Source organism: Rhinoraja longicauda, chromosome 4 (assembly GCF_053455715.1).
Source record: "Rhinoraja longicauda isolate Sanriku21f chromosome 4, sRhiLon1.1, whole genome shotgun sequence".
NCBI lineage: Eukaryota > Metazoa > Chordata > Chondrichthyes > Rajiformes > Arhynchobatidae > Rhinoraja > Rhinoraja longicauda.
In genome coordinates, this window is record NC_135956.1 from 75,804,255 (window position 1) to 75,948,433 (window position 144,179).

Consider the following 144,179-nt stretch of genomic DNA (forward strand, 5'->3'; position numbering starts at 1 on the left):
AGTATTCTCCATAATCATCTTTGTGTCCGAATTTTGAACCAAGTCCAAAAAACGAAATGCGATTATCATTCAGAAACAACGGAAGAATGTTTTAAAATATGTTTCTACATCAGGTTGTAAATAATAGGTAGACACCATTACATACATGAATATTTAAGCGACCTGACAAAAAACCCCACCTTTAAATCATAATTCAAGTTGTAATCAACAGATTGGAAAAAAAACACTTAATGATGTTATACCATAACAATCAAGAGCCAGGAATGCTTGTATTAGCTGCCTTCTGTAAGATTTAAAGTTATATTTTCGGTGCCACCACAAAAGTCTGGGTATTTCTTGATTAAACACGGGGGATTTGAGGCAACTAAATTTAAACAGGCTACAAAAAGGGCTCGTTACAAATAATTTTGACCATATTCTTTGATATGGTGAAAGCTTGAATATTTATTAAAATGAAGGGGGATTTGAATTACACACAGCAGCAAAAGCGAAGACACAAACACGCAACAAATTTAATTTGTAATCGGACATTATACGGAAAGAAAGTGCTATATTATTGACAAGCGTTTATGTTTAGCTAATGGAATACCCGTTCCACAACTAAATATCATAGTTGATCTGCTGCACCATCAGATACATGTAGATAAAGAACACCTGCAACATGTTATATTGCCAATGCACATAAATGACCTACCTATTAAGCATATCAGAAATATTGTGATTTAAAAAAATCATTCATAGTTACCATTCTGATGAAAGATTAGCTATTTCCCATTCTTTTGGGCTGCCTGACTTGTGAGTTGTGTTTAGCAGCAATTTCAATTTTCTTATCAGTTATTGTTCATGGTCTTCTAATTCTAAAATATTCCTTCAAATATTTCTGCTATAATTTAATCAAATGTTCAATTGAAAACCTTTTTTTGTATTCGATGTATCAGCAAGAATGTAGGGTTACTTAAAAAAAAAAAAAGTTTATATTTATTAACTGATTGTTCCATATACAACTATTGATTTTCTCGATTATTTTATTGTTTCGACGCATAGAAGATGTTTAATGTATATAGAAAACAATATTTTTGCCTCACAAACTCAGTTCCGGATTTAAACTGTTCTCTGAATTATCTGGATGCAACTTTACTCCCCATACACAGGTTTTTATTAGTCTCTTTATCAGTCTGAAGAAGGGTCTCGACCCGAAACGTCCCCCATTCCTTCTCTCCAGAGACGCTGCCTGTCCCACTGAGTTACTCCAGCATTTTGTGTTGGAGTGACTCATTTAAACCAGCATCTGCAGTTCCTTCCTACACAGGTTTTTATTGTTATCTGCTGTTAAAGTGTAAAAATATTACTCAGTATTTCTTTGAGAGTTCGAACAGAAGTGGGATACATAGCTCTGAGAAATTCTACTGTCTCCCAATGAAATTGTAGCAGATCTGTGACCTGACTCCGTATTCCCGCTATTGCCGTCCTCCCGAAATGCTTTTCATTAGGAAAACACGATGGATCCAGTAAAAAGGAATAGAACTTTTGGCATAATATTAAAGAATCTTAAAGCCAAAACATCAATTTGTAGCATAATATATATTTTAAATGTTTCATTGATATATAGAATAAATGTTTTTCGAAGACAATCGCTTCAGTCACGGTGTCAGTTAGGATAATCAAGACCGGATTTTTAAACTTTTCAATAGAAATGGAAACTGATTCAATGTTTAAATAGAATGGTCAGCTTTTGAAAAACATCACATGGGTAATTTGGTGTGTTAATATGTGCTTGTCGACATATTTCAAGGAAATACAATCTTCGCAATTCATTCCAATTGGAATAACGTTTACCTGTAATATTTCTTTTCTAAAACGAACTAGATTTTCGCCGGTTCCGAATCAGAAAAAATCTAAATTATCTTGTGTTCTGAACGCATCCGTGTCCACCCCATAAAATTTGGTTATTTCAAAAGTCTGTAAACAATATAAACCCCACATGTTCGATGACAACATTTGGACATCAATTACTTACATTGAAATAATATTTATTTGGGTAAAAATTATTCAGATCAATTAAAAAAACAGCTGATTTTTAAACCAGCATCTGCAGTTCCTTATATCGATAATTACTTAGGCACTGGCACTTCTTTGAGGTAAAAATGTACTCTGTTTCTGTATAAATTTACCAACGAAGATGAGGGGCACAGATAAGGTTTGCTATATTTTATATCGCTTACTATTATGTTTCATATTTAGGTTATTATTGTCACGTGCATCGAGGAACAGTGAACAGCTTTGTTTTGCATATTATCCAAACAGATCACACATACCATGCATAGCGACAATCAGATCAAACTCAAGTACAATAGAGCAAAAGGGAAGCTACAACGTGTAGAATGTGCCTGAAATATTAAACGACTCTGCGTCAGCGTAAATAATTCGAATCCTGTTTAATGTTAGTAGTTTCAGCAGTTAATATTGACTATCTGTAGAAGCAGAAATGTTTAGACTGTATGTCATAAATCGATATGTTACTAAAGATGCCCGGTATAATTTTATAAAGATGCCCAGCAACAATTTTTGTTCGTGAATTATCAGAATATTCCACATGTTTATATTTTGTGTAGTTTTTAGAATCACGAAAGATTATTACGTTTATAAAAATCAAGAATAAGATCGTTTTACTTTAAAGTATTAAATGTCAAAATATTGCCTTTTACTTTTTGCGTTAACAAAAAGGAAACGTGATAAATATTTTCCGTTGAGTACATCATTTGTGGATTGAAATGTATGATTTCTCCAATAACATTAACTTCTAAAATGTTCTGTGGTCTCATTTGGTAAGTGCAATTCTGCATCTCTTGGCAATGCTACGCAAAGTAACTCGGCTTCTTTGACAGTTCGGACAACTTAACCAGACACCAAAAGTGCAGGTATGTCTACTTTTAACTTTTAATTTGGTACTATGGAGGCGAAATACTGGAGTTAATAATGAAACGCGTGTAATTTAATAATGACACATTTAAAGAATCGAAAATGGAATAGACAGACCGTTAGTTAGTCGCTGAAAGAGAAGGGACGGACGATACTCTACTGTAAGTTTCTGTGCTAGTTATTCATTTATTGAGTTCTGAAGCTTCAATATTTTTGACACTGAAACAATCAGTTTTCGAAATACAACACAAATAATACAAGTAACAGCAGCAATGATGGGAATCTGAAATTAGTATGGGGGAAAACTGCAAACGCAGGAAATCTTAAGTTTGACACTAATACTGTTGGAACTTTGCCTTTCGCCAAATCGGCATGTTCAATGAACAAGATTCGTCATTTTCTGCGTCAACATATTATAATCAATTGTTTAAACACAGGCCAATGAATTCGACCAAACTCATAACCAAAGTTATGCTGGGGCAATGACAATCATTTTAATACAACCGCACGCAGGAATCTGAACCAGAACCCTTCTACAACATTTTAATCACAAAGATAAAATACATACACGCAGCTGTTTGCAAACGCATTAAATAGACACTGTGTTAATTCGTTTGGAATTGCCATTTAATGTGTAAAAACAAAACAATGACCGGACCATAACATCTTGAAATTGAAATTTAAAAAAGTAAATAAAACCTGACATTCAATTGATCTTGAAGTTAAACCAACTAAATTACTTCCAAGATCTGTGAGCAGTGATGCTGTTGATTGGATCAGTTTGCAACATCAGTAATACTGCGACCAGTTTCAGCAATATTCTCAACTGAGTGAGAGGTGGCGGCTTTTCTTAAATCTCGTTTCTGTGGTAAAAGAAAGATACATTTACAATCCAATTTTTCATTAATAAAAAATCTTTAAAATACAAAAATCATTTCTATCCCCATGTTTTCTTGACTCCATTGAGGAAAGTCTACTCCTATTAGTATCTTCAAATTCATAAATTTCACAGACTTTTGGTGAAATAATACCTGTAGTTTTCTGTGCAGACCTATTTGTATTGGGTCAGCTGTCTGATAACAACGGAAAATAAGCTGCTCCTGAATCTGGCGGTACATGCTTTCAAGCTTTTATATCTTGGACACAACACGGGAAGGGAGAATGTGGATACAATGAACTGCAGATGCTGGTTTACAAAAAAAAATACAAAGTGCTGGAGTAACAGTGAGTCATACAGCATCTCTGGAGACCATGGATAGGTAATGTTTCCCTTAGGGATTCTACTTCAGCATGATTATGGGGGGGGAGCTGAAAGAGAGGAGGGGCAGGACAAAGCCTGGAGTTAATAGGCTGATATAGGAGAGGGGTTGATAGGCAGATCGTGGACAGGGATGAAAACACAGAAGGTGTGACACCAAAGGATTGAAGAGATGAAAATTGTGAAGCTATAGGAACAAATGCAGGCGAAAGGGGAGGTGAAGGGAGAAATGGGTGGGAGTCCTGGTGGGGCACAGGGATGGGGAGGGGGTGTTTAGGGGGAAGAAAGGAGAGGGGAGTGTTTTCTAGTTACCTAAAACTAAAGAACTCAATGTTCATACCATTGGGTTACAAGCTACAAGGGAATGACCGGGGATTTGATTATGTTAGCTGCTTTCCCAAAGCAGCCTCAAGTGTATGGAGTTGATTGAGTGGGGAGGAGGGCGGCGTGGGGCGGGGGGAGATGCTGGGGAGGTTGGATTGCCAGACTGGGCTGCATCCACATCTCTCCAATTTCTTGTGGTATTGGGCAGAGCAGTTGCCAAACAAAGTTGTTATGTATCTTGATAAGATGTTTTCTACTGTGCATCTGTGGAAATTAGTAAGAATCATTGGAGACATGCTGAATTGCCTTATTCTTCTGAGGTGTTGATGTGCTTTCGTAGCCTTAGTGTCAATGTGATTGGACGTCAAAAGGTTGTAATATTTATACCTAGGAACCTGAAGCTGACAACCACCTCCACTTAATCCCACTGATGCAGACTGGATGCTTCACTCCACTTCCTAAAGATGATAACCAACTCCTTCATTTTGATACATTGAGGTTGTTGTCTTGACGCCATATTCCTCAGGTCTCTCATTTTCATATACTCCATCTCGTTATTATTTGAGATTTAGCCCACTATGGTAGTGTCTTCTGCTAACTTGCAAATGGAGTTAAAGCACAATTGGGGGCCCCACCACTGGCCATATCTTCCCATCCCCTCCCCTGTCTGCGTTCCGCAGAGTCCGTTCCCTCCGTAACTCCCTGGTCCCTTCCTACCCAAACCACCCCATCCCCGGGCACTTTCCCCTGCAACCGCAGGAGATGCGACACCTGTCCCTTTACCTCCCCCCTCAACTTCATCCAAGGACCCAAACAGTCTTTCCAGGTGAGACAGAGGTTCACCTGCACCTCCACCAACCTCATCTATTGCATCCGCTGCTCCAGATGTCAAATTATTTACATCGGCGAAACCAAACGCAGGCTCGGCGATCGCTTTGCTCAACACCTGCGCTCAGTCCGCATTAACCAATCTGATCTCCTGGTGGCTGAGTACTTCAACTCCCCCTCCCATTCCCAGTCTGACCTTTCTGTCATGGGCCTCCTCCAGTGCCATAGTGAGTCCCCCCGGAAATTGGAGGAACAGCACCTCATATTTCGCCCTGGCAGCTTGCAGCCCAGTGGTATGAACATTGACTTCTCCAACTTTAGATAGTTCCTCTGTCCCTCTCTTCCCCTCCCCCTTCCTAGATCTCCCACTGTCTTCCTGTCTCCACCTATATCCTTCCTTTGTCCCACCCCCCTGACATCAGTCTGAAGAAGGGTCTCGACCCGAAACGTCACCCATTCCTTCTCTCCTGAGATGCTGCCTGACCTGCTGAGTTACTCCAGCATTTTGTAAATAAATGCCTTCGATTTGTACCAGCATCTGCAGTTATTTACTTACACTGAGTGTAAAGGGAGTACAGTTAGGGGCTTATAACGCAGCCTTGGAGTCACCAGTGTTGAGCATTATCGTGGGGGATGTTATGTCACCTATCCTTACTGATTGCAGTCTTTAAGAGGAACTTAATACCTCTGGCATTCCTTGGTGGTCTTTGGAGTGATGTAGAAGGCCGAAGTCCGAGAGGTCAACTCAGAATCAAAGTAAGAGGCAACTGGTAGCACAGAATCACTCGTATACTGAATGGAGTTGTACTGCAAATTTGATTCAATTCATTCAATCTGTGTTGGATTACATTGGTGTAGAGAAAATCACATTGCAATGCCTCTCCTGCAGTTGCAGTGGAAAGTGCCATGAGAAGTGGATAGGAGATGAAAGACTAAATCAAGTAGTCAGGGATGGAACTATCCCTTCAGAAAGCAGAAGGAAAGGAAAGGGGAAAAGTGCATCATGTGGTAGAATCTTGTTGCAGGTGGCAGAAGTCACACAGGTTGATCTGTTGAACATAGAAGCCGATGGATGTGAAGGCGAGGAAAACGATTCTGTCTGGATGGAGGGGAGCTGAGAATGGAAGTGTGGGAAAGAGACAAGAAATGTTTGAGAGCTCTTTCAACTGTGGGGAAGGAAAACCATGGCAAGGGTTATTTTAGTATATCTTAAAGCACCATTATAGAATACCTCATCAGAGCAGAGCAAGGCATCACCAGCATTTTTACCTCTTCCTTTTCCGTGAAAGAGGAACCTAAAAAGTCCGAGTAAGTCAGCAATTCACTTCTTTAAATTGAGTTTGCCACATTTAGTGCTCTTGGTGTGGTATCCTCTCCAAGGGTGAAATTAAATGCAGGTTGGGTGAATGCTTTGCAGAACAACTTCATTCAGTCTACAAGGATGACCCTAACCTTTCAGTCATCTGTCACTTTAATTCTCCACCCAAAGTCTTTGGGCATAATTGAATCAACATAGGAAGCCAATGTAAATTTGAGGTATAGCACTGCATCATCTGCAAGGTATGTTGAAGTGTTCTGAACTTGACGTTGAATTTTTTTCCTCATGCTCTATGGCTGTTTTAATATGTTCTTTTTCCTTCTACATTTTCAGATGCTGTTTTTTAAATTGTTACTTTCACAACTTTGATGTGCATTCTCTTCAGATGTTCCTTCTGCTCTGCCCCCCACTCCCTCTCTGCTGCTTCTCTGCAACTTAAAGTGTGCTTGTTTTCTTACTTTTCCAGTTTTGATGATGGGTCTTTGACCCAAAATGTCAACACTATTTCTGCCCCCACTTGACCTGTTGTTTTTCAAGCATTTTCTGCTTTTGTACACAAAGATGAGGTTAAATGTCAGTAGAGTTTAGGCAGAAATACTACATAGAAAGTGTAGTATCAAGGTGATTTGATGTGAGGAGTGATGTGTTGGAATTGGTTTAAGAGGACAAAGTGAGGAGTCAGGGGTATGAGACACTACAGGATTTAGATAAATTGCCACAATATTGTCCCTTAACTGTTTAGTCATTATATGGGGCTCACGTTGTCGACCTCCCCATGGTGAGCCCTGTCAACTGACCTCAGTCAGGCGAACGACAACAAACAGAGACAGCAGAAGCAGAAGCAGCTTCATAACTTCTGCTGCCTCAAATGCAAGAAGAAAAAGAAGTCATTATATCAGTTTTGTCAGTGAATCCTACTCTTGGTGCCAGCTTAATGCATGACTAAATCAAGGGGCTGGGTATGGGTATTTGCACTCCATCATTTGGTTCTTTGTTTCCTCCTTACAACTCCAGGATCCATCAATTGTCTTGTTTTTCATGTCACTTTAAAATATGGAATTGAAATGAGCTCTTGCATATCATCATTTCACCCTAACTGATCACTAAACCATGAAATAATGTACTAACATGGTAACTAGGTTAAAAAGCCACTGACAGAGCAATACTCTCACTTCTGGGTTTCCCCACACATGAATGAATTTTCTGCTCCAGCACATGGGGAAAATTCAATCAAATATTGTAAATGAGTAAATATTGTAAATGTAAACCATGAACTAGGGATCCTCCTTAACTTACACCTGGTTGTTATTAGCCCTGTCAAGATCCATAGCACATTTATCTATATAACATGGGTCAATTCACCCATTCATGTTATGTTTGCAGCAAATAAGTTATTTATTATTTGTTTGCAAACTACTTCATGGCTTTAAATGATGATTAATATGAAGAAATAGTTTTTCATCCCAAGATAAACAAACAAATCAGTAATGTGAATAGACAGGAAAGAAAGCCTATAAATAATCTGTCTGCAACAGGCAATTTACAATAATTATTCAGTGTGCCTCCAGTTATAAATGTCTTAACAATTAACCAACCAAATGCTGTTTTTTACCCAATGGAAATGCAGAGGTCCATTATTAATAACGTGACATCCAGCAGGATTTGTTTGAATATTAGTGTGTGCATAAAGTTAAAATGTTTCCAACATATCACATATAGTATTGCCAGAGTATTAAATGAAGATAAAGATAAACTCTAAAATTGAAACTTAATACCAAAATAAGGTTTGGTAAGTTTAATCTTGTAAAAGAAAAACAAATTGAAACAAGAGAAATGTGTGGAATTTGTGCGTTCTCCCAGTGAGAATCAGAGGGCATGAGTGTATGCATGGAATGAACTACCAGTGAAGATGGTAGAAGTGAAGACAGCATTTAAAAAACATTTAGACAGGTACATGTATAGGAAAGATTTGGTGGGGTACGGGGCAGGCGCAGGAAAGTGGATCCAGTTCAGTTATGCAACTTAATTGGATGAAAGATTTGGGCCGAAGAACCTGTGGTAAAGCTCTATGATACTTATGACGTTAACATAAATGTTCCACAATAAAGACTGCGGGAATGATCACAGATAATCTATGCCAGTGAGGTTCCTGAATGACAAGAAGCAAAAATGAAATTTTTAGAGGATATTATAGTTTAGCAAATTCTGTATAGAAATTTCCTAAATAAATAATGTAAATTATTGCATAAATGTAAAGCAATATTAAAGTGCACCAGACACACAGGAACATTTCATTGAGTTAGACAACAATACATCTTGTAATCCTTGGTGTGATCAAAGGTCTTTTGTGCTAAGTCTATTCACTATAGCAAAGTTATGGAATATATAGTCATTATGGTTTAGATTTAAAATATTTTAACAGTATCAACAGTTGATCATAATCTTTCCTGACGGTGGTTTGGATTTTGCACTCACATATGTAGAGGACATTATTAGCTTAATTTAGCTATCATGAACATTTCATGTATTAAATTGTTTCTTTCAAAAAGTAAAAACAATATTATCTTATCATGGTTGTGTACTGTACCTTGGACATGATGTTAGGCGAAGGCAGCAACAAAAATTCCAGTGGGTCTGATCTATAAGGAATGAAAATACAAAAGGGCTTTCTTAGAATGACGGTATTGAGTAAAGATGATAATGGTGTCGCAGGATGATATCTGTGATACATCTCTGATGTACTAGATTTATCAGCCACACCTGAACAATACTATGGTGAAGAACTCGCTGTTTAAATGCTGACATTGATGTCAGAGGAAAACTGTATTGACACTGGTAAATTAGAATGTAAATTGATAAGTGGGGAGGAGTATATTTTGGAATCAAGTGAATGATTGAATAAGGGTTGCTGGAGCTATGCCACAGCAGCACTATTTGCCGTGCTACTGTGATTGTAGAGAGAGAAAATGATGAGATTTTTGGAGAGAAGATAAATTAGCATTTTAAATCTTACATGGTGCTATGTAAATGGCATTATAATTATTTTATTTATATATCATTACAATTGTTTTTATCAGTAAAATGTGAAATAATTGAAGTGTGTAGGAAGGAACTGCAGATGCTGGTTTACATTGAAGATAGACACAAAATGCTGGAGTAACTCAGCAGGACAGGCAGCATATCTAGATGGAAGGAATGGGTGACATTTCGGGTGGAGACCCTTCAGACTTGAAGCACTGGCATGCATTGTGGTTTGGAAGCAAGTTCCAAGTGCTAATTATGAGGCTATCGTAGCCCAGGAAACCTACAATAGCTTTCTCAAATGTCCTATAGCTTTGGAGAAGGTATTGGCCTGGGATAGAAGAAGACAGTTTGAAGACAGTCTTCTGGGGTAGCTCAGTGGATCAGGCAGCATCTCTTGAGATCATGGATAGGTGACATTTTGGGTCAGGAACCTTCATCAGGCTGATGGTGGGGTGGGGGGGGGGGGGGGTAGAAAGCTGGAATGGAGGAGGGGAAGGATCTCTTCCAGCTTTCTTCTACTCCCCCATCCCCCCTTACTATCAGTCTGATGAAGGGTTACCTCTTCTTAAAGCTAATACCCTTTAATCCAGGCAGCAATCTGGTGAATCTGCACTCCCTCCAAAGGTTCCACATTCTTCCTGTAATGGGGCGATCTAAACTGCACACAATGCCGCAAATGCGTTCTAACCAAAGTCCTATAAAACTGCAACATGACTGCCTGACTCTTATACTCAATGTCCACATAGATGAAGTATTAATTGTGTCACATTGGTCATTAGTACATTTTAAACAGATTCAAGTACAAGTGGCACAAAAAGCTGGAGTAACTCAGCGGGACAGGCAGCATCTCTGGAGAGAAGGAATGGGTGACGTTTCAGGTCGAGACCCTTCATCAGACTGGTTATGGATAAGGAAAACGAGAGATATAGACGGTGATATGGAGAGATAAAGAACAATGAATGCAAAAAAATTGGCACATAATCCTCTGAAATTTTGCCTGTCCCGCTGAGTTACTCCAGCGTTTTGTGTGTATCTTCGGTTAAAATCAGTATCTGCAGTTCCTTCTAACACATTTCGTCAAGTATTATAAGTGAGCTGAGCAGATTGTTTAATGCTCATTATCACAGCTTCGGATGCATAGCTGCTTGAATCCGAAAGAGTATTTTATATTAGAATAGTCAGTGAAAAGATCAGGCTATAAGTAGACTTATGCTGCAACTTCAATGGAATTGTGAACAATTTGGAAATTATTGATGGGAATTCTCATTTTGCCTCAATCTGCTTCTGATAAATCCAGTGATTGAAAGGATGGGCCAAAGGTAACTCCTGTCTTATTTCTGATCACAAATAGACCTGGCAAAATTACAGCATTAATTGATGCATATCAACTATTTGAAAGATAGGAGTGTTTTTCACCTGCAAAAGAAAGCGTGCATTTATTCAGCACTTTACCTGATTGAAAGAATCCAAACTTATTAAAAGCAATTGATTACTTTCTGACACGTAGGGAATGCTGAAGGAATGAGTTTGGATTATGGAAGTAGCAAGGATTATTAAATGAATTCAGGTAGAAAATAACATTATTATTTATCAGTTACCTGTCAAAGGTGGCCTAAGTGACCAGAAAGTCATTTTTCTTTTCTCCTGACATCAGTCTGAAGAAAGGTCTCAACCCGAAACGTCACCCATTCCTTCTCTCCAGAGATGCTGCTTGAGTTATTCCAGCATTTTGTGTCTACCTTTGATTTAAACCAGCATCTGCAGTTTTCTTTCCTACTTTTCTTTGAAAGACTAGTAACATTTGCTGGACATTCCAAATGGTGCCACCTAGTTGTGACCATGGATTCCCAACACCAGCCTATCATTTTGTGTTAGGGTCCATAATTGGGGAATTGTTATTCATTTATCACTAATAAAATATATTTATAAATACCCTAAAAGACCACTATATCCAGGAATAATTTTTGAATGAACAATAACATTTCAGTTATAACCTTAATAAAACAGGGAAATTTCATTTCATTTCCCCCCTTAGGACACATGAACAGAATTAATCAAGGAAGGAAAACCTTTTATGAAATGTCACAAAACAAGACTATTTCACAAAAATCTTGGTCTGAACCTGAAAGCCTAATTTTCTTATTTAATGATACAACCTTCAGGTCATTAACAGAAAAGAAAATGTTGTTTATTTACTAGGGGAAAAAAATTGAGTTTGGATTTGAAGCTGCAAAACAGTAGGCTATTCATCAATCTTTTGATGGGGGAGGGGACCAAAAGGAAGGAAATAAGTATTTAAGTGAAACCTGTTTTTAACTACTATTATTCATACAATTATTTAATTGTGCTCTCAATTTTCCAAACTTCATTGGATACATATTAATCTTTTCCATTTCACCTTCACCCAACAAAACATTTTTGAATGTAAGGAACAAACTAATGTTTACATTTTCTTACTGAACCATCTAAAGTGACTAGCTGTCAAAAGGTCAAAGACATACATCAATGTAATGTTGATTAAAACAGGAGTAATGTCAGAAATTCTGCATTCCGCACCCGATATGTAATCAAGACAGTTAAAATAAAATATCAAGCAAAATATGTTACCTATACACTAATAAATATTTCATAACATAATATTGATATCATCATTATTATGTTCTAATATTCTATTAACAAAAAATAGATTTTGAAATAAATTATCAAGTTGACTCAAAATTCGTAATGAATCTTTAACATCAAAGCTTGTTTAATTTTCAGAATCGGCTACTTTCACAGATTATGTTATTTCTATAATTAACAGACGGTATAATATGAAGATTACGTATATCGAAGAAAAAATGTTCAATAATATTCAACTCACATTTGCTATTGTTTCTCTTTAGAGACATTATAAATAGTTTGAGTTTGAACATTTAAGTCAACAGAGTACTTTCTAATGTTTAAGAATAGTCAAAAACTGCATCATTCAGATTTAAACTAGTTATTTTGATTGAAATATTTAAATTTATGTAGACCCCGAACGGTGCTATTTTAAATGAATTAGATTCCTTGAAAATCTGACCTATTGTAAATTTAGTCATAGAAAACATAGAAAATAGGTGCAGGAGGAGGCCATTCGGCCCTTCGAGCCAGTACCGCTATTCATTGTGATCATGGCTGATCGTCTCCAATCAATAACCCGTGCCTGCCTTCTCCCCATATCCCTTGATTCCACTAGCCCCTAGAGCTCTATCTAACTCCCTCTTAAATCCATCCAGTGATTTGGCCTCCACCGCCCTCTGTGGCAGAGAATTCCACAAAGTCAGAATGAAATTACAAGTTAAGAACACCTGTGAAATTTCAGGGTCATCATATTTGTATGATGATATTTAAACCAAAAGATCAAAGCAAAATGTGGCATTAGGTCCTCTATTTATTGAAAATTAAAATCAAACCAATAACAAAAACTGCTTCAGTTCAGTATAATAATTTGAATTTCTTTTTCAAATGTTGTTGTTTTTGCTAGAACTCAAAATTAAAATTAAAGAACATTAGAATAAAAAAAAGGTCTTATTTCTATATCACATGGACGTACTCAGAAGGAAATAATTGTAGTGTCAGATGCAGGCTTTATAATTTACTGAAACCATATATTACAGAGGAGCTTCGCATTTTATAAGATGTTGGCAACTTACCCGATTTGTTCCATACTATCACCCATACACCCAAACTCGAGTCCCAGTGGTAAAACACTTTTTCCATCACCACCAGAGTTTGCAAGGATAGTAGTTTTTGTAAGAAGAACATCAACAGGTTTCCTGAATTTACGAATCCCCGGGGAGGTTCTGGGGGCATGGTGCCGAATTTTTTGTGAATGATCTTGTTAACAAAGGACAAACAAATACATTTGTTTTTGATCAACAGAAAAATATGTAGAAAGGGAGGACTATTTTTACAATGTATGAATTTGAAGAAACCAACAATGCCTATTTATTACAATTCATAACATCAATTGTATCAATATATGTGCTGCTTATCAAGATAGAAGCATTAGGGTACATAAAGTCTCATTCTTCAACAAAACTTTTATTATTCACATGAACTCTTCCTTTCCCGAGGATATATCAGCTACACGGGGAAAGCAAACAAACCACCAAAGCATTTGACTGCTTATATTTTTTTTAATACATTCTAATTTTGTGCTTTCCTCAATCTAACATATCCATGACTTCACTGACTCTGCAGTTGTTATATTCCAATTCGTACTCAACTACCTTTACCTGTTGTCTTTATACTTTATAATCTGTACCGAATCAGGCACTTTTAGGATAGTTTTAAAAGTGTCAGTGCATTCTGCGCTAAGTACAAAACAATATTTTTTTGAAAACAATAAGGTCCTACTATTTTAAATCTTGCTTGAAGATCGTTCATTTTATCCTCAGTTCCTATAATCTGCACTCAGTGTAAGTTGAATAAACTGCTTTGATATATACGGTTGTCCTTTGAATATATTTCTTCTCTTTTCCAATAGAAACAAGTAGATTTCTTTTCAATCCTTTCATAACTTAAAATTTCCTATATTTAATGCACCACATTACTTGATTTAGGATTTTTGAAATAATGATCCAAGATGTTATTTTCTACTTGCAGTGAATAATTGACATGTTTTTTCCCCTCTCCTCTTGCGATCAAAATAGGAAATGAATAAGGACAGAGGAGAAAATAAAGAAACTGAGGAGACAGATACAGAATGCCAAGGTGCTAGAAACATGAAATAAAAGAGAATGCACCGTTAACACTGTTTTCCTCTCTCCAGAGATTGTGCGTGACTGACTGGGTCTTTTCAGCACTCCATGCAAGATAGAAATAAGGAAGAACATAGAAACAAGGAACTGCAGATGCTGGTTTATGAAAAAAAGACACAGAGTGATGGAGTATCTCAGCGGGTCATGCAGCATCTCTGGAGAACATGCATAGGTGGCATTTTGGGTCGAGACCCTTCTTCAGACTGATTTGTAGTTTAAGGACAGTAAAGCTAGAAAAGAGGAGGGGCAGGACAAAGCCTGACAAGTCATAGGTTTGTACAGGTGAGGAGTTTTTGATAGGAAGATGGATGGACGAGACACAAGGGGCGAGACACAAGGATTGAAGAGTTGCAAATTGTGAAGCTAGAGGAAGGAATGCAGATGGTAGGGGAGCAGGAATCAAGAAATAAGTGCGAGTCCATATTGGGCAGGGGGAGAGAGGAGGGGAAGGGAGAAAGGTCGTGGGGAGGAGGGTGGGTTGGTGAGGGTGTGGGGAATGAAGGGGGGGGGGCTGTAGTTAATTCAAATTGGAGAATTCAATGTTCATACTGTTGGGTTATAAGCTACCCAAGCGGAATATGAGGTACTGTTCCTCCAGTGGCCTCACTCTTGCAATGGAGGAGGCGCAGGACAGAAAGTTCAGTATGGGAATGGAAAGAGGAGTTTTTGTTTCTGTTTTCTGCTGCACAACTGCCAACAGCTGTGCTATCTCATGCAGGTTAAAATGGTTAGCAATTGGGAGATCCAGTAGGCTTTGGAGGATCGAGTGCATGTGTTTGATGCATCAATACTTGGTCTTGCCAATGTACAGGAGGCCAAATCAGGAACACTAGATGTAGTAGATGAGGTTGGATGAGGTGCACGTGAACCTCTGTCTCATCTGGAAGAACTGCAGGGGGTCGCTGAATGTGAGGCACTCTTCCAGCAGCTGTACAGTTTCAGCTTTACAATTTTCACTGGTCACTCAATTGGCTTACCTGTTCCCTACCTGGTTTCAACCAAGTAGAGTGCTCATCCATGAATAAATTAATAAATGCTTTAAACTATCACAAGTAGGAAAGGTGGAGCTTGTTTATGTTTAAATAGGCAGAGTGAAGACCTAATGAATTGCAACAATGGACTCCAGCATAGGTGCCTGTTATGTGCAGAACAGAGACCGAAAGTAATATTTTCAGAATGGATGGGTTTCTGTTTGGGGAACAGAAACAACCAAAAAGGATGTGAAGATAAAGTTGGTGAGGTTATGGAGCAGAAAAGAGAGAAACATTGAAATTCCAAGGAAAAGCTGGGGACTGGATCACAGATATAATATCCTCAGGCAAATATTTAGCAGCATTAGGTGATGTGTCAAGAGCCAAGAGGGAGTCAAGAGAGTTTTATAATATACTATATGCCCCAGATAGAATAATGAAATTCTTATGTATAGCAGCACAACAGCTTTTGGTGCTGGATTGGGTGGAGTCTAGTCAATTGCAGAGGAAACTGATCGCCCAAGAAAGAAGGACGAAGAGAACAAAAGAACAAGAATATAGATATCTATGGATGAGGCTCATAAGATATTCCATAATATTGAAGTAAATTGTTGGTGAATATACTTTGCATCTAGAGTCAGGATCAAATGATGGTGAAACAGACCAAAAGTTTACGGAGTAAGTCTGGACTTTACAATTAATTCAGCCCCAAGTATTGTAATAGTTTTAAATTGTGCAGCTACATCAATGGATTCCCAACTTGATATAAATGTGTTTTTACAATTCAATTTCTATTGTGGTGACATTAACAATACAAAGTGATACATCTTGGGAGGAGGAACAAGAGGAGGCAACATATTACAAGGGCTACTTTTCTAAAGTGGGTGCAGGAACATGTAGACCTGAAGTTAAAATGGTCACAGATCTTTGAAGGTAGTTTAAAAAGCAAATGGTATTCTGGACTTTTTAGGGAAAGGCAGAGCACAAAAGCAAGGATATTTTAAATTGCTTGTTCAATTTGCAAGAGGTTTATTGTCTCCAATTCTGGTCATTGGACTTTAGGAAAATATGATGGCTTTCAAAAGTGTACAGAAGAGATTAATAACCAAGTTGGTCTCATGGATGGGAAACCTGGATAGGCAAAATGGAGAATTGGGAGCTGTTGGAGCAAATGAGATTGAAAGATAATTTGATAAAAGAGGGTAAAATCACAAAGAGACTGGACAAAGTGAATAAAGCAATATATTTTCTTTTGGCAGATCTGTAAAGCACCAAAGGGAATTGATTGAAGGTGATTAGGTAAAAAATAAAAATTGACATGAGGATTAACATTTTCCACATTTAGAATTCAATGCCTGACTAGGTTTTGGAAGAAAGATTAGGTGAGTGCTTGAAGAAAAATAAAATTCCACAAATCCTTTTCTCCCCATTGAAATCCGTTTTATAAATGGAAGTGCGTTCCCATAGGAAGTGTTTTTCTCAGTAGTAATGTCCTTGCGGTTGAGGGGTTTATCGGCAAAGGAATTCTGATTATATTATAGGCAGCAGAGAAAGGGTTGTTGTTTTAACTATGTTACATTGATCCTATATCAAGGGTTGATAAAGTATCATTTAATTAGTATCAATGGTAGAGATTGCCTTGTATAGGAAGGAACTGCAGATGCTGGTTTACACCAAAGACAGGTACAAAATGCTGGAGTAACTCAGCGGGACAGGCAACATTTCTGGATAAAAGGAATGGGTGGCGTTTTGGGTCGAGACCCTTTTCCAGACTGGATTGCCATGTCAGTATCCAAATTAAACCCCATAATAAATCTGCCGCTATGAACCTGAGATCATTGCAGAGGCTGTAACAGCCAGGAAATTCAACTAATAGCATTGCTAGACTGAATGGTCATTTGTGATGTGACATTTCAATGTTTCACTGATGGAACTAAATTGCTATCAGTTGAGGTTTTCGCAATATGTGCAATCAGAATACTTTCATGTTAATAAATTGATTTACCTCTGTCCATATTATGCAGCGAGACTGTCCTTTACACATATTTATTTCAATTTTATTTGTACTTAGCTTTCAATTTAATTATTTAAAATGAATGCATTAAAAAGATGAAATTGTGTCTTTGGGGACATCTTATCTAACTCACTAGACTATATAAACGAAATCATCAAAATCCTGCTTTATATCAAGATGAAATTAGTGATCAATAGGAATTAAGAAAGTGTCTGGAATTAGTATGCATTTAAGAAATTGCAGAAAAAACCCCTCACATTTTTAAATAAATGTACAACAGGACTTGTTCAAAACAGCAGTCTAAGATGAAAATAAATTGTTATTTTAAGATTTCACAAATATTTTCTCTTGAACAATTTTCTTCATGATACAACTTATCAGTATGACATATATATTTAATAGAATAAAAAAATGTCCAATTGACAAAAAGGCATATTAAAATATATATATTTCAATGTAGTTTACCTATGTTCCATTGCACGCCCTGGTCATCTATCTTATCTTTGACATTGGTTTTTTTGGCTTCTCGGAAAGCTTTCCAGTTTAATAAAAATTGTCTGGCTGTATTATTTACTTCTTTTCCATCAAGGACCTCTACAAATGGAAATAATAATTTTAAAGAATAAGGTTGGCTGGAACCAGGCTACAATCAAAATCAATTAATCTTTTTAATTAGTTCACTTTCGTAGACACTGTGAAATCTAACCGATTTATAAATGACAAGATAAACTTGATTTGCTATATGCCGTGAACTGTTAACAAATCTGTACAGCAAACAAATTTAATTATAAAGAAAAGTGCCTGAAAACTATGAAATGCCAACATTTGCAAATGACCCAAAAGGAAGTGAATTATTTAATCCTCTGCAGTGTAATTGTAGTAAATAAAATTAAACACAAGGCATGGCACATATGGGTTAGCAGATAGATAAATTCTTGAAAAAGTAGCTTAACTATTTTTGGGTGTATGTGTGTGCAAATGCTTATTAGTTTATTGGACATTCCTGTGATTCTAACAAAACAAGGGATGAGATTCCTGTCAACATAAGTAGAGAAACTTCTTATGAACATTTAACTAATAATAAATTCAGTTTATTATTTTCTACACTACAGCTATGTAGCAATCAATATATACAGTCCCCTCCATAATGTTTGGGAGAAAGACCCATCATTTATTTATTTGCCTCTGTACTCCACAATCTGAGATTTGTAATAGAAAAAAATCACATGTGGTTAAAGTGCACGTTGTCAGATTTTAATAAAGGCCATTTTTATACATTTTGGTTTCACCATGTAGAAATTACAGCAGTGTTTATACATAGTCCCTCCATTTCAGGGCACTAAAATGTTTGGGACACAGCAATGTCATGTAAATGAAAGTTGTCATGTTTAGTATTTTGTTGCATATCCTTTGCACGCAATGACTGCTTGAAGTCTGCGATTCATGGACATCACCAGTTGTTGGGTATCTTCTCTGGTGATGCTCTGCCAGGCCTGTATTGCAGCCATCTTGTTTTGTGGGCTAGTCGCCTTCGGTTTTCTCTTCAGTATATAAAAGGCATGCTCAATTCGGTTCAGATCGGGTGATTGACTTGGCCACGCAAGAATTGACCATTTTTTAGCTTTGAAAAACTCCTTTGTTGCTTTAGCAGTATGTTTGGGATCATTATCTTGCTGTCCAATGAACTGCTGGCCAATGGGTTTTGAGGCATTTGTTTGAACTTGAGCAGATAGGATGTGTCTCTACCATCATTATGCTACTACCATCAGCAGTTGTACCATCAATGAAGGTAAGTGAGCCAGTACCTTCAGCAACCATAACACCCCCACCACCGTGTTTTACAGATGAGGTGGTATGCTTTGGATCTTGGGCAGTTCCTTCTCTCCTCCATACTTTGCTCTTGCCATCACTCTGATGTAAGTTAATCTTTGTCTCATCTGTTCACAAGACCTTTTTCCAAAACTGTGGTTACTCGTTTAAGTACTTCTTGGCAAACTGTAACCCGGCCATCCTATTTTTGCAGCTAACCATGGTTTGCATCTTGCAGTGTAGCCTCTGTATTTCTGTTCATTAAGTCTTCGGCGGGCAATGGTCATTGACAAATCCACACCTGAAGAGTGTTTCTGATCTGTTGGACAGGTGACAGGTGTTTGGTGATTTTTCTTTATTATAGAGAGAATTCTTCTGTCATCAGCTGTGGAGGTCTTCCTTGCCTGCCAGTCCCTTTGCGATTAGTAAGCTCACCAGTGTTCTCTTTATTCTTAATGATGTTCCAAACAGTTGATTTTAGTAAACCTAAGGTTTGGCTGATGTCTCTAACAGTTTTATTCTTGTTTCTCAGTCTCATCATGGCTTCTTTGACTTTCATTGGCATAACGTTGGTCCACATGTTGATAAACAGCAATAAAAGTTTCCAAATGTGATGGAAAGACTGGAGGAAAGACTGGGTGAGAGCTCCTGGGGTACTGACCTGCATTAAGGAGACAATTAAACACACCTGAGCAATTACAAACGCCTGTGCAGCCATGTGTCCCAAACAATATGGTGCCCTGAAATGGGGGGATTATGTATAAACACAGCTGTAGTTTCTACATGGTGAAACCAAAATGTATAAAAATGGCATTTAATAAAATCTGACAATGTGCACTTTAACCACATGTGATTTTTTCTATTACAAATCTCAAATTGAGGAGTACAGAGGCATATAAAATAAATGATGGTTCTTTGTCCCAAACATTATGGAGGACACTGTATTCTGCACATTTTATATACAATATTGCCCTGAAATTGGTTGTTTTGATAATCTGTTATGATGATCAGTTCATTATTTCGGTACATTTACCAGGACACTAAACAAATTGAGTTATCTGGAGTCTTTGTGGTCAATTGTAGGAAAACTTTAACCAAAATTCATTTCTACAATAATAAATCTGAAAAGCATTCCCTTAACAATTCAAATCTATTCCAACCTAGAATTTTATTAAAATGTATACATTGTGGCTCATCGAAAAAGCTCGAAATAAAGGCGAGGAGCCGGGTATTTCGGGAGCGATGTGTTTATTACGTTCTCTAGACCAGTCGAGTCTGCCAGAGAGCGATCGCGCCTAAAACCCCGTCCTTTATACCCGTAGCTAAGGGCCGCCCCCCTGGACCGGTCCATTCCCGTGCCGAGGGGTCGGTAGTGGTATGGCCCGACCCTTGGGAGCCGCCACAGGACCCCCCCCCCCCCCCACAGAACCGGAGGCACGAAACGCACTGGAGGTCGCACAACCCGACCGGACCGCGTACGAAAATCGGCGGACAGAGGCACAGTTGGAGGGACAGGTGGAAGGACAGGTGGTGGGACAGGTGGAGGGACCTGCAAAGGTGGGCAAACTCGCGGCCGAGGCTGGTCGATGTCCAAATGCGCCGGCTTTAAGCGGTCAATTGACACGGCCTCCGCTGGCCCTCCATGTCCAAGACAAAGGTTGTCTGCCCGTGCTCTAGCACCCGGTACGGGCCCTCATATGGCCGCTGGAGCGGCGTCCAGTGGGCGCCATGGCGCAGAACACATAGGCGCAGTCCCGGAGGGCGGATGGCACGTGTGGGCGGAATATCCCATGGTGGGATGTCAGCACGGGTGCGAGATTGCCAACTCGCTCGCGAAGGCGCTGTAGGGCGGATGAGGGCGGTTTCCATTTTGAGTCCATTATGTCAGCAATGGACTGTCAGGGGTCACCAATTGTGGTGCGTCGAAAAAGCTCGAAATAAAGTCGAGGAGCCGGGTATTTCGGGAGTGATGTGTTTATTACGTTCTCTAGACCAGTCGAGTCTGCCAGAGAGCGATTGCGCCTAAAACCCCATCCTTTATACCCGTAGCTAAGGGCCGCCCCCCTGGACCGAGGGGTCGGTAGTGGTATGGCCCGACCCTTGGGAGCCGCCACACCATTTTAAATATTTTTATGTTGCTGGATGTCTCAAATTACCTTATAACCAATTGTTTCATTTATAACCAATTGTTTCATTTGAAGTGCATCGCGCATCAGCTACAACCAATTTAAACATCGCTTGATCCCTCAAATAACATAATAATTTCCATAAAATTGGTATAACACATATAAAAGTTTTACTGCACTCAAAATGGATGAAAAAGTCTTAACTTTTTCTTATTGGTGGAACACTAGTTTCCCTTCAGCAACTTTTTTGACAACCAAACTTACACCAAGATATCAATGTGTGAGAAATTATAAACACAGTTTTATATCCTGCAAATCTGCGGCAACATTGCATTTAGGCTGTTTGTAGTCAATAAATATATTCAATGCTTTTCTTAAAATATAAATTGTTTGTTGGATTGTTAGAAATTTGATGTTTTACTCAGTACTTGGGAACTAAAAGCATATAAACAAAGTTGAGATGCTGGCAATATAATTTTCTAATCCATGGAATAAATAAACCATTAACCCGAAATAATCATATTTTATCTGTATATATTATGATTTACACATTATAATTAAACTAAACTACATCTATCTTCACAGAATTCCTGATGTAAGCATAAATGTTCCCCAAATACTAACTTGGGCTCTCACCAGAGTGTACAAAGTATGCAATTCTAGTACATCAATCATCTTTCACACATTAATTAAGTATAGGAAAAGGTCAGACAAAAGTAAGCATATTCCATTTGATGGCTATAATGAGTGATTAAGCAAAGTGGTTCAAATATATTTTGTTATGTATCCTGACCCACGAGGGGGATTTCTTGCAGTAAGCCCATTACAAGTCTAATTCATTTAAGTTTTTGCTTAAGGAATGCCTTCCTTGAACATATTTAACATAATGCAGAGCCTTAATTTCTTTGAAAAATAGTGACTCATTAAGAGGTTCAGATGTTATAAAATCAAAACAGTGAAACTTAATCAATTAATACATGGACCATTAAACGTTGTCACCATCACACCCTTCCTCCCCACCCCATCCTTTATGGAAACACTTCCCCAAGAAATCATAGAACAGCACAACACAGGAATGGGCCCTTCGGCCCACAATGTTTGTGCCGAACATGATGGCAACTGATCTCATCTGCCTGTACATGATCCATATCCCTCTATTTCTTGCTCTTCCACGTGCCTATCAAAAGCTTCCTAAACAGCACTATCGTATTTGTGTCTACCACCCTGACAGTATGATCCAGGCCCCCACTATTCTCTGTGTAAAAAACTTTGCCTAGCACATCTCCATTAATCTTGTGCTAGTCAGATGAGATGCAGAATGAAGTGTTACAGCTGCAGTGAAAATACAAATAAAAAACTGCAATAGCCGAAATTAAGTAGATTGGAAAATTGAGAATTCATCCTTAACATACAAGAGGTCCGTTTGAGTCTGTTAACAGCAGGGAAGAAGTTGTTTGTGAATCAGGTGGAACATGCTTTCAAACCTTTGTATCTTCTGCTGAACGGGAGAGGGAAGAGAGAATGACTTGGGTGTGAGTGGTCCTTGATTATATTGGCTGCTTTCCTGAAGCAGCATGATTTAGAAGGAGTCGATGGGGGAAGAGACTGATTTCCATGGACTGGACTGTGCTCACAACTGTCTGCAAATTCTTGCTGTCTTGATCAGTGCGGTTGCTGTGAAAGGCTGTAATGCATCCTGATAGAAAACTTTCTATGGTGTATCTGTAGAAACTAGTAAGAGTCATTTGACATATGTCAAAATTTCTTTGTCTTCTGAGGAAGTAGAGACAATTGGTGTTTTCATGGTCGTAACGTTAACGTGGTTGGACCAGGCAAATTGTTGGTTATATTTCTGCCTTGGAACTCAAAGTTTTCGACCTTCTCTATTTCATCACCATTGATGTAAACTGGGGAGTGTACTCCACGCTTTTTTTCTGAGGTTGGTGCCCAATTCCTTCATTTTTTAAATTTTGATGGTTCCAGTGTTGATATCATACTGATCTGCTGAGTATTTCCAAAATTTTCCATTTGTAATTTTAAGCAACTTTAATTTCCCTTTGTGTAGGAAGGAACTGCAAAATGCTGGAGTAACTCAGCAAGACATGCAGCATCTCTGGAAAGGGAATAGATGACGTTTCAGGTCGAGGCCCTTCTTCAGACTAAGGGTCTCAAACGAAACGTCATCCAATTCATCTCTCCACCGTGGGGCGGCACGGTGGCACAGCGGTAGAGTTGCTGCCTTACAGTACTTTCAGTGCCAGAGAACCGGGTTCGATCCCGATTACAGGTGCTGTCTGTAAGAAGCTTGTATGTTCTTCCCGTGACCGTGTAGGTTTTCTCTGAGATCTTTGGTTTCCTCCCACACTCCAAAGACGTACGTTTGTAGGTTAATTGACTTGGTGTAAATGTAAATTGTCCCGACTGTTTGTAGATAGTGTTAATGTGCAGGGATTGCTGGTCGGCGCGGACTCGGTGGACCTGTTTCCGCCCTGAATCTCTAAACTAAACTAAGATGCTACCTGTCCCACTGAGTTATTCTGGCATTTTGTGTTTAATTTCCCTTTCTTTGATGTAGGACTTTGGACTACATACAATAAAATTTCGGTCTAATCATTGCCTTTTGCAAATGTTCCATAATGATTTTTGTTCTTGTGTCTAATTTCCTTGCTATTACTATTTACTGGCATTTTCAAGGAGTTGGCTGCGCCTAACGGCTGCGGCTCTCTGGCAGTCTGTTGTCTTTTTTTCTTTTTTTTTGTTTGTGTCGGTGTTGGGATGGTTTTTGTTTCTGTTTTTGGCTGTGTATGTGTGGTGGGGGTGTGGGGTGGGGTGTGGGGTGGGGTGTGGTGGAGGGAAACCTTTGTTTTATTAGGTCTCTTCCCCGGGGTGCAGCTCGCGGCGGGGCCTTCCATCGCCCGGCGCGGCTCGGCTGCGGGCCTTAACATCGCCGGCGCAGCTCGGCCGCGGGACGTTTCAGTGCCTGGTGCGGCTCGGCCGCTGGACTTAACATCGCCCGGTGCGGCCGCGGGACGTTTCAGTGCCCGGTGTGGCTTGGCCGCGGGACGTTTCAGTGCCTGGTGCGGCTCGGCCGCGGGACGTTTCAGTGCCCGGTGCGGCTTGGCCGCTGGACTTAACATCGCCCGGTGTGGCCACGGGACGTTTCAGTGCCCGGTGCGGCTCGGCCGCGGGACGTTTCAGTGCCCGGTGCGGCTTGGCCGCTGGACTTAACATCGCCCGGTGTGGCCGCGGGACGTTTCAGTGCCCGGTGCGGCTTGGCCGCTGGACTTAACATCGTCAGCGCTGTTCGGCCGCGGGACGTTTCAGTGCCCGGTGCGGCTCGGCCGCTGGACTTAACATCGCCCGGTGTGGCCGCAGGACGTTTCGGTGCCCGGGGCGGCTCGGCCGGGGGGCCTTCCATCCCCTTGCGGGGGCTGTGCGTGTCGTTTGCCTCGGTAGGGGTCGAGCTGCCTGTCCGTGGGTGCGGGGGGAAGAGAGGGGAAGTTTTGTTGCCTCCATCACAGTGAGGGGGTGTTTGGAGTCACTGTGATGGATGTTTGTGTTGGGGTCGGGTGTCCTGTGTTCTTTTCTTTTTTGCTGTGTTTTGTGTGACTGCTGAAATTTCGCTCGGTGTTGTGCCGAGTGACAATAAAGTGTTGTTATGTTATGTTATGTTATTTGCACTTCGGGACATTCATTTCTCCGAAAACCAAACTCCCAAAATTCATTATCTCAGCTTCTAGTAGAAGGATAGTCTTTGAATATTTTTGGACAAAGAGAGTTCCAAAGACTCAAATGACTGTTAGACAAAAGCCTAATCTCTGTTTTATATAGGTAATTCCCTATTTTTAAACAGTGATTCGTCCTTCCATATTCTTCTTCAAGAGAGATCATCCTCTCCACATCCAATAGATCAAGATCCTTCAGTTTCCTATCTGTTAACAAATTTCCAATTAATTTAAATGCACTTTTATTGAAGCAAAATATAAGTTCTATCTGACCATTTACTACATTTATTTGATTCTACAATAAATTATGTTCATAAGTCATAGAAGCAGAATTAGGCATTAAAAAAGTACATTTGTCCACATAATTTATCTGCTTGGTGGTGCTGATCATCCAAACGGTAAACCATAGCGCCACAATTTTTTGTGCCACCTTAATCACCACTCTCCTGGCCACTGTTTAAAACATGCTTTATTTAAATTGGTCATATATTTTTTAAGTTAGAAAGATTTCAAAGTTTAAAAATTTCATTTCTAAACACATTTTTGAGATTTGGCTGTGGACATGTGGACCTACAGCCAAAACAGTTAACCATAGAGCCACAATTTTAGCACCACCTTAATCACCACTGTCCTGTGTTTAAAACAAGTTTATTTAAATTGGTCTTATATTTTTTAAGTTAGAGATATTTTTAAGTTTCCAAATTTCATTTCTAATTTCATTTCAAACCAAATTTTTCAAAGTGCTCTGCGTATGACGTCATTATGGGGCACGCACGACCTCTCTCCTCACTCGCCTGAACAAGATGGACGCTGTTAGCGAGGCTGCCACCCGCCTCTCTCCTCTCTCCCCACTCCTCTATCCCCACTCTCCCACACCCGGGGGACACTCTGAGCTGGAGGGAGATGGTCGGACAGATGGTCCACTGATCCTTCCCTTCCGTCCCTTCAACCCACGGTGTCCTCGAGTCCCCGCTCCTGCCCGGGCCCAGCGCCCCACCCATTACCGCCACACAAGCCGCAGCGGGCAGGTTCTTCTCCTCCTCCTTCAGGGGCTGCTGCCACCGACGGCCCCGTCGCGACTTCAGAAAGATGGCAGCCGCTCTCCTCCAACTCCTCCTCCTCATGCTCCGCCATCTTGTCCGCGCCTTCCGGAAGGGGGACAGTGGGGGTAAGTGGCGGGGGAGGGGGGTGGGGTGGGGGAGAGTGAGAGTGGGGGTGGGGGAGGAGAGAGTGGGGGGGTGGGGGAGGTGTGAGTGGGGGTGGGGGTGGGGGGGAGAGTAGGGCTGGGGAGGAGGGCAGGGTGAGGTGGTGAGGAGGCAAGAATGGGGGTGGGGAAGAGTGGGGGTGGGGAGCAGGGAAGATTGGGGTGGGAGGAGAGTGGGGTGCGGGCAGGGAGAGTGGGTGGGGGGAGGGGAGGGAGGTGGGGGTGAGGGGAGGGGGATGGAGGCAGGGCTGGGTGATGTGGAGGCAGGGGAGGGGCAAGTGGTGGGGGCAGGGGAGGTGCAAGTGGGGGTGGGGTAGGGGGGATGGAGTGGGTCAGTGGGGGGAGGAGGGGGGGGGGATAAGGGGAGTGGAGTGGGGGGTTGAGGGTGATGCATCAATACTTTAGAGGCTTTGTTTCCAGGGCTCTCTCACTGACACCCTCTCCCCTTGCCTCTTCCCCCTCTACGAGGAATGGGCCCAACGGGTCCACTTGGTCTAGTTACATATAAGTCCAACAATTCCTGATGGGGACATTTTAATATAGCAAAGTTTAAATATAGAATAATCTAATTTATCTTTATTTTGCTTTGTATTCATATGGTATTTATATTTTAACCAGCCTCTAGTCAGAAAAAAATCTTCAGATCCTTTCCAAACCTCTTACACCTTACCTTCAAACTATTCCATTTATTCACAAAGTGCTGGAGTAACTCAGCAGGTCAGGCAGCATCTCGGGAGAGAAGGAATGGGTGACGTTTCGGGTCGAGACCCTTCTTCAGACTGATGCCAGGGGGGCGGGACAAAGGAAGGATATAGGTGGAGACAGGAAGATAGAGGGAGAAGGAGGAGGGGAAGGGAGGGACAGAGGAGCTATCTGAAGTTGGAGAAGTCGACGTTCATACCACCGGGCCGCAAACTGCCCAGGCGAAATATGAGGTGCTGCTCCTCCAATTTCCGGCGGGCCTCACTATGGCACTGGAGGAGGCCCATGACAGAAAGGTCAGACTGGGAATGGGAGGGGGAGTTAAAGTGCTCGGCCACCGGGAGATCAGTTTTGTTAATGCGGACCGAGCGCAGGTGTTCAGCGAAGCGATCGCCGAGCCTGCGCTTGGTTTCGCCGATGTAAATAAGTTGACATCTAGAGCAGCGGATGCAATAGATGAGGTTGGAGGAGGTGCAGGTGAACCTTTGTCTCACCTGGAAAGACTGTTTGGGTCCTTGGATGGAGTTGAGGGGGGAGGTAAAGGGACAGGTGTTGCATCTCGTGCGGTTGCAGGGGAAAGTGCCCGGGGTTGGGGTGGTTTGGGTAGGAAGGGACAAGTGGACCAGGGAGTTACGTAGGGAACGGTCTCTGCGGAACGCAGAGAGGGGAGGGGATGGGAAGATATGGCCAGTGGTGGGGTCCCGTTGTAGGTGACGGAAATGTTGGTGGATGATATGTTGGATCCGCTGGCTGGTGGGGTGGAAGGTGAGAACGAGGGGGATTCTGTCCTTGTTGCGAGTGGGGGGAGGGGGAGCAAGAGCGGAGCTGCGGGATGTAGAAGAGACCCTAGTGAGAGCCTCATCTATAAGGGAGGAGGGGAAGCCCCATTTTCTGAAGAACGAGGACATCTCGGGAGCCCTAGTGTGAAACACCTCATCCCGGGCGCAGATGCGGCGTAGACGGAGGAATTGGGAGTAGGGGATAGACTTTTTGCAGGGGACCGGGTGGGAAGAAGTGTAGTCCAGATAGCTGTGCGAGTCGGTGGGTTTGTAGCAAATGTCCGTCACTAGTCTGTCTCCTGTGATGGAGATGGTGAGGTCCAGAAACGGGAGGGAGATGTCAGAGATACTATCGGCGATCGCTTCGCTGAACACCTGCGCTCGGTCCGCATTAACAAAACTGATCTCCCGGTGGCCGAGCACTTTAACTCCCCCTCCCATTCCCAGTCTGACCTTTCTGTCATGGGCCTCCTCCAGTGCCATAGTGAGGCCCGCCGGAAATTGGAGGAGCAGCACCTCATATTTCGCCTGGGCAGTTTGCAGCCCGGTGGTATGAACGTCGACTTCTCCAACTTCAGATAGCTCCTCTGTCCTTCCCTTCCCCTCCTCCTTCCCAGATCTCCCTCTATCTTCCTGTCTCCACCTATATCCTTCCTTTGTCCCGCCCCCCTGACATCAGTCTGAAGAAGGGTCTCGACCCGAAACGTCACCCATTCCTTCTCTCCCGAGATGCTGCCTGACCTGCTGAGTTACTCCAGCACTTTGTGAATAAATCGATTTGTACCAGCATCTGCAGTTATTTTCTTATACTTCAAACTATTTCCACTGGTTTTGGACTCCTCTGTCATGTGGAAATGTTTCTCATGAGCTACCCAATCTAACCCTCTAACAATTTTAAATACCTCAATCAGAAGCCCTTCAGTCTCCTTTCATCTAAAGAAAATCCAGCCTATCCTGTCTCTTACAATTGAAATTCTCCTTCCCAAACACTTTTATGAATCTCTTCTATATCCTTCCTATGGTGCAGCGATTAGAATTGCACAAAGTACTCAGGTATGGCTAAACCAAATGATCTTTTACCAAAGGCTCATTTTACATATGCTTGCATGTATGCTGGCCACTTACACAGAGGTCCATGAATACAGCATATTCTAACTGCTTTATTAGTGTTATAATCAATATAGGGTCTCTGGAGAGATCTGCATGCCATCCATCCCCTCCTGTGACAACAGGAGGAGGAAGATGTGGTGATGATGGAAGAGGGTGATTTTGACAAAACAGAGCCCATTACATCATTATTCCTGGCACTGCTAAGCATCTGCTCAGAACCTGGAAATGCAATGGCAGATGAGGCTACATGAGGGCATGTTTCACAAGCAGGATCATCATAAACAACTGGGAGCACACTGCTCAACAGAACAACTGGCAAGCAGAGTTCACACCTTAACAATGCCATAAAGGATTTTAATAAACATTACGAGAGGCAACATACATGGGAAGGTTAGTTCAGATGCATTCAAAATACTTGGCAGAAAGCCCAACAAACTTGACAGTTTGCAAGAGATGCCAAATCGCATGGAGAGTCAATCACCCAGCTCGTACAGGAGTTCCTGCTGAGCCAGGCATGCATATCTCCAGTCTAGAAACAGAGCACAATTCTTTGGTATTACAACTAATGGAGCAGATTTTTCTTTCCATAGAAGCAGTCAGAGATCATTGATTACCTATTGATTACCTGGAAATTTAATTGTCCTCAAAGCGCAGCCTGCTACGTTGCTGCATTTGGATATTGAGATTGACAGGAGTCTGTTTCCTTAATGGTAGTTGTGTAATTTGGGTCACAGCAAATAAACAGTCAATTGTTAGCCCCATCCTGGGGGAGTTGCTTTGGCATGGTAGAATATGAAAGTGCTGCCCTCCATCAAAATGTCAGCATTTCTCCACACACTGCTGGTTCTTAAGCGATCCCAGAACAGTGGCACGGTGGCGCAGAGATAGAGTTGCTGCCTTACAGCTCCAGAGACCCGGGTTCGATACTGACTACGTATGCTGTCTGTATGGAGTTTGTACATTCTCCCCGTGACCTGCATGGGTTTTCTCCGGTTTTCTCCTACAGTCCAAAGATGAACAGGTTTGTAGGATAATTGGCTTGGTATAATTATAAATTGTCCCTAGAGTGTGTAGGATAGCGTTATTGTGTGGGATCGCTGGTCAGTGCGGACTCGTTGGGCTGAAGAGCCTGTTTCCACATTGTATCTCGAAACTAAATTAAACTAAACCAGCTATTCTAAATAGTCAACAGAAATCAGCCTTACAGGGCTAGAGATCATTACGTGAATCCTTCCTGGACATTGCTCTACATATGGGGGCAACGTTTTAACTAGCCACAGGACAAGGATAGACAATAGACAATTGACAATAGGTACAGGAGTAGGCCATTCAGCCCCTCGAGCCAGCACCACCATTCAATGTGATCATGGCTGATCATTCTCAATCAGTACCCCGTTCCTGCCTTCTCCCCATACCCCCTGACTCTGCTATCCTTAAGAGCTCTATCTAGCTCTCTCTTGAATGCATTCAGAGAATTGGCCTCCACTCCTTCTGAGCCAGAGAATTCCACAGATTTACAACTCTCTGACTGAAAAAGTTTTTCCTCATCTCCGTTCTAAATGACCTACCCCTGGTTCTGGACTCCCCCAACATTGGGAACATGTTTCCTGCCTCTAACGTGTCCAACCCCTTAATAATCTTATATGTTTCGATAAGATTCCCTCTCATCCGTCTAAATTCCAGTGTATACAAGCCTAGTCGCTCCAGTCTTTCAACATATGACAGTCCCGCCATTCCGGGAATTAACCTAGTAAACATACGCTGCACGCTCGCAATAGCAAGAATATCCTTCCTCAAATTTGGAGACCAAAACTGCACACAGTACTCCAGGTGCGGTCTCACTAGGGCCCTGTACAACTGCAGAAGGACCTCTTTGCTCCTATACTCAACTCCTCTTGTTATGAAGGCCAACATTCCATTGGCTTTCTTCACTGCCTGCTGTACCTGCATGCTTCCTTTCAGTGACTGATGCACTAGGTCACCCAGATCTTGTTGTACGTCCCCTTTTCCTAACTTGACATCATTCAGATAATAATCTGCCTTCCTATTCTTACCACCAACGTGGATAACCTCACACTTATCCACATTAAACTGCATCTGCCATGCTTCCGCCCACTCACACAACCTGTCCAAGTCACCCTGCAACCTCATAGCATCTTCCTCAAGATTCACACTGCCACCCAGCTTTGTATCATCTGCAAATTTGTTAATGGTACATTTAATCCCTTCATCCAAGTCATTAATGTATATTGTAAATAGCTGCGGTTCCAGCACCGAGCCTTGCGGTACCCCACTAGTCACTGCCAGCCATTCCGAAAGGGACCCATTTATCCCCACTCTTTGCTTTCTGTCTGCCAACCAATTTTCTATCCATGTCAGTACCCTACCCCCAATACCATGTGTTCTAATTTTGCCCACTAATCTCCTATGTGGGACCTTGTCGAAGGCTTTCTGAAAGTCGAGGTACACCACATACACCGGCTCTCCCCTGTCAATTTTCCTAGTTACATCCTCAAAAAATTCCAGAAGATTAGTCAAGCATGATTTCCCCTTCGTAAATCCATGCTGACTTGGAACGATCCTGTTACTGCTATCCAAATGCTCCGCAATTTTGTCTTTTATAATTGACTCCAGCATCTTCCCCACCACTGATGTCAGACTAACTGGTCTTTAATTTCCCGTTTTCTCTCTCCCTCCTTTCTTAAAAAGTGGGATAACATTAGCTATCCTCCAATCCACAGGAACTGATCCTGAATCTATAGAACATTGGAAAATGATCACCAATGCGTCCACAATTTCTAGAGCCACCTCCTTAAGTACCCTGGGATGCAGACCATCAGGCCCTGGGGATTTATCAGCCTTCAGTCCCATCAGTCTACCCAACACCATTTCCTACCTAATGTGATTTTCAGTTCCTCCGTCACCCTAGGATCTCTGGCCACTAGAACATCTTTGAGATTGTTTGTATTTTCCTTAGTGAAGATAGATCCAAAGTACCGGTTCAACTCGTTTGCCATTTCCTTGTTACCCATAATAAATTCCCCAGCTTCTGTCTTCAAGGGACCTACATTTGCCTTGACTGTTTTTTTCCTCTTCACATACCTAAAAAAGCTGTTACTATCCTCCTTTATATTATTGGCTAGCTTACCCTCGTACCTCATCTTTTCTCCCTGTATTGCCTTTTTAGTTATCTTCTGTTGCTCTTTAAAAGAGTCCCAATCCTCTGGCTTCCCACTCTTCTTTGCTATGTTATACTTCTCTTTTATGTTTATGCTGTCCTTGACTTCCCTTGTCAGCCACGGGTGCCTTTTACTCCCCTTAGAATCTTTCCTCCTCTTTGGGATAAATTGATCCTGCAACTTCTGCATTATTCCCAGGAATACCTGCCATTGCTGTTCCACCCTCTTCTCTGCTAGGGCCTCCTTCCAGTCAAATTTGGCCAGCTCCTGCCTCATGCCTCTGTAATCCCCTTTGCTATACTGTAATACTGACACTTCCGAATTTCCCTTCTCCCTCTCAATTTGTAGAGTAAAACTTATCATATTGTGATCACTGCCTCCTAATGGCTCTTTTACCTTGAGTTCCCTTATCAGATCAGGTTCATTACACAGCACTAAATCCAGAATTGCCTTCTCCCTGGTAGGCTCCAGTACAAGCTGTTCTAAGAATCCATCTCGGAGGCACTCCACAAACTCCCTTTCCTGGGGTCCATTACCAACCTGATTTTCCCAGTCTACCTGCATGTTGAAATCTCCCATAACCACCGTAGCATTACATTCGCGACATGCTAATTTTAGCTCTTAGTTCAACTTGCACCCTATGTCGAGGCTACTGTTTGGGGGCCTGTGGATAACTCCCATTAGGGTTTTTTTACCCATACAATTCCTAATTTCTATCCATACTGATTCTACATCTCCTGATTCTATGTCACCCCTTGCAAGGGAGTGAATATCATTCCTTACCAACAGAGCGACCCCACCCCCTCTGCCCACCTGTCTGTCTTTTCTATACATTGTGAACCCCTGAATATTCAGTTCCCAGCCCTGGTCTTCTTGTGGCCATGTCTCCATGTGCCAGGCAGTGTGTCATTGCAGTAGACCAATAAAATCATGAAAGTTAAGCACAGGGGTGTACAATTTTTAGTCCCATTGATATATTATTTTTAAATTTCTACTTATATTTTTTATTTCTACTTAGAATTGGCTATGATTTATGAATCAAAATCCAAATTTTCAACCATTCAATCATCAAGAATCCAAAGGTATGTAATTTGTTGTAACTGCAGTATTATGAGAAGTAGATTCCGGCATCTTATGATGCTGCTACTTAAATGTTCTGCCCATTTGTTTAAAATAATGTACTATATTTATAAAGAACTTGCAACATCAGAAATCATTGAGAGGCTGAAGCTAAGGCATTTTTAAGGCATTTTTACATTCCAAGGTACCAATCACCAAATGTATCCAGTATCTTGTGAAAGGGAGATAAACATGTGTCCTTTATAGTCTCAGGATCAAATTTTCTTCTCTGCCTCATAGGATTGCATATTGTATTTCCCTTCTTTTTGTCCTGAAGCATTGCTAACGAATTAAGTCAAGAGGTGGCTAATTATTGTATGGACATTGGTAAACAAAGCCAAACTTAACTCACTCTGTATTCATTGCTTCCGCAGACATTCCAATCTCTACAATGATTTTAAACAACAGACAATAGACAATAGGTGCAGGAGTAGGCCATTCGGCCCTTCGAGCCAGCACCACCATTCAATGTGATCATGGCTGATCATTCCCAATCAGTACCCCGTTCCTGCCTTCTCCCCATATACGCTATCCTTAAGAGCTCTATCTAGTTCTCTCTTGAAAGCACTTAGAGAATTAGCCTCCACCGCTTTCTGTACAAAATTAATGTTTTTGAAAGGTGAGGCACTATCATTAGTCAATAGTCAAGTTTATTTGTCACATACACATAAATGTGCAGTGAAACGAAAGATTACCCACAGTCCAACAATAAGAGCAATAAAAATAAGCAATAACACACACAATCATAAACCAACACCAAACAAAGAGAAACATCCATCACAGTGAGTCTCCTCCAGTCACCTCCTCACTGTGATGGAAGGCCAGAATGTCTTTTCTCTTCCCCTGCCGACTTCTCCCGCGGTCAGGGTGTTGAATTTGCCACGTTCCCGGCCACGCCGGACGGTGAAAGGTCCGCAGCAGTCCGACCCAAGCCCCGCGACTCGGGGCGGGCGAAGAAGTCGCCACTGCCGCTGCATGTCGGGGCGGTCGTGGCTCCCGACATTGAAGCCCCCGCCGAGCAGAGAAAATCCCGCGGCCTATTTCAGGCTGCGCCGGACGGTGAAAAGTCCGCGGCGGGCCGACCCAAGCCCCGCGATTTGGGGCGGGCGAAGATGCTGCCGCTGCTGGAGCTCCCGATGTCGGCCGCCACTCAGGGGGCTGCGAGCTTCCCACATCCACGCGGCCGGAGCCTCCACAGTCGAGTCCCAGGTGGAGGCTGCCAGCTCCAGGTGCATGGCTGATGGTAGGCCGCAGCGGGAACGGAGACATGACCCAGAAACAAAAGGTCGCGTCTCTGTTCGGAAGAGACAATTTTACATTTACAGTCCCCCCCCCCCCCCCATAGTACATAACCCCAAAAAACGACATCACATTTATACTACAATCAAGACAAAAAAACAACATAAAAACACAAAGACAGACGGACCGCAGGTAAGCCGCAGTTGCTAGGGCAGATAGGTTTACTGTACGTCTACATACAACTTGTTTTTCAACATAAGTATCTCAGCTATTATGTAATAAGGTTCAATGAAGTGGCTTCCTTCATACATTGTTTCTTCATCCAACGTTTGAAATGTGAAAATGTGGAGAAACCCCAATATCAGATTTTGATCTGTGTTCGTGAAGTTGCCTGTAAAGCTGGTTGAGATTTTCTTTGGGGTTTGGTCATCACAAATTGTGATCTTGATGATGTTGATGTCAACAGCTAAGTCTGTTGATTGTCAAATGATTGCAAAGATGAATGTTGAAATTCCAAAGGCATTGCCCTTCACAAAGTCTACCTACACAAAGTTCAATCAGATGACTATATTAACCCTGAACACTTCTAATATTGTTCATTTAAATGACTAACCAAGTGACCACTATAATGAGAATTGGCAGTAATTGAAAGCATTTGAAATAATCCCGATAAGGTATTTTATCACCAATTAGATAGCAATGGAAAGTGCATATGTATAAGCATCTATCACTGTGAATATTATTACATAATGTATTACATCAACCCACCAAGCTTTCTTAAACCGTGCTTCCACACAAAACCCATGACCTCCATGATCTAGAAGGACTCATGGAAAAAAACATTAGCTCCAATCTTCCATCTCTCATACCAATCTAACTAGTTCATGTGTCACCATATCATCATCATGCTGGGTCAAAGTTATGGAACTACCTATTTTATACCACAATGGGGGTACCTTATGCCTTCTAGATGGTGAAGAGGCTTTGAGCAATCATGATGTGACCATTGTGCAGCAAAATATATAATCTTTGAACTGTTCCAGTAGCTGGTTTAGTTTCTGGTCACTGACATTCAAAGGATTTTGATTGTAAGGGATTACATGTACCAGGCATCATTGAATGTCAAGGAGATCAGAGATGGTCATTTCCTACCATTTATATCTTCTTCTTAAACAGTCTCTTGGAACCAAGGATGACTTACTCCACTCCAGCTTTGCGAGTTCTGGGGTGACTAATAAGATCAACGTGGAAACTGCATACTTTTCCACAGGTGGGGCAGGTGGTAGTTAATGGGGAAGGTTGGAGTGAAGCAAGTCATCCTTAAACTCAAGCGGATGGTTAAGAAGAAAAATATATAAATGCTGGGTAATAACTATCTCTGATCATCTCCCCTTGATTTTCAATGACCATCATTGATAAATAGTTTGAGAAGGAGTCAGTACTTTCCAATACTAACATGGGGTCTGGTCTCTGTGTGTTCCTGACGCACAGCCTTAAATTTGCCCAAAACATCCTGAATGTTTCTTCTCCACTATGAGGTTATGGACCAGAGATTTCCAGGAGTCTATAGAGATGTTTCTTGAAGGGGGCTTTGAACCTAATCTGGAATAGTTTCTTCTGTCTTTCTGGTGATTTCTTCCCATACATGGCTTAGAAAATAGAAAACCACATTGCTTGCCCAACATCTCCAACTGAATGTAACTAGGGCCTAAACACTGGTGATGTTGGCCTGAGAGAGGACATTGACATTAGTTTGCTTGAACTTCCAATATGATGAAATTCACCTTCTATGTGCCAGCACAGGCTTTGATTGATAGAGTTCATCATGGTTGGCACAGACATTGTGGGCCAAAGTGTCTATTCCTGTGCTGTATTTTTCTGTTTTATGAGTAAAGAGGTTTTGAAGACCTTAAAGCTGTCCCCAAATTCCTGTTTTTCTGAGAAGCAGTGATCCCTGTCAATCAATGTTTATGTTCCCTCGACTAGATGCATTAGGCATCTCAAGACACTGAATAAATACCACCATGGCTGTCTTTGTCATTTATACGGTGGAATTTAGCATTAAACTAAACAAGTTCTTATGGTCTGTAGGTTGTTTGAGATTGATTCTTATTTTTGTAGATACTTTCTGTTGATTAGTCATTTAATTTAGATTATTTTTCTAAATAAGTTCTAATCTACTTAAATTTCTTACTTTTAATTTATGTATTCCCCACTTCATCAATTTGGATTTGCTGCTATTTACATTGAGATATTGACCAAAGCTTAAGTATAACAAAAAAACTTGGCTCTTAGAGGAATTACATTTTCAGGATTTATATTTTCATACCTTCACTTGTCTTAAATCTCCTTAACTTTTAGTGATAACTTTTATCAGCCACTCTTTTAAAATCTAGGCATCACTGTTGCAGCTGACACTGACCACAGTGATTAGAGTCCTCTTCCTACTCAGTGATCAAATATGCAAATAAGTGTGTTTTGACTGTTGTGCAACTTTGGTTGATCACAATTTGTCCTGACCCTAATCTCATTCTACCATTGTCAGCATGCCATAAATTTCCCTGAAATCCGTTCATCAGTTCTTCTCTTAATTTAGGACTCTCTTAAAACTTATTTTCATGACCAAGCTTCTGATCTGTCTGCATTTGCATCAGCGCTGATTTTTTGTTTTATATCCACTGAAGTAAGTTGGAGCATTTATCCTCATCAAAGGCACCTCATAAATGAAAGTTGTTGTTGACTTAGAGAACAATGACACAAAAATCAACAAAAATATAAAAATAATCAACTATAATATAATATAAGAAAATGTATAACAGTGTCAGTAAAAGTGTGAGCTAACCAATCAAAGGATTCAAGAATTACATTTACTGACGAGCAATCAATTACACATACCGAGGAACAATGATTGCAAATGTCACATAGTGTTTTTTGGAATGTCCCATACTGAAAACATTTAATGTAAATATCACTTTGAATTTAAGTAGCGATAATGTTTTTTTTAATTTCTGGTAGTTTTTTTAACAGATATGCACATTTTGAAATCCAGAACCTGTTTATAGAATACAAATGTGACATACCATAAAGGTACGCTTAGGCTGTCCACGATTTATGCCTTTGGCTAATATTAGAGTTTAATAGTAAAATTGAACAATTTCTATGTAGCCCATCAGAATATTGAAATTAACATAAATAATTTCTTACCAAGACTTGTCGACATCACCATTATTTTGTCTCTGTATTTCGCTTTTTGGCATACAGGATTTCCACTCAGATTCAAATACCAGAGTTTTGGCCATTGGTTTAATACATATTCTAGTTCCTGGATTTGTGAACAAATAAATAAATACATTTTAAAATTGAATACCTTGAACTCATTTCATGCTTAGGTTTATTAACATTTCTATTTTGTAACATTCTTCACTAATAGTCTCCAACATTTAAAAGTGCAAAGTAAAGAGAATATTGACAAGTACAAATAAATAATCTCTTTTATATTATTTATACAATGCAAATATAATGCGCAGAAAAAAAATAGGATGCATCGTCAGAAGCAGTACAACAAGCAAACAACGTATGCTTATCTAATAAAAGGTATTAATGCAATGCAAGACTTTGCTAATAATCAATTCTACACGGCATAAAGTACAAGAACAAGCTTTTAACATTATTACATATGTTCTAAATCTCACATAAATAATATCCTGGTATTATTTTATTTCACGTCGTTTTTGTGGTTCTAAATAAAAAGGCCACATAGTATAAATAACTATACTTGTTCATCTTTGAACAAAACCTACCTCAAGACTTGGATGATTTCACTCACAGTTAATTCAATTTCAACCAGTCACCTATATCAAAAACTGTGTTTATCTAACTGACCATTAGTCCTAGTGGAAATATAATTACCCTTTGGACTTGGTTTTATTGTACATTGCCTGTCTACCTCTAATAAAGCGGTTCCTCTTTTCAACTATTCGATAATCAGTTCTAAAGGGACCTTCTTTAAAATGGGGGTTTCTTTTGCTTTGATAAATGATCATGTCAAACTCGTCACTCAGAGGTCTGCCATAAAATACTCAAGAGCAAATTATATTCAAGGCACGAGCATCAACTGCCTCAACAGACACTCCAACAGACCTTCTTTTCAGCTAATGATGGCTAGTTATGAACCTGTATTTGACCACTGTGCTCCAATCTTTATCTTGCTGTCTTGCTCAACTCGACTGACTGTGTCTGCAGACACCAATTTGTCAACCAGCTGACAGCCTGTCATAATCTATTTAAGAAAATCTATATATTTGTTTTGCTTTTCCTGACCAAATTGTGAGCAGAATAAAAATGTATCTTTTTGGATAAAATCCATGGCCAATCAATTATGTGCCAAGATTTTATATTTTTATTATATTGAAGAAAATACCAAAAATCAAAACACAAGCCTCAGTAATTAATTATAAATTGCAATGTTTCTCACTACTGAAAAAAAGCTGTTATCAAGTTAAACGTTTACTTGTTTTATCACATAACTCTTTACAATATGTATTTGGAAAAACATATTTTTAATTCAGAAAACTATTTATTTAAAACAATTGATCTACATTTAAGATCACTAAATACTTTGCAATAAAACATTCCAATTGTTTTTATATTAATTTAAAATATGCTTGATATAGGACATAACATCCAGGAGAAAATTAACCCATTAAGTAAATCCATTCAGAATCTATGTATAACTATTTCATAGACCTTTCTCTAACGTGATTTATTAATCACTTGATTTACGGAATACTAAATTGTTTGCCCCTTCCTTCCAATAAAAATGACATCCTTAACCCAAACTCCTTGTTCCCCTGTCCTCTTTACCTCACTCCTTGCATCCAACCTTCTCTTCCAGCTCCTTTATTCCCTTATATCTGCTTCCCTCAAGAATCATTCTTCCTGTCTCCTGCAGTTTATTTGATGCCTTGACTTACTGAATGCAACACCATGGGAAATATGCAAGTAACATATTGAAACTCACAAATAGTGCTGTTAGAACATAATAAAGTATACTTTTCATTTTTTAAATATAATCTGACAAATATAAAACACACTTGTTTTAGCTTTTCAAATTTTGAGCAAATGTAGAGAAAAGGTATAATCAACAAATGTTTATAAGTTCAAGAGTAAGAGAAATAAATACCTAAAGAAATCCAACAATGATGTAAGGGAGCCTAAATACTGGGTGTTTAGTTTAGTTTAGAGATACAGCGCAGAAGATTCCCGTAAACTAGCACTATCCCTATATACACTAGTGATAATTTTACCACGCCAATTAACCTACAACATGTACATCTTTGGAATGTGGGAGGAAACCAGAGAAAACCCACAAAGAGGGTCCCAGGGAAAACGTACAAACTCCATACAGACAGCACCCGGATTGAACCCGGGTCTCTGGCGCAGGAAGGCAACAACTCTACCATTGCGCCACCATGCTGCCAAGCTGGTGGTGTTAATGTTATGGAAAACCATTCACAAAGGAGCGCTTATTGCCATTTTAAGGACCTTTCTGAGCTTCTGTGCTTCTTGAGCCTCCTTGCCTACAAATTGATAAGGTATTGAGGTGACCAGGTACCAGATGTGTACGGTAGTGAGCAATGCATATTACAGTGCTACTTGTAGGAAATTCAGTAGTTCAGGCCACTTTCTTAATAATCTAAAATCCTTTGGACCTGAGGGGGGCAGAACGAGCAGATTTTGTAGACTTAGAGTCATACAGCGTGAAAATAGGCCCTTTGGCCCAACTGGTCCATGCCAACCAACATGCCCCATCTACACTAGTTCAAACTGCCTGCGTTTGGCCCATATTCCTCTGAATCTATCCTATCCACGCACCTGTCCAAATGTTTCTTTAACATTGTAGAAACATAGAAACATAGAAAATAGGTGTAGGAGGAGGCCATTCGGCCCTACGAGCCAGCACCGCTATTCATTGTGATCATGGCTGATCGTCACCAATCAATAACCCGTGCCTGCCTTCTCCCCATATCTCTTGATTCCACTAGCCATTAGAGCTCTATCTAACTCTCTCTTAAATCCATCCAGTGATTTGGCTTCCACTGCCCTCTGTGGCAGAGAATTCCACAAATTCACAACTCTCTGGGTGAAAAAGTTTTTTCTCACCTCAGTTTTAAATGGCCTCCCCTTTATTCTAAGACTGTGGCCTCTGGTTCTGGACTCGCCCAACATTGGGAACATTTTTCCTGCATCTAGCTTGTCCAGTCCTTTTATAATTTTATATGTTTCTATAAGATCTCCTCTCATCCTTCCAAACTCCAGTGAATACAAGCCTAGTCTTTTTAATCTTTCCACATGACAGTCCCGCCATCCCAGGGATCAATCTCGTGAACCTACACTGCACTGCCTCAATTACAAGGATGTCCTTCCTCAAATTAGGAGACCAAAACTGTACACAATACTCCAGATGTGGTCTTACCAGGGCCCTATACAACTGCAGAAGAACCTCTTTACTCCTATACTGAAATCCTCGTTATGAAGGCCAACATTCCATTAGCTTTCTTCACTGCCTGCTGCACCTGCACGCCAACTTTCAGTGACTGGTGTACAAGGACACCCAGGTCTCGCTGCACCTTCCCCTTACCTAACCTAATACCATTGAGATAATAATCTGCCTCCTTGTTTTTGCCGCCAAAGTGGATAACCTCACATTTATCTATATTATACTGCATCTGCCACGCATCTGCCCACTCACTCAACCTGTCCAGGTCACCCTGCAACCTCCTAACATCCTCTTCACAGTTTACACTGCCACCTAGCTTTGTGTCATCCGCAAACTTGCTAGTGCTGCTTCTAATTCCCTCTTCCAAATCATTAATATATATGGTAAACAGTTGCGGCCCCAACACTGAGCCTTGCGGCACTCCACTCGCCACTGCCTGCCATTCTGAAAAGGACCCGTTTACTCCTACTCTTTGTTTCCTGTCTGCCAACCAATTTTCTATCCATGTCAACACCCTACCCCCAATACCATGTGCTCTAATTTTAGTCACCAATCTCCCGTGCGGGACCTTATCAAAGGCTTTCTGAAAGTCTAGATACACTACATCCACTGGCTTCCAGCTACTCTTTGCTGTGTTATACATCTTTTGTTTTAGTTTTATTCGATCCCTAACTTCTCTTGTCAGCCACGGTTGCCTCCTACTCCCCTTAGAATCTTTCTTCCTTTTTGGAATGAAATTATCCTGCGTCTTCCGGATTATGCCCAGAAATTCCTGCCATTGCTGTTCCACCGTCATTCCTGCTAGGATCCCTTTCCAGTCTACCTTGGCCAGCTCCTCAATCATGCCTTCATAGTCCCCTTTGTTCAACTGCATCACTGACACTTCCGATTTAATCTTCTCCTTCTCAAATTGCAGATTAAAACTAATCATATTATGATCACTACCTCCAAGCGGTTCCTTTACCTCGAGTTCTCTTATCAAATCTGGTTCATTGGACAACACTAAATCCAGAATTGCCTTTTCTCTGGTAGGCTCCATTACAAGCTGCTCTAAGAATCCATCTCGGAGGCACTACAAACTCTCTTTCTTGGGGTCCAGAACCAACCTGATTTTCCCAGTCTACCTGCATATTGAAATCCCCCATCACCACAGTGGCATTACCTTTCTTTACCAGTTTTAACTCCTGCTGCAACTTACACCCTACATCCGGGAAACTATTTGGAGGTCTGCAGATAACACTAATTAGTGTCTTCTTGCCTTTACAATTCCTCAACTCAATCCAGTGACTCTACCTCGTCAGTCCCTATGTCTTCCCTCGCAAGGAACTGAATTTCATCTTTCACCAGCAGAGCTACCCCACCGCCTCTGCCCACCTGCCTGCCTTTCTACAGGATGTATAACCCTGAATATTAAGTCCCCAAGCCGGATCCTCCTGCAGCCACGTCTCTGTGATCCCCACAATATCATATCTACCAACCTCTAACTGAGCCTCAAGCTCATCTACTTTACTTCTTATACTTCGCACATTCATATACAATACTTTTAATTCCTTACTCATCTCACCCTTCACATCGATCCCTATTACACTTGGCCATACTCTCCTATCCCTTTGTGAGCTTTCTTTCCCGTTAATTCTGGGGTCATTAACTATCCCTTTACTCTCTCTCCCTTTAACTCCATCCTTGACTATCCCATTTGACACCCCCCCCACATATTTAGTTTAAAACCACCCGTGTAGCAGTGGCAAACCTGCCTGCCAGAATGCTGGTCCCCCGCCTGTTAAGGTGCAATCCGTCCCTTTTGTACAATTCCCCCTTACCCCAAAACAGATCCCAGTGATCTAAGAATCTAAATCCCTGCCCCCTGCACCAGTTCCTCAGCCACGTATTCAGGTCCTGTATCTCTCTGTTCCTGCTCTCGCCAGCACGAGGAACTGGAAGCAAACCGGAGATAACCACCCTGGAGGTCCTGCTTTTCAGCATTTTTCCGAGCTCTCTAAAATCACGCTGCAGAATAGTCATCCCCTTCTTTCCGACATCGTTTGTGCCGACATGCACTACCACTTCCGGCTGTTCACCTTCGCCCTTGAGTATTTTCTGCACTCTGTCCGTGACATCCTGGATCCTGGCACCAGGGAGGCAGCACACCATCCTTGAATCCCGTCTGTTGCAGCAGAAACCCCTGTCCGTACCTCTCTCAATGGAGTCTATTAATACCACGGCGTTGCCTGACGTCGGTCTCTTTGGCTCAACAGCACTTTTTGCTTCGCAAGCCAGTCTGCCGCTCAGTGCAGTAACGTCTTCTTCCCCAACAGCTTCCAAGTGGGTGAACCTGTTCTCAAGAGACACAACACCCGGTGACCTTTGCATTCCATGTTTCCTTCCCTTTCTCACCTTCACCCACCTTCTCTCTTCCAGTACATTTGGTGTAACAATATCACTGTAGGACTTGTCGAGGAACGACTCAGTTTCTCGGACAAACCTGAGGTCATCCACTTGCTTCTCCAGTTCCCCAACACAGTCCTTCAGGAGCTGTAACTGGGTACACTTCTCGCACTTGTAGCAGCCAGAGGCACCAGCAGTGTTCCTGACCTCCCACATCCTGCAAGCATCACACTGAATCAGCTTGCTTGACATTTCCTTCTTTAGTCTCTCCCTCTCCAGCGTTTGTTGTGGCGTCCTCCCTCAGCATCCTCGCCAAAGATTCGCAGCCAAAGACTCGCAGCCAAAGACTCGCAGCCAAATACTCGGACATTGTTATACTACCTGCCTCAACTACCTTCTCTGGCTGCTTGTTCTATACATCTATCACCCTTTGTGTGCAAAAAAGTTGCCCTTCAGGTTGCCCACCTCATCTTAAACCTATGTCCTCTGGTTCTCGATTCCCCTACTCTGGGTAAAAGAACCCAAACTCTTCAGGTTCTGAACCCTGCTCTGTTATGCTTCTTAATACTCAAATACAAATTTCATTATTTAAAAAAAAATTAAATATTATTCCACTTGGGTAGCTTGCAACCTAATGGTATGAACACCCCCCCACCATAAACAATCTAAAGAAGGATTCCAACTCAAAACTTATGACCTTAAAACGTCACCTATACTAGTTCTCCAGAAATGCTTCATGACCTGCTAAGTTACTTCAGCACTCTGTCTTTTTTTTGCAGCCTATGAAATCTGGCTCTTCAAACGGGCTGGTGATCGGACGTGTTTAAAATGGGAATTTATCACTCACTACAGATGTCCTTCTGCTCTTCATCACCATTCCACAGCCTGATCACAATCTTGGCAGTGGAATTATATATGGCCAAAACCTCAGGATGTCCAAAATTACTTTATTGGCGACAAAGTACTTCCAAAAAGCAGATATTACTGTGATAAAGGAAACATGGCAACCAATTTGCGCACGGCAAAAACCCGTAACAAGGATATTCATGTTGATATAGCACTAAATATCGCTCAAGACAACGTAAATTACATTTGTGATCTTCTTTGAAAATAAGGTCATGGTACCTTTTATATCTGCTCAAGAGAACTGAGTTGTGCCTTGGTTTAACATCTCTTTGAAATAGTTTAAGATTTTCAAAGGTTCTAATGCTTTATTCATAACAATTGTCGACATCTTTGAGATTCAATGAATCACACAATGCAGAACCAGGCCCTTCAGACTACTCCAACCACACTAACTATCAAGTACCCATCTTACTAATCCCATTCACCAGTATTTGGTTCACAACCTTCTATGCCGTGGCAAATTGACAGAATCAATCTGAAGAAGGGCCCCAGCCCAAAACGTTGCCCCTCCTCAGATGCTGGGTTCCTCCAGTACTTTGTTTTGCTCAAGATTCCAGCATCTATTGTTCCTTGTGCCCCCTAATTGACAGCCCAACTGCATGCTCTTTTGGCATTTATAGCACATTATTTTCAAAAAGGTTCAAGTAACTAGTTTCATTCACAAATTGGAAAAAAAATTAACATTTGTACAACTGCTTTTGTGTGCTCAAAATGTCAAAATGGGCTTCACGATTAAAATGTAGAAAACACTGCAACCAATTTCATGTGCAGCAAGAGGGTAGTCTGTAGAAGCGGATATAATTGTGACTTTTAAAAGATATTTGGAGAGATATATGAATAGGAAGTCTTTTGAGGGTTTTGGGCCAAATAGGACTAGCCAAAAATGACATCTTGGTCGGCATGGATCTTGTGGAGAGAAGAATTATGGCAAGGATAATAGTGAAAGCTCACCCTTTTCTTTGACTATGTCAAGGTATAATTTAAGTTTACCTGATTACAAATGGGGCCTCAGTTTAGAATATCTGAATGGCATTGTCTTAGCAATAGTCTGATGGATACCCACCTATACAGATGTAAACATATGGAGACATTTTATACGATCTTCTGTTTTTTTTAAACCAAGCTTACCCTTTTACCTTTATATTATGGATCTGATTCTCTTCTGCCATGAATTGATTCAGGTTCTCAAGACAAGCCAATTCTTTAATCTCATCAATATTATTCTTCTTGATGTTTAAAACAATCAATGATTTCTGTGTAAATGGAAAATAATTCATTATCATTATAATAGAATAGTTTAAGTACAGAAGGAGCCAAATTGTCCAATCAAGTCCACACTGGCTTTTTACCAGAGCGATCCTCTAATTTCATTCACCGGCCTTTTCTCCATAGCCTTACAATTTTTTCTTCATTCTATATTTATCCAATTCCCTTTTGAAGATCACAGCAGACCTACCTCCACCACTTGCATAAAGTTCATTCCAGATTCTAACCATACTGTGAAACATTTTTTCCCTCTTGTTGTTCTTATTTTATATTACATCTGTGATCTTTGTACTTATCCCTCCTCCAGAGGGAACAACCTCCCACTATTCACTCTGTCCAGACCCCTTGACATTTTATTTACTTCTCAGCCTTTTCTTCTCTGATGAAAATAGTCCTAGACTCTCTCATCTATCTGTGTAACTGTACACCCTCCCCCGAGGAACAGTTCTTGTAAATCTTTTCTGAATCTTTTCTAACACCTTCACATCTTTCCTATAATACAGCAAGTTGAACTCAACAGAATACTCCAGTTAAGGCTGGGTCAATCTTTTATAAAAATCCCTTATGATTTTCATCCTTTTTGTACTCCATTTCTCTGTAGACAAAGCAGAGAATTTGGTATGCTATGTTATTCTTAAAATGCCCAACAACTTTCCATGATTTGTTCACTCATACTTCCTAATTTTCACTGTTCCTGCATCCATTTTAAAACAGCATCCTTTATTGCTCCTTTTCATTTTTTTCCTACCAAAATGCATCACCTCACATTTCTTTGCATTGCCATGCATTTTCCCATTCCACCAACTGTTAAAGTCATGCTGCAGACTAATGCTATTATTTTTGTATTTCATAATAATGCCCAGTTCTGTGTCATCTGCAAATTTAGAAATTTTGAATTGCATACCCTGTATGAGTTATGGATCAATAATAGATCAATAAAAGCAATAACCCAAACACTAGTCTCTGGGGAATGCCACGGTATACTTACTCCAGTCCAAAAAACACTATTCCTGCACATCTCTGTTGTCTTTTACATACTTTACATTCTATACTTTCTATGTATGTTACCAGATGTTCCTTGTATGCCAAGTATTTAAACTTTACAAATAAACCTGTTATGTGACAGCTTTTCAAAAGCCTTTTTTATGAAAGTCCATGAACATCACATACACTGCATTATACTCATTCCATCTGATACTTCCTACAGTAATTAAAAATAATTATAACAAATTAGTAAACTTTATAATTTTCTTTTTGTATAAAAGTTGCCCATTTTCTTTTATTTTTCTCCTATCTTCTACAATTGATGTCAGTTACTAAAATTTTAAATAATATAGTAAAATGCAATCAGTCAAACCATTAGGAATTGAGTATTTCATAGAAAGTAATGCATATTCTGTTTGATTCCAAGCATGCATACAGTGAACCATACAAATATCTGAATAAACTCCAAATAAATAAAAATAAATAGGTAATGAAATCCATTTGCCAACTTCTCGAAAATAAATGGTCACAATATTTACTTCTGATATTTGAAGACTTCATCAGGGAAGTGCAATTTCATATATTTAATCTTATATATTCCCATTGCCAAATTCAGTTTTAATTCATTCAATACATTTATTAACGATGTAGCTTGTAGATAAGATTGATATAATTACAATTGAAAATTCACAAAATTACAAGAAAACCAAATTAATGAATCTTTCAAATCAATAATAGTGTAAAATAAAATAAAATCTATCAAAGATCGAACAACAGGACAGGTGTAAATACCAAGAACATGAAACCAATACTCATGATTTCCACTACCTCAAATAATTAGGGTTTATTATTAATTTACATTTTGAGGCTGAGACATATCGGTGCTTCTCAAGTCATATGTAGGTGAAATCAGATAAGGATGATAGATTATAGTACTAGACACTACAGTCCAGTAGCATCCAGTCATCATTACTGCCACAACCTTTTGGTTCTCTTTGTAGGATTTGAATTTGCATAGACACAAAAAGTTGGAGTAACTGAGCGGGACAGGCAGCATCTCCGGAGAGAAGGAATGGGTGATGTTTCGGGTCGAGACCCTTCTTCAGAATTTGCATCTCTGGATCAATAATCTGGATCACTGGATATTCATCCAAAATTTTAACCAGAATGTTATTCTCCATAATGATACCAAAGCCGGAAATTATTCTGCGACAAAAGGAGCATATTGATCCATTGTTAATGGAAAGCTTTATTTACAGCTTGTTGCCTAAAAATGTAGTAACAATAGAAGCCATAGGTGCATGACACTACTGAATGACATGTACGCACTTCCTTTGTGCTCTGCTCCGTTGTGAATGGAAAATAAGAATCGAGTCTAGGAGCAGAGCTACATATGTGGGTGGAGGAGTGGGCATGACAATCAAGGAAAGAGGCATTGGAATTTAAGGTCAGGTTGCGAGCCAGTGCCTGTCAGGGTCTATAAGATTTGTAGATTGGAGCCATCACTGTGGTTTTGCTCCAACCCGGAAGATGCTTCAATCATTCACAAACACTGAGATCTGACCATTTTGAAGACTCTCAATCTATCAGAAACACAAGCAAACTGGGAGTCTGGTAAGAACAAGGAACTGAAGGAAACTAGTAAATGAAGTAATAGTGAGATGCAAGCTGGCGGTGGCAGCGGTGAGGATCAGTACCGGTGGGCGGACTGTGGGCTTATCTCTCACACCCTCAGTGGCGTTCTGGGGGTTCCAAAGTCGGCTGCGGGAGGTGTCCCAGGCCACAGAGCCTGAACAGTGGCTTCAGGAGGCGAGGGGATAGTGCGCCCATGGGTCAAAGTGTCAGGGGATTGCTGGGATCCACTGCTGCTGGAGACCCCAAGTCGGACGCGCGCTTGGATCAGATGCGCTTGCAGCAGCCTGGAGAGGCAGAGCAGCAGTGGAGGACACAAACAGCATTGGTAGACTAGACCAACCTCTGCAACACTGACCCACTGATCCAGGACAACAACTTTAATAAGACTGTACTCTTAAAACTTGATGGGCGCAAGTTGGCACCAGAAACATGGCGACTCTTTTGTACTGCAGTGGTGAAGTCTACTATTCTTACAATTGTTGCACCTTGATACTCATCTATGATTGTGCTTATCTAATAGTATGATTTTACCAGGCTGTATGCAAAACAAAGAATTTCAGTGCTCTTAGGTACATGTGACACTAAAGTATCAATCAATCATTGTGTAAACTAAATGTACAGGGATTTACTGTGGTATCAAGAAATCCCATGTTGTTAGGTACAATTTTCTATGAAATATTAAATCGGGATTTCATAATCAAATCTCTAGGCACATTAAATCTGTCTACCACATCAAATGATGCTTATTAAGGCATATAATTCCACAATGTTAGAGCTTTATGCCAAAAACTAAGTCAAAAATCATTGTAACTGCAACAACTATTTACCTTTAGAGACTGGAGAGTCCTAGGATCAAACAATAGTTTCTCCCCAAGTGGAAGACGCTGATTCTCTAAGTGCAACTCTCGAAGTTCTGTTAATCCCTCGAGCTCTTCCACTACTGAAATACAATTGCCACCGAGATACCTGCATGTAAAAATAAATGTATATCTCTATAATAAAGTATATTGTACAATGGGATGCTCAACTATTCCAGTGGATTAAATGCTGACTTATTGTTATGGGTTAAAAAAAGACACATGAAACCAGCAACATGTCACAGGCCACCAAATGTATTGTACTCAAAAATTCTATTGCCTATGCAAGGCATTGTAAACAGTACGACAGGATATCTACCCTTTGTTCACACAAAAATCTCTCTTCCATTCACTTTTCATGTGGGAAACAAGTGGAAAGAAATCAGGTAGATGACAGATCATGAGGGCATTGTTGTAAAGATATGGTTGTGATCAGAAGAGGCCAAAATTTCATTTTGGTGTGGGATATTGGGATCTTGACCTCGGTATGGAATATTGGTGGATTTGTGAATTGCTGCTCCTTTTTGGGAGATGGGGGTGGGGTGTGTGTAAATTCCTGACTGAGTGATGGCAATGGTGGACAACAGCTAGGTTTACAATCATAGAGTGGTTCATAAGTGGGTGCATAAACAAATTCTGGAGCAACCAGTAGAAATAGCACCAAACAACACATTCTATGCCTTTGGTTTGGCTCAGGTAGAGCTTTATAAATCTTTCTGAAACAGTCACATTCAGAGTGAAGACATGATATTAGTATGGGCCACTAGACCAAGTGGACCCGTTGGCCCTAAACCACTCCTGCATTGGTGCAGCACCCTCTCATCCCCCACTCCACCCCCCTCTCCCTCCCCCCCCTCCCCCCCAGTGTTGCCTCTCCGGCATTGGTGCAGCACCCTCTCCTCCCCCACTCCCTCCCCCCCTCTCCCCCCACCCACTCCCCCCTCCCCTCTCTCTCCTCCCCCTCCATCTACCCTCCCATGCTACCTTCCCCTCCCTCCCCCTCCCTCCCACCTCCCCCCCCCCCCCCACATCCCCCCTCCCAGGAGCATCCTGCGGTTGCCGTAGCAACCCGCCTCCTGGCCCAGGCGGCCGCCATTGGTGGAGTGGGGGTGGGGGATGAGTCCTGTCCTATCCCAGATGTTCAGTGGTAGACGGCGGCGGCCGAGCCCTACTCAATGGGCCCCAACTGCGCAGGCGTGGACGCGTTTGTTCTGCGCACGCACGGATGCAGCGGCCATCGTACGTAAGTACCACATCAACGGAGCCCCAATTGCACATGCACGGTTTTTGAAAAATAAAAAGGGGAATAACTTTTAAAATATAACACCGATTTCAATGAAACTTCTTCCATAGGACCACAAATTTGTCGCTTTATCATGTACCATTTTGGTTGTAGTTCAGGAACAAGCGAACAAACAAAAGTTTTAGTATATAGACAATAGACAATAGATGCAGGAGTAGGCCATTCAGCCCTTCGAGCCAGCACCGCCATTCAATGCGATCATGGCTGATCACTCTCAATCAGTACCCCGTTCCTGCCTTCTCCCCATACCCCCTCACTCCGCTATCCTTAAGAACTCTATCCAGCTCTCTCTTGAAAGCATCCAACGAACTGGCCTCCACTGCCTTCTGAGGCAGAGAATTCCACACTTTCACCACTCTCTGACTGAAAAAGTTCTTCCTCATCTCCGTTCTAAATGGCCTACCCCTTATTCTTAAACTGTGGCCCCTTGTTCTGGACTCCCCCAACATTGGGAACATGTTTCCTGCCTCTAATGTGTCCAATCCCCTAATTATCTTATATGTTTCAATAAGATCCCCCCTCATCCTTCTAAATTCCAGTGTATACAAGCCTAATTGCTCCAGCCTTTCAACATACGACAGTCCCGCCATTCCGGGAATTAACCTAGTGAACCTACGCTGCACGCCCTCAATAGCAAGAATATCCTTCCTCAAATTTGGAGACCAAAACTGCACACAGTACTCCAGGTGCGGTCTCACCAGGGCCCGGTACAACTGTAGAAGGACCTCTTTGCTCCTATACTCAACTCCTCATGTTATGAAGGCCAACATTCCATTGGCTTTCTTCACTGCCTGCTGTACCTGCATGCTTCCTTTCAGTGACTGATGCACTAGGACACCCAGATCTCGTTGAACATCCCCTCTTCCTAACTTGACACCATTCAGATAATAATAATAATAATAATAATATAGATATATGTGAGAACAAATTTTGTGGAAGTGGCAGATAAACAGTGTTATAAATCACAGGATCCCACTACACATGTCTGGTTGTCCCAATACCCATAATCATGACTTGCATGTTGAAGACTAGGAAGCAATGTGGTGACCTCTGCAAAAGAATCAATGAGCTTCTTCAGTGCCATCAGTTTTCTGATAAAATGTTATTATGTAATACATAGAAACATAGAAAATAGGTGCAGGAGGAGGCCATTTGGCCCTTCGAGCCAGCATTGATTGTGATCATGGCTGATCATCTACAATCAGTAACCTGTGCCTGCATTATATACATTATATACTTATAATGTTTTGCTGCACTCAGAATTAAAGTTCTTTTTACCCCATGGTGTCCGGAGTCCCAAGGATTGACTACTCTGGACCCATCCAATTTCCTCTCTATAATTTTATCTTGCATCAAAGCTATCCAATGGCACGAAATCTTGAATATACACAGGTCACGTATGATACTTCACCAGCATTCTTCCCCTTTCTTCAATGGTTATGTGTATTCTGAATCTTTAATTCCTGTTTAAATATTGTGCAATTAAAAATCTCTATTCTCAACCCATCGATCCCATTCATCTTCCTGAGCACCATTTCAGAATAAACCAGATATATTGCAAACTCAGCATCCTATCTGGTTAGCTAATAATCATAAATTTCTCCAATGCACGAGTATTACCTATTTTTTATCCTTGCCTAAGCCTCACCCCATCTGCTGAAGAAGTCCTTATCCATATTTTTGTTACAACCAGTTTTAACTATTCTAATTCTTTAATAGTCAACTTCTCATCATAAATGTGAGTTCATTCAAAGCTCTACCATCCACAATTGACATATCTTATCAAATCGCTACATACTGATTAATCTTGATTGAATTCGCATAAATTATCCCCATACTCAAATCCTTCCATGAAATAAATCAATCTGCACAAAAATTTAGTTGGAACTTCACTGTCATATGAAGGAAACCAACATTCTTCAAAGTACAATTTTCTATAAAATATCAAACTGATGATGGATGTAAAGGATTCCCTGATTACAGTCAAAGAAGAGTGGAGTTACTCTAGTTTCCTGACTAATGTTTATACAATGAATATCACTGGAATAATTCAATTTGGGCATTTATTTCATTGCTTTTTGTGCGACCTTACCACGTTCAAATTGGTTTCATTATTTCTCTACATTGCACAATGACTGGACCTCAAATGTAAGTAATTAGAACATGGTACAATACAGCACAGGAATAGGCCCTTCAGCTCACAATTTCTGTGCTGACCATGATGTCAAATTAAACTAACTCCAACTGCCTGCACGTGGTCAAAATCTTTCCAATCCCTGTATGTTCATTTGACTGACTTAATGCCTCTTAAATGTCAGTATTGTGTCTGCTTTCCCCAGTCCCTACCCCCCCATATATTTCAGGTACCTACCACTCTCTGTAAAAAACTTGCCTCACACATCTCTTTTAACTTTCCCCCTCTCACCATAAAGCTAATGGGTCATAATAAGAGATGCTTTGCTAAAACAAGTGGTTTCTGGTTTTGATTAAACAGTACAAAATATTGCTCCAATTATATTTTAAAAGAAACAACATTTAAGATTAGCTTACAATTTGGATAGGTGTTGTAACAAAGAGAGATTTGCGATATGCATGATGTTATTGTTCTGCAGATACAGATGGGTGAGATTTAAGGCAAAGCCTAAATTATGAATCCTTGTGATGTTATTATCATATAAATATAGGACAGATAGGTTCTTGCAGGCAGAGAGGTCATCCTGAAACAAAAAAACCGTTAAAGCATAAAAAACAATGTAAATCAATGTAATCTCACCTTGAATCGGAAATATTCTGATACACTTTCTAGTTTTAAACATCCTCTGTATATGTCAACAATTTTATACAAAAATGGCAGAAATATATACCTATGTAATATATGTATATACTATTTACACATATATATAATATATGTAATATATGTAGAATACTAATGCTACGTATACTGTACAGAAATAAAACTAAACAATGATGTATTGCTTTAAAACTAAGGTAAGAGAAGGTGGATGAAACTAATGCACCAGATGTTATGTGCATGGACTTTCCAGAAAAGAACAGATAAAATATTACAAAACAAAATTTAACCCCACAGAATGAAAGAAGCAGTAGCACTATGAATATAAAATTGGTAAAAGAAGATTGAAAGTAATGGCTACATTACATTCCAAGGAAAGAAAGAAAGTGATAGCCAGATAGTTCAGTACTAAAGACAGACACAACGTGTAGAGTAACTCTGGAGAAAAAGGATGGGTGACGTTTCGGGTTGGGAACTTTCTTCAGATTGAAAGTAGAGGGGAGGGAACTGGAGGTAAGAAAAAGGCAGAACAGGAGCCCATTGTTGATTGGGGAGGATGTGATAACGAAGGGATACAAGGATGCAAACAGTGGAACAAGTAGGATGTCTAGGAGGGAGAGGGAATGTAGGGGTTACTTGAAATTAGAGAAATCAATGTTCATACCACTAGGTAGTAATCTGCCCAAGGGAAATATGATGTGCTGATCCTCCGATTTGTCTGTGGCCTCACTCTGACAGTGGAGAAGGCCCAGGACAGAAAGGGCAGGAGGGGAAGATGGGGAGTTAAAATGTTTGTGAACTGGGAAATCGTAGGCTAACGGACTAAGCATAAGTGTTCGGAGTAACGATCGCTCAGTCTACGCTTGGACTTGCCGATATATAGAAGCCCACACCGAGAACAATGGATACATTGTTGGAGGTTGGAGGAGGTGCAAGTGACCCTCTGCCTCACCTGAAAGAACTGACGGGGACCTTTGAATGGAGTTGGGGGAGGACGTACAAGAACAGATGTTGCATCTCCTGCGGTTGCAGAGGAAAGTTCCTGGGGAGAGAAGGTTTGGATGGGAATGGATGAGTGAACCAAGGAATTGCGGGGGGAATGGTCTCTGTGGAAAGCAGAAAGGGTGGAGATGGGAAGATGTGACTAGTTGTGGGATCCCGATGGAGGTGGCAAAAATGTCGGAGGATGATGTGTTGTAAGCGACGGATGATAGGGTGAAAAGTGAGGTCTAGGGGGACTCTGTCCCTGTTGCGACTGGGGGAGGGGGAGCAAGAGTGGAACTACGGGATACAGAGGAGATACATGTGAGGGCCTCATCTGTGGGAGAAGAGGGGAACCCCCTCTCTCTAAAGTATAAGGACATCTTGGATGTCCTAGTATGGAACACCTCAACTTGGGAGAAGATGTGGCGGAGACAGAGGAATCGGGAGTAGAGGATAGAGTCTTTGCTGGAGGCAGGGTGGTAAGAAGTGTAGATAGACACAAAAAACTGGAGTAACTCAGTGGGTCAAACAGCATCTCTGGAGAAAAGAAATAGGTGACTTGTTAGGATCGAGACCCTTCTTCAGACTGACCAGTTTTCAGTCTAGATAGCTGTGGGAGACAGTAGGTTTGTAATTTCAATTGAAGGAAAATAGTGAAGAGTGAAAAGTCCTAATGATAAGCAAATCGCAGGTCAGCTTTGGACACTCCTTTCTGGCTTTGGCATTAATGCAATTTAAAAACCCATCAATTTCAGATTATTAAGCTAAATTTTAAATAGATACATGTACATCAAAGACCAGGAAAATAGCATGATCTCAATCAAAAAAAATATACTCACAATTTCATCAATATTTTTGTTTGAAAAATTTATGTGAGTCAATTTTTTTAAATACTGTTCCAAAGGTTCATCTCTTCTGTTCTTTATGTGTAGATTACTTTTTGCAACTAAATCCACTGTAAGTCGAACCATGATGGAACTGAACTTATGAAGCTATTTCACTGCAGGCTTGTGTCTGAGCTCTTACTTATTTAAATTAAAAGATCAAATTCCACCCTGGAAGTAATTAAAGAGACAATTATTCCATAATGCAAACACTACATTTGGACACAGTAATACAGAATGTACAAATCGAAACACCATTTAATGGAGTCAGTGGGAAAATTGTCCTTCTTCCAGGTAATTTTTAATTTATACAATTTTAATTATCTGTTAGCATAAAACACACTCATATCTGGTTATTTGTTGGTTAATGTTTGCGAAATCATGTTCTTTACCATTTTATCATTTAAGATAGTACAACCTCTTAAGTGGAAGGAACATTTTGACGCATAAAACACACTGAAAAAATCAAGCACACTGAAATGAAAAATAAATCCGTTGAACTTGCATCTCTGACAGGTGGTTTCAAAGATAATGTGTGTTTCACAATACATTATAATGATGATCTTCCATAAATTCTAGAACAATTCCAGTGATTGGAAGATAGCAACTGTAACAGTGATATCATCATATCATATCATATATATACAGCCGGAAACAGGCCTTTTCGGCCCACCAAGTCCGTGCCGCCCAGCGATCCCCGTACATTAACACTATCCTACACCCACTAGGGACAATTTTTACATTTACCCAGCCAATTAACCTACAAACCTGTACGTCTTTGGAGTGTGGGAGGAAACCGAAGATCTCGGAGAAAACCCACGCAGGTCACGGGGAGAACGTACAAACTCCGGAGAGAAGGAACAATGTTTTTATCCATTCTGACACTAACTCTCTCATTCCATGAGTGCCATTTCTACTGATGAGCATTTTGTATGGGACTTCAAACTTGCTTTCTCCATTAATAACTCTTTTTTATTGTCCGTGATTGTTGCTTCCGAAAGCACCCGAACTGGGTAGCCTGAAGTTGCCTGGCAACATTCTTAATCTCTTTTTTAACAAAACCTTTGCACTTGCCATTCTTCAATCCTCTGTAATCTTCCTGGAAGGAATGGGAGATAATGGCAGTCTTTTCAATTTCCACACAAGTTACCTGGGAAACTGAAGGTGCATCTGACCAGTTGGCTTAATTACATTGGGCAGTGAGCCTTTTTTATAATCTCCTTTTAATTTAACTTCATCAATTATTTCTACTTCCTATTGTGAGACAGATGCAAAGTGATCCTGATGCATTTCAGCCTTGTCCTTTGCCACAATCAACCCCGGTTTCCTTGCTAACACTTAATATTTACAAGCCAATAAAATGCTTTTGAGTTTTGTTTTGTGGTAATTTTATTCTCAAATTTTCTCATTAGCCATCTTATTTTTCTTTTGAGCTCTTTTCTCAATTTGAAATATTCAGCCATTTTCACATGAGTTTGTCACTCATCATACACCACTTTTGTTTTAATTTATTTTCTTCCATCGTATTCTCAGTCATTTTTGTCATCCAGAAAGCTCATGCTTTGGTTTCTCTGCATTTCTTACTTGTGGGGATGCACCAAGCAGCTGTACTCAAGTTACCTCTGTTTTAAAGATCTTCCCTATTCTGTTGCAGTTTTACTTGCCAACTGTTAATTCCACTTAATCCTGGCCAGATCCCATTTCATACCATTAAAGTTAGTCATCCTCTAACTACATTTCTCCTCAGGCTTTTGAATGACCAATCAAAACTTCATAATCACTATTCTCTCAGTTTTTACTCAGCCTTGGAAATTCTGAATTTGACCTTGATCAGCCAGCAGCACTTCAAACAGATATCGTCCCCTAAGAAACATGTAACAATCTGCAGCAGGAATTTCAGACAATGAGTCTCAGCTGCCCATCCATGCTGCAAGTAATAATTTCATTGTTCTCTCTTGGACATATGACAATAAAACACTATTGACTCTTGAAGAATGGTCCCAATGCAAAATGTCACCTAACCATGTTCTTCAGAGATGCTGCCAGCCTGCTGAGTTATTCCAGAATTTTGTTTTTTTTGTAAACCAACATATACAGTTCCTTGTGTCATCATTTAATTTTTTTTTTTAAGCCTAATGTACCAATGCTTCTCCTTTTGTTGTGCTTACCTCTGGCTAGCAGTTTCATAAAGAGCCAACAGCAACATCCTCCTTACAGGTGAACTCGATTCCAACTTCTGTGTCTGTACATTGAAATATAATGGTCAGCAACTCGCTGAAGATCAGACACTAGGCTAAGGATCTCCTTATCTGCTGATAGATTTATCACTGGGTCCAATGGCAGTGCATAAACATCCTGAGCTGAGGTGCAATATGCATTTGGCTTTATACCAGCCAATTAAAAAGTGCACACCTTTTGATTAAAAAGAAGTCTGCTTTTTTTGGTTTGGTTTTAATTAATTTTGAGTAGTCTAAGTAAATCCATAAAAAAAATCTTGTCTTCATTTAAATGTTTAAAACTGATTAGGAAGCTTTCAAATGTTTTTGATTATTTGGGGCTTTTAAGAATAGCTCATAGTCCTATGAATGGTATTAAAAGAGCATAAGTAGATTTCACAGGACTTCAAAATTCAACATCTGGGATCCAGTGTTTGCCTGGACCTACACCATCTAGCAGAATGGCCACAACAACCAAGCCTTGCGGTCCTTTAACACTACAGACTTGAAAATGTAAGTGCAGCCACGGTAAAAATGGGTTTGGCAGGGCAAGGGGTGAGTAGGGGGGTCAGAGTGTTCGGAGGTGTAGAATGCAGGTGGTGAAGATGAAATAAATTAAATCTCTTAACTTTTAGTTTACTAATTTAAGTTGTGACAAAATTGAAATGTTAGATTCATTTCATATTAAGGTTTTTAACTCCCTGTCCTAATTGAAAACCATACATCTGGCGGCTGGTGTCTGTAATGCCACACTGCCACATTACCCCCCCCCCCCCCCCCACGTTTTGAGAATTTTACAGAGTTTGCTCACACTTTTTCAAACTCACCCTCTTAACATCTCAAACCTTACACTCAGCCTCTCGTTTTCATCTCTTTAAACTCAAACCCTCACTCCCTTGCTCCTTCAACCTGGCCTCATATATCTTTCCTCTCATTCTCTTGCTCTTTTAACTTGTTCACTTATTCTCATGTTCTTTATAGTTGGTTTCTCCCAATCTAATATCAAAGGCTAGGAAGTAAAGAACAGAAATAATAGATTATTTCAGTTTGGTTGATATATATTAGTTTTGTGCTGTGGGGATAAATCTTGGGCACTTAACAATTCACAATTTGCATTAGTGACAAATGAATAAACAAAATTAATTGATGAAGTAGAGGTTGTGAGGATATAAATAATCTGTATAAAAATAAGCAAACAAGCACAAATGTGCATGTAATGTGAGAAAGTGAAATTATACATTTTGATTGGAAGAATGTTTTTTAATTGGTAAAAAAACAGAACAGTCTGGATAAATTGAATATTTTCCAGTTGGAACACTGAAAACTAACGCCCTACCCACATATCACTCAGATAGCCTTTAGACAGTTCATGCTATCAGAGGCCTTTTCCTCCTGTCAATTATCTCTGATGATCAGAGGTATTTGGAGATTTTTCAAAATAATATATTTTTAAACTCATACTTTTAAAGTTAAAAGTAATTAAGAAAAACTGTTTTATGCAAATTAACAAAAAACATTCATATTAATTAAAATAAATTTAGAAAGAACTTTCATTCACTTACCAATACAGCGAAGATCACAAGCACGTTCAAATGAATGAGTCACACTGAGCATGCCAACTAAGGCTACTGTTAAATTGAGCCAGATATTGACTGATAAGTCCAAGGGAAACTTACATGAGGATAAAATGCAAACTTCACACAGTTAATATCGAAGGTATCTGCAGTTATTTTCCTACACACAGTTAATATTGGTTAGAATCAAATGACAGATCACTGAAGCTATGGGACAACTACACTGTCTACAACCTTATTGTGCTAACCATATACCTGCATTGATCTACAGCAAATTCTGCACTACTACACCTTACAGAACATACTGATATTTGTATTGCAGCTGGCTGATATTTCTGTCGCAAATCGCCTGCTAACCTTCAGTAAAATCTAGCCAATCGTAACATGCAGATCATCTCTTTGTTAACTCATCTCAATTGTTGGACGATGTGGCTGGTACAACAATACAACATTATCTTCACATCTGGGATGAGAAAAACTGCAACATTTTAACTTCAGATTACAAAATAATAATTTTTGATCAATGTGCATGCATCAGGACATAAGATCCAGTCAGTTGAGCTTAGATCCAAACAGATTATAAACCTTCCCCATCTGAGGGAATACTAAGAAGACATAATAAAGTTTTAAAAACTTATTCCATGTGGCTGGAACAAGAATGTGGTCTCATGTACATTGGAGAAACCAAAGACAAATTGGGTGATTCCTTTCATGGAAGTTGTGACCTGTCGCAAGGATCAGATGCCTAGCCTTCTCAGCCTCTCTTTATAGCTCAGGCCGTCGAATCCTCGCAACATCCTTGTAAATCTTCTCTGCTTGCTCTACTCCTCATACACCAATGATCATGTGGACAAGTACAACAACAACTTGATCTGCAAATTCACTGATAAGGTGGTGCTGGCTCGAAGGGCCGAATGGCCTCCTCCTGCACCTATTTTCTATGTTTCTATGACCACTGTGTTTAACCAATTGGCACCAATGATGAGCTGAGGTATAGGAAAGAGATCGAGAACCTTGTGTCACAGTGTCAGGCCAATAACCTGGTTCTTAACATCAACAAGACGAAAGAGTTGATTGTGATCTAAGGAAGTGAGGGGATGAATGCAACCCTGTCCTCATCAACAGAGCTGCTGTAGAAATGGTGAATGGCTTCAAGTTCATCCATATCATCTGCAATTGAATCTGGTTTCTTCTATATGCGGTGATCAAAAGAACGCATGAATGTATTTATTCTCTTAGATGATTCGGCATGTCCATGAAAGTTATTTTGAACTTGTATAAATGCGCTATAGAAAGTATTTTGATTGGATACATCTCATCCTGGCATGTTAACTGTTCTGCTCTTGACCACCTAAATCTACGAACAGTGCTGAACCTAACCCAGTCCATCACAGGCTCATCAGTTTCTTCCATCCAGTCCAACTTCAGTGTGCTGCATCAGGAAGGTTGGAAGTATCGTCAAGGATGCCCATCACCATCATTCCATTTCCGGCCTTCTTTGTGAAGATACAGGAGCTTGGAAGCTTGGAGGCCCAGTCTTAAGAACAGTTTCTTCCCTTCTGCTATCTGATTCCTGAACCCATCACGCCATTCAGGAGGTGCTGCCACGTACCAGTATTCTTAACCCTACCTCTTTCGTCATTCCGTTTATTCTACTTTAGTATTCTTTTGCACGACTCAGATTTTGCACTACAATCTCGCACCATTCTACTGTTTTGCACCTGTCATTTTATTTATTGTTGTATTTATCATTATCATTGCTCTCTGGCGTATATGATAATGAACCAATTCCAGCTGAATCTGAGGTGCGGGAAATGGATGAGAGATGAGTTTTCTGGGGGGGAAAAGGACATGTCAGATGTCCAGAAACCCAGAAAAAGGCCTTCAGAAAAGAGGATGGGAGCAGGGGTAGTCTAGGTAGCTGTGGGAATCGGTGCGTTTGTAGAAAAATATCTGTGTATTTTATATCGGCAAATACATTGTTTAGAGATTAGGAAAAGAGGAGTTTGCCTGAAGTCAGCTCAAGTTTCCGCAAAAGTTTGCAAGGGATCACATTGACCCAAAACAGCGCGCACACGCGGCCTTCTTATTTGAAATATTGATTGAAAGGTACAGCTCTTCGGCCCACAGAGTCCATACCCACTATCGATCACCTGTTCACACTAGTTCTATATTAGATCCACTTTCTCATCTACTTCCCACGCACTCGGGGGGCAACTTACAGAGAGGCCAAATTAACTTACAAACACCCGCACGCCTTTGGCAATGTGAGCGGAATCCGAAGGAAACCCACACGCGGTCACGGGGAGACCGTGCAAACTTCACACAGACAGCACCCGAGGTGAGCATCGAACCCGGGACTCTGCCGCTGCGCCACCCCGCCATCACTCTGCCGGCCTGTGTGGTTCATTCACTGTCTGAACTTACCGGGAACCAGCAACCGGGCTGGGCCGACGCACGTTAACCCGCTCGATGAGCAGCTCGACAAGTCTACGGGAAGAGGAGCCGCGCAGCAAATAGTTAAAGGGACGGAGGGGGTGGTGAGGGAGGTGGTGGCGGCGGCTGCGGCTGCCCACTGGCGGTAACCCGGCCGCGACCGTTAACCGTTACCAACGGTCCCGCGTTTGAAAGCTGGCGGCTGAGGCTGCGGCGGTTGCCATGGGAGACGCCCGCGTGCCTCCCTTTGGTCGTCCCGGAAAAAGGCGACGCCACTCACATCGTTCCGCCTCTCACAGCTCGCGAAGGAGCCACAAAGATCAGCGATGGATGGGGCCCAGACAGTTCAAGAGAGTCGAGAGTGTTTTTTATTGTCATGTGCAGGTGTGCAGTGGCTGTACATGATTTGATGTGGTTTGATGCTTGAATGGACCATGAACAGTATTGGAATGTAGATATCACATTTGAGGACAGTTTTGTAAGGTGGGTTTCAGTTGGAAAGCTGGTCAGAAAAACATCCAAATATTGAAGTATGGGATACAAAGGATGATTTCAATGATTAATCAGTTGAAGGACAAGCCATGGAGCTGTGAACATGCAATCTTACTGTTGGAAGAATGTTGTGACTGAGAATGTAGTTCTGTGCCAAACACAAATGTTACAAATGGTTTGCCTCAGCTTCAGTTTTCCTGGGATGTGAATGCTGCAAAGGAGCCGAGTTAGTGGTGGTGAATATTTATTTTTGAGTCAAAGAATCATATAGCAGGAAAACAGGCCCTTTGACCCAACTTGACCATGCAGTCAAGATGCCAATTTAAGCTAGTCCTATTTCCCAAGGTTTGGCCCATATCCCTCCAAACGATTCCTATCCAGGTACCTGTCCAAACCTTTCCATGTAGTTCAGGACATTGGGGCTGATGATGTTCTTGTAAATCTTCTCTGCACTATTTAGATCATCTTTCCTTTAGCAGTGTGACCAATACTGAACATAATATTCAAAGTGCAGCCTCACCAATGTCTTGTATAACTGCAACAATCGTATATTTCAAAAATCATAACTGTATCCACCTCTATCGTTTCCTCTGGCAGCTCATTCATGATAGGATTACTTTTTTTTTTGATGTCACTTGGATATACATATGTCCCTGAAAAAATGCGAAATTTACCCAGCTAATCCAGAAAAGGTAAAGTTAAGCACAGGCAGAAGATTGTGGAGAAATTAATTGTGCTTCGCCAATGTGGGGTCTTCACTCTGATTTATAGTGAACCTAATAAAATAAATTCCATTAAGCCCAGGAGAAACTCAGGATTCCAAGGGTGCTGAAGAAGCAGCTTTTGTGCTATTGGATATTGTTCCATTATTGCTCCAACATACATTCAGTTTGAATTTTCTTTAAATGTTACACAGCGGAATAAATTATTTTCCAGCAAACCTGTTATGTTTAAAGGGAGCACAGAAAGCAAGATGCCAGTATGCTTAAATGGAGTGGGAAACAGAACCAGCTAGATTTTCATGGGTGTGGAGTAAACAGACCCAGGTAAGTTTAAAGAAACCATAGGAGGGGAATGTGGGTATGGGGGCAGCAGAGGAGCCAGATGCCAAATCATTGGGAATTCTGAATAGCTGAATAGCAAATTATTGGTTTTCCTATACCATCATCACAGAAGAGGATAAAGCAACTATTCATGGCATGAAGCCAAAGGTTGAAAGCATTGCTAACTATGGATAAATAATTTAATATTTGGAATTGTTTCACCATATAAAGTTGCTGCTCAACTATCCAACCATAAATGGGCGATACAGTGACACAGTAGATAATGCCGCTGCTGCACAGCTCCAGTAACATAGGTTCGATCTTGACCTTTGGTGTTTTTAAGTCTTCATGATCATGTAGGTTATTTCTGGATGCTCTGGCTTTCCCCCCATGTTCTAAAGATGTGTTGATTCGTTAAAATGGCTGTAAAATGATTTCAATAAGGACATTGGGCTATAACTACAATTTACTGTAAATTGCTGTACATGAATGGCAAGAGAATCATATCAGGGAGGATATGTGTGAGATAGAGTAGGTTACTAGGAAATTAGAAGAGAAATATGACTGATGAAAGTGCTCTCAGATCTGGCATACACTCAATAGGCCAAATAGCCTTTTTCCATGCAATGGAAAATATGAAAAATCACCTCATTAACATAATTTTCAAGCATTTAACTAAAATTGTTAAATATTAATGACTGAACTGCTCCTCTTCTGGTGCATTAATGGAACACCAAATCACAAAAATATGATATCACTGCGTTAAATTGTAAAGACCAAATGGAAATGTCATCCAATCCTGATACTTTTAAGTTACCACTAATATAGCAAACAATGCATGAACATCTAATGTAATGTTTAATGAATTCCCACAGCTATCAGTATTTCCTATTTAAATGTCTCATTAACTTACATTTGGAAATATTTCAAGTTATGATTGCAATTCAAGTGAATGTTAGTTGTTACTGATGATGTACGATTGCATGACTTTAGTTATTTATTTGTTCTAAAATTATTATATCATTCAATTTGTACAAGCATCGACACAGGAGGAAATGCTGATTCAAGCATATTAATTATTTGCTAACATCATAAAAGGTAATAGGGTGTTTTGCATGTTCTGTAAGATGATTTCAACAAGGGTATTAGGATATAACAACAATTTATGGCACTGGAGTATATACTGCAAATATTGAGAATTACCATTCTCTGATATGAAAGTGATGAAGAACAGTTTGTTTTCAAAATGGAGGTGTCCAAGGGGTCAATATTCACACTATTGGCCTATTTTTGCATGTTCACAGATATAGCAGGCATAATTTCAGGGACTGGCAGTAGACCTCAGGAAAGCATAGATAAATTGCAGACATTGTTACTCATCTGGCAAATTTAATTTAATGCACAGAAGTTTGAAGAAATATATTTAGGGATAAATTTAGGAGAAACTAGACCAAGTGGACCTGTTGGGCCCAAACCTCTCCTACATTGGTGCAGCACCCTCTCCCCCCCCCCTCCCCCACTATCCCCTCAACCCCCCCCCCCCCCTTATCCTCCCTCCTCCCCCCCCCCCCATCCCTCCTAAGGAGATAGATTTAAACTTTAAAATGTGAATAACTTTAAAAATATAATACCGATTTCAATGAAACTTCTTCCATTGGGACCAAAAGGACGGTGAGTAAGGTGGGCCTAAAATTGTCGCACTATCATGTACCGTTTTTGCTGTAGTTCAGGAACAAACGAACAAACAAACGAGAGTTTTAGTATATAGATAACATAAATTAAATAGTGCAATTCAAGATTGCTGGAGCTCAGAGATCTCAAATGAAAACTATATATTTTAAGAGTAACCGACAAAATCTTTGCTCAGTGAAGAAACTGTACAAGATATTGGCAACACCACATTTGGAGTACTGTGTACAGTTGTGGTTACCCTGTTGTAGAAAATATGTAATTAATTTGGAAAGATTGCAAAAGGATTTACCAGGCTCCGTTACTGGGGCCGGAGGGTTTAATTGAAGCAGTGGCTGTATAGGCTGGGTCTTTTTTCCCTCAATGCAGGAGGCCAAGGGGTGACCTTGGTTTATAAAATCATGAGTGGCATAGATAAGGTAAATAGCCAGTCATTAAATTTACATGGTGGAGTGGTCTTCTAAAACTGGAGGGCATAGGTTTGTTAGAAGGGAAAATTGAAAAAGGACCCAAGAGGTAACATTTTCCCACATAGAGGATGGTGTATATATGGAATAAGCTTCCAGAGGAAGTGGTAGGAACTGCAGATGCTGGTTTAAACCAAAGATAGACACAAAAAGCTGGAGTAACTCAGCAGGACAGGACTGGAGAGTAGGAACGGGTGACGTTTCAGGTAGTGAGTAGTAGTAGAGTGGTTATAATAACATTAAAAGACACTTGGACTGGTACATGAATAGGAAAGATTTGGAAGGATATGGGCCAGGCCCATGTAAGTGGGACTAAGTTGGGAAACTTGGTCAGTATGGGTGAATTGGGTTAAATGCCCAGTTTCTGTGCTGCATAACTCTGACACTATCTCCAAGTCTACATTTGAGTTTTTAGCTATTAACCCAAAGATAACTGTTTTAATGATGATTCTTCCATAGTTCCTTTCATATAGTCTAATGGCTGCATATGATGCCCCAAGAGCCTTTGCTTCTTTTCCATTGGCAGTGCCTTTGAGTGCAGACAAGTAGCTGAAGGAAGATTAATTGTTAAGTCGGTAGCGTAAGCAGTGAAGATTTAAAGTATTGTGCTGTAGCCTAGCAAAGAATGTTTATTATTCTGAGTAATCTTACCTAGTAAGTGGTAATCTCCGATATTAAGTTATAGTTAATTATAGACATTGCCAAATATTTGCAAGGTGATGGTAGCTACAATCTATATCCTAAACATTTAAAGTCAGTTATGACAAGATCTCTGAACCTTTCACAGTGCAGACAAAATACATTTTGGAATATTAACAAATGTAGTTTTTAAATGTGTTAAGAAAACAATGACCTCTGAAATAGACCTTTTAGAAATCCCTTTCCTGTAAAGATATTCTTTGTGCATAGTTTAAACAAAAAGGAAACTTGAGAGGATGTAATTAATCAAAAATTACCCTTTCAACAGACAGATTCTGCCACTCATTTAATGTGCTTGTTGAAACATATTTTTACATTAAAAGGAAAGTTTATTTAATATCCTGAAACTTCTGTGCATCAGTTTTGTAATTTAAGTACCATAATCATGATAGTCTTATTAGTGAAGGGAGCCATATTAATTATTAATCTGTTATCTCCAACAGTTTGGCAACATCCACTCAAGTTTCTAAAAATAATATGTAGCATTCATGTTAGTGTTATGTGACTACTGTTTTTTTTGTTAAAGGAAATGGAGTGAACATTGACTAATTGAAAACATACTTGGGCAGTTCCATGCCAGTTAAATGTGATAGAATGAAACAAAATTTGCTTTAGTACATACAAACTAGGGCAAAAAATATATTTAAACCAATGATTTGTTTTGTACTTTAATATAACTGTTTTGCAAACAAGCAATGGAAACAGGAAAACAATTTTATACTAAATAAGACTATCCTTTTATCAGAGATCAATCCCACATACTTGTATTCTTTATCGTTTGCCACCAAACCTTTGAGAAACTACTTTCTATCGTAAATCTATTCACTTTTCACTTCATAGCCTCACAGATGAATAATTCCACAGTTAAAGTTCTTTTGACAAGAATGCTTTGGAAGACTCATGTTCTAAATAACTGCAGATAACTTTATTTCAGGAAATGGAAATATCCATTGCTCTGCAGGTTTCAAGACATTCTCTTACAATAGAGCACTAATTTTCATGTAGCGCTCAATTCAGAAGCTTGCATTTATACAATTTCTTAAAATAGTAAAATGCACAAGATGCCTCATGGACCGTGTGTCCAATTTTACATGACGATACACAGATGATATTAGGGGAGGTGAACAAAATCTTGGTTATAGCGTCAGGTTTTAAAAAGTGACCTAGAAAGGTAAGGAGGAAAAGATATTTATGGAGAGAATTCCAGGCGTGTGTAACAGAAAGCAAGAGCATCAATTGGGTGGGGGGGGGGGGGGGGAGGGGATGCATCATTTATAATTATAGAAGGCTCCTGGATGTTATTGTTATTGTTATTGGACTAAATGTTATTTAGTTACAAATATGATCTGATTTTTAATTACTATTTATTTATGAATTCAATTAACTCAAAACGATGCCTCATCTGGAGAATGTACTTAGTCTTGAGTTCCAAACTAATTGCGAGAAAAAGACATGTAGAATGATCAAATTATGCTGCAAGAAACTATTCAGCCTATGATGTCTGTATCATAGATAGAGCTGGGCTGATGAGTTCCACGTTCTGGCTCTCTGCCCTTAACTTAGCAAAATTTCAATTTTTTACTCAGTTCCATTTTGATAAATGTCAAAATCTGTTTCTGCGATGCTTTCATGCGATATACTCCAGATTGTATCAAAGTAACAAACTACAAGTCGAGGAGTCAAATTTGTCTGTATTGACATGCCCAAAATCAAATCGACTATTTGGAAGGAACTTGAAGATCAATATGTGGAAGAATTACTGCTCTAATAAAGATAACACAAGCCCACAGAAGCAGTGAGAGTAGCATAATTTATTGATTCTAGATCAAAGGTGCATGTATTATTGGAAACACAGGTGTGTCACTAAAACTGTCGGAGCCATTTACGTTTAATTTAGTTACTGTCATTGAACTTTGTTCACCAAAATGAATTGTAAAAAGAAAGCACATTTCTGAAGCAATTCAATTTAAAAGCAAAGTAAAAGAGCAATCTCTGGTAATATTAACGTATTTTAATAGCATCAAGAACACACTTTTCCTTTTTGTTTTAGAAACTCCATTGAGATATTTTTTTCCCCTTAGTGGATTTAGCTATCCTACAATGGATTTAGCTGGAAGTGAGATGGTCTAACAGCTGCCATTTTAAAATGCCATGTTGAAATTACTAGTTAGGATAATGAAAGCTAATAAAACAGCCTGTAGTTTGCATAATAATACATAGGTCACCAATGTCCTGGAGAACTATCGATGCTGTCCGTTTAAAGAAGTTGGAACTGCGTAGAGTATCTTTAAGCATCATGAGCACAGTCTACAGGAGCTTCCTTTGACGAGTTTCAGTACTTTATGCGGAAGGTATATTGATCTGATTGAAAAGTTTATCCTTGATTACTTGAGACATCAAACCATGTATTGCTTCTATGGTAGTCTTGCAGCTGAAAAACAGTACAAGTAAATAGAATAAATTGCAATTAGTAACATTGAATTTGATTTCAGCAGTTGATGATCACAGAAGAAGCAGCCAGTATTAGCTAAGTACTTCACAGAGTGTTGAAAAGACAATAAACAGTTCCCGGAAAATAGGGCTTTGAATAACCTCTATATTACAAAATGTTTTTTCCATTATTTTATTTCCTTCTGAAAGTAGTTTACACCAGAGTAATATGTCCATTGATTCTTCACTGCACTTTAATTCTACAGTATTAATCACATTAGCTTCTGGAAAAAAATTCCTAAGCATGCACACAAAATCATCATGTAAATGGTTTGATGAATTTAGATGCAAGATTTTAAGATGTATATGGTTTTACCTATCTCGAGTAGCTTTGGCCAACTTGTCCTCAGATTTTCTGTCATGAGTGTCCAAACCAAGCATAAAACTACCTCTACCAAGCTGTGCTTCAGACTGTTCCAACTTTTCTGATAAGTCAAATACTTGTCCTGTGGTATAATCAGCATTCTGTGGTGAAAAGTGCAGACGCAAGATAATTAATAAAAGATCTCTAAAATACAACTAGGAAGAAACTCAAATGATTCACTACACCAGAGTAAATGCAATCCAGCAGATTTATACAATTATGAGATAATTTATAATATAAATATTTTGAAATAAACAACAGTATGAATAAATAACTTCAAAATGAGAATTATTACATTCATGCAGCATGGTCCAGGTATCCCAAATTCATTCACCCCCTCTCACCATGATGTGCACATTTGGCCTTAAATTTCTGCAAGCAACACTAAAATGGGGTCATCCAATATTAAAAATGCAAAGTCCCCTTGGGGACAAGGATGATTTTTTTTCCAGGCATTAGACATTGCAACAATTAAAGATCAGCAACAGAGTTGGGAAAGTAGAAAAAATAAATTAGATTAAGTACCCTATATGGGGAAAGCACAGTTGCAAATTTAATGGGATGATTTCAGAGCATTAATATCTTTGATTTAGCTTCTTTGAGTAAATCTTATGAATGCAACTACACATAAAAGTGAGCCTGGAGCTCTCCATATTGGATTCTGGAGAAATATTACCAAAAATAGTAAAATGTCCCAAGAAGCTTCATAGGGACACCTCTAAACAAAAATGAACACCAAACAACACAAGATATTAACATCCCAGATTCTCTGGTTAGAGGTGCAGCGACAGTAATCATTGCTGAAAAAATTATTATTGCGATAAAAGAAATAGACAACCAGAAGGATATTGTGACATTGATATAATATTTTCCAATGTCAGTTACTATCATGGCTTTCAAAAGGATCAGAAGCATCCTTATAATAATAATAATAATAATATTCATTTATTGTCATTGCAACGAGTACAACGAAATTAAAAAATAGCCAATCCTGACGGTGCGTAAAACATAAATGCAATAAATGCAAAAACAAATAAATACAATTATATTAAGTACAAAAGATTTTTTAACAGTGTTGCCTAGTGCAGAAGGTAGTGTTCAGTTCTCGTATGGCCCTGGGGTAAAAACTGTTCTTAAGTCTGTTTGTTCGGGATTTGATCGACCTGAAACGTCGACCAGAGGGCAGATGAACAAACAGACGGTGGCCGGGGTGGGATGGATCTTTTATTATTTTGCCTGCTCTACTGAGGCAGCGTAGGCTGAACAGGTGCTCCAGGGAGGGCAGTGAGCAGCCGATGATCTTCTGGGCCGTCGTGATGACCCTCTGAAGGGCCTTCCTGTCCTTTTCTGAGCAGCTGGCATACCATGTTGTTATACAGTATGCCAGCACACTCTCGATGGAGCAGCGATAGAAGGGCATCATGAGCTTCTCCTGCAGGTTGGTTTTCCTGAGGATCCTCAGGAAGTGGAGTCTCTGCTGTGCCTTCTTCACTGTGGTGATGGTGTTGGTAGACCAGGTAAGATCCTCTGCGATGTGCGTACCCAGGAACCTGAAAGCGGGTACCCTTTCCACACAGACCCCATTGATGTAGAGTGGGTCATATTCTACACTGGTTTTCCTGAAGTCAATTATAAGTTCCTTTGTTTTGGAGGAGTTCAGGACAAGATTGTTCACTGAACACCATGCTGCCAGCCTTTGGATTTCATCCCTGTAGGCTGTCTCATCTCCTCCTGAGATGAGTCCAACCAGTCGTGTCATCCGCGAACTTGATGATGGTGTTGGTGGGATGGGTGGGGGCGCAGTCGTGAGTGTAGAGGGAGTAAAGGATGGGGCTCAACACACAGCCCTGGTCTGGGGGCGGTTGGTCAGGAAGTCCTTGATCCATTGGCAGATGGTTTGGGAAAATACAAGGTCAGAAAGTTTGGTGACCAGTCTGCTCGGGATGACCGTGTTAAAGGCAGAGCTGAAGTCGAGGAAGAGCATCCTCACATAACTCCCCTGGTGTTCAAGGTGGGTCAGTGCAGTGTGAAAGACTTGGATCTGAACTGTAGTAGAGAGTGAATCTTCCTTTCATCCAAGGTTTCTGGTCAGGATAGACCCTAATTGTCTTTGTCAGAAGACACACTTGATGAAACCGATGATGACCAAGGTATACTCATTCAGGCTGGATGAAACGATCCCCAACACATTCCAGTCCCCCAATTCAAGGCTGTCCTGAAGTAGACCTTTAGCCTCCTCAGATCACTGCACTATCACTGCCTTTGTTAATGGTTTGTGCTTCAAACTATATCTGTACATTGACAGGTGCAGCATCTGTCAATGAGGGCGAATGGTTTGGGGACAGCTCCAACAAGATCGCAAGAGACAGAGCACAGACGATCACACAAACCAACCTCCCTTCCATCAAATCCATTAATACCTCACGGTGCCTCGGCAAGACCAGCAGCATAATCATGGATGGGTTGCACCTTGGCCACTCCCTCTTCCATCGAGCAAAAGGTATAGAAGTGTGAAAACTCACACCTCCAGATGCAGGTACAGTTTCTTCCCAGCTGTTATCAGGAAACTAAACCATCCTTTTACAACCGAGAGCAGTCCTCAACTACTATCTATCTCTTTGGGGACCCTCAGACTATCTTTGATGGGACTTTACTAGCTTTACTCTGCACTAAAAGTTATTCCCTTATCATTTATCTATACCCTGTGTGGTGGTATATGGGGAGTACATAGAAACATAGAAAATAGGTGCAGGAGTAGGCCATTCGGCCCTTCGAGCCTGCACCGCCATTCAATATGATCATGGCTGATCATCCAACTCGGTATCCTGTACCTGCCTTCTCTCCATACCCCCTGATCCCTTTAGCCACAAGGGCCACGTCTAACTCCCTCTTAAATATAGCCAATGAACTGGCCTCAACTACCTTCTGTGGCAGAGAATTCCACAGATTCACCACTCTGTGTGAAAAAAAACTTTCTCATCTCGGTCCTAAAAGACTTCCCCCTTATCCTTAAACTGTGACCCCTTGTTCTGGACTTCCCCAACATCGGGAACAATCTTCCTGCATCTAGCCTGTCCAACCCCTTAAGAATTTTGTAAGTTTCTATAAGATCCCCCCTCAATCTTCTAAATTCCAGCGAGTACAAGCCGAGTCTATCCAGTCTTTCTTCATATGAAAGTCCTGCCATCCCAGGAATCAATCTGGTGAACCTTCTCTGTACTTCCTCTATGGCAAGAATGTCTTTCCTCAGATTAGGAGACCAAAACTGTACGCAATACTCCAGGTATGGTCTCACCAATGCCCTGTACAACTGCAGCAGAACCTCCCTGCTCCTATACTCAAATCCCCTCGCTATGAATGCCAACATACCATTCGCTTTCTTCACTGCCTGCTGCACCTGCATGCCCACTTTCAATGACTGGTGTACCACGACACCCAGGTCTCGTTGCATCCCCTTTTCCTAATCGGCCACCATTCAGATAATAGTCTGCTTTCCTGTTCTTGCCACCAAAGTGGATAATCTCACATTTACATTCCTGATGTTTGCTTGATTGGACAGTTGGATTAAGTCAGCCAATATAAATGTCTGGAAAGCGTGATGAAAGATTGCAGGCATGCCACAGAGTTGACAGTTAAAGGACTAAAATGGGAAATGTGTTTAATGACAGGAAGAGGATATCAATATTTACAATAATATCTAATATTTTTATTTTCACACGATTAATTAATTCTGTTTTAAAGATGGGTTACACTATAATTTTAATCATCTGGCAATTTAGAACACCTCGAGGTTTGCATCGGGAGCAAAGGGAAAAAGAGGAGGAGTGTGGAAGACAATTACTGCCTGATAATTAAGAAGCCCTTCCACTCTTTCTCCTCCTCATTAACCAGTCTGAAATGATTGGTTCCATAGGAAGTTAATGCTTTATGGAATTGCTTTTCCTTCAAGATTATTCTGCTCTTGTAATACAGGTGCATATCAAGTCTAACTTATCATTTAAGCCACGAATAATAAGAGGTAAAACTAAAATTTCTTGGAAGTGTTATAGTAGTAAAATAGTAGGATACATTTTCGCACTATCTTCAGCAGCATTTGAAAAATGAATCAAACCAGAAATAAAGATAACTCACCGTGAGTAGACTTGAAGAACTGAGTGTGTTCACCCAATACTTATTCCATAGAAGTTCAAGTAGTTTACGATCCAGAGATGATTTAAAATATGTAACTTCAAGAGCATAATACCTAAAGTTAAAAACAAATTTCAATATGTAACTAAAATATTTTGACAGCATTTAATCAGTATACTGTGCCCACGAAGATGTGAAATAATTCGATGATTCTCCAATTTCCTTTGCTTTTTATTCACAATACCTTCATTCAGCTGGAAGCAGCTAGATACTGAACTTTCATTTTACCAACTTTAAAAATGCTCTGCACTTAATGTTAAATGGAAGGTAAAATGTTCTTATCAATATTTAGAAGGATGTCCACTGCATTGAAAATACTTTATCTTGGTCCAACAAAGAAGCTCATAACATAAGCAAGGGTCTTGCACATTAGAAAAATAATCTTTAAGATATGAAGGTCTCATCTATTGCTGATTTGTGTACCAGGTTTACTTACAAAAGTCACCGAGTATGTGCAAAGCATTTTTGAAATGTTGATGCTGCAAGCTCAAATATTTTCTATAAACAAAAAAAAAAAAATTGCCCTGGAATGACTAAAATCCATGAAACACCGAATAAAATATAAACCTCTTAAAGAATAGAAGATGGCCATTCACGACTTGTATCCTTCCTTTCCAAATATACATAGTGATTGTGCCTCCACACTCTTTTGGGGAAGAGGTCAGGCCTCAGAGAAATTAATAAAAACTATACAAGGTAATCTGTTGTGCTTAGCTGCATGCAGAGTTATAGGTTAAAATGTAACATTTTAAAAGAAATAAGAATATAAAATTAACACATTAATGTTAAACAAAATGCACTAATGGCACTTCATAGATTGTTACTTACTGTTTGCAGTGCACACCGAAATCCTCTATTTTGTTAAGTGGAATAGTCTGGTATTCTGAAGGACCTTCATCAGGTGGTTTATAACCCTAAATATTAAATTATGTAATATTTTTAAAATATTAGGCATAAAAATGTTCTACTTAATTATTTTTTCCTCTGCGTACATATAGAATTAAACATAAGATTTAGTTTCATTTAAACAAATTCTAGCAACTACAAATAAAATTAACCCGTATATGCTCGTAAATTTTGAGAAGTCTCTCATTCCTTGAGAGATTTCATGTAATTAAATGTGCTATATGGATGAAAGTTGTTTTTGAAAGAGGCCCAAGGCAAATACAAACATCAGATATTGTCAGGAAGTCTGTTTGCATATCAATATTTTCTTTTAAAGAGCCATTAACAAGACGATGCAGACTACCCTGGTTACATTTATCTTAAGTTCTCAGTTAAATTCTAATGTAAGAAGAAATTTCAATGTAACATGTAGATTCTCTGGTCTGTGCAGTTCCCTAATCTCAGGCAGAGAGCTGATAAAGATAATACAATTGGTCTAATCATCCAAGACAGAATTGGTGGGTGAAAGAGTTCTTGCTTTGATTATTATTCAGCAACCTCAACCAGAAGTTTTAACAAGGTGAAAACATTCCATCTTCAATGACAATCATCCTCTCTATGTTCATGAACATAAAATAGCCTACTTACTGTTTTGGTCTGTATACAAAATATAGGCATGAAATCAATAAATTACTGTCTTCAGGGAAGAAAGAAAAAGGGAGAAAATGGACACAGAAGGAAATAAAACGTTTACCTTGGGATATGTCCTGAAAGCTCCTAGGTTTACTTTCCCAGCTGATATTGTTCTTGTAGGATCAATCTAAAAACTCAAAAGGTATAAATTCTGAATAAAACATTGCAAAAAAAAATAAAAATGTTTATGCACATTGTACAAGAATAATTAACTGGAACACTTTACAATCTAAACCATGAATCCATCTGTATATATACTAAATGTAGTAAGGTTTTTTCTAACAATTGAACCAAATACAGTTATAATAATGATGGAAGTCTATATTTAAGAGATTAAAATATTACACTGAAAATAATTTTGGTAATACAACATAATATTTCTGAACAAAGTGTAAAAATTCAGTAAGGTAGTAATGTGGTAAATCACAGATTTATGCAGTTGTGAAAAAATTAGAGTATAATATGAAATTTCTACATATAATACAAGGGATCAATTGTGGAGTTTTAAGTTTACAATGCTGTCTTCACAACAGTGCTCCAGTTTGAACTGCAGCACTTTTCTGCTTTTTTCCTGCATTCTTAGATTTAAACTACACAAATTTATAACATTTGCCAACAAAATTGAAAGTGAAATGCAACAACTCAATAGTAATGGCTACGTCTTTTATCAAAGCACTCACTAACACTTAGAATAAAGAATATAAGAATGGTGTAAATAATTGGGGGAATTGCAAAGCCATAAGCAGTGGTACATTGTAATAAATGAACAAGGATATTATAATAGTTTCAACAATTTAGAATAAAGAACCAGAGATCAATAGAAATCTGAATTATTCTTGTATAAATGTACCAATATAACAATGGTAAATAAGATTGTTCAATGTGTTAGGGTGAAGGTGAAAAAGGAGAGTGTGCGTTTTCTGGTCACTGAGATCAGAAACGGAGCAGCAGTTTCCTCTTTGGGTGGAACTCACAAAACAAGGCTTGGACTGGCTTTCTCTCTGCCACAATAGCACTAATATACTTGAGTACGTACAGAAATCAAAGGGAAAACGAAAATTAATAGGCCAAGCAAAAATAAAGAAAATCAGAGAGTGAAGCAAAATACTACTAGAGGTTTGCGTTCTACATGCATTATACACAAAAATATTGTGAATTGTTCTATATACATAAATATACAAAAGTATTGTGAGTTCAAGTAGTCAGCCACAGATCCAACTTGCCTTTGTGTAGTACAATGGGGCCAGAGACCAAGAACAAAATTTCCCACTCCCAAAATATGCAAGAGGGAAATAATAGGGAGAAAAAGATGAGATATAATACACTTAAGAAAGAAAAAAAGTTATAAGGGTTAGGAATGGGCGAGCAATTTTCTTTTCACCAACTAATTCTAGTTTGAAATATTTAAAACATACCAAATTTGGGACAATTAAAACTAAATATAATATGAATATGCAAAAGCTAAATTCCAATTTTATAATCAATGAATGAACATATTGCCATCAAAATTGATTCAATCAGGAGATAGAAGAAGATATAAAGCAGTAATCATCCCAAAATATTTTATTTTGGTCATTTTCAAAAATTACAGCTATCCTTTTATAATGGAAATTGCAGCATCGTCAAGGTCAGGTTTTACATTGCAGTTATTTGTAATAGAAATCAAAGGTACTTTTAAGTGGAAAAAAGGTAGGCACATTCAAGATTTTTAGTATTTAATTCGTATAAAAAGAGGTCAGATATAAATGCAAGGTACATACCACCACTGCTACAAATGGTTCTTGGAACTGTTGATTCAACATTTGAGTACTAACATCAATTCCTGAAAGCCAACATCCATAACCTGGATGACTGTGATACCAACCAATTGCATTTTCAAGACGTCCAACCTAGATGGTTGCAAAATAAATTTAAATAAAGACATAATACGTGGAGAATTAATTATAACTTTCAATCTTAGGCACACAATAAAACAAACATTTTGTTTAAAACTGTATATGGCAGAAATAGCAGCTGTTGGAAATATGGAATAAGAACATAAGGTAAAACTTGACTGGTCAGTTAGCATCTGCAACAAGAAAATATGGATTCTGCTCTCCTCAGGCAGTCCCTCAGATCAAGGATGACTTGCTTACATTACAATTCCATGGCTTCTGAAATGCAGAATCAATAGATTCTGGGAAAAAATGCTTGTTTTGGATAATGTAGCCCATTAAATAGAGCTTGTTGAATGTGATCAGAGCCTCTTGAATAACATTGGCTTGTGCAAAACACTGATGTTGGTTCACATAGTCTGCCTGTGGATTTGGAGCAACTGTGGCAGCAGTGCTGGAGGTACATCTCGAGGCAGAGCCTTGCTTGACGCTAGTGTACATCAGGATTGAATCCATGGTGGGTCTAATGATAAGGATCATGGCTTGCATGTGATCAAGCAGCAGCTGGAGGATGGCAATGTCAGTCAAATCTGAGAACAATGTTCCATAATCCCAAAGGTTTTGTGGTGTTAAAAAAAAGACTATCATTATATTTTAAAGAAGGAGGGAAAGTGAGGAAAATCATTCACTGAAAAAGTGATGGGGGTCTGTAATTCACTCCTGACAGGGTGAGTGAGGCAAAAGCCCACGTTAAAATTAGCAAAATGATATGTTGTTGGATAATTGGTGAAAAATTTAATGTCTCAATAGCTCTTTTTTGGCCAGAATGAATAAAATGTGTGGAACAGTCTTCTCTGCCTTGTTTTTCTCCATTCTGTTCTTTTCCACAATTCTCTGAACGGATGCTGATTAACTTGCTGAAAAATAATCTTTTGTATTGACATAAAAATACTTTTGTGTGTTCCATCTTATTTTAAATAGTAAATATATGTGATACGAATAGGATTAAATAGGAATAGTCGAGTGATTGAGATTATTTAGAGTGTGCAGTCAATGCCAAATTATTCCTGGATTTATTAGTTTCTAGGGTTCGCTTGTTTCAAACCAGTATTCCTTCCAAGATATAGAATATGAAAACAAATAATAGTATACCTAAATTTCAATCATAATTCTTGGTAATGATTTTAAAGTATATCCAATGAATCTTATGTTTTACAGAACACATCTTAAAACTTCATTAGAATTTGAGTCCATCACCTGTCAGCAGCTGAATAATAGCACCACCTGCTGGCTCAAAGCATTTTTGCACTCTTGTTTAAAGTTGAAATAAATATGAGTACAAATTAACATATTCCTTAAAATCCAAAAGATACAAGGACCTGCAGATGTTGGAAGCATTTTTGCGCTCTTGTTTAAAGTTGAAATAGATTTGAGTACAAATGAATATATTCCTTAAAATCCAAGAGATACAAGGAACTGCAGATGTTGGCTTACAAAAAAAATTGCTGCAGTAATATGCAAGCCTGATTACACGCAACATGCAAGTACACACATCATATTTATGTCAGTTATTGCAGTCCTAAAAAGGCATTCAGGTATTGTAAGGGCTAAGTGCAACTGCAAATCTGGATTGGAAATACTACGAACAAATGTAAATATGGACTGCCACTTCTCTGAACTGTGTGCTTTTACATCTGAATAATGTTTTAGAAAATAATAACATTGATAAACTTCACGCAGATTGAAGGATTTTATTCACTCTTTGTTTCTGCACCTGAATATTGTCCAATTACAAGGAACTACAGTTGCTGCTTTACAAAAAAAGACACAAAGCATTGGCGTTATTCAGCGGGTCAGGTAGCATCTCTGGAGAATCTGGATAGGTGATGTTTCGGGTTTGGACCTTTCTGCATTCTGATTGTGGTTTGGGGAGGAGGAGAGAAAACTGTAAGTGTGGAGGGGCAGGACAAAGCCTGGCAAGTGATAGGTGGATATAGGTGAGATGGGTTTTTGATAGGCAGATGGTTGGACAAAAGCCATAAAGGAAAAGACAAACGGTGAGATAGGATTGAAAAGTTGTGAAGTCAGAGGAAGGAATGTAGGTGAAAGGGGAGGGGGGTGGGGAGAAATAGGTGCAAGTCCACGTGGGGCAGTGGGAAGAAAGGGGGGGGGGGGAATGAGGGGTTGGTTTGGTTAGTTACCTAAAATTGGATATTCTCACCATTCGCCTGCACAGATTTAATCAGGTTCTCATGACTTCTCTCTGATCATAAGTCATGTTGAAAGCTAAGTTATAAGCTTATTCGGAGATGGATTCCTGCACAAGTACGCACAATAGGACAGCAGTGGCGCAGCAGTAACTCTACTGCGTCAGAGACCAGAGTTTGATCCTGACTACGGGTGCTGATTGTATAGTGTTTGCATGTTCTCCCTATGACCGCATGGGCTTTCCCCTGGTGTTCCGGTTTCCTCCCACACTCTAAAGACATACAGATTTGTAGGTTAATTGGCTTTGGTAAAGCATTAGGGACTTCTTCCATGCTGTATCACTAAAGTCTAAAGAAATAATTGGCAGAACAAAGAGACAAATATGAACCTTTATGAGTAAATGGGAGCACTAATTAAATATTAATTTCTATGAATTCTAGTCTTTAACAGAGAAGGATGAATATTTTCTTTGCTGAACATTTTGTTTACCAATATCAAATTCTTGCTAGCGTAATCTGGCAGCGAGGAGTCTTAAAAGAGGAAGGGAAAAGGGGGAGAAAAAGGAAGTGCAGTCAGGAATTTATATGCCTGGCTGAGTTTTCTTTGCTTCATGTTGAATGCAGAGTTATCAAGATATAGCATTTTGATTGTATGAAACATAACGGGACAGCAAACTAACATTGTGGCTACAGAGACGAGATATTTTTTTGACAAAGTGGTGTTGGGTAGATTTATTAAAAGTAATCTGAAAGAATGCAACTCTTGTTAGAAAAACTGAAATTGTGGAATTTCATTTGTGTCAAAATAGAAAAGGCAGCAAATTAACCAAATTGACTAATTATGAGAAATTTGGTCAATGAGAAAGGAACAGACTAAATAGTCATCGTACACAGATTACATTTGATTCTAAAGATCGTAGCCCAGTTTTTAGTGATGAATGAGCAGTGAGAGCTGTTAATTACACAAACCCAAAGACTTATGCACAGGAAGTTGTAGTAATTATAATTTCATTTCTGCTTAGGGCATTTGGGATTTAGCGAACAGACCAGGCTACTGCAACTTGTTAATCAACTTGAAAAATCCTGGCTGAAGCATGAAGATTTCAAATCAGGAAGTGCAAGTCAGAATACTTAATACAATGCCACATTATGTAGAAAAGCAAAGCAAAAATAAAAATAAAATGACATTGAGGAAGAGAGAAGAAAACAAAATAAATTATTGCTGGAGTATTAAAGTAATTAAGCTGTGAAGAATGAGACTACATAGTTGTAAAGCATTTTAATTTTCAGTGCTAGGGAAATTGTTTGGAGATAATTGAGGCCAACATGCCATTAACATTTACTTATATGAATCGAAAAGCCATATACATTTCTGATTTATTTTATAGGCAAGTATCACACTGTTTTGTGCCTTGCTAAAATGAAAATGTAATTCTGCTGGGAATTACTAATGTCTTGAAGGAGTGTTTGATTCCCTGATCAAGACACTGGTGTAGCACAACTTTTGGGAATCGTGGACAGAAACTTCCAGGACACTTTCTATAGCCCAGCTCCCCAGACTCAGCCGTCCAGAGTGAAGGTTTCTCCATCCATCATATGGACCGAACACAGGCATCGGGGAAAGAGAGGGGGGTGTCTGCCTCATGGTTAACTTTGCATGGTGCTCAGACGTGGCAGTTCTGTCTAACTCCTGCTCCCACACCTGGAACATCTGGTGGTGAAGTGTAACCCCTTTTACCTCCCGAATGAATTCACCTCCCTCATCCTGATCGTGTCTACATCCCACCCCAGACAGACGTCCATCTAGCACTGGAGGAGCTGTACGCCATAGAAACAGAAAAATAGGTGCAGGAGTATGCCATTCGGCCCTTCAAGCCAGCACCGCCATTCAATATGATCATGGCCGATCATCTAAAAATCAGTACCCCTTTCGTTTTTTCCCCATATCCCTTGATTCCTTTAGCCCCAAGAGCTAGATGTAGCTCTCTCTTGTGAATTGATCTCCGCTGCCTTCTGTAGCAGAAAATTTCAGATTTACAACTCTCTGAGTGAAGAAGTTTTTCCTCATCTCAGTCCTAAATGGCCTACCCCTTTTACTGAAACTGTGATTCCTGGTTCTGAACTCCCCCAACATCGGGAAATATTTCCTGCATCTAGCCTGTCCAATCCTTTTTTGTACAGAATTGTACAATCCTTTTTTTCTATAAGATTCGCTCTCATCCTAAATTCCAGTGAATACAAGCCCAGTCGACCCATTCTTTCATCATATGTAATTTCCGCCATCCCAAGAATTAACCTGGTGAACCTACGCTGCACTCCCTCAATAGCAATAATGTCCTTCCTCAAATTAGGAGACCAACATTGCACACAATAATCCAGGTGCAATGTACACCAGGGCCCTGTACAATTGCAGTAGGATCTCCTTGCTCCTAAACTCAAATCCTCAATGGTCAACAAGTACCAGTCAGCGTACCCCGAACCCTCTACCAACATAGCCGGGGACATCAACAAAGTAAATCTGAAAAAAATCACTAAAGAACTACCACCAACATGTCTTCTGCAGCACCAGAGGATTAAACACCCTTAACCACTGCTATAACCATAAGAGATGCCTATCGCTCCAAGCTTCACCCTCACTTCAGAACATCCGACCATTCAGCAATTACAGGATTGCTTGGAATCAGTAGACTGGGCAATGTTCAAAGACTTGGCAAAGGACTTAAATGAATATGCCACAGTCGTTACAGACTTTATAAGGAAATATGTGGAAGACTGTGTTCCTACAAAAACCATCCGAGTGTTTCCTAACCAGAAGCCTTGGATGAACCAGGAGATCCTCATTGTATTCTTCGGAGGACCAGATCCCAGGCATTCAGGTCTGTTGATGCAGAAGTGTATAAGAACTCCAGCTATGACCTTGACAAGGCCATCAAAAAGGCCAAAAGGGACTTTCGCTCTAAGCTGGAGGATGAGGCAGATGTTCGACAACTGTGAAAGGGCTTGAATGTCATCAAGGCAAAATCAGGAGGCAGCTTAAGCGACAGCGACGCATCACTCCCTGAAGAGTTCAATGCGTTCTACGCATGCTTTGATAGGGAGAACACTGATGTGCCTTCCCGAGCCCCCATATACCCGGATGGTATTACAGACACAGTTACAGAGACCGACGTCAGAAGATCCTTCAGGGGGTTAAACCCTTGGAAAATGTCTGGACCTGATGGTATACCTGGTTGAGTTCTTAAAACCTGTAGAGACCAACTGGCTTAGGTTTTGCAGACACTTTCAACCTCTTATTACCGAGATCTGAGGTTCCCACCTGCATTAAGAGTGTATCAATAATACCAATGCCCAAGAAGAGTACCGTGGCATGACTCAATGACTATCGACCGGTGGCACTAACGTCTCTGGTGATGAAGCACTTTGAGAGATTGGTTATGGTGCATATCAACTCCTATCTCATTTTGGAGATTTGTAAAAAAAGTATTAGCAATTGAACTTTTTAAATTTGCCATGAATTTTTCAAAATTTGTTTGAAAAGCTAGGAAGCAGAACTGTGAATGGGATGTAAAATAATTTCCATAGAGAGCAACAAACAATCTGATGGAGGAACTCGAGCAGCTTTGGTGGATTCAGAATAAGTTACCTGACCAAAACATCAATTGTCCATTTCTCTCCACAGATGCCGCCTCAGCCGGTGAGTTCATCCAGCAGTTGTTTGTTGTTCCAGATTCCAGCATTTGCAGACTCTTGTATTTCTAATTTATTTCATGAAAACAGACTGGTACTGGGAAATAATATGCAGAGTGTTTTACAGCACCATCCAAACCCAGTCTGGACAAAAATGATCAAACCCACAAACTTGGGTAAAATGCTAGTTCCTCTAGTAAATAAGTAGTTAAAGATAATTTTTATAATAAAAATGACAATAATTTATTTCTGTAATTTTCTGAACTCACTTTGCTGGTGAAATACCAGTTGAGGCATAAAAGCAATTTAACATATTTTAAGCAAGATGAGGGATTTACAAGAAGCCAATGACCAGACCCAACAGACAGGTATTTATATAGGATCATACTATTACAAATCTAGGCACAAGAAAATTATGTAAACACATTTAGAATGGGGAAGAATTTACGATATTATAACATTGTATAAAGCTTTGGGCATTATCCTGTTGTCATAGCTAAAATATGATTAACAATTGGAAATAGACTTTGTGCACATTACTCATGCATTAAATAAAGTTTTTGAACTAGATTTAAAAACAGTAAAGTTAATTTGTACAGTGCTTTTTTAAACTAAATGAATTTAGAAAGTAGAAAATCTATAATTATAAACCTACCTGCTTAGCATTTTCTATATAAGCAGCCATATATTCATAGGCAGCAGCCTGAGCATTGACTCTCGTCTCTGTCCCTTCCACTGGAAGAGCAAAACTGTCCATTATGATCATTGTTTCTCCATCTACTTTTCCTAGCATTAAACCCATCACTTCCAAGTTTCCGCCTGACCTGGCATGCATCACCATCTTCAAAAGTGCGAGAGCTGAGATTTTACAATATTTGAAGTAATGATGGCTGCAAAAAATAATAGGATGATTAGAAAAAAAATCAACTTTTATTTTGCAAAAAAAGATAATGGAAATCTGAAATAAAAACAGTATCTGTGGAAAAAAAAGAGTCACAATTCAGGTCAATGACACTTGATGGATCTTCAATCTAAAACTTTGGTTCTATTTTTGCTTCTACAGATACTGTCTGACCTTCTAAGGGTTTACAGTATCATCAATGTTTCTTTCACTCTGCTGACAAGATGCAAAATTACTCTCACAATAATTTATTAATCTTGATTTAAAAAAAGTTTCAAAGATCAAAGTTTCAATAACTAAATCAAAGTTGATTAAACATACAAAAATTCTTGATATTCCTCAGTGTGTTTGTTTTTAAAAAAAGGATCAATGCCCAAATGAAAGCTAAATGCTAGAGCAGAAAAGACAAAATGCTATTATTCCTTTTGTAGGCATGGTAGTTAATTTGCACACATCAAGATTCCACAAACAATGGTATTGCTTTAAGAGAGGGATTGCTGACTACATTGAGAAAATGTTCATTGTGCTATGGAACCTTTTCTGGTCACCAATGCATTTCAATCATAAGACCATCTCTAAAAATGTAGCATTTCCACAATGTCGCACTGAAATAGCAGCTGTGCTCAAGTGCATAGACAGCAGATCATAGCAGTGTTAAAATTTCACCAAAGGCTGAACACCAAACCAGCTACAATCATCTTAACATATTTATTTGAATCAAAAAGTTATGGGTTCAGGTCTTGTTTCAGAAAATTAGCACATAGTTGGAACATGGAACTGTCCAGCAAAAGAACAGGCCCTCCAGCCCAAAATGTCTGTGCCAAACATGATGCCAAGACCAATTCTTATCTGCCTGCAAATAATCCATATCCCTCCTTTTCCTACATATTCATATGTCTATTTGAAAAGTCTCTTACATGCCACTATCATATCTGCCTCAACCACCACCCCAGCAGCGCATTCTAGGCTCTCACCGCCCTCTGTGTAAACAACTTGCACTGCATATCTCCTTTAATCTTTGTCTCTCTCACCTTCAAGCTATGCCCTTTAGTATTTGATTTTTCCATCCTGGGAAAAAGGTTCCAAGTGTCTATCCTATCTATGGTTCTATATGGTTTATATTCCTCTATCAGGTCCCTCCCCCATCCCCCTGCATCTTTTAGCATTTCAGAGAAAACAATCTAAGTCCGAGCAACCTCTCCCTGTAGCTAATACCTATCATTATGATAATCCTCCTCTGCATCTTTTCCAAAGCTGTTACTTCATTCCTGTTATGGGGCGGCCAAAACTGCATGCAATACTCCAAATGCAGTCTAAACAAACTCCTGTAAAGATGCATCATGACGTCTTGACTCTTGTGCAAATTGCCCTGACCTATGAAAGCAAGCATACCATTTGCCTTCTTGCCAGTCTACCCGTGTTGTCACTTTCAGGTAGTTAAGGACTTGGACCGGAAAATCCCTCTGTACATCAATGCCATTAACTGTATATTTTCCCCACACGTTTGACCTCCCAGTGCCACATCTCATACTTGCTTAGATTAACCTCTATTTGCCATTTCTCCATCCATTTCTGCAGCCGATCCATACCCCACCATATACTTTGACAGCCTTCCTCACAGTCCGTGACCCCAGCAATCTTGGTGTCTTATGCAAACTTACTATCCAGCCCATCTACATTTATGTCCAAGATATAGATATATATCCTTATATTGTGCATCTTAACCGTCTGGATCAGCCTACCATGGAGGACTTTATCAAAGGCCTTACTATAAGCAACATAGACGACATCCACTGCCCTACCCTAATCAATAACCTTCGTCACCTCCTTAAAGAACTTAACCAAGCAAGCAAGACACGACCTACCGTGTGCAAAGCTATACTGTCTGTTCCTGATTAATCCATTCTTTTGCAAATGGTAATAAATTCTATCCTAAAGAAACCTCTCCAATAGCTCCCTACCACTGACATGAGTCTCACCGGCCTTTAATTCCTTGGATTCCCTCTACTTCCCATCTTAAATAAAGGAACAACATTAGCTACTCTCCAGTCCTTCACCTGTAGCTACAGAAGATGCAAAGTTCTTTGTCAAGGCTCCCGCAATCTCCTCTCTTGCCTCAGTCAAATTGGGATAACCTGGGATAAATTCGATCAGGTCCTGGGGATTAATTCACCTTAATGCTTGACAAGAGCCGCAACTGCACCTCCTCCTTAATTTCAAACTTCCTCTGCATACTTGTTTTCTCCACACTGATCTCATTATCCTTCATGTACTTCACCTTGGTGAAAACAGTTGCAAAGTCTTTGTTTAGTATCTCACCTACATTCCCAGACTCCAACTACTAATTCCCTCCTTTATTCCTGAGAGCTCATACTTTCTCCCTTCCTAATTAGTTGACATATACAGTGCATGATTGGCATCTTGGATATATTGCCTACCAGATGGGACATTAATCTAAGGCCATCAGCCATCCCAGATATGTGTAACTAATTCCATGGACCCATTCAAAAGAGAAAGGGGCTATGGGGTGGCTGTGAAGTTGTGATTTGTTTTCACAATCACCCCTAAAGAGCATGATTTAAACAGTCTATGTTGTTAATATTAGCCACTGTCTCCTGTAATATAATAATTACAAGCAAAAAGTATTTAATTGATTGTTAGTAACCCATAATATACTGTGAAAAAACACCAAATTAGAGCAAAGAAAGACACAAGAGTGCTGGAGTAACTTAGCAAGTGAGGCAGCATCGCTGGAGGACATGGATAGGTGATATTTCAGTTTGGCACCCTTCTTCTTGTGGGGGTGAGGGCAGGGGAAAGAAAGAAAACTGGAAGAGAGGAGGGGCAGAATAAAACGTGGTAGGTAAGTCCCAACCGAAACATCATCTATCCATGTTCTTCAGAAATACTGCCTGACCCGCTGAGTTACTCCAGCACGTTGTGTCTTTTTTGTAAGCCAGCACCAGCAGCTCCTTGTATCCACATTATAACCAAATCAGTGTAAATTTGTTCTCTTTTTTTACAAAGCACCTTTGATGATTTTGGGAAAAAAAGAAAACTAATTTTCTTGTCTTGGAAATCATCTGCAGTACAGGTCTGACATTTCATTTGAATGCATAAGTAAAACAATGACAGTAAATAATGATTCCAGACAATGGAAAAAGTTAACATGAAAGTTTTTACAAATAAAAAGTAGAATGCAAAAAACAGAATTAATAGACCAGATCTTCCTTACCCAGCCCATTCCCCACCCCTGTCCACCCACAGTGGAGCTGCAGACAGATGAATTGAATGACCATCCATGTACTGGAGATGGCAGGGAGATGAAGTCAACGGGCAGATCTCAGTTTCAATTGTCAATTTCAATACCTCCTGCAACGAAAGAAGCAGGCCCATCTTAAGAGACAATGATGTCCGATAACTGAGGGAGGTTACATGGAATTATTTTTCCCCTTGGAGGAGCTATTTTTACTTGCCAGTTTCCAAAATAACTTTTAAGTTGTTTTCTAGTTTCTTGATCAAAATCATGTTATAACCCATTTGGCCGGCATAATAAAAACAGTGTTCCCTAATTAATTGTCCATGTATAATCATTTTCTGTTTTCGAAACATACTTTTGTAGCAGAATTACATGCAATTAGAATTAGAATTCTAATTGGTTTCTTTATCCTGCAGAGAATACCATTCAAATGAACTGGGTCTCCACTCCTATATTAAATCTAACCTGTTCTATAATCATACAGGAGATTCCACCAAATAATGGGGATTTTACACTGGATCTGAATCCACATGGGGTTCCTAATAACTGATGTTATCTGGCAATAAAGAATTGTCAGATTTGGATCAGGTCAGCATAGGGAAACATCCTTTTTCCCTGTGACTATCAAACTGTACAACTCTCCCCCCTTCAGTCGTGGAGGAGACCGACTCCCCCCCCCCCCCCACCCCCCCCCCCACCCCCCAATCATTGCACATCCCCAATTCTGGACTTTTCACTCGTCACTTTAATTTCATGTTTCATGTATCTTGTTGTGTTTTATGACTGATGGCCGACCAATTTCGCTCCTGGGATAAATAAAGTTGTTTTGTATAATATCATCTAGGAGTTTTAAACAGTCACTGATGATTACGCCCTGCTTATTTCTATTTGCAACTCTTCAGCATGACCGTGGCAATATTCAGGCATGAAATGAAAGATGGCAAGTAAAATTTGTGGTGCAATAGTGGCAAGAGATGACCAAATGTCAAAAGTGAATAAATAATATGAATCAAATTTACAAACTTAATTCGAAAAGTATACGCAGGCCTTAACAAGTGTATATTAAAATAGCTGAACTGTGGATGGGCTGACATTTCATTCAAGAATGTAGAAAGGAACTGTCAATAGACACAAAATGCTGGAGTAATTTAGCAGGGCAGGCAGCATCTCTGGAGAGAAGGAATGGGTGACATTTCGGGTTGAGTCCCTTTTTCAGACTTTCATTGAAGATACGGTTTGGTGAAACAAAACAAAACGCAGATGCCAGAATTCTGAAATATATTTTTCCATCCTATCCCCCATGGTCCAATCTCTCCCGACCTATGTCCAAGATACCTCACACGCCCTTCATCTCTTCAATGACTTCCGCTTTCCAAGCCTCCCCATTCCCTCATCTTTACTATGGACGATCAGTCACTCTAAACCTTCATCCCCCATCAGGAAAGCCTTAAAGCCCTCAGTTTCTTCCTCGACCACAGAACCAGCCAATTTCCCTCTACTAACACTCTTCTCCGCCTGGCGGAGCTGGTCCTCGTCCTAGACAACTTCTCCTTCGTCTCCTCCCACTTCCTCCAAATCAAAGGCGTATCTATGAGCACTCGCATGGGCCCCAGTTACGCCTGCCTCTTTGTAGGGTATGTTGAACAATCCTTGTTCCAGGCCCTATCCCCGAACTCTATCTCCATTACATTGACGACTGCATCGGTGCTACCTCAGGCACCCGTGCAGAACTCACGGTCTTCATTAACTTCACCACCAATTTCCATCCTGTACTCAAATTCACTTAAACCTCCCTACCCTTTCTTGATCTCACCATCTCCATCACAGGAGATAGACTATCGACTGACATCTAGTACAAACTCACTGACACCAACTATCTCGACTTCACTTCTTCCCACCCTGCTTTCTGTAAAGACTCTATCCCCCACTCCCAATTTCTTTGTCTACACTGCATCTGCGCCCAAGATGAGGTGTTCCATACCAGGATATCAGAGATGTCCTCATTCTTTAGGGAACAGGGGTTCCCCTCTCCCATCATAGAAGAGGCATTCGCATGTGTCTCCTCAGTACCCCTTGTTCCGTCCTTTATCCCCCTAGTCCTTACCTTTCACCCCATCAGCTGTCACATACAACACATAATCCTCCGTCATTTTCACCACTCCCAACTGGATCCCACCACTAGTCACATCTTCCCATCTCCACCCCGCAGAGACCATTCCCTCTGCAACTCCCTGGTTAACTCCTCCCTTCCCACCCAAACCACCCCCTTTCCCCACGTACCTTCCCCTGCAAAAGCAGGAGATGCAACACCTGTCCCTATACCTCCTTTTTTGACTGTCCAGGGACCGCGACAGTCCTTTCAGGTTGGGCAGAGGTTCACTTGCACCTCAATAGACAATAGACAATAGACAATAGGTGCAGGAGTAGGCCATTCAGCCCTTCGAGCCAGCACCGCCATTCAATGCGATCATGGCTGATCACTATCAATCAGTACCCCGTTCCTGCCTTCTCCCCATACCCCCTCACTCCGCTATCCTTAAGAGCTCTATCCAGCTCTCTCTTGAAAGCATCCAACGAACTGGCCTCCACTGCCTTCTGAGGCAGAGAATTCCACACCTTCACCACCCTCTGACTGAAAAAGTTCTTCCTCATCTCCGTTCTAAATGGCCTACCCCTTATTCTCAAACTGTGGCCCCTTGTTCTGGACTCCCCCAACATTGGGAACATGTTATCTGCCTCTAATGTGTCCAATCCCCTAATTATCTTATATGTTTCAATAAGATCCCCCCTCATCCTTCTAAATTCCAGTGTATACAAGCCCAATCGCTCCAGCCTTTCAACATACGACAGTCCCGCCATTCCGGGAATTAATCTAGTGAACCTACGCTGCACGCCCTCCATAGCAAGAATATCCTTCCTCAAATTTGGAGACCAAAACTGCACACAGTACTCCAGGTGCGGTCTCACCAGGGCCCGGTACAACTGTAGAAGGACCTCTTTGCTCCTATACTCAACTCCTCTTGTTACGAAGGCCAACATTCCATTGGCTTTCTTCACTGCCTGCTGAACCTGCATGCTTCCTTTCATTGACTGATGCACTAGGACACCCAGATCTCGTTGAACTCCCCCTCCTCCCAACTTGACACCATTCAGATAATAATCTGCCTTTCTATTCTTACTTCCAAAGTGAATAACCTCACACTTATCTACATTAAACTGCATCTGCCATGTATCCGCCCACTCACACAACCTGTCCAGGTCACCCTGCAGCCTTATTGCATCTTCCTCACAATTCACACTACCCCCCAACTTAGTATCATCTGCAAATTTGCTAATGGTACTTTTAATCCCTTCGTCTAAGTCATTAATGTATATCGTAAATAGCTGGGGTCCCAGCACCGAACCTTGCGGTACCCCACTGGTCACTGCCTGCCATTCCGAAAGGGACCCATTTATCCCCACTCTTTGCTTTCTGTCTGTTAACCAATTTTCTATCCATGTCAGTACCCTACCCCCAATACCATGTGCCCTAATTTTGCCCACTAATCTCCTATGTGGGACCTTGTCAAAGGCTTTCTGAAAGTCGAGGTACACCACATCCACTGACTCTCCCTTGTCAATTTTCCTAGTTACATCCTCAAAAAATTCCAGTAGATACCTCCTCCAACCTCATCTACTGTATCCGTTGTTCAAGATGTGGACTCTTGTACATCGGCAAGACTAAACATAGACTGGGCGATCGTTTCACTGAACACCTTCGCTCAGTCTGCCTGGACCTTCCTGATCTCCCAGTTGTCAAACACTTTAATTCCCCTTCCCATTTCCACACCGATCTTTCTGTCCTAGGCCTCCTCCATTGTTAGAGTGAGGCAAAATGCAAATTGGAGGAACAACATCTCATATTTAGTTTGGGCAGCTTACAACCCAGTGGTATCAATATTGATTCCAATAACTTCAAGTAATCCCTGTATTCCATCTCTCTCCATCCCTCCCCCACCCAAGTTGCACCAGCTCTGCGTTCTCACCTAGCAAACAGCTAACAATGGCCTGTTTCCCTTAACATTGTTACTTTTTGGCATATATTTCATTCAATGGTTCTATATCTCTCCATATCATCGTCTATATCTCACGTTTCCCTTTCCCCTGACCCTCAGTCTGAAGGGTCTCGACCCGAAAGGTCACCCATTCCTTCTCTCCAGAGATGCTGCCCGTCCCGCTGAGTTACTCCAGCATTTTGTGTCTCTCACCAAGAGGAGGTAATTTGATAATTATCGGGGTCGGTATTTTTCTTTCGTGATTTTTCATATCATCATGATAGCGTTACAAAGCTCAGCCAGGCCTACTGAAGATCTGGACACCATTTCCTCCACATTCGCGTCGCCGTCAGGAGGGAATTAAAGACTCAGAGAGTGAGACTTACTCCTTCGTCCAGGGTTTAGCCGCGAGGATCTCCTGCTGCTGCTTCTTGTCATATTTGTAAATCTCATCGATGCTCTGCACCTCCTGCATATTGTTCGCCAGCTCCCATGTTTTCTGCGCGATGTTGCCACTGGCGCCCGCCATCTTCGCCCGCCGTCGCCGTCGCCGTCGCCGTTGCTCCCGCCCCGCCCCCGACGCTCGCCGCTGACACACTGAGCCGGGCGGCCGCCACCGGCGTGGGGGGAGCCGAACCACTCACACGCAAGAGCCGCTCGCAACCCCCGCCCACATCACGCGCCTCCCTTGAAACCTCCTTTGCAAATCGATTCTCGAAGTAAGGTCTCTTTTATTTCATTTATTTCACCTCAACGCAGCAGGGTTACATTGAAAAGTATCACCGTGGGCCCTGCTGTGGAGGAGGTGGAATAGGCGAGCTGCTCAATGACACACATGAGGCAGTACCGGCAAAGCCTGTTGGTCAAAGTAAACGTGGCTGTGACCATTCACTAACAGAATAAAGGGCACTGCCGAAGTAGAAAATACGTCATTTACTTTACATTTTATTTCTATTTCGGATTTCGTTTAACTTGATTTTTATGGTGACGCAAGGATCAACCCAATTTGTCAATAAAAGTACAAAGAGTGAAAAAGCTGGAAAAACTGCAGGTGTTGTATTCCATTGAGTTTAAAATAACAGCCTTAGTGTTAAATTACACACTAATAAACTAGTCTGAAGAAGGGTCTCGACCCGAAACGTCACCCATTCCTTCTCTCCAGAGATGCTGCCTGACCTGCTGAGTTACTCCAGCATTTTGTGAATAAATACCACTAATAAACTAAATCACAAAGTGACAAGATCCCCTGTCCAGGACTATAAATTGAATAGCACAAATGTCCGAGAAATTTTTAATTCACATTTATTCTTGCACCTTCAGTCTAATATAAAGGACAGTAAAATTATTGCAGTTTATGTACAAGGCAATATATCATCTTCTTTATTTAATCAATTATAAAATCTTACAACGTATTTATACAAACCAGAATAGCACAGATGCTTGAAATCCAAAGTAAAAACGTAAAATGCTGGAAAAACTCACATGATCCAGCCATTATGGAGAGAACCCGAACTAGAGAAAGCAAGAGATGGAACTGTTTGCAGATTTAAAGGAAGGGGTTGGGGTGGAAACAGGAGAGAACAACATTTAAGGCATGTGAAGGCAGAAGAAAATAGCAAATCACAAAGTAAACAGGAATACATTGAAACAAAGGATGGGTCAATAGAAGGTGTCACTGGGAAAAATACAAAATAAAATAAGGCACTGCCATTGCTGGAATCTTGAGAACAAGACAATCTGCTGGGGGAATTCAGTGAGTCAGGCAGCATCTGTGGACGGAAATAAACAGTTGACACTTTAGGTAGAGACCTGTTCTCCAGACTTAAATATGGAGGGGAGATAAACATTATTAACAAGAGGGATTGGGGCATGATAGGTTGATTTAGGTGAGGAGAGGTGGATTAGTAGATGGTCGGCTGGGGGAGAGAGGGGTGGAGATAACAAGAGGGGCTGGGATGTGATTGGGGTGCAGGTGATGGAATCTGATGAGAAGATTTAATATGGGGCCAAGTAAGGGAGATGGGTAGAGTAATGAGATGGGTGGGCAGATGGGAAGAGGGGAAGAGTAATGAGATGGGTGGGCAGATGGGAAGAGTAATGAGATGGGTGGGCAGATGGGAAGAGTAATGAGATGGGTGGGCAGATGGGAAGAGTCTGAGAGATGGGTGGGCAGATGGGAAGAGTCTGAGAGATGGGTGGGCAGATGGGAAGAGTCTGAGAGATGGGTAAATGGTGTGGGTGAGGAAGAAGCTAGGCAAGAGGGTGTGGGGAGTTATGCTAAAAGAAAGATGTGTGTGGGAGGATTAGGGGTGGACAGAGAGACGGGGAGAAGGTAGGGCAGGCTACCTGAAATCAGCAAGTTCAATGTTCGCTGCCAGTTTGTAGAGTATTGAGGACAAATATGAGGGGTTGCTCCTTTTTGGTTGATCTTGGCCTCACCCTAGTGGTGGAGGAGGCCGAGGACAGATAGGTCAGTGTGGAATTGCGGAGGCCAATTGAACTGGCTACGAGCTGGGAGTTCCAAGTGGCATGGTGCAGAGTGCAGGTGTTCGGCAAAGCAGTTGCTCTCACTGACGTAAAGGAGCTAACATTGAGTGCACCTAATGCAATAGACGAAGTTGGACTGGTAAATCTGCCTCACCTGGAAGGCTTGATAGGGTCTCTGGATAGTGGTGTGGGTGGACAGGTGTTACACCTTCTATGGTTGCAGAGGAAAGTGGTTGGGTAGGGAGGAGGGGGTGGATGGGGAGAGATGAGCGAAGCAGGAAGTCATGAAGAAAGTGCTTCCTACGAAAAGCAGAAAGGGGAAGATGTGACAGGTGGTGGGATCACGTCGTAGTTGGCAGAAATGAAGAATGAATTGCTGAATACAAATGCTGGTGGGATGAAAGATGAGGATCAGCAGGACTCTCCCTATTCTGTTTGGGAGAGGCAGAGTGAGAGCTGTGTGCAGGAAATGAAGGAGATGCAAGTGAGGGCGCCATCAATCACAGTGGGGGAAGCCCCGATTCCTGAAGGAGGACATCTCTGATATCCTTGAAAGTCATTGTTTTACAACACAGAAACAGACCCTTTGGTCCAAATTGCCTTTGTGAACTGAACTCATTTTCCTGCATTTGGCCCATATACCGCCAAACGTTTCTATCTATGCATCTGTCCAAATGCCTTTTAAACATTGTAATTGTACCCACTTTTACCACTCTCTCTGGCAGCTCCTTCATTCACTCTCTGTGTGAAGAACTTGTCTATTGGGTCCCTTTTAAAATATTTTCCCTCTCACCATACACTTATACCCTGTAGTTTGAATTCCCTACCCTTGGGGAAAAACTCATTCACCTCATAAGGTCTAGACAGAGTGAATGCAGAGAGGATATTTTCAGTAATGGGAGAGTTGAGGATCAGAGGCCACAACCTCAGAAAAAAAGGACAGATAAGGAGGAATTTCTTTAGGCGGTCGAACTTGTTGCGACAGACAGCTATGGACGCAACTCATTGGGTATTTTTAAAGCTGAGATTGATAAGTAAGGGCGTTAAAGGGTACAGGGAGAATGCAGGAGAAAGGGGTTGGAGGAAAAAAATAAATTAGTCATGATCGAATCACAGAGTACACTTGATGGGCCAAATGGTCTAATTCTGTTCCTATGTCTTATCTTCATTTTTATAAACTTCAATAATGTCACCCTTTAGCCTCCCACAATCTGGGAAAATCAGTCCCAACCTATCCAGTCTCTCCTTATAAATCAAGCTGTGCAGTCTCAATACCATCTTCGTAAATCTTTTCTATACAATCTCTACCTTGAAGGGGGAGGGAGGAAGAGTGGGTCAGTGGAGCAGGTGTGTCAGCAGTGGATGCCTGCTGCTGTGTTGGTCTTTCCCATGATTTTAAAACCAAATGAAAATGAATTCTTAAGAGTTCATAGACGACACCACTGTAGTGGGCTGTATATCAAATAACGATGAAACGGAGTGCAGGAAGAAGATTGAGAACCTCGTACCAAGACAACAACCGTTCCCTCAATGTCAGTAGGACAAATAAGATTGTGATTGATTTTAGGAAGTGAAGCAGTACCCACCTACATTGATTGCACCGAAGTAGTGTTGGTCGAAAGCTTCAAGTTCTTAGGAATAAATATCACCAGCAATTTGTCCAGGACCAACCACATCGAAGCAATGGCCAAGAAAGTGCAGCAATGCCTTTACCTCCTTAGAAGGCTTAGGAAGTTCAGCATGTCCTCAACAACCCTCACCAACTTTTACAGATGTGCCATCAGGACTTTATTAGGATACATCACAGCATGGGTTGGGAACGGGAGGAGGTGGAGGCGTGAACAGCAAACCACTGGTCTGAAGATAGACACAAAATGCTGGAGTAACTCAGCGGGATTCTCAGCGTGACTCCAGCATCTCTGGAGAGAAGGGATGGGTGACATTTTGGGTCAAGACTCTTCTTCAGACTGAGAGTCAGGGGAGAGAGAGACTCTGCCTGGCCCATGGAGTTACACCAACATTTTGTGTCTATCTACTATGTTTACATATTCTGTATGCTGCTGCAAGTCAGAATTTCATTGTTCTATCTGGGACATATGAGAATAAAACACTCCTGACTTGACACTTTTTCATTGTTGACTGAGGGGAAGGTGACAATGAGGCATACAAACAGTAAAATTAATCAGTGAAACTAGTGGGAGAACTCGGGTGGGTGGGGGAGGGACGGAGATAGAGGGAAAGCAAGTGTTACTTGAAGATAGAGAAATCAATATTGATACCACTGGGTTGTAAGTCGCCTAAGCAAATGTATGAGGTGCTGTTCCTCCTCAGACTGGTTTCATTGTCGTGATTAATTTCACTGTTTGTATACCTTGTTGTTAGCGTCCCTTCAGCCAACAAGGAACCATTCTACATTTCCTTGAGCAGCGTCTGCTTTGATCTGTCGTTTTGATACCTCACCCTTCCAAATCTCTAGTCTCCCTCTCCCGACTCTGTCTGAAGGGTCTCGACTCGGAAATGTCACCCATTCCTTCTCTCCAGAGATGCTGCCTGTCCCACTGAGTTACTCCAGCATTTTGTGTCGACAGACAATAAACAATAGGTGCAGGAGTAGACCATTCGGCCCTTCGAGCTAGCACCACCATTCAATGTGATCATGGCTGATCATTCTCAATCATCTACAGACAATAGACAATAGGTGCAGGAGTAGACCATTCGGCCCTTCGAGCCAGCACCACCATTCAATGTGATCATGGCTGATCATTCTCAATCATCTACAGACAATAGGTGCAGGAGTAGACCATTCGGCCCTCCGAGCCAGCACCACCATTCAATGTGATCATGGCTGATCATTCTCAATCAGTACCCCGTTCCTGCCTTCTCCCCATACCCCCTGACTCCGCTGTCCTTAAGAGCTCTACCTAGTTCTCTCTTGAATGCATTCAGAGAATTGGCCTCCACTGCCTTCTGAGGCAGAGAACTCTGGAGGGAGGGACGGAGAGAGGGAAAGCAAGGGTTACTGGAGGATGGTTGGGTGTGAGCGGGGCCGTGATCACGCAGGATGGGCCTGGAGGGCCCGGAGCAACAGATGGGCGGCAGCGAGCGGGCGCCTCTCGCGCAGCCTGGTTTGAATCTTCCACAAGGAACGGTGGCCGCGAGTGTAAGCAGTCGGCGGTTAGCGCGCCTCCGATTTCCCACTTGGCGCCCCACTGCGAGCGAGCAGGAGGCAATCACCCCGTCCCGCCGTTACAAGCCTTCTTGTACGGGTTGCCGGCGCTTCTCCGGGCAGGCCGAGTGCCGGGCCCGGCGCTGTTGTCCATGTTGCTAGGGCTACTCGGCTTCTCCCGACCGCGTAGAGACTCGTCCGGCCACCTCCACCCGCCTTGACAACTGTCCGGGGCATGTTTGTGTTGCTCTGCGCGGGTGGCCATTATTCAGCGTCTGCTTACAACTGAATTTATTTTTCGCTTCATGCATATTTAGTGGTAAGATCGCTCCTTGCAGTCTGCGGATCAGTTTCAGTAGAGATGAGGTCTGTTTACCAAAGTTGCTTGACGACGAGTGCATCAGTAAGTTCTGGAGAAGTAATTGACCATTTTTTGTCTTGTTTATAGAAATGTATTTGCTTTTTAGACTGTGCTCTGATAATGTTACCGACTGCTTGGAAGTTGGCAGGAGAAAGTTGGTCGTGTGAAGTATAATGAAATTTGATTAACCGAGTTAACGGAAATTGTGGCAAACAAAGAACTGCAGATGTGTAGGAAGGAACTGCAGATGCTGGTTTACACCGAAGGTAGACACAAAATGCTGGAGTAACTCAGCGGGACAGGCAGCATCTCTGGAGAGAAGGAACGGGTGACGTTTCAGGTCGAGATCTTCTTCAGGTTTATACCAAAGATAGACTCGCAGTGCTGGAGTAACTCAGTAGGTCAGGCAGAATCTCTGGATAAAAAGGATGGGTGACGTTTCATGGTGGGACCCTGCATTGGCCCTTGCTTTCGATCTGAAACGTCACCCATCCTTTTTCGCCAAAGATGCTACCTGACTGCTGAGTTACTCCAGCGCTGTGGCTATATTGGAAACTGTGTTGTGAGAAGTGCACTGAAACTTGGTTTCCGAAGATGAGGATTAAAGAAGGAACTTTGCAGGTTAAATTGTTGAAGAGTCAATAGTGTTTTGTTGAAATGAAGAAATGCAGATGCTGGTTAAAACACAAATGTACTTTGAGTCTGAAGAAGGGTCTCAATCCAAAACGTTACCTATCCAAAACGTTACCTATCCAAAACGTTACCTATCCAACGTTACCTATCCAGAGAGTCTGACCCGCCGAGATACTCCAGCACTTTGTATCCTTTAGTGTTTTATTCCATCTGTTCTGAAACAGAACAATGGGATTCTTACTTTTAGCAGCATCATAACGGATTTCTAAACACTCAATTGATAATATAATAAACAAATTAAAAAACAATCAATTTAAAAAAACAATATAGTGCAAAAACAAAACAAAGCCCAAAGTCCTAAGTCTAATCAAGGTAGTTTATAGTTCAAAGTTTAGTTGGAGTTCGTAGTGTTCAATAGGCTGATGTTACTATTCCTGAACCTGAGCGTTACACTTTTCAGACTCCAAAACCACCTTCCTGATGACAGGAGTGAAATAACAACATGGCCAGGGTGGTGTGGGTCCTTCATGACGTTGGCTGCCTTTTTGAGACAGTGAGACAGTTTGAGTTGAGATGCAACCAGTCAATATGATCTTCTACCAGACAGCTGTAGAAGTTCAAGAGAATTTCTGTTGATGTACCAAATTTCTGAAATCTTTAAAAGAAGTAGAGGCGTTGATGGGCTTGCTTTATGATTGTCTTAAAGTGTTAGTTCTAGGATAGATCTTCAGAGATATGTGTGCCCAGGAACTTGAAATTGTTGACTCTTTCCACCACCGACTCGTCGATAAAGACATGTTTGTAGATCCTAGGCCTTCTTCTTTTAAAGTCAATAATCAGTTTCTTGGTTTTACTGATATTGAGAATAAGTCTGTTGTTCTTGCACCATTCAATCAGACGATCAATCCTCCTTTATTCTGACATCATTTTCCACAATTCATCCATGAATGGTGGTGTCATCAGCGAATTTAAAGATGGAGTTGGAACTGTGTCCAACTACACAGTCATTGGTATTGAATGAGTAGAGCAGGGGGCTGAGCACACTGCCTTGAGGTGCTCCTGTGTTGATGGTTATCAAGGAGGAAGTGTTGTTGTCAATTCATACTAATTGTGTTTTTATGATTATGAAGCTGAGGATCCAGTTGTAAAGGGATGTACAGAGACCCAGTTCTCTGAACTTGGTAGCAAGTTCAGAGGGATGATGGTGTTGAAAGTTTTGCCACCAGTGCTGTGATTAAATTAAAATTAACATACAATGAATTAATAAATAGATTTGATTTTTTGCGACTATTACTGAAAGCAAAGCTGTCAACATCCACAGTATTATTATACTGTGAAACTGACAGCAACATCTGGGGTACATTATAGATGCAATTTTATACAGAAATCCAGAAGTTATTGATCCCAATCCATCGCACGTGCTGGAGACATACAAGACTTCAGTTGCTGGAATCCAGAGAAAACTGCAAAGTGCTGGAGGAACTCCAAGCCAAACAGCATCTATGGTGGGAAATGGACAGACAATGTTGTGGGGTAGGAACGTTCTTCAGACTGATGCAGTAGTGGGGAGAAAGTTGGAAAAGAGATGTGAGGGGTAATGGGGTAAGAACTGGCAGATGATAGGTAGTTTTGGGTGGTGAGGGATGATTGACAATTAGACTGTGATATTTTGCCTTGTTATATTATTAATTCCATTGTAAATATATTCATGGTATATAAGTATTTCACTTCAGTAATAAAGATTTTAAAAACAAATTAGCTACCCAGGAGAGTAAAATAAATTGGTTGACAATTATTAAAAGTTGAGCTTTTAAGTTTTAGGCCTATGCTAATTGTGCTTTATATCTGTAGACATAGTGCATTTTATCACAATATATTTGTTGCTTCTTCTGAACTAATTAAAAAAATTGCATGGTTTCAGCTTCCTTATTACTGCTTAGGAAACGGGATTATTGATTTTTGATAATACGTACAAAGTTGGCACTTATTTCTAAGCTGTGGATGTCCTTGAAAAAGTGCCCTTTTAAAACAATTATAGTTTGTGTGATGAAAACTTCCCACATGGATTGTGATTTGAAAAATACTAACCTGGCACGTCACGATGATTTGTGACTTGAGGAATGTGTGATGACATTCCCACGCTTCTGCGACATTGTTCTTTAACATTGATATTCTGTGGTGCATTTTGTAGCTGATGTACACTGCAGTACATCAGCATGGGAGGGAATGAAAGCTCAGGCAGAAATATGTTGCTAATCAAGCAGATTGTTTTTCTGGATGGAGTTGAGCTCCTTGAGTGCTATTGGAGTTATATTCACCCTGGTGATTATAAAGTACTCCGTCACACTTCTGATATATACCTTTTAGATGATGAAATCGCTTTGTAGAATCAGAAGATGAGTGACTCAGTGCAAAATGACTTGCTTGTAATCTCAAATATGTCATTATCGTCATGGTAGTTATACGCTGGTCCCATTAAGTTTTTGATCTAGAGTTGTCTGCCACCCCCAATCCTCAAAGAGGCCATTATGCTGAAATAGAAAGCTTGTGAGGAACATTTTGCTTCAGATTATTCGCCCTTTCCCATTGACTCACCTGGAAGCTTGTCAAAGTGATCTTTCATAATCATAGAACCAAAATTGTAATTTACAAAATGTAAATGTTTTTGTAGGTGCTTGGCTGACAATGGCAGATCTATTGGAAAAGTTTCTTGTGGAACAAAGGGCCAAATTAGCACAAGATAAAATCGAGCTGGACCAAGATCCACCATATATGGAGATGAGAGTAAGTCAAGAAAAATTAATATCATTGGCCTTGTGAGCTAGAATTTTAGTTAACATCTAAATGTAATTTTCTAAAGTAGAAACCTTTGTTTTGTTTCACACATATAAATGCATCAAACTCTGAAGGGATTTTTAAAGAAACTTCATATACAATGAAGACTAGAATGTTTAAATGCTGCTGAATAGCAAAGTCAATTAAAGCTAAACTTGGCTGATGATTGAGGGTAGATTAGTGAGTTTATCGCCCAGGCTTGAACCTTAAAGCTTGGAAAAGAAAGTTTTGTAAAGAAGTAGGATCAAGAGGGACAAGCAGGTAGCATTAATAGATATAAGTTAATGATATAAGATCATTAATTGATGGTTCAGTTATGTATTATCCTGGGAGGCTATTTTAGTGCTAAGCAAAACTAATAATGCATGCTGTATGTAGATTTTATTCATTTTTGTGATTGTGATGCATTTTTGATATGAGCAGTTTGAGATATTTCTAATATATAACTTCATCTGCCCCCATTCCCCTCTCCCAGACAAAGTCTTCGGAACCATTTGGTAAGACTAATCAAGCAGCTCACTCATCAACCAATGCAAATAGCCACCCAACCATGCAACCTATGAAAGACAATCTACAAACTGATAGATCTAAAGGTACGTTGATAGCATCCAACAGATAGCAAATAGAAAAGTAGGTCAATTGTTCATATTATGCCTCTGAAAAAATCAAGTGCATGATTATGTACCATTGTATTAATTTACAACACAAACGATATTTGGTTTACCTTCACATTTGAATAACAATTCTACTAATTTCATGTCACTGATTTTACAAAGTTTCTTCAGTTGATATTTTTTTACTTCACAGTTTTTGTACTTTTTATATTCATTTTCTCCTTTTTTAAATGTTTATATTCATCTATTTCAGTTACATTTCTCAAGTCAAAGGTTTCAAAGGTCTTTTATTGTCACGTGCCAATTAAGATACAGTGATATGCGAATTACCATATAGCCATACGAGAAAAAAAGTAACAAGCCACCCAACTACATAAAAAGAAAATATAAACATCCACCACAGCGGATTCCCCACATTCATCACTGTGATGGAAGGCAAAAAAAGTCCATTATTCTTCCTCTTTATTCTCCGTCGGTTGGGGTGATCGAACCATCTGTCGGGACGATCGCAGCTCCTGCAGCCGGCAGTCGAAGCTCCCGCGTCAGGGCGATTGAAACTCCTGTGTTGGGTTGGTCGTAGCTCCTGCAGTTTGGTGTTTCCGATGTTCCCTGACCCGAGACCTCGAGCTCTGTGATGTTAAGTCCGCAAGCACCCACGGTTGGAGCCCAGAGGTCGGTCCTTGGCAAAGGTATCGCGGGCTCCGCGATGTTAAAGTCCGCAGGTGCCCGCGGTGGAGCTCCGGAAGTCAGTCTCCAGCAAAGGCCGCTAACTCCTCGATGTTAGGCCACAGTGCGGATGGAGATACGATATGGAAAAAAATTGCATCTCTGTCGAGGTAAGAGTTTAGAAAATGTTTCCCCCAGCCCCCCCCCCCCCCCCACATAAAACAAGCTAAAGAACACTAAAAACATACATTTAACACATACTATTAAAACACAAAGAAGGAAGAGACAGATAGACTGTTGGCGAGGCAGCCATTGTTGGCGCCACCCGCCACCCACATGGACAAAGTTGAAAATAATTGAAAACAGTTCATTTTAAATCCATATGGTAAGTAGGTTAATTTGTACAAAGAAGCCTGTCGTAAAACAAAAGCTAAATTGTATGTTTTAAAATATATATTTTTAGATGAAAACTATGGGTTAAGTCTGCAACTTGGATTAGAATATGATCAAAAGAAACAGAAATTGAAGGAGGAACTTCGGCAAGACTACAGACGCTACATGGCTGAGGTAGAGTACTGCAATTAAGTATTATGCCAGTGCCATTGTGTAACAGTCATTTCTCCTCGCTGTATGTTCTGAAAGCATAATTACTGCCTTTTTGTTTAAAGCTCTGGGCAGTTTGGACAATTCTACATTTCTCTTGCTCACTTTTGAAACTAGATAGCAGATGTCAACATCTAATTAACTTGAGTGTGGGGAAGGAAGAAGAAATTTACAGCTAAGTTTGTTATATCCTCATCTATCTGCAAACGCATTCTTTCAGCAAGTACTGGGTTTTAAGAGTAGGGATTCTTATTTTTTCTTTTATCCTTCATTCCTTCCCAGAATACGATCAACCGTCATCATTACACTACTGAGCCGCTGACAGACAGCTAAGATATTCTTAAAGAAGAGGAGGGGAAATCCATATTGTTGATGGCAGAATGCATAAACTCCATTCATACCTTAGGTCAGGATCAAATAGTGAGGCAGCAACACTCTGTTAACAGGTTGGAGCAAAATGCAAAGGATAAAACAAGTAATGAGGCCGAATAAGTACAAAATAATACTATAGATGATAATGCTATCTATTTGAGACTTTTTGGGGGTTTGGCATGGTGCTAATATCCATTGCATTAAAATTACCTGATGATCTGTAGGGTTCCCAAAAAAAGAATCATCAGCTGAAAAGTGTAATCAAAGAAGAGATTTGTACTTTTAAAGTTGATTCTAGGCTATTGCTATTCCAGAAAAATGCTAGGATTCAAAGGGATTTGCAGCCCACAGTCGAGAGCCTTTCGCTTCCCATCTCTGACAGAAGATCGGCAAAGGTAAGTTTATAGAGAAAGTTAGTACCATGCTCTAAAGTTTAAAAAAAAATTTAGTACCTAAATAAATAAATACAATGAAAATGTATTTAACGTTAGTGCACATTGCTAAATTTATAATGAGTTAAAGTTAAGCAGATAAATGGATGTTAGCACAGACAATGTTGATATATTGCATCATGTTCTATCATAAAAATCTCTATTATCTTCAATTCAATTTATTATTGCGAGCAACCCTCCTTTCCTTCCAGTCTTCCAGGATTGAATTTGAAGTTTTCATCCATTAGTTTAAAATGCTTTGTTTGATCTCTAGCACTATACAAATGGAGCCATTGATTCAGTCCACCCCATCTCCATGGATCAACCTGTTGTGTGCCAGCAATTGCCCGACTCCTCTCTTCTCTTTATTCTGGCTATCTCCGCTCAGCTGTCAGTCCAGAGGAAAGGTCCTGATCCAAAGCACATACTGTTCATTTTCTTCCACACATGCTGCCTAACTTGTTGAGTTCCTGCAGTGTTTTCTTTTTCAAGCCCTTTACAAAATTGAGAATCAATGCCCCCATCTGACTAGGTGTATAACACCTTCAGGACATAAATTGATTTCAATGATTTCAGATAAACTAAAATAGAAACAGAAAGCGCTGGAAATGCTCAGGAAGTCAGGCTGCATCTGTGGGAAGAGAAACAAGTTAACTTTAAAAGTGGAATGTTCTTTGTCTGCACTGGGAAGGAGACACACAAAGCTTGTAAAGATGCATGGAGGGAGATGTCTCTGATAAATTGAAACTGGGATAACCGTGGGGATAAGTTGTAAACAACTTTGACTGGCCAGTGATGAATGTGAACTTAATCTGGGAAATGTGGGAGTTGTGAAATGCAGAGCAGAGACATGTCTGGGTATGCCCTACACATGCAAAGAGGAAAACAAACAAGAAAAGGGGACAAATCAAGCAGAGCCAATGTCACAGGTGGATGACCGATATAGATAGAAATCAAGTTATTAATTACCAAGTCTTCTAGTCTTTAAATACTTAGATCTTTATAAATTAAAATAAATGGGTTTCAACAGTGAAATTTGAAATATTTGTGTTTAACTTTACTCTCTCTCATAAGCTTCAGGTGGTTCACAATGTAATTGAACTTGCCATCTAAATATCGTGGGTGATTTTAAATAGATTTCTGTAGTGAGATGATAATTAACTTTATGCTTAAACCGCTGGGTCGTAAGTTGCCCAAGCCAAATATGAGGTGCTGTTCCTCCAATTTGCATGTGGCCTCACTCTGCCATGGAGAAAGCCAGGACAGAAAGGTCTGCATGCGAATGGGAAGAGGAGTTAAAATGTTTGGCAAACGGGAGATCATGTAGACCAAGGTGGACTGAGCGTAAGTGTTGGAAGGAACTACAGATGCTGGTTTAAACCGGAGATAGACACAAAAGGCTGGAGTAACTCAGCGGGTCAGACAGCATCTCTGGAGAAAAGGAATAGGTGACATTTTGGGTCGAGACCAAAGATAATAGAGCAGAGCAAGATAGACCACTCGACCCTAAAAACCATAGTATGTCATGTCGCCATTTTAGTAGGCAGAAACTTGCAGAAACATTTAAAAAGAAAAAGAACAAAAATCTGTGAATTGATAGATGAGATATATTCTGCATTTTTATGGTATCATCATACGTACTGTTCCCCCAAAACACTGATTAGACTGCGAGAGGCATAGCGAACGGCAGGTTTTGCCTACTAAAATGGCAGACATTATGCTCCTTTGCGTACTACACTTCAGTATAGGCGATTTCAACGGTGTGGTTCATCTTGCTCCTCTAGAATCTTTGGTCGAGACCCTTCTTCAGACTGAGAGTCAGGGGAAAGGGAAACGCGAGATATAGATGATGTAGAGAGAAAAAGAGCAAATCAATGAAAGATATGCAAAAAAGTAAAGATGACAAAAGAAAGCAGGCCATTACTAGGTTTTCTTAATGTAATATCTGTTTGGTGTCTCCTTAATTTAAGGATAATGATATTTCTAAACATTGCAACTGTTTTAAAAGGGGGAAGGGATTATATTTTAATTGTCTGGTTTCTCTTAAAATTATGTCCTTGAATTTATAGTGTACTTCCGATATGACACAGGGAGGCTAAGTTAAACTTATTCTCCTTTGTATATTGTATTGTATATTTTTGCTCATCTTACTGCTGTATGTCCTGACATTATGAGCATTCTACAGGGCATTACTTATTCACATTTAATGGTTGTGCATCTCATATGTTAAACTTACATTTTGTCATAAACTCCATGTATGCTTGGATCAGTTTGACTTCAATTTATTACATGATAATCAGTTACAAATTGCAACTAATTACTTGTGTCAACAGTGTTGTGAATACAGTTAGATACTCTTATTGAGATTTTGTTTTGTTGCAATCATGAATATCACATTGTATAGAGGTCTCTCTGGGGCCAGGGCAATTTGATGACGTCAAAATGAATCATGGGTGCAGGACTTTTGTGTAAATTATGTCACAACTGACTAAAATATTAGCAGAAATGCAAAATTAATGTTGTTCAGGATTACTTGTTTGTGACATAATTACTCTTTTAATTATATAATTGATACATAATGATGGACATCTTTGAATTAAGAGTTTTGCAGATTTTATCTATTTAATGGATTGCAGAGTTTAGTTCTCTTGGGAATTTCATTTTGGCGAATTGGAAATTCAGACCATTAGTAGGAAAGTACAAAATGATTATTTACTCTCTAGTGTAAATATTGTTTGTTAAGAAAATTTTCAAGATATTTTACTAAATCCAATAGTTTCTCTATCCTTCAACTACTTATCTGGAATGATTTTACCTTGTATGATTTTGTTCATAACATAGTAAGGGGACGCAAGGGGAAGGTGCTGGGACTGCAGCTATCTACAATATACATTAGTGACTTAGATGACGGGATTAAAAGTAACATTAGCAAATTTGCAGATGACACAAAGCTGGGTGGCAGTGTGAACTGTGAGGAGGATGCTATGAGGATGCAGGGTGACTTGGACAGGTTGTGTGAGTGGGCAGATGCATGGCAGATGCAGTTTAATGTGGATAAATGTGAGGTTATCCAGTTTAGTGGAAAGAACAGGAAGGCAGATTATTACCTGAATGGTGTCAAGTTTGGAAAAGGGGAAGTACAACGAGATTTGGGTATCCTAGTTTATCAGTCGCTGAAAGTAAGCATGCAGGTACAGCAGGCAGTAAAAAAAACTAATGGCATGTTGGCCTTCATAACAAGAGGAGTTGAGTATAGGAGCAAAGTGGTCCTTCTGTAGTTGTACAGGGTCCTAGTGAGACCACACCTGGAGTATTGTGTGCAATTTTGGTCTCCAAATTTGAGGAAGGACATTCTTACTATTGAGGGAGTGCAGCGTAGGTTCACAAGGTTAATTCCCGGAATGGCGGGGCTGTTGTATGTTGAAAGACTGGAGCGACTGGGCTTGTATACTCTGGAATTTAGAAAGATGAGAGGGGATCTTATTGAAACATATAAGATTATTAAGGGATTGGACATGCTAGAGGTAGGAAACATGTTCCCGATGTTGGGGCAGTCCCGAACCAGGCCACAGTTTAAGTCCCGGCCACAGTTTAAGAATAAGGGGTAGGCCATTTAGAATGGAAATGAGGACAAACATTTTCACTCAGAGAGTTGTTAAACTGTGGAACTCACTGCCTCAGAAGGCAGTGGAGGCCAATTCCCTGGATGCTTTCAAGAGAGAGTTAGATAGAGCTCCTAATGATAGCGGAGTCAAGGGATATGGGGAGAAGGCAGGAACGGGGTACTGATTGTGGATGATCAGCCATGATCACAGTGAATGGCTGTGCTGGCTCAAAGGGCCGAATGGCCTACTCCTGCACCTATTGTCTATTGTCTATTGTCTAACAGTTAATCGGAAAATAAGCATTTCTGGGTTTATAGCTTGAGAGGATGCATGCAAATGGAAACTGCATTTTCCCCCATAATTCTGAGATTCATGACAGTGAAATAGCTATTTGATATAAATTTTATTTTTCAGTTTATATCAATATTTGTTCTTTCAGTTGTTATTTTACTCAAAATAATCAACTCAACCAAGCAGAAATTACTTCGTTTCATTTCATCACTTCTCAAATTGAAAAAGTTATATGTCCAATGGAAAAAAACCCGTAATTCATTGAACTGATTCCATTAGAACACCAATACCTAGCTGTTGTCTCATTCTAAACACAATTTCTTTTTCCAGGGGATTAAAGCTGAACTTATTTTAAATGGAAACATACAAAGGCTCTGAGCTGAAATATTAAAATGAGCTGGTTATGTACATCTCCAACTCTCCTGTGATTGGGTGATGCTCATTCTGGATCTCCAGTGTCTTGAATTATATTGTTTGTCATTCATTTCTCTGATGCAGTAATATGCAGTTTGTTGTTAATTTCAGGACAGATTGAGAATAGAAAGAAACCAGGAATACAATCAATTATTAAGGGCGCAAGACAAAAATGAACAATTAAGAAGAGACGGCAGATGGATTCCAAAGGTGACTTTCTTTCTGGAATTGAAAGCAATGCTTAAGGATGTAATGTGAATTTCAAATAAAAAATATAGTTCATGGTGACATAGCAAAATAGCATTTAAAAAAATCTTGCAGCACGTTTTGTTCTTACCCCAAGGTTAGTTCTTTAAAAGAATTATCCAGTTAAATCTTATTGCCCTCCTCTACCAATGCAAATTCTCTTTGTGAAGTTTACAATCAAATTTACTTGCAGCTCTTTCAGGTATTGGCTGCCAAATCATAGCAAGTCACTGCACTCACTGTAAGTGGGTGTCCCCTGGAAACTAACCCTTTATCAGTGGATACAATTTTTCCCTACATAATTTATCCAAAATCGCAAAATTCATAATGTTTCTATCACATCTCTCCATTACCACCTTTGTTTCAAAGAATGCAATTTCATCATTTCTAATCATAAAATTCAGTTCCCTGTTTCTGATGTTGTTGTAGTAAATTTCTGCTGTATTCGTTCTAAGAATTTGACATTCTTCTTCTCAAATGATTTACCTGAATTGAAGATATCTCTGAATTCAAAGATTTGCGCTTGTAAACTCCTAGCCTCTCCTACTTCACCCTCTAAAATTATACTCTTTGATTTGCTGCTTCTCATTTTATCTTTCAAACTGCATCTCTTCAATATTTCCAGGATTAAGCTTTATCTGCCGAATATGTTAATGTCCTCTTGATGTTTGCTGCTGTTCTTCTCACTGTTAAACTACTAACCTGTGTTAAATGTAAACTTTCAAATGGTATTCAATATATTAAGTCTGGGTGCTTTGTAATTCAAAAGGAGTAGCAATGCCACCAGAGGTCACTAAGATATTATCTCACTTCATTCTTCAAATTACAAATGACAAGTTTACAGTACTATTTGTTATATTTGGGCATAGAACTTTTAATGGTATTATGGTATGTTTCTTTGTTGGAAGTGTTATTCTGTCCAACATGTCAGCAACAAAATTCAAGTGCTACTTAATGCTCCTATCTTACTACTTCTTGCCAGATCACTTAATCTTTTTCATTTCAAGGTTTCAAGGTCAGTTTATTGTCACATGTACCAATTAAGGTACAGTGAAAATGTACTTATTTATATCGGCGAAACCAAGCGCAGGCTCGGCGATCGCTTCGCTGAACACCTGCGCTCGGTCCGCATTAACGCAACTGATCTCCCGGTGGCCCAGCACTTTAACTCCCCCTCCCATTCCCAGTCTGACCTCTCTGTCATGGGCCTCCTCCAGTGCCATAGTGAGGCCCGCCGGAAATTGGAGGAGCAGCGCCTGGGCAGTTTGCAGCCCGGTGGTATGAACGTCGACTTCTCCAACTTCAGATAGCTCCTCTGTCCCTCCCTTCCCCTCCTCCTTCCCAGATCTCCCTCTATCTTCCTGTCTCCACCTATATCCTTCCTTTGTCCCACCCCCGACATCAGTCTGAAGAAGGGTCTCGACCCGAAACGTCACCCATTCCTTCTCTCCCGAGATGCTGCCTGACCTGCAGCATTACTCCAGCATTTTACTCCAGCATTTTGTGAATAAATCGATTTGTACCAGCATCTGCAGTTATTTTCTTATACTTAAGGTACAGTGAAATTTGAGTTACCATACAGCCATACTAAGTGAAAAGCAACAAAACACACAACTACATAAAAGTTAACATAAACATCCATCACAGTGGATTCCACATTCCTCACTGTGATGGAAGGCAATAAAGTTCAATCTTCTTCCTCTTGATCTCCCGTGGTGGGGGCAGTCAAACCATCCGCAGTTGGGGCGATCAAAGCCCCCGCAGCCGACGATTGAAGCCCCCTTCGGGGTGATCGAAACTCCTGCGTCAGGACGGTTGAAACTCCGCAGCATGGAGCTCCCGAGTCGGCCTCTTCTTACCAGAGTTCGCGGGCTCCACGATGTTAAAGTCCACAGGCCCCGCGGTTGGATCCGACAAAGGGATCGCAAGCTTCGCAGACTCCTGCGGCTTGGAGCTCCAGGAAAGGCCGCCAACTCCACGATGTTAGGCCGTAGTGGGGACGGAGAAACGATACGGAAAAAATCGCATCTCCGTTGAGGTAGGAGATTGAAAAAAAGTTTCCCCCAACCCCCTCCCCCTCCTCACATAAACAAACCAGGGAACACTAAAACATACTTTTTAACCACACTAAAATTAACAAAAAGACGAAAGGACAGACAGACTGTTGGCGAGGCAGGTTCTGTTGGTGGTGCCAGCCAAAGTTTTTTTCTGTGCTATTTGGCATTTTCTCTCACTAATATTTCTATTTGTTTAAAATTAGCATTTGAGAAGAAATGATCTATTTGTTGTCATTATGCATATCCAACTGTAGGAAAATACTTTTAATTGTAATATGTCAGAAATGTTTGCAATATGTTTTTACATGTAATATTTATTTGGGCACTAACTCATCTATTTTAAAATTTGTAACTAATATTATAAGGAGAATATTGATCCTTCGGATGAATCCAGATTTCTGGCTGCACCTCATGTAAGATCTGATCAACCCCCACATGAACCAGTTCCTTATGGGAATGATGCATATACATCAATGCAGGCCTATGAAGAGTTGTTGAATCACAAGCGGCAGGAAGAACATAGATATCGCAGGTCTGATGATCCTGAAGTTGGTCATAGAAGGTAATAATATTGGTAAACTATTGTTATGGGCTAAATCAACATGTATTTATAGCTTTGATAGCTAAACAAGTTTTCATAATTTTGTTGTTTCCGTCTGTATTTGTTGGTTAAAAATGCTTTAAAAAAACATCTTTCAAAAGGTTTGCAAGAATATTTTATCATTTTAAACAATTAATCTTGGTTTCGTTATAATCATAGATTTGTTGCTTAAAAAAACAATCTCTTTCCATGAGGATTCTTGCAAGGAGTCTCCATCTTGATCCTGGACCTTTAGGGCCAAACAAAGGTTATCACATCTTGGGCATGTGGAACCTTAAAATTTACCTCTGACAACTGTTCATCCTCAATGTTAAATAATCCCAGTTTAGTGAAGCTGCCAATTTTGTGTTGAACCAAATGAAGCCATAATCAGATCCCCCCAGAGAAATAAAATTCAAACAAAATGTAGAGTATAAATTGTATTGACTTTAAAAAAGTGCAATTACTGACCCATGAGGAAAAATGTTAATGAAATTCTCACGCGATTGTAACAGTATGAATTTATTTCACCTAGTCCCCATGCTCTAGACTATTTACGCTTTTGTACCTTGGGTCATTCTTGTGGTTTCAAGCCAATTCTTCAATTTGACAACAATATTATCATTTTCTCCAGACCCGCTTCTGGCTGACCCACTTTTTTTATTCCAGCACTTTGTGGCTATATTAGAAATTGTGTTTTGCGCTGGAACAATGTTGGGAGAAGTGTACTGAAACTTAGTTTCTGATGATGAAGAGTGGAAAGATTAAAGTGTGGGGGGGGGGCTTCCTCCATTGCCAAAGTGAGGCCACACGCAAATTGGTGGAACAGCACCAAATATTTCGCTTGGGTAGTTTACAATCCAGCGGTTGGAACATTGAATTCTCTAACTTTAAGTAACCTCTTCTTACACTCCCCCCATGCCCTCCCCCTCCTCCCCTGTCATTTTACCAGTTCCTGAGTTCTCCACATTGTTTCTCTCTTGAGTCCACACCTACCCTAGCTAACATAGCTTAGGTTTTACAGTAAATAGTGAAGAAAGATTGAATATCAATTAATTTGCCTACACCATTTGTAGGTTTTGTAGTTATAAGAGATGGAAATAAGGTTATTAAGGGTGGTTGTGACCCAAGTAAACAAAGGAACAAAGGAAGTAACAGAGTGGCCCACACTCCAAAGACGTACAGGTATGTAGGTTAATTGGCTGGGCAAATGTAAAAATTGTCCCTAGTGTGTAGGATAGTGTTAATGTGCGGGGATCGCTGGGCGGCGCGGACCCGGTGGGCCGAAGGGCCTGTTTCCGCGCTGTATCTCTAAATCTAAAAATAAATAAAAAAATCAAACTGGAGGAACAGTACCTTGTATTCCGCTTGGATAGCTTCCAACCCAACGGAATGAACAGTGAATTCCCCAATTTTAGGTAACTACAGACTCACTCCCTACCCCTTCTTTCCCTATCCCCCCCCGCTTGCCTTGTGCCCCACCGAGACTCGCAACTATTCCTCCTTCCACCTACATTCCTTCCACCAGCTTCACTATTTGCAACTCTTCAATCCTTTTGATTCACACCTGTCTTTTCATCACTGTCCTTTGTCCAGTTATTTGCCTGTTAAAACCCTCCTATATCCACATTACCGGCACGCTTTGTCTTGCCCCTCCTCTCATCCAGCTTTCTTCCCCCCCCCCCCCCCCAACCCGACCCAAAACATCACCTATCCATGTTCTCCAGAGATGTGCCTGATCTGCTGAGTTACTTCAGCAAGTTGTGTTTTTTTAGTGGAAAAGAAAGCTCAGATTATAAGCTTAAAAGAAATTCTGACATTTAATGTCTGAGTGAAAGAGATTTCACACTTAACAACATTTTTAAGTTTAATTTTTAAGGTTAGCTGAGTATTTTGAGTTATCATGCCAAATACATAATTTGCACTTGGATGGACTAGCCCTAAGATTTTACATTTCTCGGCCCTGTGTATCAGCTCTGTTAATAGTTTAATATGCCAATGGTCTTTGCAACTAAACAGCATTGAAAATTATTTGAACTATGGATTATTCCTTTCCAGAAATGTACAGACGCAGACAGACAGATCATGGAATTATGAAAATAATTTTTCTGATTCCAGCAACTACTTCGAAAGATTGAAAAATGAGTACAGGTGAATAATTCTTCAATGCCAATGTTCCCACTTTGATATTCATATTCTTCTTACATGCTGCATAATCCTTGCTCTTGTTCTGCCTCCCACCTAATTTGATAAATTTCTATGTACACTCATTTTACTTCCAATTCTTCATTGTCACTTGTAACACTTTTTATCCTTTATTTAATCTGTGGGATTTCTACGTTTAGTATGGCTTTATATAAACCTGTCCTTTAGAACTCTATTTCATTTCCATTGTTAAATTAGCTCCCACTGTGTGCATTTGCATGTCTTAGATGGTGCTTTTCAAGCTCGATTTACCAGCGGCATAGAATTTAAAAATTACGGAAATTGCTTCAAAGTTGAATAGAATATTGGTTAGATTGCAGAGTACCATGGACCATTTTCGCCAATGTGTTACAAAAATAATATCGAGCCAATGCAGTTGATTTACCAGATTAATTTTAAAGGTATTTATTCACAAAATGCTGGAGTAACTCAGCAGGTCAGGCAGCATCTCAGGAGAGAAGGAATGGGTGACGTTTCGGGTCGAGACCCTTCTTCAGAGTCATAAACTAGAGTTCTTATTTCTGCAAAGGAGAAAACTTGGACATTTGATTTTGAAAAGGGTTGAGAAGTTAGATGTACAAACATTGTTTCTACAGGAGATATGGTGTGCGTAAGGTATCCAGTAGATACAGGAAATTAGCGGAAGGATAGTTCAGGCAAATGGAGTTGATGGAAAAATTTGAAGCAAGCAAATATTTAGGAGCAGCTTCTTGACTTGGATAGTGGCAGAACTTGTCGTGAAAAACAACTACACCAGAAACATATTGTGTACTGGAGTTGAAATGGATTGGATATCTGACGTCAATTTTGTAATGAATTCAGATGACTGAAACATTGTAAGAGTAGATGGCTATCAGGACTCATTTTCAGTTGCATTTCTTTAGATTATTTGTTAATTCACCACTTTTGACTATTGAATTTTGCTCCTGAACTGAAAATTACATCTCATAAAACCCATGTGAAATTGTCAAATTTTACTACAGGCAATACAAAGATCGACGTGATCAGAAAGAACCAACGTACATTGAAGATGAGTATAAGAAAGAACACAGAAGGCGACCTGTTTCAGCAACAGAACAACCTAGGTAAGTAGCCATAATGTTTTGATATTTCTTGGCAAGGTATCCATCATATAATGTTCTTGGACGTTGACAAACCAAATCCTTTATCAATTGTTTTACTTTTTTGCTGCTTTGTCTTCGATCGGGACTGAGAATTTTTGGAAAGCATTCCTGTCACAATTCTGAGGGGGAAGGGAGGGGAGCTGGGAGGGGGTGGAGGGAGGGGGAAGGGGGAGGGGGGGGTGAAGGGAGTGGGAGGAGAGGGTGTTGCACCAATGCAGGAGAGGTTTGGGCCCAACGGGTCCACTTGGTCTAGTACCAGTTAAATGGCTCTAACTTAAGATAGAAGCATATCTCACAGTTCTATGTTTCTATGTATTACAGTTTAACTAACCAAAGTCATACTCCTGTCACGCAGCATACATTCCCACTTCACATCAAATTATCTACGTGTGCTTTTGTATGTTTTGCATGCAAGTGGAAACTATTCCAAAACAATAGTTTGTCAGATAGAAAATATTTGTTTATTGCCAATGCCATGGTGGAAAACACTAACAGCATTTCAAAGTTAGGAGAAAATAATAGGATAAGAGGGAGTGAGAACAATTATTAATAGGCAAAAAAGTACTAGGTAAAGTAATAACACTAAATAGTGACAATTTTCTGGTGTAGTTTATATGGTTATATGGAATTGTGTGTGTTGCTATTTAGATCAAACAATGTCATTTGTTTAATCCCAGGAAGAAAAAATATATTTACATTTGCAGCTGTTTTAAAAGCATTGTTACCCTTATAACATGTCATCTTGCCATCTTGTAATAATATGATTGTCTTTCTTTCCGTCTTAATATTTTTCCATTCCAATAGATTTTTGACAAATGAAATACATGACTCACCAAGAGAACGGTCCAAGTCTGCTTTCGTGAAAGATGATGCTGTGTTTGGTACTGGTTTATTATTCGGTATGTCAGAACACTTATTAACTAATATGTCAGTACAGTTGCAGTCTTATTATGAAGTAGAGTTTTTAAACCAGGAATTGAGCATAAATTTGGCGTAGATGAATGAATGAATGAATGAATGAATGAATGAATAAATTTATTGGCCAAGTATGCATATACAAGGAATGTGCCTTGGTGCTCCGCTCACAAATGACAACACAAGCATACAGTTAACAATTAAGAATAAAGCATAACCACATCAAAACAATAAGGATACAACATTACGGTCTAAACATGTGGGTGAAAATAAACCGGAGCAAAAAAGAGACTACAGACTTTGGTTATTGAGTAGAACTATCACTCATGGGAAAAAAAGCTGTTTTTATGTCTGGCTGTGGCTGCTTTGACAGTCTGGAGTCGCTTTCCAGAGGGAAGTGCTTCGAAGAGTTTGTGGCCAGGGTGAGAGGGGTCAGAGATGATCTTGCCCGCTCGCTTCCTGGCCCTTGCAGTGTACAGTTTGTCAATGGGGGGAAGGTTGTAGCCAACCTTGTTGTTCAACTAGATGTTCAAGTTGTGAGTCAACTTTCTCAGAAATTCTTAAATTGTATCGGTATGAACAATATAAACATTTAATTTGAGACATTTCAAAACATTTAAATGTATTTGACAGTTAACGATGCTTGCCTGTTGAGTTATGTTAGTCGATTTGTTGTTGGCGTTCTTGTTCCACTTTCCACTCTGGTTAGGGCTGAATGAATCTACAAAAGGTAAGTTCACATTTGATATTTGAGACATCAGCAAGTATGGGTAGTGTGTTGCTGGCATAAGTTCTGACTCAGGGCTTTTCCTGAAAATTTCCAAATGCTGAAAAGGCACCATCTATAAATTTGCTCATATTTCATAATTACTACTAAATTCTATAGGAAATGGATACATTTTCGTAAAATAGCTTGTGGTTGTGCACAATACACCAAAGGTTTAGCATTTTCTCTTTCCCAATTACAGGTCCTCCCCAGGTTATGAATGCCTGATTTACATACAGCTCATACAAAAGAGCAAATGTTTGGGAGACTGGTGGCATACATTTGTTGGGATCTTTTGCCTAGTGGGAACCTTGTTTGCGGCAGCACTTCTGACTTGATCTAAGTTTGGTTTATGAGCAGTTTGCCGGAATAGAGCCATGCCTTAACCTGGGCACGACCTGTACCTGGGCCACTTTCTTTCTGGGGTGGTGGGGGGCAGAGTAGAAATTCTCATTAAAATTTGGTCTCTATTTTCAAGATAATGTTTAGATGAATCTCTTTGGAATGTCATAAATTAATTCTGAAGTGACAGTAAGTGATATTGCATTTGACACGGTGATTAAATGATATTCCATTACACATTGTTGAAAGGGATGTTACATGATTGAGTTTGCAGGCATAAGTCTGTAAATTTCACAAGTCTTTCTCATCCTGACATTTGTTAAAATCTTTATCATTGTTTACTTTATCTATTTTGTACCTCATGCGAACTATGGCATTTTGCCTGCATTAGCATCAGTATCTATCATTAAAGACCATTGAGCTCAACACCATACCTGTAAGCTGACACACTGTCCCTTTAATTTGTAAAAGACGAACTGTTTTCCACCAGCCTCCTTAGTAATTTTTACTTTCAAATGGCCACTGTTGACAAGTCGATTTAGTGGTATGTGCCAAATGTATTTTTAAATACAATGTACATAACGTTGGCTGTAGTAATCTGGATTCCTTACTCTAGAACCATTCCTTTATTAAAAAGTTGACCATCTTTGTTTTAATGTGTGCTGGCGTTCACTTATTAGACTCTGTTTTTTCATGTTCCAATTACTTTTATCCCACAACCACTTGACTTTCAGCAATTTAGGATATGTTCAATGAGATCACTTGATTTTCTATTTAAATTACCATAAGCCTATTAAATACTATTTTTACTTTATGCTCTATTGGTATTCCCACATCCTTTATTGCTACATTGTAAGCATCCTGTTATTTACTGGATCAATGCATAATACTAATTTTAAACCTCCATGATGCCCGAGTATGTGATTTTTTTTTAAAGCCTCTAATCGGTCTTGTCTATCCTTCATCAAACCTTTTCTCATTTATTAGCTTTTATTGCAACTTCTTGCAGCTATCCTATGCTGATAGGCCTAAAAATTCTATAATTTAGCAGAACATCGACTGCTGCATGTAGAATTTCTCATGAAGTTTCTTATTGTGCAGACAAAACTTTCATTTTCACTTTTGTGTTCAATATGTGGCAAGCATGCATGATGTGCACTAGATGTGCATTAAGCAAATAGCAGATTTCCTCTTTTATCAACTATTTGATTTAAAAGTTAAAAAAATTGCTGAATACAAGTCACTATAGATATTTGAGCCATCTTCATTATTTGCCAAAAGATTTTAAATTAGTTTACATCTCATAGTCATGGAATTAAATATTTAGGGAATCTTTTATCTCACTGATATTTATGATGAATTGTTCAAATTTATAATTGCTTGTCATAAACTTTAGGTAACAATGAGAGTGAGAGTGCTCAAAGAAGAAGAAGGGAAAAATACAGACAGGAATTGTTGGAACAAATATCAGAAAGGCAGAAAAGCAAGAAACGGTATATATCTAGTATTTGGTGTAGATTGCATTATAAAATTTATTTCAATACATTAAGGTTATTTGTACTGTAACTGAAATTGTACTCTACTTTAAATTCACAGACTTTTTTGCAGTATTTTCTTTTTGTTCTTTGAACCTAATCATGGTTGAACTTAGTTTACAAATGTTGGCTGATATATTATGAATTGCATAATTAGTTAAAATGTTCAATACTACGGCAAAGCTAGTAATGTGTTCTATATTAATTTCACTGTTTTAGATTGGCAAAATTCCAACATTGCATTTATGCAATCGAAACTGAGAACTGATTTGAGAGAAAATTAAATCGCACTCCAGTCATATTGGTTATCAAAGCTATTAAGGCGATTGAAATGAAAGAGTAAAATGTAAAATTATTGAATTGTTAAAGTTCTTAAAAACATTAGGAAACTACAAAGAAAAATTACAAACGTTTAAATCAATCAAGCGCAAAATGTCCTCTTTAGTATCTGTTTGAAAATTAGTTGGTTCATTGATATTCTACGAGACTGGAGGTCATAGCCTCAGAATTAAAGGACGTTCCTTTAGGAAGGAGATGAGGAGGAATTTCTTTAGTCAGAGGGTGGTGAATCTGTGGAATCCATGCCACAAGCTGTAGAGGCCAAGACAATAGATACTTTAAGGCAGAGATAGATAGATTCTTGTTTAGTATGGGTGTCAAGGGTTATGTGGAGAAGACAGGACAATGGGGTTAAGAGGGAGAGATAGATCAGCCATGATTGAATGGCGGGTGGATTTGATGGGCCGAACGGCCTAATTCCGCTCCTGTCACTTATTAACTTATTACAGGTTCAGCGGACAGATATCCCAGCCTAAAACCTGAAAAATCAATGGAGATTTATGCTCCACCACTGGATTCCAGAGAAGTCAACTGCAAAGTGCCCTTGACCCTTCACTGGCAATCCACTGAGTGGACCTTCAGGATTTTTGCCTTCACTTGGGACTACTAAATGTAATGACAGTTATATAGATCAGGTTTGGCATTTTTAAGCAAACTGTTGATCTACTGTTAATTTTGTTAAATACTGTGGTTAGATAAATCAATAATTTTGTATCTCACTTGGGGCGGCACAGTGGCACAGAGTAGTGTTACTGCCTTATAGCACCAAAGACCCGGGTTCAATCCTATCTATGGGTGCTGCTTGTACAGAGATCGTATGTTCTCTCTGTGACCACATGGGATTTCCCCCGGTTTCCTCCCACACTCCAAAGATGCACAGGTTTGTAGGTTAATTGGCTTTGGTAAAAAATTGTAAATTGTCCCTAGTGGTGTGTAGGATAACGTTAGTGTGTGGGAATCGCTGGTTGGCGCAGACTCGATGGGCTGAAGGGCCTGTTTCCACGCTGTATCTCTAAAATTAAAAAACGAGGGTTGCTGCTAATCCTGTGTGGTAGCCCTTCGGGGAAAGAATTCAGTGTGGGAAATTTGAGAAAAAAATCTTATCTGCTGTAATAATGTTGCTTTTACTCCATAGGGAGAAGGAACTTGAGCTTAACGTTGCTGCTTCAGGAGCTGTGGACCCAGAGAAGGAAGTAAGAATTTAACTTCTTTTTTTAATCAATCTGCACCTCAAATATGGGATATGACCTCCTTGCAAACTGCTTTTCTGCAGCGTACATTGTGAACCTAGGTTTGTTTTGTTACCCAGAGTCAAACATTATTCCATTAGAGATGCATGTTTATCTCAAACAGGAGAAAGAATGGGAATTTATTCTTACTATAGTTACATGATGATTAGTTGCATCAGTAGTTTTTTTCTTCACAGCAATTCAAATTAGGAAGAAATAAAATAAAATGATATGAATGTTTTCTGTGAAAGTAAATGCACTTTGATAGTTGTATTTGGTGACTTTTGATTTCAATAAATAGCCAGATCGAATACGGCAGTTTGGTGCTGTTATGCACCAACACAATTCCCGCAGGCACGATGCCCTTGACCAGAGAGGTGGAGTCCATTTTGCAAAATATTCAAGTGATGATGGATCTGCAGAGAGACAGCCACCTGAACGTCCCAGGGTGGCTTTCCAGACTCCTGTAATTGATGATCGGAATCAGACCGGTGCAATGTGGAATCCCCTTCGGAATATGATGGCTCCAAGGTAAAAAAACAATATGACAGTTAAATTTGAGCTATGGTTTTAAACATTGTTGTAATCTATTAGTAAAAAAGTGGGAAAATGTTAATTTGCATTAAAATGTTGAGTTGCAATTTGGGTGAACAACGCCCTTAATTGCTATGGTGATGGTAGTGGTGAGCGCATTTTTGAATTGCTGCAGTCGTTGATACAAAGATGTGCTTAGTATAAGAAAACAACTGCAGATTCTGGTACAAATCGAAGGTGTTTATTCACAAAATGCTGGAGTAACTCAGCAGGTCAGGCAGCATCTCAGGAGAGAAGGAATGGGTGACGTTTCGGGTCGAGACCCTTCTTCAGACTGTGCTTACGTTGTTGGAGTTACAGAAATTTGACCTCAACAATATATTTAGGATATTGTGTAAATTGGGTGAAAAATTACAGTATTCATTTACCTGGTCCCCTTGGCGTTCAGCTGATAAATGTTGTGACTTTGTAAATGCTATTGAAGAAGCAAAAGTGTATAGGAATAAACTTCAAGGGATATCAGGAAGGGAAAAAGATGATATTAGATAGCAAAAAGAGAATACAAGATAGCTTTGGTGGATAAGGTAAAGGAATCCTAAGAGATTCAGTACCATGCATGAAGTCCGTCCGCTATGACCTGAACACAAGCAAAAATATGAAGAGACAATTTTGGGCTAAACTGGAGTTGCAGATACTTTCTAGCTGATGCAGGCTTGCACACTATCTTCTCCCACAAGGCAAAACTGGGTAGCATAAGTGGCAACGACGCATAACTTTGGGATGAGCTCAATGTCTTTTATGCATGTTTTAAAAGGGAGAACAATGGCACAACTAAATGAGACCCTGCAGCCTCTGACAATCCTGTGATCTCATTCACTGAGGCTGTCGTCAAAGCATCCTTCAAGAGGGTGAATCCGCCACAATAATTCTCAACACTGGTGCCCTGCAAAAATGGTCTCGGTCCACTACGATAGTGCCTATAGAATATAAAAACAGGGATGTAATGCTGAGGTTTTATAAGGCACTGGTCAGACCACATTTAGAGTATTGTGAGCAGTTTTGGGCCCCATATCTGAGGAAGGATGTGCTGGTGTTGGGGTCCAGAGGAGGGTTACATAAATAATCCCAGGAATGATTGGGTTAACAAATGATGAGCGTTTGATGGCATTGGGCCTGTACTAGTTGGAGTTTAGAAGGATGAGGAGGGACTTCATTGAAACTACCGAATAGTGAAAGGCCTGGATAGAGTGGATGTGGAGAGGATGTTTCCATTAGTGGGAGAGTTTACGACCAGTGGCCATACCCTCCGAATAAAAGGATGTACCTTTAGAAAGGAGATGAGGAGGAATTTCTTTAGTCGGGAGGTGATGAATCTGTGGAATGCATTGCCACATACGACAGTGGAAGCCAAGTCAATTGATATTTTTAAGGCAGAGATTGATTCTTGATTAGTACGGGTGTCAGGGGTTATGGGGAGAAGGCAGGAGAATGTGGTTGAGTGGGAAAGATAGATCAGCCATGACTTAATTGGCCGAATGTATTCACCTTGTCGCTTCTGTGTCCTGGGGTTCCATCTATTTCAAAAGGGTATCTATTGTACTGGTGCCTTAGAAGAGAACAAAGACCTGCCTCGGACTATTGTCCTGTAGCATTTATGTCAATTAAATCCTTTGAGAGTTTGGTTATGGCACAAATTAACTTCTGTCTCAGAAATAGCCCAATTCATCACATAGTCTTCTCTATTGAAAGAATCTATACGAGGCCCTGCCTTAAGAAAACTGTTGTTGGCTACAATGTCAGCTGTAATAACAACTGGTTCAACCGGTGAAGAAGGGCTCGTTGGTGCAGACCGGCGGTATCGTTTTTAAGGTGAAAAGAGACAAAGTGCTGGAGTAACTTAGCAGACAATCAGTCTGAAGAAGGGTCCCAACGTTACCTAACCATGTTTCCCAGAGATGCTACCTGACTTGCTGAGTTACTCCAGCACTTTGTGTCTTTTTGTGTATTAATCATCTGCAGTTCTTTGTTTCAACTACATACAATAATAATATCGTACCCGGTTATAGCAGGCAATCTCCCCCCCACCCCCATGGTTCATTATAAGAGATTGAACTTTTTTCACCTTCCATCACAGTGAGGAATGTGGAGGAGTCACTGTGGTGGATGTTCATGTAAAAATGTATTTTGTGTGTTCTGTTGCTTTTTATTGGTATGACTGTATGGCAAATGAAATTTCTCATATGTTGCAAAACATACTTGGCAACTAAAGTATAATTATAATGATAATGATGATTAAAACTTGCATAATATTATGTTATATTTGAGTGATACATTGCAAAATGCTGTTACGGTGCCATTACTATGAACAAGATTGGGAAAAATTGTCCCAAAAATGTAGTATTCATGAGACAACCAGTTCGAATGAACACAATTCTGATTAAACATATCCTAATTTTGATGCAATTTATTTTCTAATTGTAGGCTTACTGCAATCCCTCCTCCTCCTCCACCACCACTCTTGATGGAACATTACCAGACACCTTATGACAATGCTTATTATTTTTATGGGGCTAGAAATCCTTTGGATCCACACTTGGCTCACTGTAAGTATTGGACAGCAAATGTGACCAAAGGGTTTTAGATTTTCTTTTTCGTGTAGTGTTTTTTTTAGAAATCAATTTATTCTGACGGATATTTATATGAAATTGTAAAAAATATTTTGGTTCAAACTTCACAAGAGTTGGTCTTGACGTCATGTTCGGCACAGACATTGTTCTTGTGCTGTACTTTTCTATATTCTATATTCCACGAGAGATTTTTGCTATCACATTCACACAGCTGATCACCCTGACATTCTGACCACACTTTGCACTGATTTTTGAATTGGTCCACTGAATCAACAACACTGTTCACTGAACCTGTGTACCTATATTCACTTCAAAGGAGAGGAAGTGAAGAATTATTCTTTATCATTTACATTCTATGTAAATCAAGTTTAGTGTCATATGTTCAAGCACAGTGGGGCACAGAGACAATGAAAAGTCTAGCTTGCAGCAGCATCACAGGCCCATAGATTTAGAAAAATGCACAATAATAAATTACACATAAATTATACATAAATTACACAATTTCTAAAAGAATGAAGGCTGCAAAAAAATATATTAGTGAAAAACACAATTAGTAAAATAAATCCATGGTAGTACAAGAGGTGGATCTGTTATCAAGGAAGGATTAGGATTATGCAGGTTGGCTCAAGGAAACTGATAGACGAATATAGCTGTTCCTGAACCGAGTAGTATTGGACTTCAGGCTCCTGTATATCCGAGGCGATGGTAGCAGTGAGAAGAGGGCATGACCTGGATTATGGGATTGTCACGTTGTGCTACCTTGCAAATGAACTGCTGATAATTGGCAGCTTGGAAATGTGATTTATCTGATGCATGTTTAAGATGAGCAGATGGTTGATACTCATTGATTCTGTGTTTTATTTTCTTCCAACTACAACACTGAATGCTTTGTACTTTACAATGTAGATGGCCCAGGAGTCATTGGCGCACAGCCTGTATCCTATCCTTCCAGTGGGCTGGCCAACGTACCCATGCAAAGTTATCCACATATTTCCCCTGTAGACCAATCTTTGTAAGTTTTAGCTTTTATTATTTGCTGTATGTTCAACTTCAGTTTTAGCAGATAGTGCAGTTGTGTTTTTAACTCCTAGATTTATGGAGTACACAACATGCATCGATTACTATCTTATAATTTACCATATTATAGATTATCTTTACGTCAAACAAAACCCTGATTATCACATGTTTCTGCATGTCTCCTAATGTATAATTTGAACATTATTGGTAGTTATCAAAATAGGTTAAATGTTGCATTTCTCTATTTTTAGGAGATGATAGAAAAATAATGATCATGACCAGTGTCAGAGATGCTTCTCTGTCAATGATGGCACTTCTGTGAACCATTGTCATAGTTTACACTTGCAGTTTACACTTTCTAGGATGGACTCCAGGATGTCTCAGCTATTCCAAGAAAGGATAAAAATAAATTAGGAGTACTCATCTTTGTTTGATCCGAGTTATCAGTAACATTACAAAAATTGCAATTAAATAATGATGAGGGGGAGACTTCACTTATCTTAATAAAATCTAAGTATAACATCACTTTTAAAAGACGATAAAGGGAAATTGATTCCTGAAATGTCACAAGTCTTCAATTCACACATGTTTATTCAGAGATTGCAGGGCATGCACATTGATGGCAAATGGCATGCAATACTTATTTTGATGTTACTTCTGTAAAATTGCAACACATTCAAAGCAGTAAACTGATGGGCTGAGGCCATTCTTAAAATTATTTAAAGTGCCTAACCTATTCTGACCACCATCAGGCAAATGTGACACCTCCATGATCACCTTTCCGTGCATAACTGCATCCCCAGATTGTCTCAGCTCCAACCAGACCTTCCCTATCTTCTCTCCATCTAACCTAACCACGCCAAGCATATCAGCCACATTAAGACAACCTTCTCTATCCTTTCTCTGATTTTATTATGTTAACTGAAGTCTCCGCTCATCATTACTATGTGGTAATGCATCTTTTTGTTCAGCTGGAAAATTAACTCTTCTATCATTTTAACCACTGTTTGGCTTTTATGCATTTTCTTCATTGCAATGTTGTTCTGTATTATTTATGTCCTATGTGAGTTTTCTTTCTAGCTTATCACCTTTAACCTCCTTCACCCTCCATATTTTTTCTATTAATGCTTTATATCTCATTATTTAAACAACCGAAAGAATAATTTATATCCATTTTCATACTGAAAGTTTCAGATTCTCTATGAACAACAATTAACCAGCTAATATTAACTTGTAGAATGTTGCCTGCACCGTTGTCACTACATTTGGATTATTGTGATCAGTTTTGGGCCCCATATCTGTGGAGGGATGTGCTGGTGTTGGAGAGGGTCCAGAGGAGGTATACGAGAATGATCCTGGGGATGATTGGGTTAACGACAATAGACAATAGACAATAGGTGCAGGAGTAGGCCATTCGGCCCTTCGAGCCAGCACCGCCATTCAATGTGATGTGATCATGGCTGATCATTCTCAATCAGTACCCCGTTCCTGCTTTCTCCCCATACCCCCTGACTCCGCTATCCTAAAGAGCTCTATCTAGCTCTCTCTTGAATGTATTCAGAGAATTGGCCTCCACTGCCCTCTGAGGCAGAGAATTCCACAGATTCACAACTCTCTGACTGAAAAAGTTTTTCCTCATCTCTGTTCTAAATGGCTTACCCCTTATTCTTAAACTGTGGCCCCTGGTTCTGGACTCCCCCAACATTGGGAACATGTTTCCTGCCTCTAACGTGTCCAACCCCTTAATAATCTTATACGTTTCGATAAGATCCCCTCTCATCCTTCTAAATTCCAGTGTATACAAGCCTAGTCGCTCCAGTCTTTCAACATATGACAGTCCTGCCATTCCGGGAATTAACCTAGTAAACCTACGCTGCATTAGCGATTGATGGCACTGGGCCTGTAATTGCTGGAGTTTAGAAGTATGAAGGCGATCACATTGAAATTTACCGAATAGCGAAAGGCCTGGATAGATAAAATGTGGAGAGGATATTTCTACTAGTGGGTGAGTCCAGGAGCAGAGAGCACAACCTCTGAATAAAGGGACGTACCTTTACAAAGGAGATGAGGAGGAATTTTTCTAATCAGAGGGTGGTGAATCTGTGGAATTCATTGCTACAGGCAGCTGTACAAGCTAAGTCATTGGGAATTTTTAAAATAGAGATTGATCAGTTCTTGATTAGTAAGGATGTCAAAGGTTATGTAGAGAAGATAGGAGAATGGGGTTGAGAGGGAAGGATAGATCAGCCATGATTGAATGGTGGAGTGGACTCGATGGGTTGGCCTAATTCTGCTCCAATGCTTTATGAACTTATCTATACAGAATGCTGAATTCAATCAAAGCCTTGCCTTCCAAACTAAATCACAAGGAATCTTCACACAGACAACATTCGACAAGTTAATATTAGCTGCTTAATTGTTGTTCATTGTGCTTCCATAGAATCTGAAATTTTCAGTATGAAAATGCATATGAATTATGCTCTCGACTGCTTAAATTTTAAATTTGCTTGACATTATACATCGGTCACCAACTCTAGGTCTTCATTTCATTTGCAGTGCACCGAACGTTCATGATGCCACTACTATTAGACATTTAGATGGTGGATTGTTACCAGTGCAGCAAGCAACTTTTTTAAAGGAAAAGGCACAAACTTACAAGGATTTCTTGAAAAAACAGGTGAAACTATTTTTAAGTTTCTCATTACATGCTCTTTAGTTTACCAATTTCTATCAAATTTAGTAAATATGAATAGTCTAAAATGTTGTTTTCCCCAATAGGAAAACCAATGTAATGTTCTGCCAATGTCTATTATTCCCTTACCTACTGGGTCCATTCTTGGACCCAGTAGGTAAGTAAATGATGGGTCTTTGTCCCAAACATTTTGGAGGGCACTGTAAGTAGAGAATTTAAAGGCAGCCTGCAGAGTAATATATATGCCATTCAAAAACATTCTAAGCTAGAGTTGTTAAAGAATACTTTAACAAAAGTTAAGTTAAAAGGTATATTTTGTTGTAGCACATCTGGGCTCAAGTCATGTTATTGTCTTGGTTTCCTATATATCTCCATCTCATTGCCTTATATGTTCTGGGACATTATTCTCAAGGGAACACTCCAGAGCATTGTTCATTTGGTAATATTTATGATAGGTCTGAGTTGTTTAACTGGACAGAGACATTTGTTCCAGCTAGAGCAAGCTTCATACCAACCGCGTCAGTGGCCTGAGTATATTTGAGTAATTATTCTCAAATGTTACAGGAAATTATTCTAAACTGCTTGATACCTTTAGATGCAAGAACAAGAGGAAAGGAGGAGAAAAGAAAAGGAGGAAACAGAGAAATATGATGCAAAAGTTCAGCAGGAAATGAACATTTACAATCCATGGGGAAGAGGAGGTGGAGGTGCACCTCTAAGAGATGCAGATGGAAATTTGTTAAGTATGAGTTTCATGTTTTTCCCTTTCTTTAAATTTGTGCTGCTGTAGTTTACGCGTGGACTTGGCAATTTTGGATACTGCTCACCACTGTTCAATAAATCAGATCAAAGTTATTTGTACTTTGCCCAATAATAAGCCACCTTAACATAATAATAGTTTTTCAAATTAACAGTAACTTCTGACAGCATTTTTCTTACCAATTTTTATTTTCCTATATTTTATTCCAATTCAAGGGTTTAAACTAATTTCTTTTGGCTATATGGTTCTCTTTCTGCAATTATATCTGTATTTTGATCAGATGTGAAGGAAAGGCATTTAGTCATTAATGCCCTCTGATTCTGATTTTTTTTAAAATTAAACATCCAAAGCTGTCTTATATTTTTTGGGAGTGTTTTCATTGTAATTGGAAATGCATTTACTTTACCTTGTATGACATTGCAAACAGCTGATCTGAAGAAAATGCATAAGCAGAATGAAAATGCCTACCGGAACTTCCCTCATCAAGGAAATCAAGACCCCAAAGTCACGGTACCTCTTGATCAGAATTTAACCAGACCAGGTGCTGCAACTCCTCAAGAGAAAGCCCGAGGTAAATTTGCATTAAAGTGAATATCACAATAATCACAATCACAATAAAACTTTATTAGCCAAGTATATTTTGCAACATACGAGGAACTTCATTTGCCATACAGTCATAACAATAGAAAGCAACAGGACGCACAAAATACATTTTAACATGAACATCTACCACAGTGACTCCTCCACGTTCCTCTCTGTGATAGAAGGTGAAAAAAAATATTAAATCTCTCCCTTCTTTGTCCTCCAGCGGTCGGGGGCTCTAACCTTCCGTTGACGGGATGATCTTGACTCCCATAGCCGGCGGCGAGCCTTCCTCGTCGGGTCGATCAAGCTCCTGCATCGGGGTGGGGGGGGGGGGGGGGGATCTCAGCTCACCCGCGCCGGCGATCTACCCCGGGTTTGGACCAGTCCAACCTCATGCAGCTTTTCGAGCTCCCGACCGGTCTCAACCCGAGACTGCGAGCTCCTGATGTTAAAGTCCGCAGGCTGCATTGGAGTGTCGATCCCAGGCAAGGGATCGCAGACTCAGATGATAAGTCCATGCCCCCGCAGGGACTCGAGGTCAGTCCCAGGCAAGACCTCCTGCTCCGTGATGTTAGGCCGCAGAGCGACCAGAGATATGATCCGGAAAACAATCGCATCTCCGGCAAGGTAAGAGATTGAAAAAAAGTTTCCCCCGACCCCCTTTCCCACCCCCCACATAAAACAAACCATAGAACATTTACACAAACTGAACAATTGCATGTGTAAGATATTCTACATTATGCTGGTTATAGTGTCTTGATACCAATTGCTTTGGGGTAGCGATGTGGGGTGACTTTTCAGATCAATGTAATGGATGAAATTCGCTTTTCTCTCATGCCTCACCCTCAAAATCACCCTGAATCATATTCCTGTCCTGAGATTGATGAGGTGCACCTGCAATATTACTCTTGTTATCTGTGCTACCCCACCTAAAATAGACATAGAAACATAGAAAATAGGTGTAGGAGGAGGCCATTTGGCCCTTCGAGCCAGCACCACCATTCATTGTGATCATTGCTGATCATCCACAATCAGTAACATGTGCCTGCCTTCTCCCCATATGCCTTGATTCCACTAGCCCCTAGAGCTCTATCTAACTCTCTTGTAAATTCATCCAGTGAATTGGCCTCCATTGCCTTCTGTGGCAGAGAATTCCACAAATTCACAACTCTCTGGGTGAAAAAGTTTCTTCTCACCTCAGTTTTAAATGGCCTCCCCTTTATTCTTAGACTGTGGTCCCTGGTTCTGGACTCCCCCAACATTGGGAACATTTTTCCTGCATCTAGCTTGTCTAGTGCTTTTATGATTTTATACATCTCTATAAGATCCCCTCTCATCCTTCTAAACTCCAGCGAATACAAGCCTATTCTTTCCAATCTTTCCTCATATGACAGTCCTTCTATCCCAGGGATTAACCTCGTGAACCTACGCTGCACTGCCTCAATAGCAAGTACGTCCTTCCTCAAATTAGGAGACCAAAACTGCACACAATACTCCAGATGTGGTCTCACCAAGGCCCTATACAAAATGGCAGCATCCATCCAGAAATGTGTTGTCAACTGTTCCTGGACATATGGTATGCGACTTCAAGTTTTCGGTGCCTCCCTGCCTGATGGTAACAGCAAGAAGAGGGCATGGAATGGATGGTGGGGATATTTTATGATGGATGGCACCTCAGGTAGATGCTTTTGATGGTGGGTTGGCTGTGCCTGACATGAACTGGGCAGAGTCCACCGCTCCCTGCAACCTCTTGTGTTCCAGTGCTTTGCAATTGCTGAGCCAGGCCATGATGTAACCTGTCGGAATACTACCTACAATACATCTGCAGAGTATTTGGTGTCATGCCCAATCTCTTTAAACTTCAAAGTAAGTAGATCACACACATCTGCTGGTCCCAGGACAGATCTTCTGAGATGTTAATACCCAGGAATTTAAAGCTGCCAATTCTCTCCACTGTTAACCCACTAATAAAACTGGTGTGTGGTCTCCTGTTGATTTTCTTCACACACATTGAATAAAGTTAACCCATGCAAACTATTTGTTTTAAGTTGTGACTGTTTGGAGATGCTATTTATTTATTTTTTATTTTTTAGTAGGTTTTACATTTGCAAATGCATCACAATTTTCTCAAGGAAATCCGATCATCGATCAACAATCGGAAAGAAAAGTTCCTGATCAGGAAAAATATAAAGAATATCTACGCTCACAAGTAAATCCAGTTGAAAATATTCACTTTTTTGTTGAACTCATTTATTCCTTTCTCTTTGTTTTCATTCTTTGAATTTACAGTTGCTCTACTTTATCTGGGAGAATGAAAATATAGTCAGCTGTGCTGCAGATCAATTGGATTGCTGTTGGATTAAAATGTTTGTACTACAAAGTCAAGTTGCACTACCAAAGTCTTGTGGCCTAGAAATTAAATTGCCTAGCTCTCCCTTTCCTATCTCATTCCTCTGAAAATCCCTGAGTTTGTTTCTCCTAATTCTGATTGGTTGAGGTTGATAGTCTGATAACTTTCCTTTCCATCATAGAAGGCATTAATCTCTGGCCATTTGTTAAATATTTTCTTTCAAATGCTGCATAGTGGAATATTTTAATGAACTATTATTATAGAATTTAGAAAATCTTAAAACAAATTGCGAAGTGAGATCAGGACTTCTGTTTCATCAGTATTCAACCACACGCAACTAAATTTAAGGCAGCTCTTCTCCAAGAAGCCCTTCTTGCTTAAGTCCATACTCCGCCACCATGATGAAACGGCACTTACCTGACCAATATGTATCTTCATTCAGTATCCATAAAAGGTACTCTAGTTATGATCCCATTTGTGCACAAATTGGATGTCATATTTTTGGTATCGGAAATTAGATAATATTTCAAAAGTACTTCTTCGGAATCAATGTGCCTTGGGCTTGCTGTAGTCATGAATGATGGCATATAAATATGTCTTCCTATATGAATTGTCATTTCAAAATTTTGTCAAGACTCAAAAGGGAATCAAGAATTGATCCCTTTGATAGACATGTGATGTGTAACATTCTCTAGTAATCTTGTTGCTCAGGAAGTTGCATAAGAGATAGAGCAAGTTATAATTTGCTAATCATGTTTTAGTAATGAGTTTTAAAAATTCATAAATTTTCATATATAAATAACTCAAGTCTGTGGAAAGCTCTGACAACAACCAGACTCCTGAAGGGAATGGGAGTTCGAAGACAGGCCTTCCGGCAAGCCGTCAGGTCACTGTCAGAGGCTGCCGAGCGAAGCAGCAACTGGCTGTGGCTGAAGAGGAATGACTCCAGCAAGAGGGGTAAAAACGGAGGGGAGCGCACCTGTGTCGCCGTTGAGCCCTCTGGAGGTGTGGGCCTATCAACGAAACACCAAGAAAGGAGGGTGCCCACCTGATGACCCCAATTAAGTATTTACCCGTACCCCCATTCAAGATATCAAGAAGGTGCCAATTATAGTAGGGATTGTAATATCAAGTCCTATAAGCTCAACTGATATGTAAATAACTCAAGTTTGTGGAAAGCTCTGAGAGTATGCTAAAATCAACCACATTGACCAAATGCTACTAGATTTCAAGGGATTTCAAGATCAATTTATTGTCACAATTTAGAAAAATCTTAAAACAAATTGCGAAGTGAGATCAGGACTTCTGTTTCATCAGTATTCAACCAGACGCAACTAAATTTAAGGCAGCTCTTCTCCAAGAAGCCCTTCTTGCTTAAGTCCATACTCCGCCACCTCCAGTTTAAATTCCATTTGGAATATTTTGGAGGACCAAGAACCAAGTATTTTGTTTCACTTCTGCATAGCACTGGGCATGCAACAAAAAGGCTTTTCTCTGTACCTCTGTACATGTGACATTAAATGAAACTATTGACAGGTGGTGCCATTAATATTGCTCATATCCAAATTAATATTGATACATCCAAATGCTCTTAAAGTGTGCACCTTGATCACAGAAACATTACTTATAACTGTTGGCAAGGCATCCAGTGCTGGTGGCACCAAGAACGTTTTACTACTTTTGATAGATGAAAAATTAGGAGATAATAAAAATATACTTCAGTATATTTGGGCTCTTTGGCCCAAATACTGAATGCTTTGACCTAGAATTTTTTAAGGCAATTCTGAAAAACAAGTTTTGCAGTTATTATCTTGCATGCTTTAAACATATTTAGCTACTCGCGCAACAATTTGTCAGCTGGCTTATGGCCACCCTTTACTTTTACTAAACTGTCAGTCACTGAAAATGTCACAGTGCAGAGTAAAGCATTCAGAAGTGCTATTTCATCATGGTCCAATAGCCTTAAAGATAAGCACAAATAATTCTGAATAAGGCTGAATTAGCTGTAAATCTTCGTAATTTTGTAAAGACGTTCATATAAATTAAGTGAGACTTTATCCTAGTTTTAAATTCTGGAACTGATTGGATATGAACTAAACCTCTTGTTCTAAAGTAAACCAAACTATTTTCTCTGGTTAAACTTAAGATTTTTTAGAGCTTTGCATGTGCATTTTAAACTCTGTAGTTTATCTATCAGTCTAATATTATTTGTGCTTAAATAATTAATCACTTTTCAACTTAGAAAATAGAACTAGAATACTAATTTATATACTCAAATTTCACATTACCCCAGCATGGAAACCAAGCTAAAGTATTTAAAAAATGATTAGCCTGAAGTTCTGATGCTGATCAAAGTTGGGATGTGAAATTTAGTAAAAATGAAAGGACAGTATTTTCATCTGAATTTTCCTTCAAGAAATAAAAGAAATCAATTGGTTTCAGATTGAAGAAAAGCGGCGTAAAGCACAGGAAGAACGTGAAAACTCTAAACTTGAAGAGCAACGAGAAGAAAAGCGGTTAGCTGAACAGAGAATACAAATTGTAATAGAACTTGAAGAAGAGCAGGAAAAGAAACGACGTAAAGAAGGGGAGGTAACCTTTCAATTTTGACTGAAATGTTTAATCTTTGCATTTTTTTTCAATTGCTGCTTTTCTGAAATGGCACGCCCAACATATATAGTAAAGTGAATCCTTCTATTTAAAAGAGACATTTAATTATTTCAAAGCAAATTCATTTTTAATTAGAACTGTTTAAATCTGCACCTTTTATACTTACCATTTAAATGCCGTTGTCGAAATGGAAATTTTTATGGTAGAGCAATCTTTTTTTTTACCAGCCAGGATGTTGGAGGGCAAGTCTTAATGCCCACAGCAAAAACTATGGGAAATTTCAGTTATAATTTGTATTCAGTATTGTGGGCAAGAAAAACTCTTTCAGTATCAAGGGAAGGTACCATAAGATGTAAAGCCATTTGTCTGTTGATTCTTCATTAATGTATTCTAAAATGTAATTTTAGACAATGTTCTCTAACAATGTTCTCTAATCATAGTTTGCACCTTCCTCTGCTTCACAAATTCTTTCAGTATATCCTTAAAAACCAGAATGATGTGTGACAACCATTTTCAATGGCAAAGCAATTCTCTATGTAATTTTTTTTTTCCTATTCTTCCTCCCTTAGTGATAATTTTAAATTGAATAATTCACATCACAGGCTACCAACAAAGATGATAATTTTAGCTAGTTACTATCAAACTCCTAGCTTACAAAAAAAATCTCAAAAATGTTCACTCCATTGAAGTAGACTTGGTATCACAAGTATTCTATCATAAGGAGGGTTTCTCATTCCGAGCATTAACCTGGTGAATCTATTCTGCATACTCTCTGTGGCTTTAACATCTTTTCTCTTGCACAATAATCTGCTATTAGGGAAAGAGTGACTGAGCATTTAGACAAATATGAATTGAGAACCAACATGGATTTGTAAAGTCAGATCTATTTGGAAAGATAACCAAGCTAATAGATGAAATTGTTACATTTGTTATGATTTATATGGGCTTTCAAAGGACATTTGAAAATATTTTGTTAAAAAAATGAAGACGCAAAGAACTGGATATACTGGCTAGTCTGAAGAAACTTTTGCTATCCTCATTTATATTATTGGCTTCATATTTCATCTTTTCTCCCTGCATTGCCTTTTAAGTTAATTTTTGGTTTATTAGTTTAAAGTCATGCTATCACAATGATTCCTGTGCAGATTTCAACAGTGAGTGGTCCAAGTATCCTGTGGAGAAGCTGATGAATACTTGAATCAGATTTCCAAGTTTATCTTTGTGAGGGTATAGTAGGTTTGAAGGGCCTTGTGGCCTACTTGTTTTTATGCTTGCTCTTATAGATGTTGACGTGCACATGAAATGTGAAAATCTCATGGTTTAGTGCAAATAGGGTGGGAAAGAAATCGGACATTAAATTAAAAATATATTTATATTTTTATTTGATTCCACTTCCAGCAAAAGCTCAAAAATGAAGAAATTATACGATTGGCTGAAGAACGTCGTAAAGTAGCAGAAAAAAAACGAAAAGAAGAGGAGGAAAAACAGGAGGAGTTATTCCAACAGCAAGCGGAAAGGGCACAGCGTGAAAGGGTAGAGGCAAAGGTATATTTTGTTTTAATTTTAGAATGTAAAATATGAAAAGTCTATTTGAACTATTTTATGTTATCAGTGGGAACTAATTGTTAATATAATCATTGCCCTATCTTTATAATTAATTGAAGGACACTTGATAGCTGTGCTGGACTTGCATACTATCACCTTCCACAAAGCAAAACTGAGTAGCATTGTGGCAATATCGCATCACTTCTTGATGAGCTCAATGCCTTTTATGCATACTTTTGAAAGGGAGAATAATGACAAATCTATGTGAGTCCCCCATAGTCTTTGACCACTCTATGATTGTGGTCTCTGAGTTTGATATCAGAGCATCCTTCAAGAGGGTGAATCCAGGCAAAGCATTGGCCTAGACAGTGTACCTAGCTGAGTGCTAAAGATCTATGGTAACCAACTAGCTGGTGTACATAAGATAATCTTCAACCTCTCGCTTTTGCAGTCTGAGGTTCTTGCCTGCTTTTTAAGGGCATATCGGTGCCCAAAAAGAACACGATATCTTGCCATAGTGATTAACGTCCCGTATTACCTACGTCCACCGTGATCATATCATATCATATCATATATATACAGCCGGAAACAGGCCTTTTCGGCCCTCCAAGTCCGTGCCGCCCAGCGATCCCCGTACATTAACACTATCCTACACCCACTAGGGACAATTTTTACATTTGCCCAGCCAATTAACCTACATACCTGTACGTCTTTGGAGTGTGGGAGGAAACCGAAGATCTCAGAGAAAACCCACGCAGGTCACGGGGAGAACGTACAAACTCCTTACAGTGCAGCACCCGTAGTCAGGATCGAACCTGAGTCTCCGGCGCTGCATTCGCTGTAAAGCAGCAACTCTACCGCTGCGCTACCGTGCCGCCCGTACCGTGATGAAGTGGTTCTAGTGATTGGTTATGGCACGATTCAACTCCTGTCTTAGAAATGACCTGAATCCACTTCAGATGTCAAATAAGAGATATTGTCAGTCTGTTTAGGCTTATAATACATCTGCAGATTGCCAGAATAATTTGTGTCATATAGGAGAAATTTGCTTTAAAATGGCATGAATCAATTTTGTGCATATTTTTGGAAGAGTAATTGGTATTTTCTAACTTTTTTACTACCAATTTTTTTTTTTATGATCGTGCATTTTGCGTATTCTATTGCTATTTTTTCTGGCATCAACTCACCAAATGATCTGAACAATAATGAATTGCCCAAAGTTTGCCTTCAGTGAGACGTTTAATCACATTAGTCTCATCACAACTGGCAGGATTCACTCGTAGAAGAATCAGTTTTTTAAATAATTCTGTCAGCTCAAACCACAAGTTACTTAAAGTGTCCGACACATCTCCACTCACAGGCAGTGTGCTGCACAGCCCTAAGTAGACTGATCTAAATTGAGATTGCAGTCACTCCATTGCCTGGTCAGTTTCAGCAGTATCCTCTTCAGAATTAGGTAGTCATAAATGCCTTAAGAAATCTTGCAGAAAAAACGTTCATCAAACCTTACAAAAGTCAAAAATAAAAACGAAAGACATCTGACTAAAGATTAGCACCAAATATCTGCACTATTACTCACACTTGAGGAAGCAATCCTTAACAATCAGCACTATTAAGCCTCTGATGAGTGAGGGCAAGGAATGGGTGTAAGTGACAATGATGGAAGTTCGTTGAACAACACAACTTGCACAGGGTTGTGAAGAACATAAGGCACTTTTGGCAAGAGATTGCCAAGGAGATGTTTGTGCATCCTCCATGAATGCTTGCAAGTTTCTTTGTCTGATAAAGATACAGAGTTTTACTTTAACTGTTGAAACAGATTTGTGTATTGAGGGGCTTACCAGTGTGAGTTTTATATTTTCATGAAAATAAATTAATAGATTTGAGTGAAATATCTGTATTTCAGAGATCACCTTCTCCACCAATTCCAACTGTGAAGAACAAACAGGTTACAGATCCAACAGCAGATTTGCCTCCTTCTTCAAATGGTTCCACCCATGAATTAGACATAGTGAGTTTCTTCTATTCTTCTAATCATATGAGAAACAAAATAATAACATTTAATATTATTTCTGCTTTTCAAGTTGATCCAAGTGAAGTCTTAATTTTTCTTTTGTAATCTTAATGATGAAAAATTGAAGTTTAGATTTGACAGAAAGGATGGATTTTAAAAAAAGTACTGTTAGTTCAACTTTTGGAACTAGGAGGAGAGAGTTAGATTTTTCAAGAGAGAGTTCGATTTGGCTCTTAGGGCGAAGGGAATCAAGGGATATGGGGGGAAAAAGCCGGAACAGGGTACTGATTTTGGATAATCAACCATGATCATATTGAATGGTGGTGCTGGCTCGAAGGCCAAATGGCCTACTCCTGCACCTATTTTCTATGTCTATGTTTCTATGAAAAGGAGAGGCATAAATTTCAGTTTGATGCTTGCTCTATGTATTGGGATAGTAGTCTTCCCAATGATTTTCAAGAAAAAAGAAAAAAATAGCTTTTATGTAATGCAATCTATTTTTGAGTATTGTTAAAACTTTTGGAGTAAAATCTAAATGATCTCATTTAGGACTAAATTTGTACTAACATTTAGGTAGGGATGGAACAAATTTGAAATATTGATGGGAAGATTTTGCGAGATTTGTTTGGGTTCTGATCGAATAGTTCAGATAATCAACCAATTTTAGTTGTACTCTGCTGGACCAAGCAGGTCATTCAGAGGAGTGTGTCATGGTCAGCTTTGTCTTGTGCACACTCTGAATTCCTCAGATAGGCAGACTTTCAGAAGCTGCAGCTTCGAGGAGAAGGCTTAGAACTAAATTAGAATGAGAAGGCACAGTGCATCACTGAAGTAAAATGTTATGACACTGATTTGACCTATTTTAGAGCAAGGGTGGAAACCTGATTTGAAGAGCTTCAGAAATGAAGTGCAGGGGAGATGGACATGAATTTTGGAGTGGAATGCATATTTAGAATTTAGAATTAGGTTAATAGTTTAATGACAAGAAGGACAAGCTTTTTTTTTAAACTGCAGAGATATAATGCAGGTTTAGTAGGGGAGTGGGATAAGTATAAAGAGTGGAAAAAAAGTTGCTCTTGAGGATGACTTTGAAGTAAGTGTGGTCCTGCCAGATTTTGTTGTATGTGGATAAAACCAAGAACACAACAGAGAATTGAGTTGTAGGGATTGAAAAGAAGCAGAAATGCTAAGTGAAAATATATTTTAAAAAAGAGTTACAAATAACACAAAAGAGAAATTATGAAGTATTATATCAGTAATTTCTTGTGGGAATTGGAGGAGAGGTGTAAATATGCAGTGCATGAGGTTGGCCTGAAATGAAATCTTACTGATGCCAAAGTTATCATGAAGTTACCAAAGTTCAGTAGATTGATTATCACAGAAGAATCGTTTTACAAAGCTGAGAGAATTTGAAGAGTGCTTGATCTCTTTCGTAGATGTGGTATTTGTTTTTTCAATTTTCTGAGTTGAGTTCATGGAAGAAAAAAAAAACAGAGTTCTGGAACGAGATAATTAATCCTGACGTTTTCGTTGCTTATATGGGAACAAGCCATACAGATAAGAGTATTTAGAATTTCTGCAAAACTACCTGGAATCCAGATTAAGGATCTACAGGTTATTAGTTCTGGATTACTACCATAGAATGATGATAGGTGAATAGCGCAAACTATTTACAATGAAGCAGAATTCCAGAAAAATGTGACGTAACCTTGAAATTAGAATTGGCTTGTTCATGGCTGATTTCAGAATGAACTTCTTTGCACAGAGTGTAGTGGAAGTATGGAGAACCTTTTCTCCAAAAAGATAATGAGACTAAACCAATTAGAAATTTTAAAACATTTCCCAGGCTATTTTTCCCTCCTATCTGATTTTTTTCAGTCTATCTCTCCATCTCCCCAAAATTCCCAAAACGAAGCAAACAATTGGAATATATTTGTGAGTTGAGAAATTCGATGTACGTGCAGGTTATGTTTGGTGGAAATGGAAAACTCTAAATATCTGCTTCTGGTCTCGGAAGATTAGCCTTCCTATTGCTCCATATTGACTCCAGTTGCCCTCAAGTTTAGAGATCCTGAGCTTGAGTATAATCAGCTGCCAATATTTTTTACATTTATGGTGCAGCCAGGACACAGGAGGTGTCCTGAAGTTTTTTAAGTGGCATTGGAAGTGTAGGCTACATCTATTTTCTAGGACAAAAGGGACAAGTGATAACTATAATTCTGAAAGCAGTTACAGATTTTGTTTTGAAAAGTCACATCCATGTCATTGTGGCAGTGGAGATTAATGTATTATTAAAAATCTGCAGGTCCTAGAGCTCAATCCAGTCTGGCAGGCTGACTTCTAGCATGCTGCCAGGCCCTAGCTCGTGACCACCACCTCATACCTGCTGCTTGACTATGACCTCAGAGACGATCATCAGACCATCATATCCTAGATTGTTACCGATCTCATCACTTCTGGCGATCTCCCCTCCACAGTCTCCAAACATAGTTCTCCAGCCCCGTACTGCCTGCTTCCATCTCCTTCTCAAAATGCACAAACAGGACTGCCCTGGCAGACCCATCATTTCTGCCTGTTCCTGCCACCCAGATGGAACTGAGGAAGTAATCCCCATTAGCCTTGGCATCCAACAATTTCCGCCACCTCAATGCGATTCTCCCACCAGTCTTTTTCCCATTCCCACCCCTTTCTGCCTTCTGCAGAGACTGCTCCCTCTGCAATTCCTTAGTTCACTCATCCTTTCACTGCAACCACAGGACATGTAACACCTGCCCCTATACGTCCTCTCTCATATCCATCAAGGGACCACTTCCAGGTTCATGTTCATGTCATCTTAACTTCATCCATAACTTAACTTAACTTAACCTCGTCGACTGCATCCAGTGTTTCTGATGTGGCCTCTTTACATCAGCAAGACCAAGCAAAGGCTTGGCGATCATTTCGCTGAACACTTATGCTCAGATCACAAGGCCTACTGGATCTTCTGGTTGCAAACCACCTTAACTCACCTTCCCTTTCCCATACTTGACCTTTCTGTCCTGGCCTCCTCCATTGCCAGAGTGAGACCACATACAAACTGGAGGAACAGCACCTCGTATTCCACTTGCATAGTTTATAACCTGATGGTATGAATATTGAATTCTCCAATTTTAGGTAACTAACCTCAAACTCCAGCCCCCCATGATTCTCACCCCCTCCCCACACCTTTTCATCTCTGGCCTTTGTCCAACCATCTGTCTGTCAAGAAAATCTCCTTACCTTATCCTCCTGTAATTCACTGGGGTTTGTATTGCTCCTTATTCTTTCCAGCTCTCCCCCCCCCCTCCCACCATCACCACCATCAGTCTGAAGAAGGATCCCGACCCAAAATGTCACCTCTCAATGTTCTCCAGAGACATTGCCTGACTTGCTAAGTTACTAGCACTTTGTCTTTTTTTTAATGTTGTAAAGACTATTTATTTTCCTTACATTTTTGGTGTTTTGGTTTGTACTTATCAAACTTCCTTGGAAAATATTTTTGTTTCATAGCACAATCCACATTCTGGGACCAAGTCACCGCCTGTTCCAGCTCGACGAAACCAACTTCGAGCAAATGGTAATATTGGTCAAGAGGATTATATTCATGTTTGTCCTGGTGCTGTTCAATGTAATTAGGTATTAGATAATATCAGGACATTTATCCATGGCCTTTCCGAGGAATTATGAGGGGTTGTACTTTGGGAGGTAGAATGTAAGGGGAAAATATCCAGTTAATGACAAGCAGCTTAACAGCAATCATGTACAGAGGGTTCTTGGGGCCCAAGTCCACAGCTCCCTCAGAGTGGTAACAAAAGTAGATAGCAGCTGTAGAAGGTGTAGGGTATGTTGACTTCATCGGTCGGGGCATTGAGTTTAAGAATTGGGAAGTCATGTTGCAGCTTTATAGGACATTGGTTAGGCTGCCTTTGTAGCATTGTATGCAGTTTTGGTCACTCCATTACAGTAAAGATGTAGAAGCTTTAGAGAGGGTGCAGAAGAGGTTTATCAGAATGCTGTCTGGTTTAGAGGCTATTCGATAGGAGCTGTTGGACGGATTTGGATTGTTTTCTCTGGCCTGTTGGAGATTGAGGTGAAACCTGATAGAAGTATATAAATATTGCAAAGCCCCTGGAACCGAAGGAGGTGGAACAACCTGTCCTTATACCCCCTCCCTTGACTCCATCCACAGACCCCGACAGTCCTTCCAGGTGGGAGAGAGGTTCACATGCACCTCCTCTAACTTTCATCTATTACACCCGGTGTTGCCGATGTGGGCTCCTGTAGAGAGACTTGTTTCACTGAACATTTACACTCAGTCTGCCACGGCCTATTGGATTTCTCGGTTGCGAACCATTTTAACTCCCCATCCCATTCCATACTGATCTTCCCGTTCTGGGCCTCCTCCATTGCCAGAGTGAGGTCACACGCAAATTAGAGGAACAGCATCTCATGTTTCGCTTGGGCAGCTTACAACCCAGCGGTATGAACGTTGAATTCTCTAATTTTAGGTGACTTGTACAAACATCCCTCTTCACTACTCGTCCCTCTTCCCCCTCCCCCCCACCTTGTCCCCCTACTTCTACTAAAAGTCAGTTAACCAGATCCACAGTTCACAAAGATGTATCCCTCTTGGGATTACACCGTTCCTAGCCAACAATGGGATTATCAGGGAACCTCCCTGCTTGAGGTAAAATGTTGCCAACCCTGTTTTGTCCTGGTCATTTGTTTTCAGTCTCCCTCCCCCCCCCCCCCCCACTTACAATCAGTAAGTATGAAGAAGAATCCTGACCTGAATCTAATTTTTCCAGAGATGCTGACTGACCCGCTGAGTTATCCAACATTTTGTGTCTAAATACAGTATTTGGTTGTACATTTAAAGTTTAGATTCTTTACATTATTTATTTTATTGCTGTTGTCAACATATTAGTGGCATAGCAAAGTGAATGAACAAAACTGCACCAAGAATTCTGGAAGATAGACTTCAATGTGATAAATTGTGAGATCATTAACTCTGATCCTTAAAATGGAGTATTATTTAAATGATGAGAAGCAAGGAAATGTGGAGAAGGTTCAGGGGGTCTGAAGTCAGATGTAAGCACCACATTGCAGATTGACCTTCGAGTAAATGGCTAAAGAGATTCACCAGAATATCATGGCCAAAAGGTTTAAAGCATGAGGACAGTTTTCAAAACCGACACTTGTAATCGGTTGTCGAAAAAGAATAAAGAGTGATGGTGTTTTAAGAAGTCATAAAGTTGCCGGAGAAACTATTTCTTATGCGGAAGGTGTTGAGAATAGGGTTGTAATATTTTTACATTTTTTCAGAGCTGCATCATCACATGCAGTGATGTAGAATTCAAATATGCTTCTGCCATAAATTGAGACCTAGTCAATTAAAACTTTCAAAGCTGAAATCGATAGGTTTTGTTTAGACAGAACATTGGTAGATGCGAAACACGAGATGCTGTTCCTCTAATGTGATGGTACAGAAAGTGACCCTTCGCTCACGTCAATCAATGCTGAACAAAAAGAAAGCTGATTTGGCTATTCCCAGACCCCAGGTCAGTCGACAACCTTGTGTCATTGCAGTAATAGCCAAAGCAGATTTTTTGTGTGTGGTCATCCGTGGTTTTTAAATACGCTTTAGATCCCTGCCTCAGTCCCCTTTCAGGACCTAAGTTATAGGGTACAACCATTCTTTGAGTGAATTTCAATTTTCTTTTAGGGTAAAATTTCTGTAATTGTTGTACGAGGACCTTAATCAAAATTTTGCAAAAAATAGATACTGAAACAAGCTATTCAGCCCCATCACTCTATGCTGGCATTTGAGGCTTCTCCCATCTTTCCACTTCACCATTCACATTATTACAATCAGAGAATCATACAAGATGTATAAGAAGGTGACTGAAGTGGCAAACTGAGTAAGAGATGGCAGCAGAACATTTAAAAATAATTTTGTTGGTTCATTTAACACAAACTTAAGTGATGTTATTACAGATTGGGAGATTTTTGCTGGAGTGTGAACCTCCAAAATGGCAGCTGTGGTATCCAACTCGTAGTGCAACACTGATTTGTTTTATATCATTTTGTTGCATAATTTCAGGTTCATTTCTCCTTACTTAGAGTCAGAGAGTGATACAGTGTGGAACCAAGCCCTTCGGCACAACTTGCCAACAATGTCCCAGCTGCCCTAGTCCCACTTGCCTGCGCTTGGTCCATTTCCCTCCAAAGCTGTCCTATCCATGTACCTGTCTAACTGGTTCTTAAACGATGGGATAGTCCCAGCCTCAACTACCTCCTCTGGCAGTTTGTTCCATAGACCCACCACCCTTTGTGTGAAAAAGTTACTCCTCGGATTCCTATTAAATCTTTTCCCCTTCACCTTGAACCTTTGTCCCCTGGTCCTCGATTCCCCAACTCTGGGCAAAAGACTGTGCATCTACCCGATCTATTCCTCTCATGATTTTGTATACTTCTATAAGATCACCCCTTATCTTCCTGCGCTCCATGGAATAGAGACCCAGACAACTCAACCTCTCCCTATAGCTCACATCCTCTAGTCCTGGCAACATCCTCGTAAATCTTTTCTGAACCCTTTCAAGCTTGACAATATCTTTCCTATAACATGGTGCCCAGAACTGAACACAATATTCTAAATGCAGTCTCACCAACGTCTTATACAACTCCAACATGACCTCCCAACTTCTATACTCAATACTCTGACTGATGGCCAACGTGCCAAAAGCCCTTTTGACCACCTTATCTACCTGCGACTCGACCTTCAAGGAACCACGCACCTGTACTCCTAGATCCCTCTGCTCTACATTGATTGATAAATATATCTCTTGATGCTCCTGAACACATCATCAGTGATGTAACGTGGGGTCATTGGGTGTCTTGGGTCTTTCAACATCAGACACCCTCGCCCGGGCGACCCAACCGTGGTTGATCAGACCACGACGTGTGTTCAGGTGGCATTCGCTCCTCCCCATGAACCTCCTCTCCTGATCCAGAGCCATCTCGAGGCTTTCTCCACTGCCTCTGTGGTGTTCTTGATGGCTCTTCTCCTCTCCATTCCGGTGATGCCCAGAGCACTCAAGGCTTTGTAGAGCGCTTGCCCTGCAAAACCTCAACAGCCAACCTTGATGGGCATACACCTTGCCTTCCAGCCCTGCTTAAGGCAGTCTATGACCAGCTCTTCGTATTTGGTCTTCTTTCTCTCGTGGGCCTCCTCCAGATGGTTCTCCCACGGCACTGTCAGTTCCAACAAGACGATGTTTTTGGTCGCCTCTGAGACCAGGAGGATGTCCGGCCTCAGGGTGGTCGTGGCGATGTGCCGTTGGAAATTCAACTGTTTCACCAGGTCTATAGAACGTTGCTAGTCCTGCGCAGTCGCCAGGATTCCCGACAGATTCTTGGCTGCTGTGGTTCTTGGCAGCTGCACTCCAGCCTTCACAAAGGTGATCATCTGGGTGGTGGGGCGTGCTCGTCTGCAGATGCTGAATCCCATGCTGATGGCTTCTGCAATGGGTTTCAGAACCTGGTCGTGACGCCAGGTGTACCACCCTGCCCAAGAGCCTTTGGGCAGCAGCTCAGGATGTGTTCCAAAGTCCCCTTTTATTTCCTGGTCCCTTTTTGCCCTTCTGATTTCCTTTTTTAGGTTACTCCTTATTCCCGAAATTCCTCCAGGGATACACTTGATCCCAGCTGACTATACCTGTCCCATGCATCCTTCTTGTTTTTGACTAACATCTCAATTTCCCTCGTCAGCCAAACCTCCTTACGTTTGCCTGCTTTGCCCTTCACTCTAACGGGGACGTACATATCCTGAGTTTTCTTCAGTACACTTTTAAAAACATCCCACTTGGCCGATGTTCCTTTCCCCTCAAATAACCTGCTCCAGTCAACTTGTGCAAGACCTTCTCTCATACCCTCAAAGTAGACCTTACCCCAGTTGAGCATTTTAACACGTGGACCCTCTCCGTCCCTATCCATAACTATCTTAAACCTAATGGAACTGTGGTCACTGGTCCCAAAAGGCTGGCTCCACACACACTTCATTAACATGCTCTTCCCAATTTCCCAACACTGGATCCAGCGTTGCCCACTCACGTGTGAGGAGCCTCCACATACTGCTTAAGAAAACTCCCCTGAACACTTTTGAGGAATTGCATCCCATCTAAACCCTTCACCCTATGATTTCCCCAGTCTATATTGGGAAAGTTAAAATCCCCTACTACAACGACCTTATTGACCTGCAGCTGTCTGCAATCTCCCGGCACATTTGTTCTTTTAATTCCCTTTGACTATTCGGTGGTCTGTATTACTCCCCCAACAAGGTGATCATCCCTTAGTATAAGAAAATAACTGCAGATGCTGGTACAAATCGATTTATTCACAAAATGCTGGAGTAACTCAGCAGGTCAGGCAGCATCTCGGGAGAGAAGGAATGGGTGACGTTTCGGGTCGAGACCCTTCTTCAGACTGATGTCAGGGGGGCGGGACAAAGGAAGGATATAGGTGGAGACAGGAAGATAGAGGGAGATCTGGGAAGGAGGAGGGGAAAGGGAGGGACAGAGGAGCTATCTGAAGTTGGAGAAGTCGACGTTCATACCACCGGGCTGCAAACTGCCCAGGCGAAATATGAGGTGCTGCTCCTCCAATTTCCGGCGGGCCTCACTATGGCACTGGAGGAGGCCCATGACAGAGAGGTCAGACTGGGAATGGGAGGGGGAGTTAAAGTGCTGGGCCACCGGGAGATCAGTTTTGTTAATGCGGACCGAGCGCAGGTGTTCAGCGAAGCGATCGCCGAGCCTGCGCTTGGTTTCGCCGATATAAATAAGTTGACATCTAGAGCAGCGGATGCAATAGATGAGGTTGGAGGAGGTTGGAAAGACTGTTTGGGTCCTTTGATGGAGTTGAGGGGGGAGGTAAAGGGACAGGTGTTGCATCTCGTGCGGTTGCAGGGGAAAGTGCCCGGGGTTGGGGTGGTTTGGGTAGGAAGGGACGAGTGGACCAGGGAGTTACGGAGGGAACAGTCTCTGCGGAACGCAGAGAGGTGATGGGAAGATATGGCCAGTGGTGGGGTCCTGTTGTAGGTGACGGAAATGTTGGTGGATGATATGTTGGATCCGCTGGCTGGTGGGGTGGAAGGTGAGAACGAGGGGGATCCTGTCCTTGTTGCGAGTGGGGGGAGGGGGAGGGGGAGCAAGAGCGGAGCTGCGGGATGTAGAAGAGACCCTAGTGAGAGCCTCATCTATAATGGAGGAGGGGAAGCTCCGTTTTCTGAAGAACGAGGACATCTCGGAAGCCCTAGTGTGAAACACCTCATCCCGGGCGCAGATGCAGCGTAGACGGAGGAATTGGGAGTAGGGGATAGACTTTTTGCAGGGGACCGGGTGGGAAGAAGTGTAGTCCAGATAGCTGTGCGAGTCGGTGGGTTTGTAGTAAATGTCCGTCATTAGTCTGTCTCCTGTGATGGAGA

The 144,179-nt window shown here is 40.3% G+C and overlaps 3 protein-coding genes across 13 annotated transcripts in view; 1 reads left to right on the forward strand and 2 right to left on the reverse strand.

Moving 5' to 3' along the window:
- Nucleotides 1–2,120: 2,120 nt before the first annotated feature.
- ppp1r42 (protein phosphatase 1, regulatory subunit 42) lies at nucleotides 2,121–61,389 on the reverse strand. 5 transcript variants are annotated; one of them, XM_078398695.1, is made up of 11 exons: nucleotides 61,147–61,389; nucleotides 57,098–57,171; nucleotides 54,885–55,100; nucleotides 52,821–52,876; nucleotides 48,938–49,076; nucleotides 45,362–45,478; nucleotides 37,640–37,757; nucleotides 17,909–18,037; nucleotides 13,349–13,532; nucleotides 9,235–9,286; nucleotides 2,121–3,782 (listed from the first exon to the last, which is right to left on the reverse strand). In XM_078398695.1, exons 3-11 carry the CDS (start codon nucleotides 55,014–55,016, stop codon nucleotides 3,696–3,698), a joined length of 1,014 nt encoding a protein of 337 aa, XP_078254821.1. In that variant the 5' UTR covers nucleotides 55,017–55,100; nucleotides 57,098–57,171; nucleotides 61,147–61,389; the 3' UTR covers nucleotides 2,121–3,695. The 5 variants fall into 5 exon arrangements, with proteins under 5 accessions (XP_078254821.1, XP_078254819.1, XP_078254820.1 ...); XM_078398693.1 differs by having other exon boundaries at nucleotides 52,821–52,987; XM_078398694.1 differs by lacking the exon at nucleotides 57,098–57,171 and having other exon boundaries at nucleotides 52,821–52,987.
- Nucleotides 61,390–67,341: 5,952 nt separating this feature from the next.
- cops5 (COP9 signalosome subunit 5) lies at nucleotides 67,342–90,735 on the reverse strand. Its single transcript, XM_078398113.1, has 8 exons — nucleotides 90,514–90,735; nucleotides 82,589–82,823; nucleotides 75,926–76,054; nucleotides 74,227–74,292; nucleotides 73,416–73,501; nucleotides 72,531–72,642; nucleotides 68,352–68,500; nucleotides 67,342–67,976 (listed from the first exon to the last, which is right to left on the reverse strand). Exons 1-8 carry the CDS (start codon nucleotides 90,654–90,656, stop codon nucleotides 67,886–67,888), a joined length of 1,011 nt encoding a protein of 336 aa, XP_078254239.1. The 5' UTR covers nucleotides 90,657–90,735; the 3' UTR covers nucleotides 67,342–67,885.
- Nucleotides 90,736–95,669: 4,934 nt separating this feature from the next.
- The window catches only part of cspp1a (centrosome and spindle pole associated protein 1a), a 67,838-nt gene continuing 19,328 nt past the window's right edge, over nucleotides 95,670–144,179 (forward strand). For 3 of the 7 annotated variants that reach the window (XM_078398702.1, XM_078398701.1, XM_078398698.1), the window contains exons 1-23: nucleotides 98,258–98,307; nucleotides 99,446–99,558; nucleotides 100,085–100,202; nucleotides 101,353–101,456; nucleotides 102,179–102,259; nucleotides 106,717–106,815; nucleotides 109,274–109,470; nucleotides 111,547–111,639; nucleotides 112,677–112,778; nucleotides 113,622–113,716; nucleotides 116,237–116,333; nucleotides 117,850–117,907; nucleotides 118,245–118,474; nucleotides 120,959–121,080; nucleotides 122,011–122,116; nucleotides 124,678–124,798; nucleotides 125,409–125,556; nucleotides 126,001–126,144; nucleotides 128,252–128,367; nucleotides 130,951–131,100; nucleotides 132,517–132,663; nucleotides 134,570–134,674; nucleotides 138,206–138,272. In XM_078398702.1, the coding sequence (XP_078254828.1) occupies nucleotides 98,277–98,307; nucleotides 99,446–99,558; nucleotides 100,085–100,202; nucleotides 101,353–101,456; nucleotides 102,179–102,259; nucleotides 106,717–106,815; nucleotides 109,274–109,470; nucleotides 111,547–111,639; nucleotides 112,677–112,778; nucleotides 113,622–113,716; nucleotides 116,237–116,333; nucleotides 117,850–117,907; nucleotides 118,245–118,474; nucleotides 120,959–121,080; nucleotides 122,011–122,116; nucleotides 124,678–124,798; nucleotides 125,409–125,556; nucleotides 126,001–126,144; nucleotides 128,252–128,367; nucleotides 130,951–131,100; nucleotides 132,517–132,663; nucleotides 134,570–134,674; nucleotides 138,206–138,272 (2,644 nt within the window). In that variant the 5' untranslated portion in view covers nucleotides 98,258–98,276. Of the gene's footprint in view, nucleotides 95,775–95,824; nucleotides 96,184–98,257; nucleotides 98,308–99,445; nucleotides 99,559–100,084; nucleotides 100,203–101,352; nucleotides 101,457–102,178; nucleotides 102,260–106,716; nucleotides 106,816–109,273; nucleotides 109,471–111,546; nucleotides 111,640–112,676; nucleotides 112,779–113,621; nucleotides 113,717–116,236; nucleotides 116,334–117,849; nucleotides 117,908–118,244; nucleotides 118,475–120,958; nucleotides 121,081–122,010; nucleotides 122,117–124,677; nucleotides 124,799–125,408; nucleotides 125,557–126,000; nucleotides 126,145–128,251; nucleotides 128,368–130,950; nucleotides 131,101–132,516; nucleotides 132,664–134,569; nucleotides 134,675–138,205; nucleotides 138,273–144,179 lie in introns of those variants that run through there. The other 4 variants (XM_078398703.1, XM_078398704.1, XM_078398700.1 and 1 more) reach the window with 4 other exon arrangements.

Bases quoted from the DNA above. Each gene is read 5' to 3' on its own strand.
- ppp1r42 (XM_078398694.1), bottom strand. From the start codon at position 55,016: ATGGTTCGACTTACAGTGGATTTAGTTGCAAAAAGTAATCTACACATA. The intron at 9,287-13,348 runs GTAAGTTGCCAA...CATTCCTTATAG, and splicing joins GATAGTATGGAACAAATCGG to ATCAGACCCACTGGAATTTT. The intron at 3,783-9,234 runs GTACAGTACACA...CTTTTACCACAG, and splicing joins CGCCTAACATCATGTCCAAG to AAACGAGATTTAAGAAAAGC.
- cops5 (XM_078398113.1), bottom strand. From the start codon at position 90,656: ATGGCGGGCGCCAGTGGCAACATCGCGCAGAAAACATGGGAGCTGGCG. The intron at 68,501-72,530 runs GTGAGTTATCTT...TTTTCACCACAG, and splicing joins GTTCTTCAAGTCTACTCACG to AATGCTGATTATACCACAGG. The intron at 67,977-68,351 runs GTAAAACCATAT...ACTGTTTTTCAG, and splicing joins GCCAAAGCTACTCGAGATAG to CTGCAAGACTACCATAGAAG.